This window comes from Hirundo rustica, chromosome 5 (genome assembly GCF_015227805.2).
Source record: "Hirundo rustica isolate bHirRus1 chromosome 5, bHirRus1.pri.v3, whole genome shotgun sequence".
In the NCBI taxonomy this organism is placed as follows: domain Eukaryota; kingdom Metazoa; phylum Chordata; class Aves; order Passeriformes; family Hirundinidae; genus Hirundo; species Hirundo rustica.
The window spans coordinates 36,254,534-36,398,197 of NC_053454.1; the positions used below are offsets into that span (position 1 = coordinate 36,254,534).

At 40.7% G+C, this 143,664-nt stretch overlaps 3 protein-coding genes across 10 annotated transcripts; 2 read left to right on the forward strand and 1 right to left on the reverse strand.

The window, feature by feature from the left end:
- Positions 1-3,790: 3,790 nt before the first annotated feature.
- ARHGEF38 (Rho guanine nucleotide exchange factor 38) lies at positions 3,791-43,885 on the forward strand. The gene is made up of 14 exons (XM_040063665.2): positions 3,791-4,035; positions 14,718-14,908; positions 17,385-17,508; positions 21,803-21,950; positions 24,927-24,944; positions 28,926-29,125; positions 29,625-29,758; positions 31,408-31,512; positions 32,694-32,816; positions 35,251-35,571; positions 37,341-37,481; positions 38,632-38,830; positions 39,008-39,264; positions 39,972-43,885. Exons 1-14 carry the CDS (start codon positions 3,849-3,851, stop codon positions 40,155-40,157), a joined length of 2,334 nt encoding a protein of 777 aa, XP_039919599.1. The 5' UTR covers positions 3,791-3,848; the 3' UTR covers positions 40,158-43,885.
- Positions 43,886-46,365: 2,480 nt separating this feature from the next.
- On the reverse strand, positions 46,366-63,685 carry INTS12 (integrator complex subunit 12). Of its 5 annotated transcripts, none has more exons than XM_040063669.1 (8): positions 63,567-63,685; positions 58,774-59,459; positions 57,625-57,788; positions 55,165-55,311; positions 54,466-54,653; positions 50,581-50,740; positions 49,095-49,247; positions 46,366-47,321 (listed from the first exon to the last, which is right to left on the reverse strand). In XM_040063669.1, exons 3-8 carry the CDS (start codon positions 57,778-57,780, stop codon positions 46,743-46,745), a joined length of 1,383 nt encoding a protein of 460 aa, XP_039919603.1. In that variant the 5' UTR covers positions 57,781-57,788; positions 58,774-59,459; positions 63,567-63,685; the 3' UTR covers positions 46,366-46,742. The 5 variants fall into 5 exon arrangements, with proteins under 5 accessions (XP_039919603.1, XP_058276476.1, XP_058276477.1 ...); XM_058420493.1 differs by lacking the exon at positions 63,567-63,685 and adding an exon at positions 62,562-62,651 and having other exon boundaries at positions 59,311-59,459; XM_058420494.1 differs by lacking the exon at positions 63,567-63,685 and adding an exon at positions 62,562-62,651 and having other exon boundaries at positions 58,778-59,459.
- Positions 63,686-63,706: 21 nt separating this feature from the next.
- On the forward strand, positions 63,707-109,942 carry GSTCD (glutathione S-transferase C-terminal domain containing). Of its 4 annotated transcripts, XR_005700739.2 has the most exons (13): positions 63,758-64,171; positions 67,508-67,939; positions 69,140-69,601; positions 72,863-73,117; positions 73,825-73,918; positions 97,497-97,612; positions 97,830-97,874; positions 98,259-98,387; positions 100,822-100,955; positions 103,072-103,102; positions 106,955-107,024; positions 108,034-108,219; positions 109,264-109,400. XR_005700739.2 is itself a non-coding variant. In XM_040063666.1 (12 exons), the coding sequence occupies exons 2-12, from the start codon at positions 67,529-67,531 to the stop codon at positions 109,398-109,400; spliced, it is 1,884 nt and encodes a 627-aa protein (XP_039919600.1). In that variant the 5' UTR covers positions 63,707-63,748; positions 67,508-67,528; the 3' UTR covers positions 109,401-109,942. The 4 variants fall into 4 exon arrangements, 3 of the variants coding, with proteins under 3 accessions (XP_039919600.1, XP_039919602.1, XP_039919601.1); XM_040063666.1 differs by lacking the exons at positions 63,758-64,171; positions 108,034-108,219 and adding an exon at positions 63,707-63,748 and having other exon boundaries at positions 109,264-109,942; XM_040063668.1 differs by lacking the exon at positions 108,034-108,219 and having other exon boundaries at positions 63,740-64,171; positions 109,264-109,942.
- The last annotated feature ends 33,722 nt before the right edge of the window (positions 109,943-143,664 follow it).

Consider the following 143,664-nt stretch of genomic DNA (forward strand, 5'->3'; position numbering starts at 1 on the left):
GGCTTCTCTGTATGGAGATGGGGAGCTACAGAGACATCTGCACTCTTTGCTGTCAAGCTCCACATGTGGGGAAGGTAGGACATCTTTCTGCAGCAGTACCATGATACCTCTCTGCTGCTCCACTCCCTGTCAAATGTGATCTCTTTAACACAGGTGAAACTGGCAAAGTCACTCTGCAGCTGCAGACTGGGACTTTCCTTGGTGTCTGTGCTGGTCATTGCAGTGAGCAAACTTGGAAATGCCAATCCTGTGCCATTGCCACAGGACTCCAGCAGTGATCTGTGTATCCACTCAAAGGGACCCAACACAGTAATCAACCCACACCGGTATTTTTTGTAGAACTCCTGGGATCCTAAGTTAAAAAGAAATCTTCTGTAACAGCTGTGAGGTATGACAAGAAAAAAAATAATTGTTTGCTTACTTAATGGCCATCAGTCTTTATGGCGCTTCTGGTTCATTTGTAGCTCAGGACTGAGATAAATGTTGTCATTGACCATACAACAATCAGCTCTTGTATGTGGCCAATACAGTTGCTGGGGAACACAATGCCAATATTTTCTATGTTTACACCAGCACCTGTTCTGTTTTTTAAGCAGGGTGGCTTCTGTGCAAATAACTCCTGTGAGTGTTCACATCAACTCGGTTCCAGTTTGCTCTGTAGAATTGAGCATAACAGACTAGTAAAAGAGATTTCCACATTCATTGTAAAAAGAGCCTTTTGTCCACGTAGATACCAAATATTCCTCTTGTCTTGTGGATTAGTGACTTTTGTACTGCCTTCCCATCAGTTGCTAATGTGGCCAGAGAAGAGCAGGAATAATTTGAAATTGAGAGAGGGCTCCTCCTACTATTGTGAGTGGGAGTGAGTAGTTCACACACAGCTCTGACACAGCATTTTATTATAGTAGGTAAAGATCAGCAAACAGTAATAAGAGTTTATAGGGGTCTTGATCAAATGCACATGTGATTGTTTTTTATGTAATCCCCTTCTGATTGCACAGACGTAGCCTACTGGTGTAAATCCATGATGGGGTTTAATGTGATGATGGGTAAACTCGGTTGTGTCTCAAATCTCCCTCCCCCCAAAGGGAATAGGGAAGCCACCAGGCCTGAACATGTCCCATTCATTTGGAGTATCACAGAAGATAGGGTATTTTCAGCTTTTCCTATGTTGGGTGGCACAGAGGAGATATGCTAAGGTTGCGGTAAGTTCTCATCTACATTCTAAACTGTGGCATGGGCCTGCTTTGGGCTCCTGGCTACCTCCAAAATAATGCTGCTGGCTAAAGCCAGGTAAACCATTCAAAGTACAACAGCAGCAGCAACTATAGCTGGGTTTCCCAATAACAATTTTGTTGCTGAATGAACACATACCTTTTCACCCCCTGTGACTGAGCTGAAGAGGAAGACAACTTTTGCATGTGGGTAGACTGCTGTCGTAATAAACACCTGAGCAAATTTTACTACATCCTATCTTGGCTGTAACTCTGCATATGTGTCAGAACTTACAATGCCAAGAATTCTATTAAGTTTGTTCTTCCACCTTCACCCAGCCAAAATACATTCCTGAGTTCTCCTCCGAACTATTTTAATTTAAATAAATATAATTAAAACTCATATGAAATGATGGCTCCTCTGTTTTGTGAGAAGCATGACACTAAAATCCTGGTGGGGAGATATACCTTCTCTGGGTAATTCTGACTTAAGCAACCATCAGCTGCTCATACATGCCCTGCGTCATCCCCTGCTTCATGCTGCCACAACTGTTTCCGTAGCTGGTTGAGGAACAAATCAGGAGCACAGATCCAGATGGAAAATAGCCCAGGGAAAAGGGGCGAGGGAAGGAGTTTTCTGCCAGATCAGTTCCTCCATCTCATCTCAAATGCGTATGTTTATACCCTGCAGCAATAATGGGAACAAATTCATCTGGGGAAAGGGGGCAGTCAGGGTGGTGACTGTTTAAACCAGTTTTACCACCCTGGATGAATACCAAGCTATTGCTTCAAAAAAAAAAAAAAAAAAAAAGCTCCTACCAGAGTCCCCAGTGTAAGGAAATTGTTTGACTGATTTCCCTCAACTCCCATTTTAATCTGTGTACTACTTGTTGCTGGAGCTTTGATGCTTGTCACAAGTGTGTCACCAGTCTGTCCCTGCCTATGCCTCTCCCTGCTGTCACCACTGCTCTGCCTTTCAAGGAACTTTTGTGGTCTGACTTGCAGAATAAAGAGTTTCTTGGGAAATATCAAAGAGGAGGCAGGACATAACGCATGAATTGCCTATGTAATATGTGACTTCTCTGTGTTAGCACAAAGTCTTCCCAGTAATCCCCTCACTTTATTCCTCTGCCAGATTGTGTTTGGACTGGACACTTTGTGCAGCCCTGGCATGGTGCTGCAATTTGACGTCGTTTATTGCTTAACAGTTTCATAACCTCTTCTTTTCACTGCTGGGTAGAAACGAAGGGCTTTGATGAAGAGATTGCATTACAGGACCAGTTTTGTGAAGAAAAACAAAACTTGGAAACGAAGTTACACTACTACATCTCATCTTAGCTTGTTTTTACTAGACAGTCCTTCAGGGACACAGCGTGGCAATGCTAAAGCCAAACGCTCTGCCAGCCTCTGTCAGAGGGACATTAGCTGTGTCCCCTGGCAGATGCTGTGGCAATGATTGTGCGTGAGACTGACACTGATTAGGCTGCACCATGGGGCTCCCACCAGGCATTTCCTACAGCAGCAAGGCCCAAAGGGCTGGGTATCACAGCAGTGGCAGTGATTGCTGCTGATGGCTGTTGGGGCTCTTCCCAGGCTAAGTCCGGTCCAAGCTTAGATGCCAGCAACTCCTGCTGTTTTGACATGAGCTTGATTAGACCAGCGCTACAGAGGATCACTAGACAGTACATGTGTGCCAGAGGCCATTGCTAGCAGACAGGATAATAAGATATCTTCCAGGGGGTAGTCCAGAGGTATTATGAGCAGGTGCTTTGGTGCCCGCTCCCCTGGCTATCACAGCATGGTGGTTGGCTGTGGTATCCTTCACAGGTCCTTGGCAGGCTTTCACCTTGGCTTTGGCCTCTCTGTGTGTAGTGCAAAGTGGGACAGAGCCTGGTTTGAGACAAGCATCAGCTCCATGCTGCTTCCTACCTCCCGAAGGGGCTTTCATGTCCTTCTCAGCCCTTTTCTGCATTGCTCTAAGAGACTGGTGGCCTTTCAAACCTGTGGATCCGGAGTTTCCAGCCCAAAAGCTACACCTCTCAGTCGGGTCAGGAGACTGGCAGATGAAACTTGATACGCAAGGAACTGGGGTCCTGACCAGGCTGCCAGAACGAGGGTCGAGTGTGTGGGTGGTTGGCCTCCCTTTCCCATTTCCTTGCCCTCTGCTTCCCACTGCCCGGCAGTGCAGATAAGGAAGGGCTCTGCTGGAAGCGTGGCGGTGCCGGGCCACACTTGGGCATCTCGCTGCCAGACAGCGGGGAGGAGGCAGCTCCCGCTCCCGTGTGCCAGCACCCCCGGCCCTGCGGCGGGGTGGGGAGCGTGCCCTGCGGGAGGGAGAGGGCCGGGAATGGCTGCGGTGTGGGGCTGGCTCTGAAAGCGGCCCCGCCAGGCGCGCTTACACACAGGGCAGGTGAATGCAAACGCTGCCCGGGGCGGCGGCTTCCCGGGGGTGGGGCTGCTCCGGCACAGGTGGCAGGGCTGAGCCCGGGGTTCTGCGGAGCCTGGCGAGCCCTGCTGCAAACCCAAGCCCAAAGCAAGCAGCCTTCACCTGGGCAGGGAGGTCACCTCCCTGAAAATCAAGCTATTGCCCCCCGCCGCCACCACCACCACCAAGCAAGGCTGTCCGTGGCGAGCATGGACTGTCCGGGGAAGGAAGGCAGCGGAGGAAGGAAGAGGAATTTGGCCCTGCTAAGGAACAAGCTGTACATGGGGCAGAGGAGGAGAACGGAGCCCGTGGTGGAGAGCACCACCACCGCCGGGGACCACGGCAACTTGAGGAGGAGTCAGTCCGACAGGACAGAGTACAGCCAGAAATTGCAAGGTACTGGGGAAGCTTGTTTGGTGCTCTGCTGCCAGGGATGCTTGGAGCTGGAGTGGCGTCTCCATGCCCTCCACGCTGCAGCCTCCAGATAAAGAAGGGAATGGCAGGCTCTCCCCTCCCCACAGCCACAGCTGAAATGAGCAATGGCCCCTCTCACCCTTGCCCCCCACCTCCAGACTGTGAGATGTTTCCCCAGATTTTTCTAAACAGCGTTCTGTAGATGGGACACAAAATATAATTGAAGGTTTTGGTGAGTTCCTGCAAAACTCGTATGCAATCAAAATCTTTCTCATTCACCAGAATGCATATGGAACACAAACAGTAATGTGAAAATAGGATGGCTCCATCCTATCTGTCTTTGGCTGTCGTATTAAGTGGGGTATGTGCCAAGTCATAAGAAGCATCAAGGACTTTTTTTTTTTTTTTCCTCAGTTAAAAATACTGTGGTCTATAAACTGTTGCGTAGATTGTACAAGCCTGAACTAAAGTATGGCCAAATACATGCTTGGATGGATATACTGATGCAAATTATACCATTCCATGATTATGGAGAGAGTTACTTTTCAAATAACCGAATTGCATATGGACCACAGATTGTAGTAAAGCATGTCAGTGCTGGGTTTGTCAATCAAAAATTAAATCTGCTGCCACAAATTGAGGAAAAGCATGAAGAATGTGAATGGCAATTTCTGGGAGTGCTCTGGAATACCAAATGATGAATTTCTGTGGGTTTCCAGGGTCTTGAACAACAGGGTTTGAGTATTATTATACTCTAAGTGTGTATTACTAATAGTGCTATAACTGCTTAGTGACAGTCATTCTTGCAACCATAATCCTTTATGAGGAAATAAAATAGAAAAATACTTTGGATTGCTGTATTGTGGTTTTGATGCACTTAATTAGGAAGTAGCATTGCTTCAGAGAGACAATCAAAGCAGAAAATAAAATATTAAGCCTGAAAATAATAGATTTTCTATGGGGACTGCATATGCTGAGAGCAGAGAGGTTCATCAATTGTGCTATTCCCTCCTCATGATAGCTAATCAATGAGAAGGTGAAAAATACTCAGTTAAGTCAGGCCCACGAATCAGGAATCTGGCAGGGGTGTTTCATGGCACAAGCATGGATCGCTGTGGCTCCTGGCACATGTCCCATCAAAACAGCAGATTTTAACTCATGAATGGGGTTGGCCAGGTTATCAGAGGTCAAGGTTGTCAGAGAAGTCTCCAGCAAAAAGGTGTGAAATCTTTCTGTCCTGTGTCAGCCATATTCAAACCATGAATGTTTCCTGTTTAAAATCTGAAGCAGAGGTGGTGGGGAAGCCCAGGAAGTCATGGCAGAGTGTGAGGTTATGTTTATGGCAGCAGTCCAAGAAGACAGTAAATCCAGCTTTACAGCTCCAGCCACCTGCTGAGACTGCCAGGGCCACGTATTGCAAAGCATAGTCTGGTATCAGCTCACTCTGTTTGCTTGCATTTGTTTGAGAAAAACAGTGATGAGTTAACAAGGTTGCCTGCAGGCTTTGCATTGGATTAGAAGTCGCCTGTCCTCAGAGTGAAAATACAAAGGCGGTAGAAATTCCTATAAAGTATATTTGCAGTCGCCATAGAGATGCAGTTGTGTGCCAGGGTCTGAGCCGGATCAAATTTTTCTGAGGTAGATGTGCCTGAATCTGATAACAATCACGGATACCGGACCTAATGTCGGCTACCTGCCAACGCTGACGATGTGCTGTGCTTGTACACCTTTATGTGCTGCATTTTTCTCGTAGTGCTTGGATGCAAAGCAGCTTTCTGCAAGGTGAGGGAAGTGGTTTTGCTCAAATGGAAGCTTTTGAGCTTTCCATTCTTGTTAGGAAAACCCAGCAGCTCTGTTGGTGACAGCTAGTTTGTTGTGTGTCACCTGGTCGGGACTTTCTGATGACCCTAGAATGGTAAATGCTTTGTAAAAAGATACAGATGGTAATTTGCACTTGCTTCCAATAGGAATTGTGGGAAAAGCTGTGTTTAGTTGCCTCTCTTCTATAGTCTCCTGTTAATATGTTCTCTAACACATAATTTGCAGACCTTGGGTAGGTATTAGCACAGACTAGGATGTGTAAGAGAGGTGCAACAGCAGCAAGTCCTGCAGAAGGAAATCTGTGAGTGGGGCAGGTTTCCACAGCTAAAAGTCAGGGGCTGCAGGACCCCGATCTGTGCTAGCAGCAGGCAGCCTGGCAGAGCACAGGGACCAAGGTGTCTTCGCACACCCGGCCGCCTGCATCAGCATTGCGGTACATTTGTGCAAGCTGAAGCATGGGCGAGGCACCTCTCAAGGGCCCTTCCAGGCCCCTGCAAACTCCAAAGGTTTCCCTGAGTAGGAACCGGGCTGTTGCCCTCCACCGCCATTTCTAGCAGCTCTGAAGTATATGCTCAAAATGCAGCTCAGTGGGGTGGAAATAGAGGCCCTCAAATAAAAGCCTGTGAAGAAAACAAAACAAAAAGCCCAAGAGAGCAAGCAGTCAGGCATAAAAACTCCTAAGAATTCAATTTCTGCGCTTAGATTTCTTTTAAGTTTTGTTTTATACAGTAAACCAATGTTTTCTATGAGGAGTGAGAAAGCTCTTTCTCATTCTAGATCTCCAGGGTAATCGAGGTGGTTTGTTCTGTCAGTCTACAAACAGCAGTGCACAATAGCATTGCCAAAGGTGAAAACTTCTGCAAGTGTTTTTCACTTTAAAATTAAAGATTCGTTAAGATACAAGGAAGCATGTTCATGGTTAATGACTACAGTAGATGCATCCATTCAGTAGCTTATCTGGTGTGAATGGCCATGCAACACTTCCTGACTTTACTCTTTTTAAAAAGGAAATAAGATGCAAAGTAACTATTATATTCTCAAGGAGCTTGGCAAACATTAGTGCCTGTACTTCAGCTCATCTTGTGAGATAACCGAATGCATGCCAGCCCCATCTTAGATAGGCAAAAATAAGGTGATTGCCATCAAATGCCAAGGTCATGATAAAACCACGCAGTCATTTAGAACTCAGATTGTACATGCATACTTAGAAGAGTCCAGGAATACTTTGATCAGGCTATATATATTTTTTCCATCAACCGGACATCACTTTTCTGAAGAGGGAGGAGTGGGGTAGAGGAAGATATATTCACTAGCATCTGTGGGGGAGATGCAGAAATAATATCAAGGATCATTATAAAAGGATTATAAGGAAGAGCTCCTGTGACATTTCTAAGCATTGCTCTGCTCTACATTCACTAGAAAATTGTGCAAGCATGCTCTTTCAAGAGGAATGAAGAAGTTGCAAAACAAAAAGCGATATTTAGCATCTCTATTTTCAAAGGTATTATCTATAGCTGTTTAGGTGGTAGGACTTATCTTTTCTATAGTGAAAATCCATCAGTAGCAGCTTTAGAAGTAACTATATTAATATTTATGTATTGTATGAAAGTTGGGATCAGTCTTTGAACTAACCCAAAGCTTCCAGTCTGTGAGTATCTGTGTATTTCGATAAAAGGGGTTTGCTTGATGCAGTTCTTGGCACATAAATGTTTGCTAGATCAGGGCAGATTAACATACAATATGTCATGGGGATAAATGCTATTAACTAAAAAGGGCACACCATGAAAAGGCATTTAAAGCATCGTTTGCTGTCATCTAGGTTTTGGGCAGATTGCTGTTTATTTATTAACTATTGTATGCCAAAGGTGTGCTTGCTGTGGAAAATGAGCTATAGAAAGTAGTGGGTTTCCTGAAGGAATCAGAGGTCACATTTGCAGTGCTCAGTGAGACAATTCATGCCTCAAAAAAGCACCTTGTCTTACAGATTATTCCGTATTAACTCCCTTACAACTTTGGCTGTGGATGGGTCAACTGCCCTGGTAAATAATTTGCACACACTTCAATTTAAAATGCATCAGGGACATACCTGTATTAGACAGTGATTCAAATCACACAGCTGCCACAATACACTGCCTCAGAGCTCATGTCTGAACTCTGAATGCCGTGTGTTTTCTCTGTCTAATGTAGCTATGAGAAATAAGCAACATCAGTAATGATGCAGAAACCAGCAAAACCATACAAATTCTTGGAAATGTACTATCCCTTGGTATGCAAAAGCCCAGTCAGAGGCCACTCATCCTCCTTTGCCCCATCTCCTTCCTGCATGGGCTGCCCGTGCTCTCAGCTTCTTGCATCACCCACCAGGTGTAAAGGTCTTCTGTGCTGCTCCCCAGTTCCTTATTTACTTTGTGCTGTACTAACTTTCTATGGACTACAATGCAGATAATATCTTATTTCACTGCAGAATGTATTGACCCGTGGAGCGGCTGGTTCACTAAAGTGCAGTAAGGAGTGAAATTTCAGATTATTTCCTGAAGTGCAGGAGATGGCTCAATGAAAATTCTCCCCCCTGTGCCCTGTGATGACAAGTCACGATCTAACAAATACTTCTATTTTCTCCCATGCAAATTTAGGCTCCGGGGATCTAATTCTGCTAACCTGTGCTGCAATAAAGCTGGAGTTATTCCTTGAACTTATTGCAGTGCCTGTCAGGCTGGGAAGCGAGCTCATCTTTTCAGAGCAGAATCCATTTTGTGCCGCAGTGTTTGCACGACACTTAGCACAACCAAGCCCTGCTGTGGGGCTGAGGACTTTTAGGAGCTACCACAGCAGAACTGGGAACTGCAGCCGAAGGGGAGACTGGGAAGAAGGGAAGACAAGGAGGGTTACTGATCCTCCTCTGAGCATATTAGCAAACATTTTATTAATTGGGATACTTTGCATTGTGGGCCACACGGCCCACAGTTCATACAGCTAATCCATGCCAAATCTTGAGGTGCCTGCGTCCCGGATGAAGAGGTTCAGGTACAGCCCTTCCTTAGTTCCTGCTTTGTTAACATATTAGCTCAGTGCCACAGGGGTGGTGCATTTATACCGGTATGTGACACCCTGGAAGGGTTTATTTGTAAGTATTGGTGCTAACAATAAGGGCATTCTTCTGTCACCTGATGATAAGCTTTCTTCCCTTCCACCGCGGTCACATGGGAGCTCTCTGTACTCCTGTCAGCACACACATAATTAGAGCGGTCTGCTGTCAAGGAGTTGAAGAAAGAACCTGCGTGTTGAATGTAAATATTCTCTGTACCTTATGGAACAGAAAAATGATCAAAGATCGAGTGACCTAATTGCACAGAAGTCTCTGATACAGATTTTATAAGCAAACCTGTTGCCCGGGAGTACGGGTGCAAGGTCATTCTGGTCCTGCAGTGTTTTCCTCCTGGGTTCAGAAAAGGGGCTTTTTGCATGTGTTGCTCACAGCCTGTGCACGGCAAACCCGCTCCTGAACAATGGTGCTGTTATGTGCCTCTAGGTAAAAGGAAAAAAAGAAAAAGTAAAAGGTATTCCTCAAGCCCCTCCCAATACTTTTCTATTTCAATGCCCAACTTGGTCTTCAGTGGTCTAATTCGCACCATGTTTGCACCATATTGTTGCACTGTAAGAACTCTGGTGGGAACTGTGAGGACACCCCGTGTGATCCCTCACAAGTGGAGTGGCACCTGGAGTAAAACCCTTTGTGTGTTATCTAATGTGATGCACTTTGTCTCCACAGAGTCACACTCCATCCTTCCCCACTTCTTGTCCTGTTTCAGGTTCCCTCACTTCCACGGACCCCAGTGTCTCAGTGCCTGGCAGCCTTCCCAGCTCCTACAGTGGATGCAGGGGTGTAGAGAACAGAGCCAGAGCGACAGCATGAGGAGGGAGAGGAAAGCTGCCATGGCAGCAGTGGCTTGGCTGCCGGCATTTCATTCCCAAATCCAACTGATAAAAGCCGGTGTACATTCCCATGTGTAATACCTAGGTTATCTGAGGGTACAGGCTATCTGAGGACTTGCTTTTACAGAGGAATAATTTATCCAGGGTGATACAAGACTCATGTTTCACATGTGAAAACACAGTAATTCTGTAATTTGTTATACATTGATAACTTATGCCTTCACCAGTCCCTTGAGCCAGGCAAAATCCTCGTATCTGCACAGTGCAAGTGCAGAACTTGCGTTCCTTTGGCATCTTTCAAAGGCTGCCTAGGTTACAAAAAGGTCTGTAACTCACTCCACGCACTAGCATCACTGTACTTGTTCCTATATTCTGTGCTAGTACCTTTGGTTCCACATGGGAAGCACTGGGTGGGGAGAAATCTGGGTCCCCACACCAAGAGCAAACGTAATATCCAGTCTGAGCATCTTACCTGGGTGAAAAGATGGCTATAACAGACCTCTTGGAGCTGCTCACTGTCTAGACATGAAAACCAGGGAGATTTACGCACAGAGATCTTGCAGGCCTGCTATGGCTGCTCCTCCAGTCGCTGGCTGTGGGTCCCTGTAGTGAATGAGTAAAATGTGAGGAACGTTTCTCCATTATCTTTAAAGATTAAGGTTTGAAAATTAAAGCATTAAGTTACCTTTAACAAAAACTTTGGAAACGGCTTTATTTTAGAAATTGAGGCATCCTGTTGAGAGTTACTGACAGAGCTTGTAGCTGATACATTAAGCGAGCAGCAGGCTTTTGATACACCAGAGGAGTGAGCAGCAAACTTTTGATACATTAAGCGAGTAAGCAGCAAACTTTTTGATACACCAGGGAGCCAGCCAATGAGCTTTATGAAGTGGATGTTACGATTGCCACTCTCAAAATCCTCCAAAAGCAAACGCCTAAGCTGTCACGGGGGGCTGCGCTGCAAAAATCTGCACAGTGCTGGAATCTTTGCTGTCTGTGCTGTCCTGGCTGGTCCAATGAGGCTGCCCATGCTCCCCGTCCCGCTCTGGTCCTGCTGCTGTGGCCCTGCTCCCTCGCTGGGTCACTGGACTGCTCTGGGAGAGCCTTCACCGGAGAAAGAGCCATTGCACCCGCACGGATCTCCCCCATCGCCCTCTATAAGCCAGCGCTGGACCCATGGTGGTGGTAACCCCTTTCCTGTGCTTCTTGTAATTATTCTGGCATTTTCCTACTTTTCTGGTTTTCTTTCTTTCTTTCTTTCCTCTTTTATGAAAAATAAAGTTTCATTATTGCTTTGGATCCCAACATTTAACCTCATCTGTGTTTTAATCTTGCTTTCAGGTATGTTAAAACCTGGTTCCTTTCTGCAGCTGTGGATTGAGGCAAACGTGCCTCTCCTCCCTTTAAGTGGATTGGAACAGTCCCCCAGTACCTCCCCTGAGCCTAGAAGAGAGCTGCTGCATTTGCACATTGCAAGCTCCGTTCCTCCATGCTCTCACTACATTGTGGGATGTCTCCATCTGGGGGACATCTTTAGACTTCACACTTGCAAAAAACTGTTTTTGTAAGACATATGGCTTCTTCCTTGTCATCACATAATGAAGCTCTTGTTTCATGCAACTAGAGCCACATACCTCAATACACAGTTGAAAAACCCAAGTCATCTCCAAAGGAATGTCCTCTAGAAAGGCATCTCCTGCAGACAGCTGACATCACAAGAGCACTAATTACAAACATTGCCTTCTACTTTTTATTCCAATGTCTAGTTAGTTTTTTGTAAACTGGGCTTAAGATGCAATGGTTTGAATAACTATTCAACAAACTATTTTTTAATTTTTCTATACCTGGTATCTCTGAGGACGAATGAGTCAAATTCTTGCTGTAGCAGTTAATCCTCAGCTATGTCATTTCCTGCTAATCCTCTCTTCAACTGTTCAGGGCTGGTACACATTACCAGGTAGAAATGAGTTTGATTATATTCCAGATACGCACTCACTGTTTGTGCATTCATTAAGCTTATACTTACTCGGCAAGGATTTTGGCAAACTACTAATGTTCTCAAACTGGTCAAAAGCAATCAGCTGAACATGCAGTCATACGTTTTGGCTGTAATCATCACTTCAAGATCTTGCTGTAGCATTCTATAGAGACAGATACGCCTGAAATGGAAAAGTGAACATATTGAGTGAAAATGGAAAATTATATTACATTTAACAAAAGGAAACATTTATTAAAAAAACATGTTTTCTATAAGGAAACAGCATCTAACTGGTATTTCTTGTGATTATTTCTTCCTGTTAGAGAAGAGTTTTTCTTTCCTGGCATTATTATTTATCATGCAATAATGATAATAGATGAGCCCTGACATAATTCAAGAATCAAATTTGATCAGGGCTTTCTAATGACACAAACTGAAAGAACAGCCTCTCAGGGGATTGTGACTTCCAGCCTGAAGTGAAATACATTGGCTTTATTTTGCTCATATAATGGCCTCCCCTGCCACCAGTATAAAAGATTAGAAAGTTCTTTTGTATAGCATCTTGTGTTTACCTTAGAATTCCATCTGAAATCATAACATCTGCCTCTGAGACAAAACAATACTTCTGAGATCTTCCCCTCTGTGCTTTCTCAGGAGTTGCCCTGAACTCTTTGTATACAGTTGGTTACATGCATGCAATCATCTTCACACCAAATCTCAAGAAAAATCCTGATTTTGGTGCAAAACTAGAATGGAAATGGATTGTTCATGTGGTTCCTTGTGAATTTTTAAATGTGGTTACATACTCTAAGTTTTTAGAAGAAAAAGTACCTGCTGGTTTAGCATGACAGCAGCAGGCAAGGTGGTCCCGTTCTGCAACCCTAGCAGGAAATTTCTCCAAGAAAGCTGTGAAATGATACTGGTACCAGTTTTGATCTCCTCCTCACTAAAGGGCAGAGTCTGTAATATCCAGCACACAGTACCTTCGGTGGATGAACTCTGCAGCAGTGCAAGCTCTTGTGCAGTTCATGCACTCACATCAGCACAAACTCACCAGGGCAAGGTTAAGTCGAAAATTCTTTTGATAGCCAAGGCCTTGCAGAGGGGAGACATCCTCTTCATGTTTCTGTTTTAATGTCTCTGTACAAACTTGAGGACAAAATGTTCATGCCTGTGTTATATACAAACTTCAAGGCTAAAAACTCAAAGCTGAAAAGCATATCTAAATACAAAAAAGTTTTGAGAAAACAGCTCCCCTACTCCTCTGCCTTCCATCCCCCCACCCAGATCTGTTTAGGTTCTTTGTCCTCACTGTTTAAAACTAGTGGTGTAGAGACAGAGGTACAGTTCCTAAAGCAGCTATTTAAAACTATCTGTGGTCACATCAGTCTCACTTGAAAATCTGGTGGGAGAATCATTAATGTCCTTTCTGAACATCAGTGGTCAGCATAGTTGTAGAAGGGGTGGGCAAAGATGATACATTGGATTTATTGTATTTTACACCTCTTGTCCGAAGATGGCTCAAAGCCCTCTCTTCTGAATGCTGCCTGGCTCCCACAAGTCCAGCTGTGGGTTATCCTCTACAGCCTTGGCTAGCACTGTGCGGACGACCTGCGCTGTTCGACACTCGCTGGAGTGCTCGTGACCTTACCCTTAACAGTCAATTCAAATGACGGCAATATAATCAGTGAGTGAAGCACCTGGTACTGCTTGTTATTACCTCCTTCAGTGCAGTCCCTACAAGAGGCTGACGCAAAGGTGTAGCAGTCTGATCGTCAGCAGAGATTCCTATCCTTTGCTGCTGAGCAGTAAAAGCCAGTGTTGTCAAAGCTCAGCCTGAGTGGTGCAGACTTGAGCATGCTAATGATATGTCCATCTTTCTTGGTACTCTGCACCATCTTGTGGCTAGCAGAAAAACACCAGAATAACCTCTGAAATCTTTGGCTTGTTTTCTTTTTTGGTTTTGCTTTTGGGTTTTGTGTGCGTGTTTCTTAATGAAAAATATGAATTGGCAGTGTACACAGATAAAATTCAGTGCCCATTTTACAGCTGACATGGATCTCTGCAGGCTGGCTTACAGACCAGGAAGTGGGAAGACCATTATTACAGATAAGTATGTTGTGTGCAGGTCCTGTAATGTACATAAATTACCCATCTGTAGAAGAGTCACTTCTATTTTCAGGTATTTGAAACAAATCAGATATCCTAGGTGTTAAGTACTGAAAAAAAGTGAAGAATGTCCTAATCCCAATGATCTCTGTTGTCCCAATAAACAGTTGTTACTGATCGTTAAATTTGGATCATTTTCCCATATTCTCCTTGAATTCCTTTGTCTCTTTCAAAAAATTATTTTTAAACAGAAATGGAGGATTCATCATCATTGTTAGTAACATTGTCTTCACTTGAAAGTTTGTCACCCAGTACATGCAGTCCTCAATTTCCCATGAATAGACTCAACGTTACATTGTACAGAACAAAGGTTATTATTGTGAAGGTTTTTTATGGTAAACAGCCTTTTTCTTTCAGAGGAGCACATTTTTTTTCATCCTCCAAATCATAATAGATGTCAGACCACGACTGTGTTCTCAAAGGAGTAGAAGGGCATCAGCTATCCTTGAATTTCAGTGTGACAAGAATCAGACTCTCCCATGCTCCATAAAAAATTTCTGCCCGATACATAACATCTAAGCAAGGGGAGCCAATGATGCGTTATCCCCTTAATGCCAAATGGATGAGTTGCTTTGGCATATCCATGTCCACTTTTAGAAGAGGGAGATGGGATGTCACTCAGCCTGGTTTGGGTTTGCCATTTCTTATGCTTCTTTTCCTGCTTGCCATGGCCATTTGTCCACCACCCACGGTCATGCAGGGCAAGCTGGGTGAGCATGTGGAATTATGACACCCCTCACAAATCTCTCCCTCTTTTAAACAGAAAAAATGGCTCCACAGGTGGTATCCTCAACCCCTGCCACCCCAACGCAGGAGGATGAAGAAGAAGTCAGCAGGCGCATGATGGCCAGGAGGGTGAAAATCATCGCAGAACTCATGCAGACAGAGAAAGACTATATCAGCGACCTGGATCTCTGCATCAAGGAAGTGATTCAGCCCCTAAGAAACAAGCAGGTGAGTGCTGGGGGCGGAGGAGGAGGTGGTGATGCCGAGGTCTCAACTCCACCACATTCTGCTTGCGAACCATCTCCATGCATGCACAAGTGTCAGCACAAGAGTGACGTGGTGCTGGGAGCGGGTCTGGAGCCAGCGTTCTGGAACTTGATGTGTCAGGGTTCTGGTGAGGAGAGTGGAAGGTCAGATATGCTCCTTACCACTTGTGCTGTACTTGGGTAAAGCCAAGGGACTTGTCCAGCGGTCAGCTTGGATATTACATCCCTGCCTATGGGCTGCTGTAGGAGCTTCCAGCTCTCCTTTCTGCTCTGCAGTTGTAACTGTTGTTACGTGCCATGGCAGATGTTTACTGGTACCTCCAAAACCAAGTTTTTTTCCACTATGGAGACTGGAATGGCATGAACCTCTGCATCAAGGTTAAATTCAACTGTTAAGATAACTTTATCTATCCTTTCAGACAGCTGTGGTGGATAAATGCCAAGCTTGACAGGCTAGTGAGGACTTGGAAAATTTTTATTCCACACAAAAGAGGTGCATTTAAGGAAGAAGGCTCATAAACTACCTTTCATGGGAAAGATCTTATTAGGCCAATGATACTTATTTTCTTTTTCAGCTGAGACTTCAAAGAGCACCTTTTCCTCAACAGTACTTTGATTTGTAGAAAAATAGTGCTGGGAATAGAGGAGATTGTCTAGAGAAAGATTTGTGTTTGTGAGGACTGAAACATAGCATTCACAGAGGCTGCACAAATGACATCGGCTGCAAATATAGAAGAAAAATAATTTTGAACAGAACTTAAGCCACATATTCTTTATGTAGGATTTTGTATTTAACTGGTGACAAAATACAGGTGCAGAGGCCAAAGTGTCTTTAGGTGACATTGGCAGTGCCCCTTAACCTGTGCTGTTAAAACTCCTGCAGGACATTTTTGCTTCCCTAAAACTCTATCAGAATTTGTTCCAATCCATTTTCAGAAGAGCTGGCATCTGCCTTAGAGTTCTTGATTTCTTCCTTCCTCACTCGTTCATCCATTTAGAAGTAGTCTCCACTTGACTTCCTCCCCAGCTTGGCCAGGAGCGAGCAAGAGTGAATTCCCTGGTTGAACTTGCTGGGATTTTTTGACCAATGTGTCATATTCTGTCACTCTTTTTCACCCAACTGAAAACATTCTTTTTGATTCTGTCCTTTATCACTGTGTTAATGGTGGAAGCATCCGTGCACAATGTAGTTTCAAATACTATGTAGACATGCCAGGGAGGAGTTCAGAAGTCCTGTGCTAGATGTATACAGGAAAAGTAATTTAGAGATTATAACTGTCTTAATTTAATAACCTCTGCATTTTTGAAAGGCTTTCAGGAATGTTATATGTTTCTAATGCTAGCTCTCCAATAAACTACCATATTGAAAGTTTGTAATGTGCTTAGAAAATTGGTCTAGCAATGAATCTGTTTCATATTTCCAAATGGATAAAACATGTTTTAGCCCCTATAATGCTTATAAAGAAATCAACTGCATCAGTACTGAAAGCGTATTTCTGATTTTGTTACAATAGCATGCAATTTGATCCTCCTGGCATCTGGTAAGCTGCTATGTAAGTCAGCAATTATCTTCCAAATCGAGAGCTAGGTTCGGAGAGTATTGATATGGGTAATGAAATTGGTCTTGTCTTTGTTCACAATATGAGCACACTACCACTTGTTATCTCCAATGGCCCGCAAATAGTAACTATTGCCCTGCTGTGCAATGAGAAGTATGTGTCCTGGAAATCTTTCACTTCCTTTGAAATGAATAGGGACACAGAAGAGAACCAAATTCACAGACAATAGAACCAAATTTTCTGTTGGTATAAATTGATACAATTCACTGAAGCCCATGTAGTGTGCCCAGGCTCTGTAAGAATTTATTTAGGTTGTATTAATATCTGGAATTGTAAATATGTTTGTTTTAGTGGAAGTTATATGATCTTGACTTTGGATTTATAGGACAACTAACTTAAAATGGCACCGACTATCTAGAAGTCTTTGTACCTGGTAGCTGGCACAACAGTGCCAAGCTCTCAGTTTATGTAGTGGCCTCTGATAGTGAGTGGTAATCAGGGAATCAAACCCACTGTCAACTATTGTTTTCCCCAATGGGAAAGTAAACAAACATTTCAAAGCCAGCTAAGGATCTTTTCTTTATTCAGATGATAATATTTATTTCCTTCCTAGGTAAACAGTTTCAGATTAGGGTTAGTTCAAAATAAGGTTAAAAACACTTGATAACGTGCGCTTTGTCAACTGCGTCAACCATATTGTACTAATGTGAAAATGGTGTATGTGTCCTTGAAGTCACAAGGAGGATGTTTATATGAGGTTTTGCAGAAGTGGTGCTTCCTGGAGTGTAGACACTCAGGGCATTGCAAGAGAAGCTGTGTAATACACAACGTCCTTTTTTATCCTTTGTCAGTAGCTGTTTAATATTTGTATTCCGTTAGATTGCTCGCTTTGACGTGGATGGCTTGTTTAGCAACATTGAATTGGTCCATCAACTATCAGCCAAACTGCTGTCATTGTTGGAAGAAGCCACAACAGATGTGGAACCACCCATGCAAATAATCGGTATGTTTACTGTCCTCTTGAGTTCTACAAAGCTACGTGAAAGAATAAACATAACACTCTCCTGTCCTCTACTCTCATCAGACTTGACTAGTACCCCTCTCAGAGGCTGGCATGCTAGGAGCTGTCCAGAATGACACGGGAAAAATGACATGTGAAACCTGTCCAGTTGCAGTACTGTACTTGTATTACTATGATGCTTTTTTTTCCCATCCATCCTGAGCGGGAGGAAGGAGGGAGAAAACGGGTTTAGAATGAGCAAAACCTGTTGCACTGAGTTATACAACTTACTGCTAAGATCTGTTTCATCTACTTTGGTGTCGCGTACCTAAATCCACTTATGCTGACTCTAACTCTTATTTTGCCTACTCAGAGTTGTGCCATTCAGGAAAAGCATTAAAGATGTTTGGAATAACAAGCACGTCAAACCCCAACCCACCCCAAACACTCTGAACGTGTATCTACTGGTGATACAGTTCGTGTAAGAGGTGGTTAAATGTGCTCGACAGGGACATGGACAGTGTCCCTGAGAAGTTGTAATGCATCTGCAGTTTGTGGGATTCTATGTGGGAATGTCTGTAGGGATCACAGGTATTTTCAGCAAACAGGTTGGCCCTGGATGTATCACAACAGTCACAAGTTCTGCAGGTCAGGAACATTAAGGCTGTGATTCATGTGACATTCTGGCACAGCCAGAGAGATTTAAGAAGTTACCAGCACACATCAGCTCTCCCATGACTGCATTGTCAGTGCGGAGGCACCTTAGAGTGAGCCACTTTAAGGCATCAGGTGAGAATTCTGAATTTGCTTCAGTGCAAAGTCAGACAGTTCAGTTTAAAAAATTAAACAGTTCAGTTTAAAAAACTTCCAGCTGTGATTCAGAGGTCAAGAGAGGTTCTTTCTTTCCTAACCTGACCACATAACACAGGTAACACCTTATAAAAAGTCCTCTTCTTATCTCAAATAATCGGGTAAAAAAATATCAGTTGCCACTTTACTAAGAAACAGGATATTAAAGCACAAGAGGCTTGTGAAAAGTATTAATCCTAGCACGTCTCAATCTAGTTTGCCAAGGCAACAGCTTAACGTAGTTTGATACGTCTGTGTTGTTTGGCGGTATTTCAGTAAAAGTGCATCATGATGAGTCATACTCTTAATAAGCAATGTTCTATTCTAGCAGGAAGTGCCTTTCTCACAGCCAAGAGAATCATTCTATTAGTTCCCTGCCACATTCAGAAGTAAAGACAAACAATTTCATCCATCTATTAGGGTATTTCTCCAGAATCAGACAAAGAACCATGAAAATGCATGGGATCACTGATCACCGAGTTGGCTAATTTATGACAGGAAAAAGGTTGTCAAGTAAGGTGTGAGACATTCTTCCAAAGGCTGAGACAAAAATAGGGGGAATAATTGCATCATTATAAGCAGCAAGTTAGTAGGTTTATTGCCCTCTAAAGTACATGAAAGTAAAAATTTTGTTTTCAGGATCTTCAGTGTAAAAGTCGTTGAAGCCAGTCTATAGAAAAAGCACACTACTCATATTCTGCCATGTTCAGTGTATTTAAAAATCTTGCATTGAAGTATCTTACTTTGAAAGGCAACCCCTTCATGGTGAGGTTCAAAAGTACTGATAATTCACTGCTTTTAAAGCAAAACAATGTGGTTGCTCATATTTGCCTTATTTTAGTCTATGTTCTCCACACTTTACGCTATGTCCACACTGACAAGTGGCAATGTCCAGTAGGAGCACACTTGCAGAGTGAGAGTTTCTGCTAAGGAGACGGTATCCACACTACACATTTTAAGAGGTCTTACTTCATCTTGGCTGTAAGCTGTGCCTGTGGATTGAGATGCCCCTTATGGTCGGACTGCATAAGATGTGCCCTTGGAGTGTGTCTTCTGGTAATTATCATCCTCAAAAAGGATCCAGTTTTGTGTCACTGTGACTGCTCCACCACACAGTCAAGGCATGGGAGATGAGGACTAGTAAGTGATTGGTTTCAAAACCCATCTCCTAATCTGAGCTAAAAAAAAGTTGAATACCTTTTGTAGTTCTTTCCTGATCTTCTTCCTCCTCTCTGTTCTGGATACACATTCTTCATATTCCTCTGTATATGGAGGAATATGAAGAATATTAGCTTTAGCTATTAGACTCCTTCCTCCCTCTCCTACTGCTGTCCGCACTGGAAGCACCACTGGGAGCAACAGGGGGAAACTGTTTTGTTACTCAAGCCTTCCTCTTAGGAATTTCTCTTTGAGACTGATGATCACCATACTCCAGAGGAGACATCAGGGAGATTTGCATCTCTCAGAGTATTTTTAAAGCTGTGCCAAATACAATGTGGTTTTGGTCCATAAAGCAAGCTCCCACAGTGATATGCATCTGGTTTGGTCCATACAGCTCAGAACCAAGGTGGGCTTTAGGTTTTAGAAATCCATCTGCTTAAAGGCCCTGTTCATGAAATCCCCGCATAATTTTCCTCATCACTGAGCATCAATGAAGCATCTGTCACTGTGGCACAATACTTCAGTGGACAGAACTTACCCAACTCTTTCTTCCCCAAGAAGCTAATTTTCAGCCCATAATATACACTGAAATCATCTGTAAGGCTACATTGCATTTTTCCTACTGAAAACAGGACCTCACTTGAGGTCATGCTATGCACTAGGAACTCTTGTTGGTTAGTTAGTAAAAATTATGAGAGTTCATGATCGTGAATGTTAGTGAAAATTATAAGAGCTCATGATCTCTAGAATTGGCAGCCAAGCATGCGGGATCAAGGTTAAGGCTTGTTAAGGCTTCCCCTTATGTTGTTGGCTAATAAAGACCTGTATAGAGTTCATGGGAAAGCCAGGATGTAATGTGCATTGTTAGCCATCAGCATTAGCAGTAAACACAAGGCAGAGAAGACAGCTAAAGAGCATTTAACTCTAGGATGCTGGTGCTTTTCCGACTGCGCCCTTACAGTAACGAAAATGTACTCTGGTGGTCTTAGCTCCTCATTGTTTTTTCCCTTATTCGCACCCTGAAACCAACATGCATTAGACAGCCCAGTTAACCTTCGCTGCTATGGGAGAAAACCCAGGGCTGTGTTACTGTGGTAACTGAATCATTTTTCACTTTAAGATGGAGCAGTTCAATGCAATGTATTATGGAACAGCACACTCTGGTCAGGATGAAACATGCAGGATGCCTGACAAGCTCAGCGCTTGCTCTGTGAATGGAGAGCTCCCAATTAATGCAGTGATCAGCTTTTAACTTTAATAATCATTGCTATAACTCAACAGGATTATTTATAAACATCTATTTGTACTGGTTGCCACATAGATAAAATTTTCAGTAAATGTCCGAAAGGAGTTTTCAGCATTGCTGTTGTTTATTATATGCATTTCCAAAGATGCTGATCAGAGGGCTGCTGCATAAAGGTGTAAGAACTGAACTAATATCTCAGCAGAAGAGATGAAGCATGCCTTCCCTGCTCAGATTTCTTACATACACAGAAACAGACACAAGAGTTTTAGGCTGAGAGAATTAGGCTCCAGAAGTAAATGGGAAATGACTATAGGACTTTAGTGCCTCTAAAATTCCCAGCTGCTCTTTATGGGAAAAAGGTGGTGTGGAGGACTGGAAACGGAAGTGTTCTCCCTCTTCAGTTGTATATAAACCTAGATATTTTATAAAAATGGCTGTAATCCGTGGTGGTTTTATTTAATTAGGGGAAGGGTGGAGGTTTTTCTTCTCTCGTGTGGAGAAAATTCTCTATTCTCAGTCATAACAATTGCCATTTCAGGGTTTTGCAACACAGATAAAATTGAAATGTCTAATGGAAGATGGAGTCATTATTCCTGTTATTACCCATTTACGTTCACATTCATGAAAAAAAGTCAAAAGGAAAACTAACAAGCTTACATTCATCCCTCCTGCCAGCCCATGACACAAAAATGGTCTCCCTTTATTAGTTAAGCTCTCCTGTGTTTTCCAGTGAAGGGGCATTAATCTGGGGCAGTGAATTAGGAGGTGGTGTTTGAAGGGGTGTGAGGTATAGAGATTTCATGCTTTTCCCCTGAGGGAATTTTTGTGCATTAACACTGATATAATGGTGCCTGGCTATGACAAAGATGAGCAGCTGAGAAATACATGTAATAAATAATGCACATAAACACGCAAGATCATTTCTAAGGGAAGTAAAGTGGAAGCCAGCCTTTTTAGCTCACGGCTAATGTGGTGGAATAATAAAACTCCTTCTGAGATGCTGTTGTCTGACTTGACACACTTTGTGTTTCTCCTTAACAGGGGAAGTGTTTTTGCAGATTAAAGGCCCACTAGAAGACACATATAAAATCTATTGCTATCACCATGATGATGCACACACCATGCTGGAATACTATGAAAAGGATGAAGAACTGAAGCAGCATTTAAGAGACTGTGTACAGTCCTTAAAGTAAGATCTTTTCAAATGATGATTTCCGTCCATAGTCAGTTGCCTGGCAGGGAACATTTTAAATGGATGTAGATGAAAGGTCCCCTGTAAATCTGGAGTTTTATACGGCTTGCTGGGAGCTCTGGCTTATGCTGCTTTCATGAAAAGATGACAAGCTAGGGGCCATGATTAGATTTCTTTCTCTCTAAGATGGCCAAAAATAGCACAAGAAAGGTTGGTCTTTCCTTAGTTTCAGTGCCCCATACTGGGGAAAAAAAAAAAAAAAAAAAAAAAAAAAAAAGCTGCATCATTTCATGGGCTATTGGGAACACCTTTTCCAGCTCCCAGGAAACTTGCTGCCCCTTGTCTTCAGCAAGTCTGCTCCTTGAATTGGAATAGCCTATTATGGAGCTACTCAAATGCACTGGCAGTTCTGGGCAGCTGCTACAAGGCCTCAGGATCTGGAGCTGCTGTGTAGTCCCCAACTCTTCATGATGTGGGTATTTGAGAGAAAACAGTGGTGGAGGAAGCTGCCAGTTCCCACCAGAGGGAAATGCTTTGTGCCATTGGTTCCAATGCCAGCACCTCTGGAAAACGTGTGGAGAACTGGGGATGTTGCCAAAGAACAGATCCATCTGTCTTCCAACACAGCTTCCTCCTGCAGCTAGCAGCAGGGATCAGCTCATCCGCTCCATGGAGAGTGAAGAGCGCTCCTCTTCCCACCCATAAATCCCCTTGTCCCTCACTTTCCCAAAAGCATCACACAGAATTGTCAGGAGGGAACATGCCACGGATTCAGACCAGAGGTCTGGCTCCAGCTCCACGAAAGGCCCATGCTGCACACTTGTAGGAGATCAGCAACAGATATTTCAACCACACCTTAATTTGTGATTGGTCTGCAGAGATCTGTTAATACTTAGGAGATGGGAAGAATGTCCAAGTGAAATCTGGAAAGAGTGGTGAAGGAAAATACTAACAACATTAAAAGAGAAATGTTTGCTTTGAAGACAGGTTATGTTGAAAATGGAGCTTATCTTGTGCAATGTGTCTAGCTGTTAAATATATAACAAAGTATATGTGCAGGGTTCTCAAGTTTTAGCTACCCTGGAAGTTGAAAGAAATAAATTTTCATATAAACTCAGGCCTTCAGGCTAATGGATGGCCAGGTATTTCCCCTAAGTGGGTGTTTTAGTGCTGATGCTTACAATAATCTTTCCTGACTAATCAAGAGAAGCCACTACTGTCGTTCATTTATCTGTGCTGCTGAGGCAAGGGGACATGGAAGGAAATAAAGATAAAAAATTACATCCATGTACATCTTAAGGGTTGATGTCGCCACTTGAATTCCAGAGCCAGCAAGAGGTGCTCCTGTTCCAAAATCACAGCTGGGCTTTGTGAAGAGAAAGGATATTTTGTGCTAAGCTACTGCAGGCTTTGCTAGCAGGAAGTGACAAGGACTTCCTTACAATGAAGCCTTGTTTTGTCTTATTCTTTCCTGATTAGCCTTTAAACAGGAACTAAGGATAAAAGCACTAGTGTGTGCATATTATGTTGTGATTTTTCCCAGTGCCTAAAGATTGCACTCAATTCAACTATTAAGACCTGAAACTGCATGCTGAGATTCAGAACTGTGGTCATCTAAAACTGTTACTACTCATTAGAGAATATTTGCCCTAGGAAGAAAACTATGCAGGATTGTTATCAAATAAACTATAGGATGTTTTCCATTGTGAGACCATAGCAAATGTGGAGGCTGGTGCTGACTACCTTTGAAAAATGTTTCCTTGTTAAATATTTTTCTTTTCCCTTGGAAAGAATATTGTTCCACTTAAAAAAAGTCTTAAATGAGCTGACATTAGTAGGGGGTTCTGTTCTTCCGCTGAGTAATATCTGACATGTGAAAAACTAGTTCTATATCAGGAGCAATTTGAGAGTGGCACTCTGCACATCTGTACAGACAAATCAGATTTAATTAGCTATGTTGAGATTCCCATTCCTTTTGACTGAAGAGGAAAAAATCCATACCAAAATGTAGGTGTCTGCATTGGAGATGTGCAAATCCAATTTCTGTAGAGTCCCGTGTTTCAGCAGCGATTATGCAAACTGGGGAGGTTGTTTGCTAGCCTAGCCAAAGAAATGCAGCTGGTAAAAATGAAAGGATGCTGGCAACTACCTGCTCAGCTTTCAGCCTGAAGTAGCTCGGTCAGCTATTACAGGGACAGAGGGATGTCCTAAGCACACAAAATGCTGACAGTGCAGAAGCAATGAAAGCAGCAGCTTCCAGATGCTCAACTAGGCACTGGTGGGCCAGGCAGGCAGTCAAAAAACTGTGGCTGAGGATATGATGTCAGGAAAGCCTGCATGCAGAGATGGAGACATTTGGTTCTCTTTGGTTCTCTTGCATTTGAGTGTATTCATACCATAAGAAAACATTCTATACATATTTGCAAGCTGCAATTTTAAGTCCCTGATGGTTTCAGTATATGTATCAACATCATCCTACTCTGGAGAGGTTTCAGTTGATGTGTAGTCTACAAAAAAACTTCATTGACTCTACACCCTAAAAGGCTGAAATGAATTCTTTTAAAAATACATTTCTGTTTTAAAAGAGTAGACAGAAATGTATGTAAAACATAAAAATGAAATTAAGTTTTACTTTTTGAATTAATGGCTTGATGTTACCTACAATTGTGAGCAGTGTGATCCAAACTTCCTTCTCTAACAGTGTGAGGACAAGGCTGGGTCTCACAGCCAAAGCCAGGTTTCTGACAATCCTTTCTCATTTGGAGCTGTCCATTGAAAAAGTTATAGGGTCAGATTCACCAGTACCCTCTGGCTGTTTTGTGCAGTTCCGCTGACACATAGCAGCCATAAACCTAAGTTAACTGGCCAGTCACGGCTACTCTGTGTCACTGAAGTGTATCTGAGAATCTCCTGATGGGTATAAATCCTTTTAGGAGGAATCTAATGCATGTTTTGTTTTTCTCTCTTTTGCAGAAAGAGATATGAAGAAGAGTAAGTACTACGCCTTTTTTACTTGTAAAAATAATCTTTAAAATATCATTAATTAATCTTTAGTATGTTTCAAGCTGTACAGGTGGAAGTTTTAAGAGCACAAGCCTTTTGTGTCAGTATAACCTGGAGAATTTTCCAGGACAGAATGTTCTGAGGTTTACAAGAGTGTTTGTCAACAGCATAATGTCAGTCTTTCCTGCTACAGTTCAGGCAGGTCTCCAGGTAAAGCTGTTTCTAAGCTGACAACCCCTTCAGTAGCCCTAGAATCCTAGGGATCCTCCCCAGACAGTGGCTGGAAGATCATCAGAAAAGAACAAGCTCATTGCAACTTAGCCAGAAAACTCCCCCAGCCACTGCTGAGTTGTGGTTAAGGGACTTCTGTGCCAATTGAGACATCTTTGAAAAGCTGTAAAGGAGAATTTATCACAGCTGCATTTTCTGGACATCCAGCAGGTTGGGTTCATTGCAATGCAGCACTGCCTGTAGTCACCGGCAGCGAGAGGTCAGAGGAGGGGTTGTCTGAACTGAAGAGAAAGATTACAACCCCGGACAAAAAGTTAGGAGAAAGGAGGAGCAAGTGTGGTCTATCCTGGCAGGACAGGAACAGACCTGTAAAGTCAGAGAATTTGTTAATCAGTCAGTCAATTGCATGTTATATCTATGATACACTTCACAAAACTTGCATGTTGAAACTCAATTTTTGGGGATTTCAAGCTTTTGTCTGTGATAGGAAATAGTTTTTCTGCATTTTGTTTTGATAAAGGAAAATTCCTGTGCACTACTATCTCACAAGGAGTGGGACTCCAAGAGATAAAAAATATCCAGAGGGTTAGAATATGATCATTTGAGACAGCAACACATTTAGGAATCACACATGATTGGCAGTTCTGCCTTGTGTAACCCTAATAGATATGAATGTCTGGTTTTCTCCTTCAAACAGTTTTCAGTGGAGTGTCAGAAACAACTCACTTTCTGAGTTTAAAAGGACTCTTACAAAGCCGTGCAGAGTGCAATGAGCAGGTTTAGCTGTGGCACCCTCCCTGAGCTCAGCTACCTCACTGGCAGGGCACTCAAGAATTCCCATCACCTGCAAATCAGAGGCTGCAGAATTGCAACAGCCCTTGGGCAGAACTGCACCCAAAAATCTGATTACTGTTGAACTGGAAAATACAGCATAACTCCCCCCAAGTGGTCTGTGATGTTGCTGCTCCCAGACTACTTTTCATTCAAGCATGATCAAGAAAACAATTACATAAATACCAGACAGTGGTGCCCTTTGCTAGCAGCTCAATAGGTTAAATTCTGCTTGGCTTAACAACTGTGCAGCCTCAGTGAATTCCCTGGCTTTGCTTGAGAGACTTATGGCACAGTGAATTATTTCCCCTGCATGTCTTGTACTAAAATAAAGCCATGCATAGTAGACCATGAAGCCCAAGATTCTGAGTCCTGCTGCAGCCTGATTCCTGCACAGCATTTCAGAACTGGCAGCTGCATAGCCCCCCAGCCTCAGCCCGGCTGTAACATACTGGCTGTCCTGTTTGTCACTGGACAAAGCTGCTTTGTTGTCAGAGCAAATGAAACTAAATCCTGCCTCACCTGCCTTTGTGTAGCTCACCACCATGGGCTTTTTAAACAAGTGGGAATGTGTCTGTATCAGAGACTTTGTTTTGTCAGGAGGCAGGAGGGAGGGAGGCTGTGCCGTGAAGTTCATTGCAGTTTGCCAGCTGCATTTACTGCAGCGCTACGGTAATAATTTGCTGTGAGATTAGTACAGTCACATGTGACTTAGAGTACTTGCTAAATTCAAAATAACATGAGGGGAAAGCTGAAGTAGCATCACAAATGAATTATCAGTTTAATTTTCTGCACAATTGATGTCACAAGGCGTTTCTCTCCTGCTGGAGTCGTGTGGCAAGGCTGTGTCCTGTCCTGCCCAGGGGCCGGTGGGTCCTAACAGGCTGCATTGCAAATGGGACTCATCCAGGGAGAGTGCCTATCTCAGCTAATCTCGCTGGGGAGAATTAGATGAGTCGAACTCTGTGGCATTTAGTGCCCCAGGGAGTCATTATCTTATAACAAACCTGCTATCTCTCACACCATATTGCAAGGCTGTGTCATGCAGATACCGAACAGAGGACTGTTTATCACTTGGGCAGCTGTCCAAAGTGCAACTATATAAAGAGAAGACACTTGAAGATTTTTTCCATTCATGAGGCAGCTTTTATAGATTTGCATTCATAGGGCTTTTCAGAGAAAACAATAACAATTTAAGTTGTTGTGGTTTTTTTTTTTTTTTTTTCATTATTGCTGCCAGAAGCTGAAAAAAGGAAAAACAGCTCTCTATTTAATGTAAGATACAGGGGAAATGAGGGGGATTGAAATGATGAGAAGGTTTCAGGACATGAAGAAGCCTTAAAAGGCATCTACTGTTAATTTTTTTCATGCAGAACTTTTTTATAGATAACGCCTGTTTGAAAGAGATGTTTTAAATATGCAGATGTCTCTTCTCAAAGGCATTCAAATTGTTAGTTAAGTAGTCAGCAAGTAAGGATTGGCTCTTGTACTTTTTACACATATAAAAGTAGGAATGAAGGCTTTTTTTTTTTTTTCTTTTACGCTTTCTGTTGCACAAAACAATAGATGTCAGCCTGCAAAACCATGTGGCTGTTCCCTATTTTTTGTACTTTCCTTCTACACTGTGTTATTTCATCTTTCCATATGCAGAAATCCTTCTTTGTCTACCCTTAACTCTTGCATAGTTAATGTCGGAAAAGCTTTTCTGCTCCAAAAGAGCCTTTTTGGGCACGCAAATGGAAAGCTTGCTCTGCTTTATTGCCTTCCACACAGTTACCAGCAGCTCATGTTTAGTTTCAATGGGGAGGTGCCAGGTAGCTGGTGCTGGAGCTGTGCCTGGTTTGCTGAGGAACGTGCTGTCATGAGGGGAGGCCGTGGACATGTCCGTCCTGCTGCTGGAACCTCAGCAGTGGCTGGCCCTGGTCTTGGCCACCTGGTGTTGCCCGTTCTGGGGAGACCCCATGTTTCTACCAGCCACATGGAAGGTAATGAAGGCACATGTGGTTCAGTCCTTTCCTGTTTCCTTGGAGGCTGTTGTGACACCCCACAAACTGCACAGCCCCTCCCCTTCCAGCCTGGAGAGTGTAAGCAAAGGCTTTTGCCTGGAGCAGGGCTGGAGCTGAGTTCAGCTGGCTGGGGCCCAAGAGCTCAGGGGGGACTTTATGGCCTGAGCCATTTGAATGCCTGCTGCCCCTGCCCAGCCAGCGGGACTGAGAGCCACAGAGCATTCTTGCGCCCATGCTGGAAGATGAGACTGTCCTACTCTCATCCTCCTGCCACTCTGGCCTGCTTTGTCCTTATGTAAAGGAGTCTTCCAGCAGGTTGGATCAAGCCTGTGTGAATAACCTGTGTGCTCAACATTTCCCCAGGCCAGATTTGGTACCCTTTGGAAGCTGAGGCATCATGAGAAATTACTGACTGGCAGCCAGCAGAGAAAAGCCACAGGTGAAAGGCAGTAAAGCTTAAGGGTCACTGTGCCAAGTCAGGCATGTTGTGAGAAGGGATGTACTGTGAACAGGCATCCCAGTTACTCACATCATGGAGATGTTGCAATTTTAAGCCTGAGGGCTCAGAGCAGGATGTAACAACCCCGCTCACATGCATTTCTCAAACTTCCTGTTATTTGTTCTTCCACCTACATCTCCCTTCCTGGGTGTTGTGATGTGTGAGTTATACCACATGCACCTTTAAACTGAGAGGGACAGTTTCAGAGCTAATGTCTAAGCAGCAGTCTGAAAACAGAAAATTCAGAGACCTGGGGTGTATTTCTCATTGATGGGGCTACAGGAGGGTTTCGTTTACAACATCCCTGTTCCCTCATAGGTATAGCTAATTTTTTGACTTGAGTGGTAGTTGCAATTCAAGAATTTTCTAATATTGTGACAATTATTTTGGTGTAAATTACAGAGGAAAGCCAAATCTAATGGACCTGGGCTCCCTGTTGATCAAACCAGTGCAACGGCTGATGAAATATCCCTTGCTACTCCATGAGCTCTTGAACTCAACTCCTGCTTCTCACCCTGACCACGAGGTGCTACAAGATGCCCTTTTTGCTATGAAAAACATTAATGTGAACATCAATGAACTTAAAAGGAGGAAAGATCTGGGTAAGAAAAGAGCACAGTAAGTTCTTTCTTTGTAGGTTTGGGCTGGCCATTACAAGGCATGTTTCAGTTTCAGATATTTCACTACATCAATTTTGGCTGGTGCTACCCAAGTTGCATAACACATTGAGTTCCAAGAGGGTAACAATGCCTTATTGTCCCTTGTCCTCAGCCAACTATCTTATCTAATAGATAACTCCAGTATGAAAACAGGGAAAGAATTCATGTTATAGTGTCTGTAATGCAGTTGCAAACACTGATAATAATTAAGATGCAGTAGTAACAATATTTTTTTTAGACTTACCAGGTCGAAGACCTAACTTCACTCTTCCCAAGGTTAGTGTTGCTAATGGGGTTCTCATCCTTTTGAGCATTTTCACACAAGATTACAGCAAATGACATCAAAGTGTCTGCTCTCAAATGGTTTCATATTTGTGCGCCCGTCCCTTTGAAAAGCCCTGCGAATACAGACTATTGATGTAATGCAATTCTATGTCTGCAGTGCTGAAGTATAGGAAGAATGATGATGATGAAACCCTTAAAGAAAAGTTTTCTCGACTGAATATTCACTCCATTAGCAAGAAATCCAAGAGGGTCACCAGTCATCTGAAAATACTGACGAGGGGAGAACCTCAGGTACTTATTAATCCAACTGCAGATCTGCATTGACAGCTTCAGTTCTGCTTTTGTGTGGGGTGCTTTTCAAAACATGTTGGAAGTGCAGTCTGTGGTGCTGCTTTTTTTCCTGCCTAATTTATTAAGTCATTTTCTGACTGTCACAGAAGACAGGAAAGATCTTTGTGATTGAAATAGAAAATAATGTAATGTGTTCTCCACCTTTTCCTTTTTTACACAAGAGTTTTCCAAACTCCTGGTCTTCAGCAGAGAGGAAGTGAGCAGTGGTTTTGTGAACCTCAGCCTGAGGTCAGCATTTTGCAGATACCCTGGCAATAATTATTGTTGGGGCTGAGAATGCATTCAGTCCATCTTGCTCATGTTTTAGCATTAAGGTTTGGAATCCACCAAGGAAGATGAGCAAAACCTCTAATTAGGAAGGGCCACAGGGTTTGCCCCTACATGTGCAAAGACCTGGAACCATCAAAAACAACAGAGACAAAGAGCTCTGTGATGAGTCTGATGGGTGTTGGGCTGCCAAAAGTAAAATGCTCCTTCATAATTTTAAAGGTGTAATTCAGAACCTAGCAGGATAAATATTTCAGGAAAGCCAAATCGAAATCTCAAAGAAAATCAATTAAAAATTACTTTGAAAGTGATATCCAGTGCACCTCACTGCATGAGATGGCAGATTATACAAGGTCACTCGCCTTTCTAGATGTGACTTTACAAGATACATGCCATTTTTTCCTGGTTTGTTTTTTATCAGTGTTTCCCCTATCTCTGATCCAAACCACCCACATATATTTTTTTCTGCTCGTTTATCGATACAGTGGAAATCTTTGTATTCAGAATGTGACAGACACCAGCAAGGATATAAAATCAGAGAAAAAGGGAATTAAATTTGATTAAGAGGATATGTGATTTCCCCCCCCCCCCCCCCCCCCTTTAGAAACTTCTGGTTTATGGTGGGTTTTTTGGGTTTGTTCCTAGTTAAGCTTAAAAATTTGAGGATCATTTTAGTATCAGAATGCATCTGTTAGAGATTCAGCCACCTCTCCTGCTTAATTAGACTGAGAAAGTTCCCAGCTCACGTCTCGAAACACGCCGAGACCCTCACGGCAAAACCACTAAGGCGCGACTCGAGATTTCTGAAGCCCCTGCAGGAAAAGACGGGCAGAAATTACCGCGCTGTCAGGGTGCTCCCAGCCGGCACAAAGAAGTTTCCCGAGGCCATTGCCGGCTGCCGGCGTTTCCGGAGGGAAGGCTGGCACGGCCCTGGGATAACAGCTCCATCTACAGCCGGCCTGCGGGAGAGCGCCCCGGGCTGGGCCCCGCGGCGCGGCTCCCGCGTACCCCGCCTTTTCCTCCCACCTTCCCTCACGCGGGGCGGCAGCGCGCAGGGGACTCAAGCGCTTTGTCGCCACACGCCCGTGGGCTTGTAGTAAAGCAGCTGCCTGCTTCCACAGGGATTAAAAAGGAAATTTTCGGCCGCGTTGCCCAGTGGTTTTTGGCTTTTCTTGAATTACAGCTGGAGCTTGGGAGAATTAAGGGGTGGTCTGTTTTCAAAGGGAGGAGTTCAGGGATTTTTCTAGCAGCGCTCCGGATGGTTCTTTCATTAGCCAGGCTCTTTTGAGCTGCTAAAATGACAGTACCAATGTCTATTTTAGGTGAAAGACCAAACTTTTAATAAGGAAGAAAAGCTGTTTCAAAGTCTAGAGAAGACTGTGAAATTGTGTGTGAAGAACATTTCGCTCTGTTCGCAGCATCTCCAGGTGGGTACAGGCCTTTTTGCAGTCTGTGGTCACAAACCCTGTCCATAACCAGTTTGACACACATTTCTGCCACCGGTTGGGCAACGCCAAATTATTTATAAGCAGGGCTGTCTACATCAGAATATTAAATAAATAAATAAATAAGGCCACTGCCTTACTGAGCCCATGGCAAAGAAGTTTTGAAGCCCACGCTTTTGCGTTTTTCCCGCGACAGAAGCAGGTTCTGTGGAGACCCACAGGTGCAGAGGAGAAGGTGCTGTCTGGTGGCAGTGTCAGGACTTCCAATCTCTGTGTGAAGCTGTCATCCCCACCTGCCGCAGTGGAGGACCAACTGCTTCTCATTAAAGTTTGAAGACCTCAGCTGCAGCCACATGAATTAAAATGTCCTAAAATACATATTCTGAATGGAAGGACTCCTTCCTTATTCCCATGTTTAGGTTGTGTTGAGGGCTAGCATTAGATGTACAGAGTGCTCGAGTTCTCTAAAATGTCTTTGCTTCATTCCTCCTCTCCAGAGATGAAGGTTGGCTTGTGATTTATCATCCTGCCCCTGCCATGGACTACTTGCCAGCTTTGTAGATGGCATGAGGCCTGGAAAAGTGTAAGTGTGCCCTAACCAGGCAGGGACATTGTTTGAGAGACAGGCAAGATCAGTAACCAGCTGGCCGGGGCTTATCACAAATGCACATTGTTTGGTTCTGCAAACAGGGAAAGGCCAGGGAGCTCAGCCAATGAGGGCTGTTTTCTGGAATGGTGCTGACAGCTCCTCATCCAAACAGATTCACTCTTGTTAAGATTTAAATTCTGAGTAACCGAAATACACCACTGTACTCCTATTTAGTTCCCCAAAAGAGACTTTGGAGGATGTATGGTAAGCTGTCTTCTTGCTGAGGAGTAGCTGACTTCCAGTGGGATATTCATTAGTTTAGGGCACAGTTCTTTCAGCTGAACATTAACAACTTGATTCTTAAGTAGTTTACTTCGAAAATAGACAAAGCACAGGAAAATATTATCATAGTAGACAACCTTACAATGACTGGAAACTGCACAGCAGCTGCACAGATGTCAGAGATGGAAAACATTTCTGATTCCATCAGTATTATTGCAGTATCTGCATGAGTGAATGCAGCATATTAAAACAGACTGTAATAGTTTCATCTTCCTACTGTCTTTTCATTTAGGATTCTATACATCTGGCTGCCCAGAATATAATTGGGCTTCAGGAAATCCTGCAAGATAAAGATGATGAAGTCAATGACTCTTCAGAAGAACGGACCAACACTGCAAATCTATGTGAAGACTTTGTAAGTTAATGCAATGTCCAGTGTTACACAGCTATCTGTATGTCCGAGACAACAGCTGTATGTGAGGAAGACTAGGACAGAAAAGAGAAAAAAAACCCAAACCTGTTTAGGAATCTCTTGGGTAAGATAAGTGGGGGTTTTGGTTGAATTTCTGTCAGAACGAAGATAAAATACAATATAAATGCATTATGTTTTCTTTAGAAGAACTAAAGAAAACTTGTCAAACTAAATTCCTGGGTTTATACTAATATCTTTGTGTTAAATTTGTATCACCTGAACAAGTCCTGTATTCAGAACTTGAGAAAAGAGCAGCAGATTGTTGCCTTGCTGCTTTTGTTACCAGCACTTGCAGTTTGAGTGACTTTTGTGACTGATATTGTGCTTACGTACTGTTAGCTCCTAGAATCACATATCTGTAAAAATACCAGATTTATTAACTGGAAAAAGGCCTCTCGGGTCATCAAGTCCAGATATTAACATAGTGCTGTCAAATTCTTCAAATAGGGAAACCATGAAAAATCCAAATATAGCCCATAGTAATTAATAAAGCAATGTTAAAAATAGTAATGGTTTTTCAACTAGTATTCTGCTTTCAGAATTAAAATGAAATCTAATGCCTGGCTCTAATAAGATACTTAAATGTCTCTTCAAAATGGGACAGGCTGCTTCTTCAAACAGCTTCTTAAGCTGGAAAAATTCAGAGGTGGAGGTTTTCTTACACTTTCCTAGTTTAGTGCTGACTCAAATGTAGCCATTCAATCCCTTCCAAAACACTGGAAGCAGAGTCTGCCAAGAAACATAAGGCTCTTTGACAGACTACAACCTCCAGGATAATGACAGGGAAGTAAGATGTATTTCCTTTCCTTTGAAATTCACACATGTGAAAAGTATCTCAAAAATTAATCTCAGTAATCAGAACTATATTTTCAATGTCTTTACAATGAATGATCGCATAAAGTGCAAAATAACACCTCTCTATCATTGCAGTGGTGAGTGTGTCCAATATGAAAGCTGCCCTCATATTCAGAAACATAAAACAAAAGTAGAAGTAATTCCACAATAGATGAAACAGAAAACATTTTAGGGAAAAAAAAAATTAACAGCTATTGTTTCATGACCTACCTAGTCTGGAGGTCTATGTAATTAAAAAAAACCAAACAACCCAAAAACAAACAAACAAAAACCCACAAAAAAGACCTCAATCTTCTTCATTTTAATTGTAGACATTTTTATTAACAATCTTTAAAACACCCTTGGCTTGATATTGAACCTGAGTAGATGTTCTCACCGAACAACCCATAGTGTTCGTCACGTGTTTTCTTGAAAGGTTATTATCAAGGGAAATCTCAGCAATGGGCTCAGGTTAATAGTTTGGTGTTTTTTTCCCTTTGTGCATTTGTCAATAATGTACACCCTCCTCTCTGACTAGATTTTTTGGAAAATTTTCAGGGCAGAAATTCCCAGTAGCCTCTTTTTCAGAAATCAAGTCCAGCAGCTTGGAAGAATTGTTTTCTTAATGCATCAAAAATCGGTTCGCTAAACACAGCCCAGTTTTTCAGGTGGAAATAAAATAGGAGCAATTTAGCCAGCGTACATCATCTTGGCCTTAGAGAGCAACTCTGGGGCTGAAATGGATCTCTCCTCAACTCTCGTATGTTTTTGAGGACGCAGAGGCAGCTGCTTTTTTTTTCTCACATCCAACCCAACAACTTAATTCACACAGAAGGTCCAAGAGCTTTAATATGATGATGAATTTCACTCACTAGAAGCCTGTGCTGTATTTGAACAAATGACTTACAAAAATAAATTTTACTTCATGCAATATTAATCCCTTGAGACAATTAGAGACTAATGGAAAAGCCTGAGGAAGACTGCTTTTTTACCAGGTGTCTAATTTTGTTGATTACTAGATATAAAACCAACAAGCATAACCTAATTTAATCAAATCAAGTGATTGTTTGTGTTTGCTTAAACAGGAATTGACTTACAGCTGTTTCCAGGAGAGGGGGGGGGGGGGGAAAAAAAAAAAAAAGGCAGCTTTGAGAAAATTCAAGACTGCCACTTAATAAGACCTCACTGGCTTTAGATTGTATATTGGTGTGGGCCTCCCAGCTAAGGAAACCCCAGTTTTATTTGACCACCTGACCGATCCTTGCTGTTTTCCCCCAGTGGCAGCTCCCTAGGGGCAGAGGCTGCATGCTCCAAGGGTCCACTGCCATTAGCAGATGCCGTAGGCTGAAAAACTGATACCTCTCCCGTTGTGAAGGAGACTCCAAGTCGTGCTGGACCCTGCTTGAAACTGCCTCTGGCAGCAATGCTTTGTGAAGAGTGATTATCAGATTGCTTGATAGGCTTCGCCATCAGGCTCAACCCTTATGACACCTGAAGGACTGTATGAAAAAGGTAACGAGTAGGTCTGGTTTATGCTTTCCAGATGGCTCAGCTGGACAAGCTTGTCTTGACTCCCCTCTCAGCCCTGCAAGCCCTGTTTCCAGGCCCTCAGAAGCTCATCCAAAAGCGCTATGACAAGATGTTGGACTACAACAGCTACCTTCAGAGGTCAGCTGGAGAAGAGCTGGACCTGGCAAAGAAAGACTATGAGGCTCTAAATGCACAGCTAGTGGAAGAACTTCAGGTATTCAACACAGCGGCCAAAAAGATTGTGTTGAACTGTCTACATTGCTTCATCACTCTCCTCAGGAATATTATGTTTGCAGCACTTCAATCAAACTCTGCTGTCGTAGTGCCTATTCCAGTAAGTACATTAGAAAAAGGTGTAGCAGTGCCTTGTCTTTTTTTTTCATTCTGTATGCTTTGGCTAAAATTATGTAGGACACATATCTACAAAGCTACACTGATTTACTGATTTTGTGATTTTGTCTGTTCTGCTGAGTACAGTCAGATTTGGGTTTTTTTCCCTTTGCAAGCTCAGTAAAGATTAAGTTCATAGAATCAAAATGGTTTGGTTGGAAGGGACCTTAAAGACCATCTAATTCCAATTCCCCTGCCATTAGCAGAGATACCTTCCATTAGACCAGGTTGCTTAAAGCCCCATCCAACCCAACCTTTAAAGCTTCCAGGGATAAGGAACCTGCAGCTTCTGTGCAGCAGCTGTTACAGCGCCTCACCAGGGTCACAGTAAGCTACTGTATACCTGCCCTCTTTCAGTTTACAGCCATTCCCCCTTGTTCTGTCACTACATGCCTTGTAAAATGTCCCTCTCCAGCTTTCCTGTAGCCCCCCTTTCCATACTGAAGGCCACAGTAAGGTCACTCAGGAGTGGGTTTTGAGAAACTTACTTTCTGAGCTTTTGTCAGACCTGGGCTTTTCATTGAGAATGATCCTAATGGAACTGATCCTGCTGTTGCAGTGATAGTAATGGCAAGAATATTACAGGAAGACAAAAAGGAGGCAGCTGCTAGCATTTCTTAGCATGTAACCTGACTAGCCCAGGAAACACAGGAAATTATAAGAAAGTACATGAACACCTCCTTTGCTGATAGACCTGCAGATTCACAGACGACTGCAAAAGAGAAACAAATTAGGAGAGCCGATGAAATAATTTTAATGAAAATCAAGTTGCTTTAAAACCAAAATATGCAGAAACTCCTGCAGATATCTCTTGGCAGCAATGAATAGCCTTACTTGGAGGACTTGAACGCCCTGAGAAACACGGCTGCAACGATGCCTTCCACACATACAAATCCACTCGCCTGAACAGAAGCAAGGCTGCTTGGGAAACACACTCTAGTAAGGCTATTCTGGAGTATTCCTTTCCATCAAGGCTGGAATAGAGCACATTATAGTAAGGGGCAGCTGAAAAATTAAGCAAACAAGATCAGGATCAAAACATAGAGCTATAGTGTTTAATGGGAAAATGAAGGCTTTTTCCACACGAAGAAATTTTATCCCTGTAATTTGATATTTTCAGGTCTTGAAAGCTGTTGTATTGGGCATCGTTTTTTGTGAGGGTCTGGCTACAAAATCACCTTACGTTTCTTTTTTTCCTGTTTACATCAGCTAATGCATTTGGTATTGGGCATAGACGAAAAGCATTTACCCAGTGCCACAGAGAGAGACTCAGTTACCCAACAATTTTTAACCTGTTGGCAGCTCTCAGTTGCACAAACACACAGCTGTGGGGTAAACTACTTCAAGTCTTGCAGCACATTGGCCACTCTGATAGCTGCTGAGATGCCCATTTGCATCTGAAAGCAGGTGGCTCAGTAGCATAAATGCAAGGCTCTTCATTTTTATCATCATTTAGAATATTTTTTATGATTTATCTTCAATTACTATGTCTTTTAAATGTAATAGCATCGATTAGAAACTTTCTTTAAGCAAAGACCTTTCTTCTCTTTAGATCTCATACGTAGAGAGTGCACTGCTTATGGGCTCTGCACAAAATAGGCACAACTTGTCAGATTTCCTGACTCTGAGCACTCAGGCAATTAAATTAAATCTGCTCTCTCCAATCTCCCTACCATTTTGTATATGAGAACTAACCCACATTTGTGTTTGCAGCTGTCCTCCTCAAGCATCTGTGAAGTGCAAAATCAATTGATAGAGGAGGTTCACAAGCTGAATTTTGTAAAAGAAAACAGCAGTGTAACCTTTATTGAGAGAAAATTGAGCTTGGAAAAAAAGAAACCTGTTCCTTCTCCGGTGAGTACCATTCATCCAAATTGTGTATGAAGCATCCTCTTTCAACCACTTTTGAAACAAATCCCTCTTTATGCTGCCTAAAGGTTTGGGCTTTGTCTCATCACTATGACTCTGGATCTGGTTGTTGGAGTGAAGTTTTCATTGACTAGTAACTTCTGAAGATTTTTCACTTCTTTTTATGTTAATATTTTGAAAATCCACTTGAAATTACCTGATTGCCCTTAGGCCTTTAAGCACATGGTAAGGCTAAGGTATATGTAAACTTTGGTAACTTCTTTTGTTAAATACTCTTATAGTGCCTCTTAGTCTTCTAATTCAGAAGATTTTTTTCCTTGTGCTCAGCTGTGGTTATGTGTACTTGTATTTACACATATATGCACAAATGTACACACCCATGGCAGAAGATTCAGAAAATTCACCAGGAAATCTGTGTTCCAAATCTCATCAGATGTTTCTGGAGGTTTCAGGAGTTTAGTTTACAGTAAAATAAGGACTTGGGTGCAGGTTCACAGGAGAAGCAGTTGTAGAATTCCTTTCAGCATCAATGAAGACACAGGTGCTCCTGCTTCTGTGGTCTGTTAAGATCCCATTGATGTGCAGCACCCCCCTCCCTGCCCTCTAACCAAACCCTGAAATAAATATGCTTCCAGCAGTTAATGGCATCTTACCCTCATTTAGAGAGGTAATTTCACACAAAAACCACCCAGTTTGGGGTACCATTGATTTTTTTGCCTAATACCTTGTCATGCAAGTTGTTATGTGGTCTTAGCACACCTCAGCCAATTTTTGGATTATGCTTTTTTTGTGATATTACATAGGAATACAAAGGTCATGGCTACGGGAAAGCAATTAAGCAGGAGACAGTTCACATACAGAACACCACCTCTTTGAGAGCAGAGGACAGACTAAGAGGTCTTTAATTAGTGAAATTCCTACATTTCTTTAAAATTTGCCCTTTATTGCTCACCTGTTAATATAGCAGTGGGACAGGTTCTTCCTACATATGCAGAGGAGATTTGGTCCCCGTGTAAGTAACTCCTTGGTCTGTGTGTGGAAACGCTGGGTCAGATGCCACATGCAGCCTACACAGATTTTTATCTGGAAATGGCCCCAGCATTACTGAGGACAAGTGTTATTTGTTTCTTTTCAGCTGGAGTCCCCACGCCAAACAGAGGAACACAGGTCCAAGCTGTTGTCCACGTACAGCACCGAGTCACTGTACCAGGCTAAGCGCAAGTGCAACGCCGCGCAGGAATTCGATATTGACTTGCATGAAGGAGAGCTGGTGGCTGTTGTGGAGCAAAAGGACCCCTTTGGAAGCACAAGCAGATGGCTTGTTGACACAGGAAGTATGTTCTCTGCACAAATATCCCAATAACAGCTTCCCGTTGGGATACTGATTTCTTTTCATTCTGGCCCCATCTGTTTGCCTCTGTCATACTGACAGCTGCATGAAACGGTTGGTTTTGAAATTATTTTAGCAGTGTTTTGCTGTTTATTTATTTTCTGTTTATTCTGGTTTCTAGTCCTCACAGGGTACGTGTATTCCTCCTTCCTGAGGCCTTACAATCCAGCCAAAGCGCAGAGGGATGCAGCAGAAAATGGCTTTGGTGATGATGATTTTGATGACATCAGCCTCTTTGTCTCTTCACGGCCCCCTACTGACAGCAGCACAAGTCCAGGGTACAAGAAGAGTGACAGCAGCTCACATTTTCACTTCTGTGAAAATCCTGCAATTAATGGCTCAGGAACTGATGCTCTTCAGGGTATGGACGATCAGCATGTAAGTATGATACACACTGTGCCTGTCTTCTTGTTCATATTTAAAATCTAAAATGATACTGTTGGTAATTTAAATGGTTCCCTTTCACATCAGAAAAGAGTTGCAGGTATCTGTCAGTGTCACACAGGAATTTGTTACTCTCTGCTCTTAAATAGCTGTGAGGTGGGAAAAGAGAATCAGTTAAACTGTGAATTGCACTCCTGTGTCACAGAAAACACACTTGCATTGTCCCACCCCATGTATGCCTCAAGGTACTCGTATGGAGCAGGAACTTGTAAAATAGCCCAGTTTGGGGGATTTTTCAACTAACTTAACAAGAAAACTGTGACAAGAATGCTGATCAGCAAGGCACAGAAGTGACCCATGCGCCACATTTGAGTACAGGACCTTTAGGAAAGGTGTTTCTCCAAGAGGAAACTTTGCTGAAGAACTCTTCATCCAATCCATGGCCACTTGGTGGGAGCTGAAAACCTGACCAGTCGTAAGGTGATGGGGTCTTGGAGCTTGGCTTGTTCGTCATGCAGAGCTCCCCAGATGCTTCAATTTTACTTTTTATTTGTCCCTGTCTATAAATTGCAGGCCATGTTGGTTTGTTATTGTTATAAATGTTTTCTGTATACAGAACTCCTGCTGGTACACAGTGACACAGTAACATGTAGCTACACTTTTCAGTTCTGATTTTTGTTTATGTGGCTTTCCTTTTTCAGATATTCTATGCTGTTTATGCATTTCAAGCGAGAAGTGATCAAGAACTCAGCCTCCAGGAGTACCAGAGGGTGAGGATACTTCGCTTTTCCGACCTGAGTGGCAATAAGGAATGGTGGCTAGCTGAAGCAAAAGGTCAGAAGGGATATGTACCATCTAATTATCTAGGGAAGATGACATATGCTTAGGAGGGGAAGGGCCTCTTGAGCCAGACTCTTTGAAGCAGAATAATCATCCGTTAGGTTTGCTGCAAGCAAAGCAAGTTCACAAGTGATTGACAAAAGCCATGGTATCCAGCACACAGATGATACTGAGAAACTCCATTCTCCAAAAGCCATCACCTTGTCAAGACCTGAGGGAGGAAACATTTAACAGGAAGACTGATTCTGATTAACATGCTGAAAGAGCTTGCTTTTCTATTACCCCATAATTTTCTCTTTTGTCAAAGCATCGTACATCAAGACTCAACCTACAAGTACAAATCACAGATGAAATTACATTTTTCTTCCATGATATTTAGCAAATAATATTCAAGATGAAGAGAACTAGCCTTGAAAAAGGACAAATTCAGTCATCAGGGATACTGTAGGCTGAGTTGTTCCTGAACTGTAATCTCAGCGAACACAGACAGATCTTAAAACTTGAGCTTTTTTGATTGTCTGTTTTTATCCTCAGCTGCTTTTGTGAAGAACCTTTTCTCTCAATGGAGATTACTGGATTTGGGAAAAGAAAAAGGGCTTAAATTTTAAGGAAACATTTCACCAGGTGTGGTGGCGCCAGTAACTAGTCCCAGGGAAGAAGGTATGTTTAGATAAATATGGAAATGCAGGAAGGAAGAGAAGGGACACTAGAAACAGGTACTGTGACATAAAGAAGTTAAAATTTTCAATTAATTACACAACTGCTTCGTATGGTAGAAACAGTTTGTAGCAATATGGAAGTGCCCCAGGTTTGAAATCCACATGTGTTTCCACACTAACTGCTTTAGTGCGAGATCTGTGTAGTGAAATGAAATCTGTGTTATTACTCTTGGGAAATTTACTGGTTTAAAAAAAAGAAAAAAAAAAAAAAAGGAAAAAGAGAAGAGAAGTCAAGTGGTACCTTTCAATGAATATTTAGTGCCTCTCTGATTCCTTAAGTCAGATGCAAAGATCATAACATCTAGTGAGTAAGTGTCTTTAGGTCCACCGACTGCAGTGATTCCTAGGTCAGGCTGGTGCCCTGCACTTAAGATAGACTGAATGGTGACAGCAAACAGAAAACACCTCCTTGTGATTCTCATTGATACCCAAGTGCTCGCAACAAGGTATTTCACCACATCAATGCCAAGGTCCTCTAGTGATTACCTAAGACCTGGTGCAAAATACTGCAAAAAGGAAACAAAAAAGCGACTATGCTGCTGCAAATAGTGTAAGTGAAAGTAAACTCCTGTCAGGTATTTTCTGTATTGCGTAACTGCTTGTACTGATGACTAAAATGACAACACTGTTAAAATCAAGGGCGGGGGACAGGTAGTGTTGCTGATCGAGGGTATACAGAAATTGTTCTAAAGCTTTTGTCAGAGTTTCTACTTCCCATAGATTGAAGAGTCAGCAAAGAAAGGATGAGAAAAGTTAGGGCAGTTGCTACACACAGTAGTTTCTGCTATGCTAATGAACCTGGTTTCATTTTTTTTAATGTCCTCAATTTTCAGATTATTTTCATTAAAGGGTAGAAAAAGTTGTCAGTCTTGCTCAGAGACTGAATGCAGGGGATCAGAGAGATCAAACCTGAAATTTGTGCTGGATTAAATCATATGATAGAGAAACTTTTAGAGTTCTCAGAGACAGATATCCAGAATCTGGTGTGGGAATCTCTGTGAACCACTGCTATCCAGTGAGCATTATTTTGCCTTGTTGTACATCACCTCAGGCACTTAAATCTTGCCATCCCCACAGCAAGCAAAAAGGGTTCTCAACCATTTTATGAGTGGATTTAGCTGTTTTTATGGAAAGCTTCACCTTTAGTTAAATGAAGAAAATAAAGTGCAGAGGGAGTATCCGCTTGGAAGAATGGACTGAAAGACTCACCCCTACCCTTTTACTGCTTTGGTTTTTATATTTTGAGATTATGGGGAAGAAAGACACAGGAAGGTTTTCAGCTCTGTCTTACAATTTAGAATATTTTCTTTGGTGATGATCGATACTTTGCAATAGTTGAAACAGTTTTAGAAATGACTGAATTGTACTTAATAGGCTAAATGCAGTCTTGTAAGCACAATGATGAAGTTTTGTATTTCAGACAGCAAAATTAATCAAGGGAAAGAGTCATGAAAACAAGGATTTCTGAAGTCTTAGCACTGAGAACTCAGCTTGAGTCACAGGGAGAGCTCTGATTTTGAGTGTTAGGTACATTCCCCATAAAAATCAGACTCTGTGAAGGTGTCTCAAAGCGTATACAAATGCTGCTCTCCATAATATTCACTAGGTATCCTGATCCTGAAGTAACAAGGAATGAAGGATGAATTTACTGCAGTTGACCACCTAAATTTCATTAAATTTCTGGGGGACCTGGGAACTCCTATTAATGAAATCCCAGTGTAGGCTTAGGACCCATAATAATTTTTGTATTGTCGGATAATTATATGACTTTATTATAACCCTCATAACTTGGGATCCAGTAAAAGTACATAATTAGGAACCCAGCTAGATTGGCTTACTCCATTTTAGAAATTCAGATTGTTAGCCACTATTAATTTGATATTATGAATATATTGCAGACTTTTATTTTTGTTTAAAACAGATGAATGCAAACAGCAATTGCAGAAAATTAAGAGACTCTCCTTGAATCTAAAGCCTTCCAAATTAAGGAGATTTACAACAATACATATTAGACTTGCTCAGTCACATTTTTGTTAAGACAGTGCTTTACATACTAGAAACTGAGCTTTGTTAGGGCTCCAGAAATTCATAAGAACATGCAATGGTTTTGCCACTGGATTTTTTTAATGTGGGGAAAGTTACAGTATTCTAAGAGCTTTCTTATTCTCATTAATGACAAAACTAATTTATTTTGATTGAAGCAGGGAGAGGCTTCAGTTTTGGATTGATCTTGCATTTGTTCAAATGTGTGTTTTACTTGAGCTGTTGTGACAATAAATATGTACAAGTACTTCCAAGATTGGGTCCACTCAAACTGAAGCGCTTTTCCATTCAGGGAATATTTTTATGTGTTGCCATCGATAACCTGGAACCCAGAAAATGTCCAAGCCAGTACACAGCAGAGTCGTAGGCTCTGATCTCTGGCACCTCTTGTTCTTCACCATCTTCCCTTTGGCTGGATAGTGCTTGTGATCTTTGAGCAGGGGTTCAGCTTTTTAACGCAAACACAGATTGAAGAATTATTCCTTCTGACTTTTCATCTTTGGAAGCTTCACTGAGTAATTACCTCCTTCAAACACTAAAGGATACTTTTGCTGTCATTGTAAGATAGCTTTTAAAAATGAAGATAGATGAAGTGGACCTACCACCTGCACTAGGAAGCACAGCCACGATAATCCTTGATCCCATAGATCAGTTACCGATAATTCCTATTACAATATTGTTTGTTGAGAAATACTTAAAAAAAAAAATCTTCTTTTAAATTATTGTAATAATAAAAATCTATTTTTGTAAAGATCTTTCTGCTCATTTATTCTTTTAAACATGATGTTTTCCAGAAGTGAAGAGCTTTAAATGCGATCCAAGATCTGCCTGCAAAGTTAGCAGAGGAAATAGTTGCCTCAGATAAAATGCTGCATTTCTAGGATGCAGCCTAGCTTATTGATCAATACATTAGAACTCTGCAAGCACTATCGAAAATACTAAGCAAGTTTAAAAATACACTTCCAGGTTCCAGATGTCAGCATAGCTCTGTTCTGCTCCTGAGACTGTGACCACTATGAGCTGTAGTAGATAAAAGTTTGTAAATCACAGAGCCTTGTGTTAGACCTTTCTTTTTAGACGCGGGTATCACCAGCATCCCCTGGTCCAGCCAGAGGGAGCATGCATGGAACCAGAGTAACCTATCATTTCACATTACTGAGGGTATCAGAAGCTGGGCATCTCTGAAAAAAAACTTCATATTTATGTGGAAGTAAAATACTACCACACCAATTTCTAAAACATTTAAGAAAAGTCACGTAGCTGTTTTTATAGTAAATCACAGAGCAATTTGGATTGGGGATAGAAAAATCACAGGACGATTTTCATTGTTTTTATTAAATAGGAGGCATGTTTCTCAAATTTCAGACAGGCATTCCTTCTTCCTCCCCCACACTACATTCCTCAACCTGACACACGACTTCAGTCAAACAAACCTGTAGAACAGACTCCTTTCCTGAAAATACAGTTGTTAATTCCATCCTAACTCTTACATCAAAGCAGAAAGCAACTGTTCCCTTCAATCTTCTCCATTTTTCAGCAGTGCCTATCTAATGTATTCAAGCTAAACACTTGATTTAAAAGACCTGGTCTGTGCTATAAATCCTTTCTGATATAATACTTCAAAGAATCACAATCCTAACTGACATTTTTATACCAACAGAAGACTTTGTATTTCATTTAGGAGCCTGGGAAAGTTAGAGTGGAAGAAAGTCTTTTGCTGATGCAAACTGTACCTGTATTGCAGATTTTGTTAATGCAGTGCTATCGATGGGTGCAGCCAGACTTGGCCTCATTGGAGGGAACAGAGAGGCACTCACAAAAAGCACAGCATCACTTATTCCATTCTGAGTGGAGGGACCCTACAGTCAATCCACGCCAGCGTTATAGATGCAAAGACATCAGGGCACACTTGAATCAGGACTCAGGAGTATTCTAAATGGCACTAACTACCACAATCTGAAAACAAGGATCATTCTTTTTCTGCCTGTGTTCACCCCGTTGGTGGTACCTAAAGAAATCGGTGCAGTTGAGATGTAAGCTCCTGCAGTCTCACGAGCAAAGCTTTATGTATGTTCAGAGGCAAGACAGAGGCAGATAGCACCTTGAACACCCCTCTGGGAGCAGGTTTTACTACTGGAATGAACACTTCACCGAGGAGCACTCGGCCATTTAAAGAATATGTCTTCACACTACTTCTTAGTGTAGGCAACAGTCTTCTGATTAACACTTAGGAAAAAAAGATGCCTTCTGCTTGCTAATGGAAACTATGCCAGTGTCTTTTCTCACTATGCTACAATTAAAAACCCCCTGTGCTGGAAAGGAAGAAGGATGGGCTGATCAAAAAGCAGTAAAAGTTCTGGATTCCTCCTCCTCATGCTGTTATTTTTACACAGCCCTGGAAGCTGCAGGCACTACAAAGATAAAACCTTTCTTTTTTTCCCCTCCACAGAAAATAATAGCTGAAAAAATATATGCAAATTTTCCAGGCAGCCGAGGCAATCTTGAGTAAATGGAACTATTCCTTTGGCTGTTTAAGGAACTTAAGCCTAAATTTTAATTGTGGAGAAAGGAAATGAAGTATGGGAAATAGCTGCCACGTATCAAGCTTTACATTTACATTTAAAATACAGGATAGCATTCACATTTACATTTAAAATACAGGATAGCAAAGAAAAAGTAGCTGTCACCTACCTATGCCAGTCTGTGTGGTGGGTTGACCATGGACAGATGTCAGGTGCCCCCACCCCAGCTGCTCTGTCACTCACTCCCCTCCTCAGCTGGGTGAGTGGGATAGAAAATAAGCTGGAAGGGTCATAGGTCAAGATAAGGGGAGTGAGAGATCATTCACCAGTTACCATCATGGACAAGACTCGGCTTTGGGAAGATTCTTGTGACTTATTATCCATCAAATCAGAGTATGATAAAGAGAAAATAAAACTGGCCATGCAAACCCAATACAGTCCAAGATGTTTTCATGTTTAGAGATGCTCCCCTCATCACAGAAGGAATGGAGGAAAATTGCCACGTGCTGGTCACAGAGAGCAAGATTCAAGGTCATTTAGCAGTGGCCACCTTGAGCCAATTCTCAGCTGAACCCATCCTGGAGCAGCTGGGATGAAGAGAGGAGCACAAACTGTGAAGAACAGCTCAGGGGTAAGAGTGGAGAGCTGGAGTACCTGATACTTCTCAAATACAGGATGGTTCTTTACATTTTAAGAAGTCTTGAAGACAGTTTTGATTCTCTTTTGTTCTTTTTAGTTCAAGTTTCTCACTGTATAAAACCAAAATAGGCCAATTTAGCAAACTGCCAAACCAAAGACCACAATTTAAATACACTGTTATTGAACAGTTAAATTTTGAAAATAAAAGAAAGTATTTTTCCCCTAACAAGTTTTGTGATTCGAGGTAATAAACACTGCACAATATAGACAGCTTTGAACATCTGAAGCATTTTAAGTATTGGAATGTGGGGTGAAAGAAAAGTGGTAATGACTTCCCAGATTAATAATCCTTTTATTATTAACATTTAAGAATGATGGTTTCAGAAAGTTCAATTCATTAAGTATCTACACAAATGTGGGGGTTTTAATATTAAAAAATACCCAACTTTTACAATTTCAAGTTTCAGTGCTTTGAGCTACAAAACCAGGAGCTTGTCATAATGAATTCCTCTAACATACCCAATTCACAGATTTGCAAAGGCAGAAGGAATACCAGAATTATTCAAGTTTTACCTTCTGTACAACACAGGGTTTGGGCTTCCCTGATTTAACCTCTTTCAGTCCAGTACCTGGGAGACTTTCTTTAAGAAAAGCACCTATGCCGCTGTCTCACGGAATGCTCCCGGACAACACCAGTGAGCAGCCCAGATTACTTCTTGAGCTTCTTTTGAGCAGCCTTCTTCTTGACCATTTGTAGCCTTTTCATGGCGTTGAGCTGGGATTCCTGCGAGGTCGGACCCTTCAGGGATGCCGGCTGGTTGCCGGTGTCGGCCGCGGCTTTGCCGGCGCTTCCCGCGCTGCTCCCCGCGGAGCCGCTGCCGCCATTGCCGCCGGCCGGGCTGCTGGCGCCGGGGGCAGCGCTGCCCGGGCTGGGCAGCCCGGCCTTGCTCACGTTGTCGCTGCTCACCGAGCGGCTCAGCGTGGTCTTCCCCAGCGTCAGCGGCGGGGGAGGCTTCAGCTGAGCAGGGTTTGCGCTGTTGTTGGCGGAAGCTATTTTGGCCCCCAGTCCCGTTTTTGAAGTCGCCAGGCCTGACAAACCCACGGGTTTCTGGTTATTTGAAGAAGCCGCAGGTTTCCCGCTGGCACTCTGTGCTGTGGATCCCAGTTTGGCAGTTGACGGGTTGGCAGAGGAGGTTTTGGCTGCAAAAGCAGCCCATCCTGTAAGGCCACTCGTTGCTGAAGAGGAAACGCTCGTACTGGCAGAGTTCCCCGAAACTGCTGCTGAGGTCTAAAATAAATAAGATTCTTATTATAGCAGCATCTATTTGTGTAACACGTCACAGCGGGAACACTCTGAGCCTCTGTTTCAGTTCTTTTCCTAGGAACACCCCGTGGACAATATTTCATCACTGGTGACCACAGCTGAAAGCTACTAACAAGAACAGGAAAGGATGCCAGGTGCAGCCAACTTTTAATCTCCCAGGCACACAGAACGAGTAATACCTTTTCTCCTCTTCCTTCTGTACACTTGGAAGACTACCACACAGCACTGTGATCCCTCCATAAACAATAAAAGCCCAAATTTGTGAACTATATAAAAGGTAGTGGCTTGCCTTCTTTTTTATTTGTTTACCATTGTTCCCAGGTGTCACTTTTTAACAAGCTGACAGATGCTCAGACTAAAATCAGACACTGAGCAATTAAGTATTGCATTTATTACAGTCTTATTGTCAAAGTAGCAGTATCTAAAATGTTTCCTTTCTTCTTGGTTCTTAGCAGCTTGTACGACAGTTAGAATTATAAAAAAAGCAACAAATATTGTCTCTTTCCATTCAAGTACTGCAAAAGACAAACTCTGCAAACATGGGTTCCCTTTGGCTGTGAAACACTATGCTATCCACACTGAGTTCCCACACCTTAAACCCTATAATTCCCAGGCTACAGGTGAGGATATGTTGATTTAAGTAAGAGTTACACCAAATGGCAGAGTCAAAACAAAAACTAAACTTCTCTATTCAGGTAATACTCCCTTTATAGTATACCCAGACAGCTTCTCAACAGTAAAGCTGATGAAAGAAATCAGGCCCTGGGTCTTACAAGCTGTTTAGGCACATAAGTAACTCTGCTGAGGTGAAAAAAGTCATTCACAAGTATAAGTGCAAGAGCAATACCCATCCTAGTATTCATGATGGTTTGCATGCAGGCAGAGCAATGGCAAACATAACTGAGCACATGAATAATTGCTTTGATTTTGAGTTAAAGCTGTGTTTTTCTAAGAAAGGGTCATGCTCTATTAGACTACTCTGTTATTTATTACACTGCTTCTGGTTTACCACCTTTACCAATATGACCTTTTCACAATATTTTAACTCGGAAAAACAGAAACATGAGGCAACACAGAATCACTGAAGAGAATCACAGAATGGTTTGGGCAGGAAGGGACCTTAAAGATCATCTTGTTCCAACCCTCCTAGTAGGGGCAAGAATGCCACCTCCTAGATCAGATTATATTTAAGAAGCTCCTAAATTAAATCTCACAGAGTCAGCAACACTTCCCCTACAATGAAATCACAGAACCATCTAGGCTTGAAAAGACCTTCAAAATTATTAAATCCAAGGCCACTGTTGCCATGAGAAAAAGCCTTCCAAGTGTCAAAATACATGTAAGTAACTTTACCAGAGAGAGAAAATAATGCGTTTTATACAATTCATAGAATCATAGAATGGTTCAGGTTGTGGAAAGGACTTTAAAGATCACCTAGTTCCAAACCCCTGCCACAGGCAGGGATACCTTCCACTAGACCAGGTTGCTCAGAGCGCCACCCAGCCTGATCTTGAACACTTCCAATGATGAGGCATCCACATGTGAAGTGAGGGTTTTTCCCCCATTCTTTCAAGTGTTCACGCAAACCCACTATGCTGTGGTACTACTCAGTCCACATGGTGTAGAAGACTATTTTCAATTATGGTTCTTATGTGAAAAGATTGGTCTAATTGAAAAAACTCCTACTATCTGTGCAGTGAAACAAACTCTTCCTCTGGTAAATTTAAACTACATTACCTTGACTTCTGTTCTCTTGAATGCCAGAAAAGCTGGTGGGGTCTCAGGTTTTAACTTGATTTCTGGTTTCTTGACCAATGGATCCTTCAAAGCTGGTGCAACTGAAACCACTGCAGGAGCTGGTTTTTGAGGAGGTTTTTGTGTCTTCTGAGCCTGTGTAAGTGATAGGAAAATACCCTGAATTAGCTACAGGCCACATAACATGGACTGTTTTGACTGTTAACAAAAAGCATGAGCATTTTAAGATTGCAATCTAGCTTTTACAATTTCAGGTTTAATGGTCCTTGAGAAATGAGGCAACGGGATGTGGAGATGAGCTGGGTATGGTACTGGGGGCAGGGTCCAGCCAAAAAGCATTCTGAATAGAACTTGCTATTTCAGCGTGGAAAGAGTGGCAGTGTTGACTCTTGGAAAGCAGGAAAGCACTGGGCCTTTACAGGAAAAAGGCAAAGACAGGTAAACTTGCAGAAGACAAGGACATAGTCCAGCAGGACTGGGATATAGGCTGCAAGAGCCTGCTAAGGACTGGCAGGCAAAATGGCAGAATTCATGTCAAACAAAAAAAAAGAAAAGGTCACATTGAAGGCAATGGCTAAATTGGCTACCCTGTGCAGGAACCAACCTCGAGCAAACACTCCTCTGAGTTCAAAGGCCTGATGATCATCAGAATAATCATGTACTTCAGTCTATGTTGGTACATTCTAGGCCAGGATCTTACTTTGCCTTCTTTCCTTTTTCCTTAGTGGAGCCATTTCAACAGATAACATTTGCTAAGTTATGGCAGAACAGTTTTGAAACTGTTTTTTTGAAACTGAAATTTTCTACTGTATTTTTCTGTATTCTGGGTGTGATCCTAAAACATCAGAACTAAAGTCACTAATGTTGTATGTACCCAAAGGTGCTGTCTTACGCTTCTTTCTCATAATGAGATGAGTGGGATTCGGCAGGATACTGTTCAATCATGCAGATAAATCAAAATAAAGGCTTTTGTTAAAAATTTTTTTTTTTCTTTTTTTCTTTTTTGTTTTTTCAAACCAGAATCTGCTACCCTCAGCTTATTTCTGACCCTGAGAACATTCAACATGTCAGAAAGAAATTTGCAGTCTTGTCCTACAGGAAAAGAACCATTCATATCCAACGCTGAGAAGAAAACTTAAACTGCAGGGCTATTACTAAAAGCTAAGTATCATCTGAAATAAAAAAAAAAAGGTTTTAACTTCAGCTTGCCAAGCAGGGAACAATCCTATTTCACTCTTCTTCACTCACCTTCTGATTTTTAAAAAGCTTTGTTTAAGAAGTGCATTACAGAATACTCTTTGAGATGCTACATTAAAAACCACAGCTGCAGCAAGAGAAGCACTGCTGAGAAAAATGGCTCTCCAATGTGCTTCCAAAGACTTGTCTAACCCAGAAAATATTCTCACACAGTAGAAATAGCCTGCTGTATTCAAACAGTGCTCACACGAGACAAAAAACTGACTCCTACCATTCTCTTCATCTGCCTGGTACAGCGGGCACAATACCAGACAAGTCGAGGATCATTCACTTCCTTGTCTGTCACCTGAGGTTTATGGCAATCCTGGTGGTAGAGATTATGGCACTCCTGACACTCCACTAGCTGATTCACAAAAGTAACTGTCATCTGCCTGCAGAGCAAATAGTTAAGAACAGATTATGGGAGAAAGCACTTAGAGGATTACCCAATTGTTGAAAATTTTGCAAGGCTTAAGATATAAAATAAAAATATTTTTTCCTTTCACATATATTTTCTACCTGTGGCAAATCGAATATATTCCTTTTTTTCCTGCATCAGTTCTTCCTAACTAATATTTTAGAAATTTGGTATTTTTTAAAGGTAATTTCTTTCAAGAAATTTGAAGACTTCCATTCTATTATACATGTGTATATGACAGTCTTGATTTCCCTGTTTGATTTTTAGATTAATAATGTAAGTCTTGCCCGCTCTGCTTCACCTGGGCGTTTTATGGATACATCACAGTACGCCAATTACGACTTCCTCATTATAATAGCATATGAGGGCCTGGTCTCCATTTGGGTAATTTTGCTGTCAGCTGCAGAGCAATACAGTTCAAGAACAAATAATTTCTCAATGACAAGCATGTAGGAGTGCTTTCTGCTGCAGGATTTAAAAGCATCATCACCCAAGCTCTACGCTGCTTTGAAGATATTTTATTAGCCATCCCTTTGGTCCCTACCACATAAACAGACACGTGGAATTCGAGATAATACCAGAATCACCGAGAGATGGAATAGAAAGGATTAATTGTGCAGTCCTGCCTTGAAGCAAACATGCAAGCTGGTGATGAGGGCTTCATTTTGCGTGGGCCTTCCTGAAAGTAATCACGCTGTATAAATGACACATTAGTGATATATACATGGCTGGGAGTCTGCCTGTGAATTACCCAAATACCATTTTCCTAACGATTCCTTCTTTCAGATGACAAATCAAGCTATTTAATTGCTAAGCTGCTTTTGCTCATATCCCCGAGGAGCAGGTACCCAGGTAACCATGGAAACTCTATTTGTAGATACATGGGGAAAGGTAATCCCTTATTTCTTTATATAACAGAAAAACAAAGTCTGAAGGTATTGTCCATATAAGTACTGGAACATTTTCTAAGAAAGATTTCTCTTTTAAACAGGCTACTTAAAAACAGAAGGGTAAGCCTTTCTGAAATGCTAGGGTCCATTATTTTACATTCCGCATATTTAAAAGATGTTTTGTTTGTTTTTTATTCCTAAATAAACTGGATCAGAACATATAGTCTCAAGGAGGGAGACTCACCCTATTTTAAAGTTACAAAAACCAATCCCCAACCGATTAGAAACCCATGAACTCTTCATGCTCAGAAACAAGTTAAACCACTCACTTTTAAATTATAAGATAACTAAGAAACAAACCTAATGATTTTTTAACCTTCAAAACCCAACCAAATGAACAAGTATTTATAGAAACTTAGGTTGTTATTTCCAAACCAGTCTTTTAAAAATATTTTTTGGGAGGAAAATTTCGCTATCATCAACAAGCTGCATGTAGTATTTCCTTTTTGTACAAGTGAAGAGCCTGTGAGGAGGCTCCGTAACTGCTGAGTTGTCCTGTTTTTCCAAGGCATACAGGTACTGGAGAGGATTAAATTATTTAAATATTCCCTCCCTCCTTATGCCTGACTTAGTAAAAAAGAACAACTAAGTTGATATAAAAGAACAAGAAGAAAAACACCACAGGCATCAACATTAATTACCCCAAATCACTATGAAAATAGATTTGACACTTGGCAAATCTTGAAGAAACATTTCCCGCCTCTGTTTCTTAGTTTCGACATCTATAAAAATGAATAGTTAAGATTCAAAAGCACTTTTTTGAATTTGTGAACTCACAGCTGGGTTCTTGCTAGCTTGTCTTCTTAAGCAATATTAATATAAACTCTTTTGCTATGAACTCCATCTACTATGCAATTTGACATTTTCATTCACAACTGTTTGAATTACTGAGTTATTAGAAGATGTAATTTTAAAAACATACAGGGATGTTATTATTTTGGCTCAAGATATTACCCCAAAAAGGGTGCACATTTTGAAAGCAAGCAATAACTAGAGGAATACTTTCTGACCAATGTGCTGGATTCACAACTTTAAAGCACAAGTCCTCTGAAAAACATCCAGTCCAGTGTGAGCTGGAGACAGACAACCACGTGACATGAGTTTCAGCAGGTTCCATGTAAAATGAAAACAATCCAGAGTGTTGGGGTGACAGTTGCCACACTCTCTCTAATGAGTCGTTCCTTCCCTGGCAGTGCTTCTCCCTCTGTCTGGCATCAGAGATATTTTAGCTAGCCAGGGGAGATACATCTTTTGCAAAAACACTGGAGCTGGTGGCCATGAACCGGTAGAAGTAAAGCCTCCAGCAGCCAGGTTAAACATGGATTGTGGAACAGCTAATGGATCTGCTTTTCAAAGTCTTGGCTACACTGGGCACAGGAGTTGCGTTTTTTTCCTCAGTTTCTTTACTTTGCGGGCATTTGTCATTATGCCTGTAAGTGTTTTTCTTTGCCAGGGAAGACACAGAATTAATCATCCACAGCAGGTCAAGACTGTCTAAACAGAACTTCATTATCCCCTCCTAAGCTAATACCTTACTATTTTTAGTAGCCTTTTAACATACCACTGAATGGGGCTTTGCCTCTTTTAGGGAACAGTAAAAATGGAATTTGCAGGAACAAAAGTAAAGTTCAGATATTTATATACTTCTTCCTTTTTCAATGTCTACAATAGGAAACTAAATATTTGAGCTAACACATGGGAATAACATGAAATCCCACCAGTCCCCAACTGGTCACCAGTATAATCAGCTGTAACTACAGAAATTTATCATCTGTGCACTGACAACACTTCCCCATCTCCACAACAGGAATGACCATGGAAAAGATGAAAGAATAGAATATATAAGCCACTGTTTCCCAAGTGACTCAAGCTGAGCTAAAACACATACTGCTGCCAAAAGACCTGTCCCTCTTCTCTGTCCTGGCTCTGCACTTCAGCATCCACACACATGCCAGCATAAGCGTTTACTCTTACTGAGCTGACTGAAACCCAAACCTACAGAAAAATCCATGTGGAGAGCTGATCCAGGGGCTGATCACAAATTATACAGGCAATACACCCCCCTAAACAGTCCAGAGAAGGAGGCACAATTGGGAGAGCCAAACTATTCCTTCTGGCAGCAGTGAGGGCCTAACGAGGATATAAATTATCTGTGAAACAAAATCCTGATGTGATTTGATCCTAGGGAGGTTATTCAAAGGTATTTCATACATCTGTTAACACTAAATGTACTGCTAGTACCATGTTAATAAAGTCCAGTTTTAGAGCCCTTACTGGAAAGTAAAAACAACCTGTCTTCACTGCAAGATGTATTTGCTGATAAAACACAGCTATGTGTAAACTAATGTCAAATGATTAGGAAAAGGAGACCAATACATACAGATCTCTTATTAATACCACCTAAAAATGCTTTCAGATGAGAACTGATTTTGAAAAAAATGCTTATCAGTAGCCATTAATATTTTGTTTTCCAATAACTGAAAACTGTATTTGTCATGATAGGTTTTGCATCATATCTAGTTTTATTTTTCACTTGCCCTTTCCTGCTGAAGAAAAGCTGGTTCACTCTCTAAAGGCTCCATTTCCAAGAAGCTGTTCTTATTCATGAAGGAGCCTTAAATGTATTATCAATTCTGGATATTAAGTGATTAAGTGATTTCTGGAATAAAAACTGTGAGAAACTTTAACACAATTTAAAAAACAAAAAAAGGTAACTACACCTAGCTGGAATGAAGCAACATTGACTTACCTGCAAACAACACAGGCTAATCCCATTTCCATGGCAAAATCATCAGCACTGGTTTCCTCGAAGCTAGATAAATCAGGCATGGATAAATCCTTGCTCGTCTGAACTGTAATAGGAGAGGAACGAGCCTCTTGCTTCTCTACTCTGGGCTTCTTTGGTGCATCAGCTCCTTCAGCAGGATCCCCTTTCGTCTATTAAACACACACACACAGAGAATGTAAAAATGCAACACGCTAACAGATTATTAAAATGAGTTAAAATTGAACAGTTAGATTAGCAGTATAAGAAGGTGTACTTTACTCAGCATATACACAACATATTTTTTTTAACTGCATATTTTCCTCAAAATATTTATGAACTAGAAGCTCAACTCCCCTTTTTGTACTTCACCTCAAAATCCTTGAAAGAGCTTTGGGAATATCACATTTCAACTTGCTACATTTTAGTAATCCCTTATGAGATAATCTCTTATCATTTAAAACACAAAGTGCTTTGGAAGATGCCCCTCAAGTCCAACCTCCCTGCAACAAGCATGGAAAACAATCACAGAATATTTACAAGAAGACATTTATGAGATTGACTGAATGGCAACGTTAATGCACCTCACAGGCTAGGCACCATAAGATGAGCTGAAAAGGGGAGCTTTTGTCTAAAACATCTTTAAGTTAACTAAGTTTTTCACTAGAGAACAAAACAACTTACTTTATCTGCAGATCTCTTTTCTGTTTCTTTTTTCACCTTTTCTGATGCAGTGGGCTTGCCATTGTTGTTGCCAGAAGGCAAACTGGATGAAGCCTTAGGCTCTTGCTTAATGGGTTTGGTGACAGATACTTTTGGTTGCTCTACTTCCTGGAAACAGAGAGAAAAATTGAAGGTAAATTCTGCAACTGTGTTCCTTTCTAATCTGCAATTAGTGAGATAACAGGACAGGCAAACAATATGCCATACAACACTGATCATCTACATATATACTTTTCCAAAATACATTTCTTAAAATATTTTAATATCACATCAACAAATTAGTGTTTAAATTACAGAGAATTAATAAAATCTTCCCTTACAACTCACCTTTCTGAGGAAAAGTTGCTCCTTTTCCAAAGACAGATACTCTTTGGAACATTAATTAAAAAGAAGACATTTCTGCTTTTAAAATTCAAAGACGTAATGAACACAAATTTTTAGATAGTTCTGAGGACAAAATTCAATATAAACTAAAAACATAAGCGGACAACTGATGTAACCAGGCATCAATACTTCACTCCTTCATGGAGAGAAATACTGACATCCTCTTAATCTCAATCCATATTCATCTATCAGATTAATACATTTAGATCTCAACAGAAATCAATGGTTCTCATTAACGGCACATTAGTGTCAGCAAATGGATAATAACCAGCAGAATCTGTAAATGAGTGACCAGTCACACTGATGGGCACCAGCAAGGTACCCCCTCCCAGATAGTAAGATGGGAGCAGTTCCCTGCTGTATACTGGGACAGGTCATAAGGCCTGAGCTTCAGCCCTCCAAGTCTGTTGATTTTGCTGCGGTAATCCTGTGCTCTTACTCTCTTCTGGGATTTCGTGGTCAACCACAAATTAACCCGGCAGCCTGCGAATGCAAGGAAAGGAATTCTTGTGCTTTTTTTCATTTTTGACCTTTGCAGTCCTGCTGACATTGGAGACATACTGAAAAGAAGAGAACGAAAGACTTCTTCCTCTGGCCTGAGCCTCAGTTTCACCTGAGGGCAGGTGACTGCCAGCCAAGCCGTTATTAGAGGTAGCTTCCCAAACCTCTTTGCACTGTTATTCTGCTCCCTGTTTCCTCTTTAAACCACACATTACTTCTTTGAGCTCTGGCATAAAGGGCACCTGAGAGTTTTGAGACCTGCGTTAGGTTTCAGGGAGTTAACAAGATGTACAGAAAGGAGTTAGACCACACAGTAAAGCGTGATGTATGCTGAGCAGTACGAGCACCTTTTAGCTATTTGGAACCACGTAGAAATGAAATATTGCAAATGTATCAGCATACAGACCATCATTAGAACACAGCAGGCTGACTTGCAGGCATCCTAGGGGAGATGAAGACCTCATTATCCATATGGCAATATACAGCAGCACAAGGATGGCCTCACTTGGCTATTTCCATATGCTCATCTCAGAGTCAAATATTCTCTCTAGCAGGTGTTCAGTGATTTTCAGTAGATGAAAGGTAATGTTTGTCCCTTGGACAGCAATGGTTTCAGCCTGCAAATCATTTTTGCTTTGAATCATTTGGTGTTTTTCTCATATGACTTCAGCAACAGAATTTCAAGGAAAGAGATACAGCTTTATTGGTAAATAGCTTATTTTGTTTCTTATTTATCTGTGGCAAAGCTAATCTATGAGGGGCTTGGAGCACAAGCCATATGAAGAACGACTTGGGGAACTGGGGTTGTTTAGCCTGGAGAAAAGGAGACTCAGAGGTGACCTTATCACTCCCTACAACTTCCTGAAGGGTGGCTGTGGTCAGCTGGGGGTTGGTCTCTTTCTTCAGGCAATAACAGACAGAACAAGAGGACACAGTCTCAAGCTGTGACAAGGGAGATATAGGCTGGATATTAGGAAAAAGTTTTTCACTGAAAGAGTGATAAAGTACTGGAATGGCTTGCCTGGGGAGGTGGTGGAGTCACCATCCCTAGAAGTGTTTAAAAAAAGACTGGATGTGGCACTTGGTGTCATGGTCTAGTTGAGGTGTTAGAGCATGGGCTGGACTCGATGATCTTGAAGGTCTCTTCCAACCTAAAAATTCTGTGATTCTGTGATTCTATATTTTAAAGGCTTTTCAGCTCTGAAATGTAACTGCAGAAATACATAAGTTTAGGTGCACCTTATACAGCATGTCTGATATAATGCTGAATATCTCTTTAAAGCCTTGGTGCATCAACAAGGTGAAGAGATTTTTTTTCCCATTAACTTCCATTAATTGAATGGATTAGGCTGTATGGAAGGGGGAATGATGAATACGAACACTCCATAATTACTTTTTCTTTTCCCTCAACTTCTGATTCTCTTTTAACTTTTCAGCTGTAAAAGAGGAACCAGGAATAGCAGGAGCTTTATTAAGGCACACAAAAAAGGAGCCACGCTTTTTTAAGGCACACAAAAAGGAACCTAACACCAGTACCTTCTGAGAGGGACGATAGCTCGAGTCAGTTCCTCTGGCCAACGACTCGTCAAGAAGCGCTTTCAGTTTTTCAGCAGAGTCCTTACTCTTTGAGTGCAAAAAGCCCAGGGCTTTCAGAAAAATGGGATCCAGCTCCAAGTTCACTGTAGCAGCCATAGCTGTGTCTGCAACGGGAGTTAAAAGAAAAACAATGACAACTTTATTCACATGGAGCATAATTCAAACGGTATGTGGCAAACAGAAGATTTCTTTTCTTTCTAAAATGAAATTGTATTAAATCACAGCAAGGATTACATGCGAATTAATTATCATTAGAAGATGACTGTGAACTTCAGTGCCGCATAACTTAGAATATGTCTGGACATCTGAAATGTCAAATTCATTTTCTGGCATATATGATATTCAGAAATGAAACTCATTATACTTACGTAAATGAAAAAAAATTAATATTCTTGATATTTCATACAAAAAAAATTTCGAAAAGTATGCAAAATAAATATTAACTTCAAGAAGAGCAATTACCACCCTTCTCCTTAGCACTTTTTGCACATACAGTGATTCCTAACTCATTGACAATTTAAGAGCAGCTAGGAAGAATCTTACTTGTAGAAAAATTAACTTTTGAAACTTCTGAAAATAACAGCTAATTGTAACATAAGATATAAACAGCTCGTGTATTATTTATATATAAAATAGCTGAAAAATACATTTTTAAATTTAGCTGAAGCAGTGAAAAAATTTATAACTCAGACTGTGACTTATCCACATACTCATGTGACAGTCGAAGTGTAATGTCAGATAGTGACTATCCAGAGCTGTGAGACGCCACAGTGTCCATGGAAAAGGAATAAACTGAGGAAAAGGTTACAACAAGTTTAAAAAACTGATTGCCTCATAGCAATACAGCCCTGCACTCTGGAGCACTCGGTGTCAATTTCCTTAAAAAACTCTAAGGAACAGCATTTACACCAGAAATTGTTCCTACAATGATAGACACCTAACTTAAATTAGTAAATGACAATTAATAATTCAAGAAATAACATGGGAAGTTTCCTGATCTTTTCTAAAAATGTATGAGAAGTGTTATTGTTAATAATCCCTTTAAATCGCATTTAACACATCAGAATGTTTGTGGGTTTGAGTTTTTACCTACAATAATCTAGAAGACATTCTTGAAAAGCCTTTCATCGGTTCTTTCACCAAAGCACTGTCACTTCACCAAAGCTGAAGCTTCCAAGGTTTTGTCTGATGAATTCCTTTTGATATTCGTGGCAGTGAGCTTTTACGTTTCTGGCCAAAACACCAGCATTGGCAGGCTGCTCCCTCACACTTGCCTACAAGTCCCCAGGAACCTTTATCTCATGCTGAGCTTTCACGAGACACCAGAGAATCGCTTGACTGAGATCATCAAGGAGTTCAACGCACAGAACTTCATAGGGATTTTATCAATGGACCCAGCAGAGAGTTAAGAAACCTCTTCAAGAGCCTCTTCTCCCTTCCTTAATGTTCGCTACTTGACAAATCATTTTCTGGTGGCCACAGAACTTCTGCCAGGAAGTGCTACACGCCAGTTACTCGGCCGTACCACTGATCAAGTGCAGACTGCAGCTCAAGCCCCGTCCTGGCAATTCGGTCTCTCTCTGATGATTACAGAAAGTGAATCCATGGAGCACAGAGAACACATACCCTCTTTTCTTTATGCATCTACCTCTGATAAATGTTCAGGCTGCTCTTGAGATCTGTGGGCAAATTATGTCCCGCTTTCCTTTGTTCTGTGAACATGCCTTCCAAGTGTCAGTACCACATACTCTTCAACCAGGACTCTGCTAAACCCCCTGTTCAATGAAAACGGCAGAATCGAAACACTAATTTCAGAAATTTAGTAGAACTCCCTATTAACAAAATGCTTTAAGTTCTTCTCTCAGGGAGAGGAATTCTGCTAGGAATATATACTTGTGTACATGAAAAACAATGCAGCAGGCTCAACAATCATTCACAGCCATTCTCTTATAGTTAGAGAATAAATGTAATCATAATTCAATTTTCATCTCTCTGAAAGTAACACTTCCCAGACTTGTTTCTAGCTCTAGCTTTATGAAGACATATACCGAAAGGAATTGTTAAATCACAAATTTCAAAAGGGTTCTCCATATTTATTCTTTTATTTGCTATGTAGTTGCAGCAATTCTTTCTCTGTTCTTGAGGACAATTATAATGTCCCAGGCTACTACAGTCATGACTAACATGTCACAAGAAATTTCTCATGAGAATATAGGAAACTGTGCTTAGTAAACACTTCAAGGTCACCCAGTTTAGGCTTGTGTTTTCAAATTGTAAAAAATCTATTAGTGAGTTAGGGAAGGGAAGTATATTCAATGCAAAGATGAACACATCAGTAATTGTCTTAAAAATAGCATCATCTGAAAAAAGCAAATGGATAATTATGCTCTCCTTATGGGACCATAATAACACTGCTGTCAAACAGGCTACTAACCATGTCTGTCCTGGCCCAAAAGGCAAATTATTGCTTTTGGCAGTGGCCCTTTCCATATATTTGCAGATCAAACAGTTTGTAAGTACCAAACAGTGGTTTGACACTTATAAACCTAAGATCCAATTTCATTTCTTCATGTTTTCAGGCAGAAACTGCTCCTCTGGCAGTCAAGGCAGCATACAGCAATGTGATAGCCTTGAGACAAGGACGGCAGAGTGGTTCAATGATGATGCCATAGGCTATTCTGCAAGACACACCTCCTTGACTTTCTTCTTGAAGGGAAATCTTTGCACAGGAAATAATTCAATGGCTGTTCAGAAAAGAGTGAGTATGACATTGTCTTTTCTGGATTGGATTGATAATGCAGCTGTGAGATCAGAGGGCTGTGTTAAAACCCTTGACCCCTGAGCAGAACAGGTTTTGCACCAAGCAAGCATGCCCTCTTGCAACCCAGCATTGACCCATCAGCCTAACCCTAAAAGCACCTTTTTCAACTCAGGTCTCTGTTACCTTCCAAGGTGGACTACTCTAAGTGGTTTAAATCCATGGGGAAACATGGATGCTAATCAGTGAGTAGTTATTCTTAAAAACATCCAAGAAGTTTTGGATTCTTTCATTTCTTGAGCATACTACTGTCTTCTGTCAAATACAATCAACCTTAACTGTGCACTCTACAAAATACATGGTTTTTCTGATTTAAGACTTTTTAGATTTATAGGGTGTAGGAGCCCTCTTCTTTCTTTCATTCATTTGCCATGTACTATTTTGCATGCCTGCCCATGTATTATCTTATTCATCATAACTTGCAGCTAAATGGATCTACTTCCATTACATTTTCAGATATGGTTATATTTTCAACAATCTGTTTCTGAGCTCCTATTCCTATTATTTTCTGAGGCAGGTGTACTACTAAAGATGTTTTTCCAAGAAAGTACGATCTTCTATTTATATTGCAATGTTATTATAGACTTCTTCTATTATGCTATCCTTTTATAGACTGATTTTTTATTTTTTTCTGCCACTGATGATTAAAAGGCCTTTCACTCACATACTCTTTTCAGCTACCTTCAAGATCTGTAGCAGTTACCTTAAAACACAGTGACATGAATCAACATGTAATTCCTTCCAACACACTCACTGCACTGTTTTTCACTTACCACCATAAAATCAATTCACTTTTCCCTGTCCCTTTGGATCCTTTTGTTCCTCAGAATTTATCCTCTTCCTGACTACATTTATTAACAGTGACAGTGGCAGATTTTGCTTATTTACCAATAATGCCTCTTCCAGGTCACTTTCAGATCTGATCAAAGTCTTAAAAAAGTAGATCAAGGAAAATCTTAAAAGCAGGAAAAAATGAACTTCTATTTTCAGGTTTTGCTACAGTATCTTAATCAGCACTTGATTTATGACAGCATAATTTCTCAGTTACTTTCCACAAGGGACATTTCAAAACTCACACACTTCAGTAGTCTGGATAACTGTATCAATGAGAACAATTGTATTAATCAGTTCTAATTTCCTTGTCATCTTCTTCAAAGAATCTTTTAAGACACGTATAAGATCTCCTGCTATGGAGTCACTACTACTGGCATCCTTAATTTTACATTCTATTCTACAACGTATTTTATAATGTACTTTTAAATTAGTATTCCAATCAATATCACTGTAACCAGTTTATCCAACATTTTAAAAATTACACTAATGCCCTATATTTGCTGTTTTCTCCATAGAAACAGTGAATTATTAAGAATCACAGAATCATTCCCTGTGGAAGGGACCCCACATGGTCACCCTGTGCAACCTCCTGGTTCAATGCAAAGTCAACACTGAATTCAGACCAGCTTACTCAGGACTTTTCCAGTTGGATCCTGAAAATCTCCAAAGACAGGAATGCAAAAATCCTTCTGGGCAACCTGTCCCAATGCCTCACTGTCCTCATTTCCTTGCTTTGAATTGGAGGTTTTAACTTGTTCTTTCATTCTCCCACTGCGCATCTGAGTATGAAGACTGGCTCCAGACTGGCTCTATCTTTCCAGTAATATCCTCAGGTAAATGAAAGTTTCCACTATATCCCCCTAAGCCCACAGCAGACGGTATCCAGCACTCCCTCCATCATCAGATCTAGCTATTCAGTCACAGAGGACAAGCCAATTGATCAGACATGATTTATCCTTGGTAGATCTGGCTCTTCCCAGTTTCTCCCTGTTCTTATGCCACAAATGGCTTCCCCCACAATCCTTCCACAGGAGGAAGGAATGAGGTTGACCAGTCTGTAGTTGCGTGTCCTTCTTGGCCTTTATGAAGATGAGCATAAGATTTGCCTTTCTCCAGTGTTTGGGATCTCCCCCAGTGTCATGGTCTTTAAAAGCTGACAGAAAGCAGCTTTGTGAAGACCCTGTCAGCTGTTGGCATCCTTGAATGCAAGGGCCCGTGGACTTACCAGGGAAACAATCCTGCTTAAATTCTCTTCCCCAACTTGTAGTTCCTCCTCTCCTTAAGCTCTGCCTTGTGGCAAAAGGCCTTGGGAGACCTTACAAGTGAAGTCTGTGGCAAAGACATCAACTATTTCACCCTTATCTGCGTCTGCTGTCACTAACACGCCTGTTCCATGCAGCAGTGGTGACACACTTTCCTTGTGAATCTTTTTCCAGATAAATGGCAGGATCCATGTGAGTGCCTTTCAGCTCACGATTTTTTGTGATAAATGAGATTTGCTAAGCCCTGCTACCACTGAGCTTCAACCTTCTGCAGAAAATGGACCTGAAGATGTTGCAACACGTCACCGGCTCGCTGGCTTAAGCCACTGGTAAATTTGAGTACACCTCCACTGTTTCCACCTTTGCCTTATTCAATGCCCACGCTGAAACTTATCAACTGTACAAATTTCTGGGTAATTTCCTTCCTCCTCCTAATTTCTCAGAGAGAGAAGCAAACTTTAATTAAAAACGAATTTCTGAAACAGTTACGCCAAAGCGACGACGTGACCCTATGCAACCTACTTGCCGCAATTTTATCCCCGGGATTTCTTTTTACGAACGAAGGGAAAGGTCTCTCACCTGAAAGCGACACTTCAGAACGCTCAAAAGAATAAAACACCACCCTCCTACCTACAACCATTACTGCCCCGCACTGAGGACTCGCTCCGGCCGCGGCCCCGGGCGTGCCCGTGTGCCCAGGAGGGGCCGTCCCTCGGCTCCACCGTGTCCCGCAGGGACAGCGCGGCCGCCGCTCCCCCCGGGCCCTCCCGGCACCGCGGGGCACCCAAAGCTCGCCCGGGTGCGAGGGTAAGGGCGGCCAAGGGTGCCCGAGGGCTCCCCTCTTCCTCCCTCCTGCCAAACACCCTATTTCTCCCACACAAAATCACTCTTACTGTCCTCCCGACCCTCTTTTCCTCCTCCCAAGCCCCCTCTTCCAGGCCCCGCAGAACCGCCCGCTGGTGTCTCACCGGAGACAAGAAGGAGGAGGAGGAGGAGAAGGAGGAGAAGGAGGAGGAAGGCGCCCAGGCGGGTCCGCCGGCAGCGCAGTCCCCCCGCGCAGCGCGGGCCGCGGGCCGCAGTTCCGGGCGGTGTGCGCGGGCCGCGGCGGCGCAGGAAGGGGCGGAACCGGGGCGGAAGCGGCCGGGCCGGGGTAAGGAAAAGGAGCGAGAGGAAGGGCGGGATGAAGGGAAGGTGGCGGTGGCGAAGTCCCGGGGCTGGTTTGGCGGCGCTGCCTGGGTTGGCAGGGCGCCGAGAGCAGCTGGGAGACGAGGCTTAGGGAGCGGGTCTGCGAGGGAGTTCTGGTGCGGCGGTGTCGCCGCTCTGTGCGGCAGCCGAGCTCAGGCGTGTGCTGCCGTCCTGAGCCCCGCGGATGGGGGGCTGTCCCCCATGGCCCGCCCGCGTCTGGCTCTCCAGAACCTTCCAAAACAACTTTCACTTCGTTCGTAGTCCCGCCCGAAGTTCGGGTGCGAAGCTCTTCTGTGCTTCCCTCGGGGCTCCCGGAGAGTGCGGGGGTGGCCCTGAACGCACCCAATAAATGGATTGTCTTGGATAGAAATACAACTCCAGCTTCCAGGTTGTGTGCCTTAAAGCACAAATAGCACTTTGCACTAAGTTAAATGTTTGCCGCGTTTTTAAATGGCATTATATTAAATATTTCTCAAATGTTAACGTGCCTGCTTAACAAAAGTTCCGGTTTACCGTGTAGTAATTAACAAATTAATGGAATATTTTTCAGGGACTAAAAGGAAGAAGATGCTTGTGTACTTATTTGTCTTTAATTTTTATGGGAAACACTTGTTTTTAAAGCAGTGATTTTCTATATTATGTTGTTAACAGGGCAGCTGAGTGAAACTAATTTAACTGTTTGAGTCATATTGAAAGGGAAGAGAAAATGGTAAAAAACAGCACAGCTAGTGAAAGTTATACTTACGTAATTTTTATAATTTTTAAGTAGGTGTCTTTTTTACCCAAGGTAGGCAACATTATTCATCTTTGTCTTTTAAGTTACAGTGCAAATCATGTATTGATCATTGCTTTTCATTTTCTCTCTTTCAAACAGTGGCTACTGTAGATATGACCAACAGAAAAAAAATCCATCTCTTCCCACAGAATTTACGGTCTAATTAGAGAAAAAAGTGCTGGGAAAAGATACTGTGAGCAAATAGTGCAATGTCTTATTAGGTTTGGTTAGTTCTGTATTGCACATTTCATTTTATTGTGCATGTCTGCATCTGCTTTTGTCTCAGTAAGCTGCCAAGGGATTAATAAACACGTTTAATGGATGGGTAGTAGTTACGTGAAAATACTTAAGTGAGAATGGGTGGCCAGGTAGGCAGTTAAGTCTTTGAATTGAAAATCTGTGCATAAATCCACAAGGAAGACTCTGCCGAGCTAAAACAGTGCAGAAAAGCACCTGTGTTGGAAACAAAAAATACAGGAAGCGAGCTTATAATGCCAGTGCTCAGAGACAAAATCTTAGGAGAAATTCTTGGAGGTGAAATATGGGAGAGGGTGGGGTGTGGCAGTGTAAGGGTGTAGAGCTCAGTTGAAGTGATGATTCGAGAAGACCTTTCTTCTCACAGGAATCAGTGAGGACACTGAGGTAAAGTCACTTAGAGATGGAACTCCTGGACAGATTATTTTAGTTTCTCTTCTCTGAGAGATTTGAGAATGAAATTAATGTGACTGTAGTTTTCATTGTCACAGACTGACCTTAAAAAACCCCAAAAAACCAATTGAACAGCAAAGTCCTTAATGAAAAATGTCCAAATTTTTGGCTTGCCCTAGGACAGACTTCCAGTGTGACACTGAACTAAAAATTCTCTTTGTGCTTTTGCTTTTTCACATGTGTAACAGGAACACAGGAAACTTCCACCTTGCAAGGCTCTTTGAGAGGGAAGACTGTGAGATACTCAGTCACTGGTGTGGTGGAGGGACATAGAAATTTTTGTAATAACAAACAATTCAAATAAATCCAGGTGGTGCTTTGATATTCTAATGACCTGTGTAACAAGTTGCAGTCATTATGGAAGCCAATTTTGTTAAAATTGGTTGGACAAAGTTTTTAAAAAATAAATTTTAAGAATGGGTGATTGATAGATGAAAGCTATAGAATAATATACTTTGGAAATAGAAATGTTGTCAGAGTTTACCAAAATATTTAGCGGTCCTGCGTAGCACAGAAGTGACAAAAATAGCTGATTGAGTCCAGGAGCATCAACTAGAAGGAAAAATTGTGTGATGAGGTGAATGTGTATGTCTGAGTGGTTTTTGCATGCGCAACAAAAGATGGACTTGTGAGCTCTTTGAGTTCCCATGGAAAACAAAAATAATAACCCAAATGCATATAAGAGTACCTCTTAATATTCAAGGAGGTACTGTAGTCGATGTGACTATGGTAGCAGTAACTCTTCTTGATTTACCTCTCTGGCAGTGCCTTCACTGCCTGATTTCTACCAGAGAGTTTACTTAGGATATAGAGTCTGTCTCCACTTCCATGCTGTCAAGATTTACCCAAATAAAATACCTTGTGGTAAAGTAGGTATCTCATTGTGTACTGTCCTGTTCTTTGAGTGGCAGTGTATTAATTAAAGCATCGGTACTCATAGCAGAACCGCTGTTCTTGTCATTTGATGGTTTAAAAATGTTTCACTGTAACAGACATTAATATGTTCTTAATGTCAGGTGGACTGGATTTTATTCTTCCACTCCCTCTTTTTGGGCAATTGATTTGGCCCTGTGGTAGGTAATATAGAGTGGTAAGTGTGATGTACGTGTCTCCATGGAAAAAAATATATTGAGTAATCAAGATATATCAAATGAAAACTTTTTTTTTTTTAAATACTTGCATCACATTCGTGTAATTGTGCAAAGACCATGTTAATCTAGACAGTTATGTGAAAGACTGATGCTGTTCCAGTGTCACTCGTGCTTTATATATATGTGTTTATAAAAGCCTATTCTGGCCTTTCTTGGCAACATTTGAGTTTCTTTTCCTCGCTGCTCTCGAGCTGTGGTGTGACACTCGTTGTAAGAGGGCCATCTAGTGTGTGCGGCTTTTCAATGCCGCCTGCCATCTGTAAGGTAATGGGCAATTCTGCTGAGTGATGGGGCAGAAAAATTACTGCATCAGTGCCTTATGTTCAACTCCGATGGAATATTGTAGTAGGAAAAATGTAGCTTTCGACCCACTGTAAGGAAAATTAATTTGAGTTTTTAATGTACTGAGAAGATATTAATTTCAGCTCTGCTGCTGTTGAATTTGACTGCTTTAAAGTAGTTTTGTGTTTGAGGTGTTCATGTAGTATCATGAGATGAATGTTTATTTGCTTATGAGTCCTTCAGTTATTATCTCACCCAACTCTAGATTAATTTTTAATGCAGAAACCAATATTATTTCCTATTGCCTAAATACCTGCTATAAATGCCTTTTAGCAGTTACAAAAAGACAAATGTTTGTATTAGGGAACTGACTGTTCCCTATTATGTGCTCAGGAACTTTTTTTTTTTTTAATAATGCATGGTTAATATTGTGGGAGATTTTAATGTTAAAAAAAAAAAAAAAGCCTTGCTCTAAATGTTTATGCACTTAAAAATTTAAAATGTAACATTTTCTTTGGGTTTTGTTTGATGTCAGAAATATGCTAAAATGTAAAAGAAAAAATTAGAGATCATTTTCCTATCCATGATCTTGTATGTGAAGAGGCAGTGTAGATATGAAACCATTCTTTTCTCTCAAAAAAGGGCCTGCCAATTATTCAGGCAGGACGTCTTTAGTAGTGTCTTATGTTAAAATCAGTTGTGAGCAGATAGTGGAAGAACCAGTGTTGTGGGTTTTTTTGGTGGTTTTTGGTTTTTTTTTTTAATTCTGTATTCTTTTATGAATGTCATACTCTGATTTCTATTTCAGGAACTTCATCTCAGGAAGAAGATGAAAGATAATGTTGCTGAAGAACATTTATATTTGGCTTTTTCTCATCAGTACAGAGATAGTATCTTTCCTCTTCATACATCTATCTCACTGTTTTTGCTATCCTACTGTGACTGCAAATTATTTAAAGTTTTTTTAGTGCCGACTGGCGAAGATGCGGGTGATCAGTGCATGACAAAAAACCTCGCTGGCGATCTTGAGGTCCATTTAATCTCCAGGTGTCAGCTTCCTGTGGTTGTGCAGAGCTGCAGTTTACCTGCTGTTGTCGTGAAAGATGACAGATTCTGCCGAGCTGGGCTCTCTGTGGTCTTAAGACATATAATACAGAAAACATTTGAGGCAGACCCATCTAAAAAGGACATTTTGGGGCTCTTGGGCTTTAAGAAGACCTGCTTAAAAGCCTGTGCTGAAGTGAGTGTGTCTCTCTCTCTCTTAGATACATTGATTGTTTTTTTAATAAGCATTAAATGCTCTGAAGTAGACTCTTAATATTGATGTCGAACAAGTTCTTTTAGTAAAAAAATGTAATTTGCTTAAAAATGCAGTTTCTTCTATGGAGAAATACCTGTGTTTTGGCACAAAGATGAAAAAAAAATATTTTTGAAGATACTACATTTTAGCAGCACAAAAAGAACTTTAATGTTAAAAAGTAGGTCAGATCTTTGTTTTATGTCTAGCAATAAATGAGTTATAAAGTTTGAAGTAAACTAAGAAATACCTAATTTCTTGCTAATTTTGATTTCAAGAGCTCTATATATTATTAGACTTCACTGCCAAGGGGGCTTTTGTTTAACTTATCCTCACCAGGTTGTCCAGTGTCTTTTCAGCAGAGTGGTTACTGGGCCAGTTGGTCAGTCCCTAGCCTGTACCATTCCAGGGGATAAGTCCTTCCTAGGTGTGAAATAGTCTGAGTTTCACATCAGTTCTCTCAGCTCATTCTCTAGTCTCTGCAGGCTCATTGAATAGCAGCTCTACCTTGGAATTTGTTGAATATTTGTTGTCTGCTCATTTCAATTCCCTGTCATCCTTGATGGGAGTGTATTCCATCTCCCCCCTCCAGATAAAGATGATGAAATGGGATAGGCCTCAGCATAGACCCTTACAGATTTCCACTCCTAACTGGCCTTCAGGTGGAGTGTGAGCTATTAACCAACGCTACCCTTTGAGTTGAGGTGTCAGCCCATTTATCACGTAGCAGTTTACTCACCTGGCAGCTCATCCATCTAGACTTGCCTTCCTCCTGCCTTTCAGGAGGCTGAATGCCACCCTGGCATGATTGCTATTTCCATGGTTGCCGTTGATTACTGTGCCTTCAACTCAGTTCACGGCTTTGTTTCTTACGAGTTACACAGCCAGCCTAATTTTATGTCAATAATAAGGAAATAAAAACATGCTGTACTGGATAACTGTTCTGTTATATATAAGGTTTAGCTTCCTAACTCTGCTGTAAAAGCAATACAGAAATATCTGAGTCTCTAAGATTAACAAAGAATGTATTTAAAGCTGGAATTCCTTTGCTTGAAGTGATTGAGTGACCAAAGTAACCAAAAATTACCCTGGGTTTCATTTCTCTCTCTGTAGAGACATTCATTATGTAAATTTGTTTGACAGGTTAGCCAGTGGACCAGGCTGTGTGAGATCAGCATACCTCTGGCTGTTGAAAGATTTCTGACGGCCTCTCCTGAGCACTGCCAGGCTATTCCTCCTGACATTTTACTGTTCGAAAGGAAGCTTGGAGAACCTGTCCGAGTACATAATGATGACAAAATTCGAAGGCAGAAACTTCAACAGCAGAAGGCAGGTGCCAAGGCTGCAGTGCCTGTGCTTGGTGAAAAAGCTACAGAGGAATTAAAACCAGGGGAAGCCCATGAACATCCACCCTCAAGTTTGGAACTGAGTGTAGCTTTCTCTAAACTGCTTGCCCAGGAAGCACCAGATGCAGTCAACAGGGAGGCCCCTCACATCAGGAGAACAAAAACCTCTGACCTTCCGCTCTTGGACCACGTTTTTGCAGAAGGGCTTTATTTTACTGTGGCAGATCTAGTGCTTTTGCCATGCATCCATCAGTTCTTGGTAAGCTGACAAGTTCTGCAAATATTAATTAGTGTACGTGTGTGTTTTTCAAGAGCCTAAAAGTTATAAAATATATTAATTTGAGACATATTGTGGTGTTTACAACGTGACTTTAAAAGGGAAATCAAATATTTGTCTTGTTTTTGTACAAACAGCAAAACCAGGGATTGGTGAGGTCAAATAAAGTTATTTCTAGATACAGAGCATATGAATGGTTAGTAAACGCTGTTAACTGTTAAAATATTATACTGAAACGTTTTGGCACAAATTTGCCCAGAAAATAATAAATTAAAAATACTAGTGCAGGTGACTTGAGCTCAACTTGAAACTAGTTCCACAGTGTGAAAATTATCTGTGGCAAGACTGTGCAGGAGTCTTGCTCAGCACAATTTGTGTATTTAGTTTTATGAGGATAGATGCACAGGAGAGATTTAAGGAAATGACAACTATGTCTTTATTTCCCATCGCAGTAAAATGGTACGAGTTTGCCTCCTTCCAGTATTCCTGCAGTTATTTTATGACATGTTATGGCTAAGCTGGTGTCTGTTCCAGGAACATTTGCATTTTGATTTTGCTGATTGGTTTGCCAAATTTCCCTTATGGTGTTTGAAAACAAATGGAATTCCTGGAGAAGATGCTGTTAGTCAGATTGAGGATAACGATCTTGAAAATCAAGATAATGGCTATCAAATATTAATAGTGTGACAAATGTCCACTTTATAACTTCTTTAACCAGCATCATCATCCTCAGTGGGTTTCTGTATGATGAAAGCAATATGCTGCCTTTGAATTGAGATGATGAGTTATTTTACAGAAATGCTTCTTAATTCACCTCTGCTTGGTTTATTTTGGAAACAAAGAACAGCAACTTCTGTATGGATGATCCTAAACAAAAGTGTTAGGACAAAATGCGTTCTTACTATTTAAAAAACTTTAATGTATTTCAGCCTTTGTCTTTCCAAGACCTTTTTAAGTAAGAGCATAACTATTTAGAGTAATATTTGATTTACTGGTGCTAGGCTTGGGAAGATTTTTGCATCAGATGCTTAATTGTTTTCAGCAATGTAGTTGGAATCATTCTGTGGATGTACTGTGAGCAGCTGAAAATTTTGTATTTATAGACATTTTATATGTTACCTTTCAGCCCTGGTGTTCTGCAGCTCGTGAGCTAGGTATTTTACAGTACACTTGTGTTAGCTCACACTAAGGATTGCCCTGAAAACCTGGCCTTCATTTTCATTATTACCTAATTTACAAGAGCTCTGGGATAATGTTTGTTTATTTCTGTTCTGTGGTGAATGATCATTTTCTAAGCAATTATACCTTGATGCCTACAGTTGTTGTCAAAATTGAAAAACTTGCATCTGGAAGCTTCTTGCAGGCAGTGAGTTGAAACTGCTCTTGTTGATGGAAGTCCCATAGTTTAATTCTGTATTAAAGTGTCATTTGTCACTTGCATAACTGGACTTCCTGGATTGTGTTTTAAAAAAAAAAAAAAAAAACCACTGTAGTTGCAGTTCCACTTTGAATTAAGGGTGTGAATAATAATGAAGTCTTAAGTGAGTGTGTGTCTGGAAAATACCATCCTGTAAATGTGAGGAGACCTGACTAGCTGATTGGAATTGTAATTACCAAAAGTAAGATAATGAAGCTGAAGGGTTGTTTTTCATTTCATTGCTGTTATCATTCTGAGGTTACTTTTGTTATGCTTTCTATTAATTGTAACTGTTGAAAATTAATAGAAGTATAACAGCAGCTCAGTTCCTCATCCGGGAAAAACCGCTATTCACTTTTTAAAATACAATTTAGAACACTTGATAACAAGTGTAAAAATGCCTCTTAGAATTGCTTTCCAAAAGACTTCTTCCTTAACTGAATTAATGTGGTTTTGCCCGTGTTACTATGAGGATATTAAATTAGATACTAAAGTTTCACAGTTCATCCTTCTTTTGCTCCTTTAGCTATTGCTAATTACTTGTGATTACACTAAACATATTATAAACACAGCGTGCAGGAAAGCTGTTGGAAATTACGTGTCATTTCAAGTGTTCTTTACCAATTTCTATTTCCACGCTGCAGGCAGATCGGGGGAAGAATGTTGGTTCTCTGTGGCCTTTTCTGCCTGTTCCTGTAAATGTGATTTTTAATTTTCTGTTTAAAGCAGGCACAGCATCACAGAATAGTTGAAGTTGGAATAATTGAGGTTGGAAGTCACATCTGGAGCTCATCTTGTCTAACCACCTTGCTCAGAGCAGGGTCAGCTAGAGCCAGCTGCCCAGGATCGTGTCCAGTCATATTTTGAGGAGACTCAAAATCTCATAAGGAGACTTCACACCCTCTCCTGTAAGAGGATGATCTCCATTGTTCTAGAACATTTGGGAATCTAAACAAAAGTTAGTTAATTTCATCAAATGCATCCTTTTTGAAAGTGGCTGGATTTCATCTTAAAAAGTGATATGGATATTTATATATATATATTTTTTTAAATATGTGCAACATAGTCTTACTTAAGAAATGTTTTTATTTCATTTTTTACATTTAAAATACTAGTTTCTATTGGAGGCCACATTAACTCATGATCACATACACTTCATTCAGAAAAGAAATACACTAGTTACTGATATTGTATAAAAATAGGAACTTAGGATTCTAAAAAGTAAAGTAATACATGATTTAAAAATATTCAGTACTATTTTTTAAAAAAAAAGCCACAGATTTAGTGCAAAGACTTGAGTAAAGGTGTGGGGTAATGTATGTGTGTTACCCACAGTCACAGATATTTCAGACTTGTAGTTCCCAGCAAAACTGCTGTAGGTGGATGAGCTTTTAAGGGGTACTTATGGGAAAGACCATTCAGGTACCATAATGTCACGCTTAGAGTTCAGTATTCACTGCAAATTACTGCACTGGGGTTTTTTGTCTAATGACCAACCAAACCAATTCATTCCTATGTTAGGAAATAGCACATATTTAAGAGTATTATTTATATGGAGTTTTCCTGTTACTGACTGAAATTGTGATATAAAATTGGTCATGTAAACCTTTTCATCTTATTATGCAAATGGGAATTGCAGATTAAATCTAAATGGCCAACTAGCAATTCCACCTGGAGCTCTGACCCAGGTGATTTTTGTATGGCCATCATGCTGTGAGTGCATGTGCTCAGCATGGAGCTGAGCTCTCTCCTGTAGTTTGTGCCCTTTGGTGGCTTGTAGCAAGAAATTTACAGTAGCTGCTAACCTTCTCATTTTATTATTCTAGGTTTCCAGCAAGAAACAAGGCAAAAATCTGGTAGACTTGCCACTGATAGCCAGTTGGTATCGAAGAGTTCAAGAAGTACCTGGAGTAAAGAAAGCTGCTGGCAAGTGCAACATGGAGCTGCTCCAGCTTCCAGAGTTCGTGTCTGCTCCCAAGGAACAGCTGCAGGACTCCACTTCAGTTCCTGATGAGTTAGAGGAGGATAATGAAGACAGTCAATTTATAGGTGGTCCAAGGCCCACCATGACGAAGTTAATGGTAATTTAAGCTTTGTAATGAGTTATTTTTATAGCCATATTTGCTTGATTTGGAGTAGGTAGAATTTATTAGAATTGTACAAGCTAATTTTGATAGCCTTGAACAGTTTAATACCCTTTGTTTGTCTTAAATCTGATACGCATTGGCTTAGAAGTGATTCTGCTTTTTTGTTCTCTTCTGATATTTGATTGATTCAGGAATTGGGCAAAGATAGGCCTGCTGGAGCCCTGTCAATAATTCTCAATAATCAAAGTAACTTTTTGTTTGAACTGCAATATTGTATTTCTCTTTTAAAGATACTTATATAAAGAATGACAAAAAACTGTTGCTTTTGTTTGGCTTCGTTATCCAACCTTTAATTGTTTTTTTGGGTTTTGGGGTTTTTTTTCTGTTTGATTAAAGCTTTGAACATCTGGGAGCCCTAATGAGTTTTGTTAAAGAAAATTGTCCATTGTGTTCCATAATTCAATATTTTTTGCATGGTAGCTGACAGCATTTCCTAAAAAAAAAATTAGCAGGGCTTTTTTGTGATCCTGAGAGAAATATATAATTTGAATACTGTATAATGTAGAGTCATCTGCCTGTTCAGTTTCACTTAGACTGACAGTGTGGCAGTTTGACCTGATGCCACTAAATTTAGTGAGAATTTTGATACCATCTTAAGTGGGTAAGGGGTCTTAATTTATTTTTTTCCTCCTTTCATGCAGGAAAATGGAATTGAAGCAAAGTTTTCTCCTCATCCATGCCCCAGCTGGACCCTAGATTGGACCAGTCTTCCATCTGCAGTCAGTCCTGGGGAAGGTGAGGGTTTGTATGTCTGTGTGTATATTTAAAAAGTTCTTCTGGTGAAGCTACTTAACTGTTTCATGAGAAAAAATGCCAGTTTTCAATATGTTGCAGAACTAAGACAGGTGAGCAATTTCAAATGTGTATTAAAATTCAGTCTGTTTGTGACACATGGGGACATAACTTCTTTCGGGTCATCAACAGCTGATGGGCAAACTGGGAACAAAAGATTGGCCTTCATTTGTGTTGACACAACCCAAAAATCCTGACCAAGCTCAGTGCTTGGTTGTGTTCTTTCCATAGAAGCAAAGTTACTGTGGTTGTCAGTATGTACAGACAATAAAAAAAAGGGTGGCAAGTCAGAATATAAAAGTGGAGGTGGTCACAGTATGAGACAGAAGGAAAATGAGGTACATCATGTGATTATTTCCCTGTACTGATATATGTCATCATAGGAAATGTTTTCATTTTTTCTCTAGCAAGGCAGAGGCTGAAAATTTTGGGAAGAGGGGCTTGTTGAACTAAGACTGTTGAATGGAAATACGGTGCTACTGCTTATTTTATGTGAGGTTTGGGAAAGGGGAGATTATATTTAATTTGTGACCAACAAAGAAATGCAACGTCTTCTCAGGGTTTTATTAGGCAGCGTTAGAAAGGGGGTTTTATTCCTTTTTGGAACTTCAGTCGGTTTTGGAGTCTTTGCTTGTGTTCCTGGTCCTGTGTGGGTGAATGGATTCATGGTCTTCAGGTTCCTTTCCTACTCGCTGCAAAGGCTTTGTGGTTATTAAGATCAGTTTGGCTGGATATGATTAGAGATGCTTCCTTTAGGCTCATTCAAAGCACGTTAAAGGGAGGGGGGAAATGTGTGAATGTGGGGTGGGACAGTGATAACCCTTGTGGCTGCTTTGTTACTCTGAGGATATATGGAGATAGAAGCCTTTGGTACTGTCTCATTTTTTCATCTGCTGTGAAACAAACAGAAAAAGATTTTTTTTTTTTTGTAATACAGGATTTTTTTTCCTTTAAAACAGCTTTTTATTTATTGACTTTTTTATCCAACTGTGAAATTCAGGAATGTGAGGTAACTGACCTACAGTCTAACAAACCCTTACTACTTTTCTCATGAGTTGAGATACTTGTTAAGCAGGAAGTAAAAGAACTTAAAAGAGGAGCTTTATTTCTGATATTTCATCTGAAATGAACCATCATTTCAGTAACAGTATGCACGAGATGGTACTTGCTTACAGAGTAAAATAATGTTTACATTTGTAATTTAGAAATGTCTTTGAAACTTAAGTACCTTTTAATAACACAGGGTATAACAATAACACAGAGCACAGTGTTCCCGTTCTGTGGAATTATCTGGTGTTTTGATTCAATAGTCTTGGTGGCTACCAAACGACAATCTTGTAGGATTCAGCTTCCAGAACTGTTATTAAGTAAAGGATACTTTAATGTAGTGTGGACTCTCAGAAGAGAAAGAAGAAAATGTTGGAAATTTTCTAACCCTCATCATAAATATAATTAGTTTTAATGACAGGAACAGCACTTAATGATGTAATTATCTTTTAGCTGGTATAAAAGTTTGTGACTTTGTGTCCATGTTGAAGTTGTTTGTCTTGCTCATAGAACTGAATAATATTATTATTGTGGAATAAATGGTCTGTTATATGCGGAGTTATTTAATTTGAGATTGTCCAAATTGATTCAATGTATCCAGGTTGTTTCTGGGATTTTTTTTCTGTGGCTAGGTCACTCTTCTTTTGTTGTGCTTTTTATATTGGTATGACCTTTTGAATATTTTGACTTGAAAGATGCTTTCCAAGTTGAGAATACATTATGCTGAAAAATCAAAGATACTTTAGGGAATCTGGCATTTTATGAAAACTTCTGCTAATCAAGAGATGCAAATTGTGTATTTTACTTTAAAAGTTAAAAAGAAACTGTGTTTTTAAAATTAAATCCAGACAGTCACTTATTCTGTAAAACAAAAAGAGTTAAAAGAAACACTTTAAAGTTCTCTATTTCCCTTTCAAGCCTGTCAGAACGTTTTGAAAGACTTTGAAGATTTTTTTTAATAGTGTTTTAGCCTATTTCAGTGTCTCAGGCATCCTGAAGCAGGAACTCATCCTTCTTCTTCAGCTGATTTTTCCATATCAGAGAGCTCTTTGCCTGCAAGCCACATGGGTGTAACAATCCAAGGGAAACTCAACTGAAGCTGCTTCTCATTAACTTCTCCTTAAAGTTACAGTTTTGCTGCACTCATTTAAATAAGTTTAAACCACATTTATGAGTGCATTATATTTTGCAGTTCAAGATCTGGAAAACCTGTGATGGCACTACAGCCAGGTTGCCTCATATTCTTGATAAATACTTGAGAAGTAAATAATTTTCAGTAACGAAGAGAAAGCAAAAGTACTCATTTTTGTAACATAGGCAATACTGGTATATCTTCTTTTACTGGCTTGCCTTAAAAAGGCAAAATTTCATATGTGACTTCTTAGGATCTTTTGACTGTTCAGGGATAAAATGTTGCATAGTTCACCTGAGGACAATTTCCATGGAAGTTTGAATGCAATTACTAATTTTGAGACAAAAAATTCTTCAGGTTTAGCTGGAAATAATAATTTAGGCATGTCACCAAACCATTGTCTCATGGATGACAATGTACACTGTTCCTGCTGTTACTGTGCTCTTCCTCCCTTTTTCTTTTGTGATTGTCTTGTGTTACCAAGCAAAACAAGGGAAGGGAATTAATTATTTTATATTTTTATAATGCCTGTTTGGAGACAGGAGGCAAAGTTATTATTTGTTAAAGTTCAATTAGTATGTAGTAATGATTTTTAGGCACAATGATTTACAAAAATGAATACTCTTTGAAAACATAGCTGGTTTCCATGCCTCATGAAATCAATGCATATGCATTATAAGGAATACAAGTTCAGGGTCTTTGTGTTTGCTTGAAGTCTGTTGCATTTTCTTAAGTGATGTTTTGATATAAATGACATGCCTACAGCCTCTGAAATATTCAAAATCTGCAAAGAAAAAACAACAGTTGCTAGCATATCTTATTAAAAATCATATTAGAAAGGCTGATACCAAGTTGTAACACATTCTCCTTGGTGTTTGGCGTGCTCTGTAAAATCCTGTTGTGTGATGAGTGTGATTGATGGACTTTCATATGGCTGATAGTCATACTGAAAAGTGGCACCTTTGTTTGAAAAGTGCCTTGCTTTGTGGAGTGTTAGCCCTCAGAGAGTTTCTGAAGCCTTAATGCTTCATATTGAATATCCCCTACGACAAAACTTCAGGTTTTGTCTAATGGGGTGTGATTGTTACAATTCACAAGTCCTTGTTAATTGGGAGTTTACTAGGCTTTGGAGAGATTTGTTTGGTAGAGTACTGTACATAAAGTTCAGTGTATGCTTTTTTTAGTCCTGTTGTGGTTTGTGTTTGTTTACTGAACATACTGAAGAATTAAAATTAAATACTGCAGTTTGCCAGTTGAAATGTTTTACAGATTTATGGCTGAGCACTGAAGACAATTTATAATGATTTGTTTTTGTAAATTCACAGTTGTCTTGTTTCTGATGGTTGAAGCATGTTCTTGATTAATCTGCAATGAACTTTGACAAAATGTCTGCACTTGGCAGTCAGTGGCCTAAACTGACTTTACCTGCACAGAATTTGAATGTGATCTGCCCTAGATAGGAGAAGTAGTTCTATTTGTTAGACTGTGAGGTTTTTTTTCTCTTTTGTCTCTGAAGTTCTTAGACATGTGGAAGGGCATAAACCCCAAAAACATTAACTCATGGCTGCCTAGCCAGATGTTTTTTAACTAGGTTGTTAAATTAATTTTTCATATCTTAATCAGAAATCTTTAATAAATATTAAGTAGCCCACTAAGTAACTCTGCCCTTTGTATCATTTAAACTATTTAGTCTTTCTTTTACTCCTGGTATAATTTTAGTAGAGTTTACTAGTTTCCTTCTCCCTTTTATATTTCTATGATAATTCATGGCATAGCAGAGCCTCAAAGTTACATTATTCATCTCTTAAAGCAGAGGATTAGAAGTTACATGTATCCTAAGTACTCCATAGCACGGAGGTGCAGGTCAGTTTTTGTGGAAGATTACTATTGAGGAATGAAGGAATGCTGACCCATTCTAGCAGTTACCGTTTGGAACAATGTCCAGCAAAAGACATTTTCTTTTGAACATGTCCCAAAATCACCATCAGAGATATTTTTGGGGAATAGAAATATAGAAATTAATATCCTTTAATGATCAATAAGGTGTACTTAGGAGTGATGCTATGCTACAGAGTAGAGAACGCAGTGATGACATATTTATCATATTTGTATTAATTAGAAAGATTTAGGAGGAGGAGTAGTTAAGACTTGTCTTTCTCCAAATAGTCTAGATATGGTATTGGATAAAATATTAAATTGTTGTTGACATTGCTCTTCAAAATCTTTTTCTGTAACATACTAATATCTTAGTATTTCCAGTAATGGTAAAATTTAAATTAATTTTCTGTAGCACCAATCTTGATTTTAAAAAGGATATTTGATCTGCTTAAGTATTCTGTTATTTCTTATTGTAAAATGTCTTCACTGCTTATTTGAAGATTGTTGTGTAGATTTTGTCATTAGACCCAGATACACCAATGACAGGGTGTACAGCTTGTGTCCTTCAGCTCTTTTGGGTCACCTATTTGCCATATGCCCAGAGTGTGGGGATTCATAATTCACTTACCTATCTAGCGTAATCAACACAAGAATTTAAAATGACGGGTTTTTTCCCTGTCTTTGCAGTATTTTTGTAGGTCACTTACATTGCTCTTTTCTACACATTTTAACTGAGGGACAGCTGAGTTTTAACATAGCTGTTCTGTGTTTTCTCTAGAAGGCCTGAGGGGTGCTTTCCGGCAGAGGCATCAAGAGACCTTTGGTACCCCTGCAACAGCACTTTGGCTTTTTTACTTTTCTTCAAAGTGTAATGTTTAGTTATGCAATCTGTCTTTCAAGAGCAGAATCAGAGTTTTTCTTGGCTCTGTGTGTGTGACTTCTGGAGCTTAAAATCTTCGTGGACCACAGGAGGGCAGCACAAGCTCTTTGGATATGGAGCTGTGCCTGGATGGATGGAGCTGTGCCCTGGACTAAAGAGTAGTCCTGGAGTAAGATGCTTTTTATGTGGCAGTTTCCAGCTCAGTAATTTATAGTCCCAAAATTTGGGACCACCTGTTGTAAAAAGTGATTTAAAACATTTCCCCCCTGGCCTTTGAATTAGAATTGATAATTTAACAGTTGACACATTCATTTTGTTGGAGTACAGCTGAAAGCAAAAATTGCTGAGGCTCTATAACACAGCAGAGTAACTCCTTCTACTTTGAATGTTTTCAAGTCTAAGAAAAGAGCTAACAGCTGAGCAGGGAGTGAAGGAAAGGGAAATTTGATCAGCTCAACTTCTGCTGGGGTTTCATATTCTTTGGGGAAAGGGAGTAATTTTGGGAAGATATTTGTAAGAAAATGAGTTTAATGGAAATTTATGGAAATTTTTTTATGGCTTACAAGTAACTACATGCGGAGATTTATGCAAACGATTTATTTTTTTTTATTTGGTCAATAAATACTGCAACAGTTCTAGGGCCAATTAGATTATTTGTAGATTGTTTGTGAATAGATAATTCAAGCTGTGTTCTTAATTTGCAGTTTTGATTTTACCTGGTTATTGAAACTCTATTAATCTCTCCTACTTAGTATTTAATATCCTTAAGTAGTTATTTCTAAGGCTACTGGTAGTTTCCAAAGTCTATGGTTGCTGGATTTTATGAGCATTCATAAATTGTCATAGTAAATAAAATGGAGGTTTATTTTGTCGTTATTAAACTAAACAGTTTCCTTCAGAAATGTAGGCAAACATGTTTTTCGACAACTTATTTTCCAACATCAGGATTTCGTACATTGCGAGTATAGAACTGCCTCATTGTAACATCAGAATCATTACCGGGGTGTTGTCAAGGTTTGTGCAGCATTAGTGAATTTCTGGGAGCTCTTCATTGACATTTTATAAGGAGGGGATGAATCACACGATAGGCTGATGCACATAAGACGTACCTGGAACAAAATGTTTGTGCTCAAAGGTGAGCACTGTGCAGGGGGCTGCATATATCTTCTTCTTCCTTCCCCTAGTCTTGCTGTGTTGCAGAGTTGAGGAATGGGATTTGTTTCCAAACCATAAATCAGCTGTGACAAAGTGTGAGTTAAGGGGGAATTTTTCTATCTCTTGGAGTTGCTTATGGCTTCCATCTGCACTTTCATTGGTTTTGGATATTTGTTTTAAGAACCATGGATGCATTACTTGATTTGGATACAGTTTTACATTGGATAAGGTCACGAATTTGATTTTGGCTTTTCCTGAAGGCAAGTTTGTTGTACAGTTGTTCTAATCAGCATTTTCAAGAAAGTTAGTACTGCTATGTTTAAGAAAAAAAATCCCCAAAGCTAGTAGTGTTTAAAAAAAAAGGTAAAATTAATTTGAATGATTCATAATCTGTTCTGTAGTTTAGATCTGTTCATGATCTGTAGTTTGATGCTTTCAAAACTTTTAATTACACAAAGGAAAGGCCAGGCTACTGTATGTTTAGTGTTTTATTGAAGGTGGTATTAATTATTTTGCACTCTAAATGCCTCTTCTCCAGATGGTTTGGAAATGCTTCTGAAAAGTTAATTTTTGGCTCATGTCACATGTCAAATTTCTGGCATCTTACCATAGCAATATCAAAAGGAGTTCACATCCTTTAGAAGCTTTTAAAGTATTGAAGAGCAAAGGCAAGTAGGAAGTTCATCTGTTTGTAGAATCATTTTGTAAGCACAGGAGAATTGGAGAATAATCTCAATATTAAAATGAGTGAAACTAATCTGAAGCAATAAAATTTGTCCCCTCCTAGTGCAGAATATTGATTTAAGCATCCAGAGATAATGGAGAGAGATATGGTGCTTGTATTTCAGCTTGTGCTTTAAAAGTTTTCCAGGTCTGTCGTGGCCTTGTTGGTCTTTGTGTTGGTGTTTAAATGGCTTGTGTTAGTAGTGTGAGTAGGCCAGCTGAGACACCATTCATGTAGTCGTTCCATCAGCACACTTTTCCTGTAATTTTCTGATGTGTGTGGTTGGTGAAGGGCTCTTAAATCTGCTTTAATGCTCTTGAATGTCCCACTTGCAGATCTTCCATGTGTTCTTGTGTTTTTAGTGACAAGAAATAAGAAAAGAACATCCATCCACCTCAAAGTCTAAGATACTTCTTAGCAGTAGAAACTGTTCCGGGTGCTTCCGTGAAGCTCAACTGGGCAAAGTTTTTACCTTGGCTCTTGGTCGCATTCCATGTGTTCTGCAGAATTTTGTTAGGAGCCAGAGTATGCTGGACAAAAGTAAAAATGGACTCTTAAACTCTGCTGTTTTATACAAACACTCCTTGCTGTCCTAAACTTTGTACTCGATACCTTTAAGGCTGCACTGAACATCAGCTCGGGTTGTAAATGGCTCTGGGCTGGATAGGTAATGTTCAAGGCTGCATATGGGAACTGGTTTTCCTTCCCTGTCCTTCATAGCTCGAGACAGGGAGAAATGTTGATGCATGTCATGGACTGCCATGAGCTAGCATTTCATGCTGCATCCTGGATGGGGTCATGAGTTTTGGTACAAGTTTGGGGGGTTTAATTAACCAGTGTCTTTAGGAAACAGCACAGTGCTTTTACTTGCACAATATTTGCTAGTTTTGTGCAAGAAATAAGTCAATGTATGGATATAATATCTCGAATCATGCCTCATATTTCTATTGTGTCTTATGGTAATCGTATATTTTGCTTGAAATTTTGTGTATCTATCTATATGAGTCTTACGTTACTGTATTGTCCACAATAAGAAGCTACATGTATATGTCACCTGATCTCAAAATGCATGTTTCAATAATGTAACAAGGGGTTTGGTGCTTGCAGCTTATCTTCCCTCTCATACAGGGAAAAGAATGTAGTCTAATCTTTGTTTAGAAATAGTGACTTGAAAAAATGAGCTAGGTTATCAGACTCTCTGTACCAGGTGAATTTTGTGGACTTTAATGACCAATTCAACATTAATATAGATAAATTTCTAGTGTTTGTAATATTTTAATTTGATTATTTGGGCTTGTTTTACTTATATTCTTTACACCTTTTCAACAGTAAAGGCAGAATTACTGGTTTTACTTTTAACAAGTATCATATGACTGCTACAAATCTAAGTTTGAGCTTTCTTATCCTAGTCATCATCTCTTGGTCTGCAGAGTTTGAAGGCCAGGGACTTTCCTGTTGTTTGTATTCCTGTAGCACCTCAGCTTCACAGCAGAAGCAATGGTCTCCTTGTCAGATCACTTTGCAGTAGAAGTCTGATCTGAATTAGACATTGGGCATGCTGCTGTAACTGTGACAAATTAGTACAGAGTTTGGAACTTGTCTGGATACTGCTGTGCTAGTCCTGAAAGGACACCTGAAACCTGGCTTAACAACAGTGCAATAGAGACCATAGTGGCTAAATAAAAGCTGTTTCAGAACAAGTTAAATGTTTCTTGAAAAAAGCTGGGGTGAGAGAGGTGAAATTAGAAGTTTTATTTGAGTTCCCAGAGCAGTGTTGAATGAATGCATTGCCATAGGAAAGAACCTTCATTTTTTGCTTCAGTAGTAGTAGCCCACAAGTATATTATAAAATTGTATTGTAGGATATTTTTGACATCCTTTAAAATAATTAGGTTTATGGATGTACTTAATTTTTCTTGTATTGGAGATACAAAACTGTAAGCAAGTACTGTGAAAAGTCTTGTAACCAGACGTGTAACCAGTTTTATGGGGTTTTTTTGTATGTAACTTTTAGAATCGAGGATTAAGAAAGGACGTTTACTCTTGAACAACTTCTGAATTTATTCTTGTAGCTAATTTGGTTCTTTGCTTTACTCATGAAGTACTGCTTTTCTATGTGTGCTAATGCTGAATATTGAGGAATGTGATTATGAAAGCCAACATAAATGGATATACAGCCATTTTTCAAAATTGTTAGTGTCCCTGTGTTCTATATTGTATTTTTTTGAGCACAGTCTATTACTGTACAGCTTTTGTGGAGCATTGCCATTGTTTCTTCAGTATGCTCTCATAATTTTTAAAAGACTGGAAATTCATTAAAATAATCTGCTTCTCTAAAAACAAAACAACCCCCCCAAAAAACCCAACCTGAACTGAGACAGAATGCTTCTTAATCCTCTATTTTATGTTACTCAAAAACATCTGCCAAATGGATTACTTTCCATCTTATCTTCAGCACGTATTTGACATTCCTCTGCTTGTGCTTGTTACTGGATGCTTTGGCCCACTTGTGATCTCTTGATGTATATTGGCATTATAAGCTCTCTGTAACTTATTTGGATGATGTTAGGTAAGACATAATGCAGAAAATAAATCATACCTTCAGTCAAGCTTTCTTGACATTTTGGGTCTTAATTGTTTTGTAAACAAAGGTTAGTTTGTTCTTTCTGTGTTTGTCTCCTGCAGTTTTTTGTGCTTAATACATGCGTTTTGCACTTCTGTATGTTTTTTAACTGTGGCATGAAGATCATAGTCACAGCTGATTCTCACTTGTAGGAAGCAAGTAGAACACATGGTGGAGATTATCAATGTTGAACTCTTATTTGAGCCACAAGGTCAGAAATTTTATATAAATATGGTAGGTTGGTAGGTTGTTGCAATGACAAGCAGTGGGGCTGCAAATCACAGGAGTAACTTCTTCAAAATGTGGTAGTTGCTTGTAGATTGCACTTTGCCTGGGTTTGTGTCACATTCAAAACGTGGGTTTAGTTGGATGCATTTGATCATGATTGTGCTGTAAGATGAGCAGGTTTTATGGTATATTTTTTCCAGAAAGTCCTGCAGGATAAATTAATCTTGAATAATTAGGTAGCATCTGATACCTAGTTCAAGATGATTTATGAATGTAGAGCTTTTTTTGAATAAATTGATAATTTTAATAAATATGGAAATAGTTGCTTAAAACCCATCTGTTTCTTGAGCTAGCTGAACAGATATAAGGAAACTTCCTTTTGATGATGTTTTTATTTAGTGAATTTTATTTTTGCAGGGTCTTGTAGAGCTTACGCTTCCTCACTGCAACCATGTGTGTACTTTGTTTCAGAGTAGAAATAATCCTGCTGAGGTCGTGTAAAAACTGAGCAACAAGAGCTTCAGCAGAATCACAACTTTTAAATTTTATCTTGTTCATTAAGGTGACTCAGATTTGCTACTGTGCACTATACAGAATGCCGTAGAAATTAGCATTAGGACTAGTTGTTTCGTTCAGTTTTGTATCACAAATATGGTGCATAAGTGAGTGCTCCCACCTGCAAGAATTTATATTTCATTTATTCTCTTGTATGTCAGAGGGACAAAGCGCAGTGCTCAACTAAGTTTTCTGAAGTATTTTCAGTAGTAATTAATTAAGTAAAAGAAAAACCCTAGCACTGTGATATTTTAGTTATTAACTGAAAACAGCTATATGGAGAAATCAAATCTGATAGAATGTGGTCTGTTGTCCATTTGTAAGACATCCAGTGGCTGCTGCATGAGTAAAATTGGAAGCATACTTTGTTACTATATTTTTGTATAAAGCTGCAGCACAAGAGAAGAAATGGGCTTTACAGACTTTGATTTATCAAAGGATGTTGAATTCCTTTGTACTTAAGGGGGCAGTTGAATGGAAAACCGTTGATTCTCTTCCATCCTCAAATTTCAGTGCCTGTAGCCTATCTTGCATTTTTCTGCCAATATTTGCATTATGCAGGTACACAATGGAGGTTGTGATTACTATTTTGCAGCTCAGGTTTTTATGGCTTTTTGAATTAAAAATACGCTTAAAGTAACTGAAAACTCAGTTAAGGATACTTCTGTAGTCCCCTATAGTCTTGTTTCTCCCATTGTAATGAACACTTTTCCATATAATTGCAATATAATTTTTAGTATAGATATGCTTGGTCTGGCTTTGGGTCTTCTCAGTTTGGTTTACTCCAGAAGTGGTTTAATCCAAGTGAAATAATCCCATCAAATTGCCTCAAAATAATCCTGCTTTTAAAGCAGAAGCACCCATTTTAAGGATTTTATTTGTATAACACTATTGATTTGACTGATGACCCTTCTCACTGTGGGTTAGGCTTTGTGCTGTGCTGTATTAGTTACTGTCAGAACAGTTTTGTGCCTTTGGCTTGAGGAGCATTTGCATACAACATCCATACCCCATTAGCTCACTCTTCTCCAAGTGCTTCCTTTGCTCTCTGGGTAAATAAGGCCTCAAGCCATCTGCAGAACATCTGTCTCAGAGCTCCCAACAGGGGTGTGGATGTGTCCTGCTCTCAAAGGTGGGGTCCATGCAAAGGTGAAGGATCCCTGTGTTTCTCAGTTCCTTTCACCTACTCTGGGGAGCTTTGATTTCCCTGAGACCAGTGTTACTGGGATCTCTCCTTCTCCACTCCTCACACAGTTCTAAGTCCAGAGAAGAAATGCTGGCTGTAATGTGTACATTGTACGGCGAATGGGATGCAGTAGGAATCTTGCAGGTTCTTCCGTGTGGAGTTTGTGAATAGGAAGATTTGGGACAGTAGGGTAACAGAACATGCAAAGTTATTACCCCCACTCTGAAGAAGGTGATTCTATTGCTGTCTGAGCTTCATATGCATTTGCTTAAGCCAAATTTTTGTGTGTGTACACATGACAGGCCGAATTTGTTCAAATATACCAAACAATCCCTGCAGTACAGAGGTTTTATTTTCCTTCTTATGTAGTGATTTTAGAATGTCCTTATTTATAAATGATGCGAAGCATTCCTATAGTCATTTATCAGAAACGCTTACATATATTAGCACAGATTTTGTGTTTAAGAACTGCTAGCTGAGGCACTGCCTAGCAGATGCACCACTGAGGCATGTCTTTGACAGGTACTGCTGTAAAGTCTACCAACTATTCATTTGTTTCAATGCTAGACATCCACTCTTAATTTATAAGGTGATGGCTGGGTCTGTAGCTGCAGATACTTGGTGACCTGTTAGATCCATTTCTGCATCAGCATTAAAAGATGATGACAAGGTAAATGTGTCTTTATGACCTCCGGTGCCACAACTCTTTATCCACATTTGGTGATGGTGAAGGAAAAAGAGTTCTGAGATGGTTTTTGCACTACAAGGGCAGTAGAGCCTCCCGAGGTCTTATCCAAAAAACGATTGCTGTGATGGCTTATTGTGCTGGGCGGTTTTTTTGTCTGTTTTCCAGCTTTGGGCTCCTTTGACATTATACTGGCACATAAATTTTGTGGCAAAGCCCATTTGCTACACAACACACTACAAATCATTGTCGGTTGTTTGAATATCTTAGGTTTATAAGTCTGTGTTTAGTAGTGTATTTTTTCATTAAGGCAGATGTTTCATGAACATGCCTTCTGGCAGTTAGTGGGAGATATATTTTCTTTTAAAGTTTCTGAAGGCAGATATTTCTTTAGTCTGAGTCTTTGTTTAGTTGACGGAGCTGATTAATTTCTGTTGGAAAAGAGTCATAATTTTTCATTTCTGTTGGCTTCAATTCGCAGAAATTCAGCAAGCTGTTTGAATTGACTTTGGTTCATGCTGCACAGCTTTTCTGTCTCTTTCTATCCCCTCAAAACCGTCTAATTTTGTTCACATATTATAAAGTAACAAAATGAGGACATGAAGAGGACACTCTTGTATATTTTCTCCTCTAAACTAATTAGTACAGCATTTTTGTATGGGAGATAAGTTCATGGATGACCTTTCTGTTTAGTTAGGTGGCCTTTAAGTATGCTGGTAGTTTGTAGAATAAACAGAAGTGATGTGTAAAGCAGAAGGTGCTGCTCTTTGTCCACAGCCAGCTGCTCCAAGTTGCTCGCTGTGGAAGGGCCAAATGAAGTCATGACTTTGTGTCCTAATGCTCCTACTTGTAGAGCCTGGGGAGCTGGAGTGCAGTACTGGGCTGGTGCCCACAGTTTCATTAACTTTTTTTCTCATTTAAATCCAGGTCTCTGTTTCAAAGGTGGTCGAAGGGTTTTATGGATTTTCTTGATTATTTGCTTTCATAAACTATGTAATAATAATACAAAAGGCCACCTGGCACAAAGCTGCTTAAGACTCAAGAAAAAGGAGCCTTTTATTATTAGATCAAGAAGTGCCAGTTTTATGTATTTGTTGTCTTGGAAACTCACTTTTGCCTTTGCTTTGGATTTCAGGAAAATGAGTTAACCTGTGACAATATTTTCAAGCTTGGGTACTTTTATTCTTTATAATAACAGAACACCCTCTTCTGTTCTTTTGTCAAGCATGTATGCAGGTAGTGGAGAACTGTGTGCACAACTCACTTTTCATCAGTGTTTCTGAGGTTATCTTACATTGGATTAGCAAGAATTAAAAAAAAAAACAACAATTCCATCATTAGGCAGCTTTTGAATTGATATAATCAACTTGTCTCTTAACTGGTATTTTATACATGCTCGAACACCTTCTAGGAATGTATTTGTGACATGTGTAGCATAATCTGACAGTTCTGTGGTATTTGAGAGGCATTTCCCCTTTTTTTAGTGTAGTCCTTCAGAAATGCATTGAAATATTGAAATTTTATTTAATTTTCATTTTCTAAACTTGTTGTAAAATGTTATATGTTGCATGTTTTTGACTTGTCATGAAGAATTTCTGTTGATGGCAGGATTGTTTAACTTAACCATTTTTCTGGCATAAAGTGTGCAATAAAAGTAGCATTAGTTGGTAATGGGTGATTATTGCTATGTAATATGATACAGATGTTTACACCATTATTTTTATATATTAAAAGGAAAGGAGTGGGTATTTATTCTGTTTATTTCATTGTTTTGTCTTCCACTGCATCATAATTTGTTTGTGCTGATTATAGTCAGTTTGTGCTTACCTAACTTGGCAGGATTTGAATAGCTGGTTTGGATTACCAACAACAATGAAAAGGAACACTTTGAACAGAAGCCTTCTGCAAAATGCTCTGATTCTGTTGGTTCTTTCTACGTAGTTACAGAACCTCTCCAAGCTGAGATGTGTGTTGGTTTCAACCCAAACTGGTTGCTACGAGCACCACAGACATACTAAAGGACAATATAGTAACTGTACTTGGCTGTGGCATGCTACCTAGCAGGCATTCTGTAACAAGCACTTAATGATGGGACTTTCTCTGATGACGAAGGCACCATGAGTAAGCCACAAGTTGCTGAGATGGCAATCCCTCATGTGGCTTACTCATGGTGCCTTCATAGTCTGAGAAAGCACTGGAGGGAGAAGACTGTGGAAAGAGAAGTGCTGATTAAAATGTTTTGTTAGTGGTGGTTTTGTTTGTTTGCTTCTTTAGAATCTGTCATACAAACTACTGATGTCAAAAGTTTTATTTATTCCAGAGTGCAACTCTGGAGGTTAAACAACCTTTAATGTTAATAACCAGCGTTTACAGTGGTAAACCAGTAACCTGGCACAAGCAGATAAGTGTTCAACATCAGAAAGAACACTTACCCAAAGCTGGTGACTCACTTAAATTGTATAGAAAATATCCGACTTAGCTATGTATTCAAAGGAAATAGTTGTTTGCTATCTAAACTGCAGTTCATTTAGATTCCCCTCTGCCCCAACTTTGCCTCAAAAATTAATTAGAAAAAAAAAAAAGAAGAAAAGTTGAGTGGTCAAGCATTTACTATTACTGAATTAAAACCTTATGATGGAGTTCTGTAATTCCTATATTTCCTCTGAACTCTTGAATGTTTTTTCAGCCCTTTTAGCTAACGTAAACCACATGAATACCAAAGACACTCATTTCATATGGCAAATTTGATTGAATTTCCTAAAATTTTCATAAACTCCAGATTTATACAGGATCAGGCTATAAGTGCTGTGATAATTGCAGTGTGTAGATCAGAGAAAATTCAGAGAATGGAGAAACGTGTAACCTTGGCCTTTCTATGTGCCACTTGGATGCCTTTGTTTGGAAGTTACATACAGCCATGGTGAAATGATGTTATGTGCATATTGAAATGTCAGTCGTCAAACCTTGGCAGTGTGGGATTTAATTCTTGTAATGACTGAAATTCAGGATGAAATTTCAAGGATGAAATTCCTTTTCATCAGGATGTTCTAGATGAATTGCTCCAGCCATTCATCTTTGTAAACAGGCATAATGTGTAAAGTTAAGCTGAGAGTCCTGTTTGTCCCTTCAGCCAGTTGTCCAATTGCTTGACACGTAAGGGCCAAATGAAGCATGTCTGTCTTCCAAGCAGCTTTTTTTTGTTTCTGGTTTATTATTTCAGGTGCTCTCACTCTTACTGCTAAGCAAATCAAAGCCAGGAATCATCCAAATTACTAATATAGCTAATATGTAATTTTTTTTTTCTTAATTAGTGGTGGTGGTGGGAATTAATGAGTTGGTGTACATATAATATATCAGAAGGGGTCTTTCGGTCTTTCCCTTAATTCTTTGCAATTCACAGCCTCCTCTACAGAGGCAATTCAGTCCTTATCTTTTCCTTAACAGTCGGTTATAAACAATTCAGCATAAGGAGCTCAGAAAGGGAAATCTCTGTTCGTGCTGCCTCTTAACTTCTGAGAGCTGGTCCCCTGCAGGCAAGCTGCTGCTGGCCAGCTGTGAGTGTGTATGGCAGGAGCTTCTGGCCCTTGCTCTGACCTCAGCAGCAGCCTCTCGTTCCTGCTGGGGAAGGAGCTCTCCTGTTTTAATAAGGACATGCCCTCTTAGTCCCTGGTGAGAACTGACTTCAGTTCCCCTTTCTCAGCAAGACAGTAGCTGTTAATCAGTATATTAAGCTTATGAGAGGTAAACAAAACGTTTGATTCTGGTTTCCTTGTCAGGCAGTGACATCTTTGAAGATATTTTGCAGAAAGTGAACAACTCCTCCCTCCCAAGGCTGGATGTTGCTGACATTTGGTATAATATTGTGTGTAGATAGAACAGCACTCCTTTTGGGGTTAGAGACCTTTTCCCCACATTTAGTACAGCAGAGGCTGCTTTTTCCTTTCCTTTATTCTTCCCCAAGTGTTTTATCATCTTTCACTTTTTAAGTTTTGTATTGCTGTGCTTTCTTTCTCACATCCTAAACACTTCACCATAAATGATTGGTGGTTTAGAGCACTTAAGTAGCATAAGATGCAGACAAAATAGCTGACGATGGAATGTTGACCCTAAAGGATTGAAGGGAAGGCAGAAAGGTGAAGAAAGAAGAGTGGAAGAAATGCAGTATATGAATACGTGTGCAAACAAGTGAAAGAAGGGTGATTGCAGAGTCTTTTTTTTTCTGCCCGTAATTCTGTCATGACATTTTGAAACAAAATAATTCCCTAATCTTTGGGATTATGGAAAAATAGTTTAAAAGTATGAATCTCAAAGGCTTCAGAACAGGAAGGGTGAACAGACATTGTCAGTTAGCTTAGATGTGTAGGAGCTGAGAAATTTGGAACTAATCTAATGTTTTGGGAAGGGTGCTGACGCATGATTTTTGTGAACATTGCTGTTGGCCATATTATAATTTGAAAAACTTGGAAGAGGATGGTTAGCAAATACATACTTGTGTGGATAGCACTTACTGATTTAAGTACATATAGAGGCTTCATAATCTAGTACAAAATAGTTTAAAATAGTATAAATTAGTAGATTAATGTGTTAACATTATTTTAGGTGTTTGTTTTCTAGTTTGCTTTTTGCTGAATATTTAGAAGAAAAGTTTTGAAGATAAGCAATTGGAAAAAACCAAACAACAAATCTTTTTAAAGTAGAACATAGTTACATTCAGGGGGACCTCAGCTTAATTTTGATTTATTTTTACTATTTGTATGTCTTTATGGCTTTTAAAGGTGCCTTACTCTTTTCTTCCTTTAAATACTTCAATGCAAAAAAAAAAAGGAAAGCAGACCAAGTTCCTGCTTAGGCTGTCAAGGGTCAGTTTTCATAGCTGCCTGACCTTTTTAGACTACACCAAGGTAGTGTATGTGAGATGCAGGGGGTTTTTATGCCTGAAGTATTAAAACTATTTTTGTACAACTTGCCTTAATAAAGAGCAGATTTATTAGTAACATCAGGAGGGACTCCTCTCTAAAGAAACACAATAAAATGTTCTCGTGGAGTGCAGTTGTCTTTCCTGTCCTTTTGATTATTGCCCAGTATATTTTAAATCATGCATTTTAGCATTCTCTTCTACTCCCTTGACTGTAGCTAAAGCATCATCACATTTCATCATAAAAAAACTTTATGTAATAAAATCTAATGTGGCCTCTGGGATTTTCTTTTCTGGCCTTACCTGTTGACTTAAAGTTCATGCTGTACATTTTCCAGAGGGGTAGTTTATAGGCTTCATTTGTAATGTTTGTTTGTTTTCCCCCAGCCGAGTGAATGCTAAGGCCATTTTTACAATACGTGCACATGAGTAACTTTCGGAATGCTGCTCCTTCTCTAAGGCTTCTCAGGAACATTCAAGTGTTCAAAGTCTGGTCTTTGCAGAATGGACACAGATGCCTTCTGAACTGCCAAGTGCGGAGCAGCCATGTGTTCTCAGCTGTAAGGAGGCTTCAGGCAGAAAGGGTTGGCCTTTATCAAGCCATTTGTTAGTCCCAAGCTTCTCAGAGGTTAGTTAAAAAAAAACAAAACACAACTTTTCTGAAAATCTAATCATTGTTGGGGTGAGCTAAATTAATGCAGTGCTCTGATAGGAAATGGTGAATAGCCATCCCTACGATGCCAGGACAACTTAATAGCAGTTTTGTTCATTTGATAGAGATTGCTGCCTTTAGAAATATGTGAAGCTGCAGAGTTGGCATATGTACCTGTTGCCTCTTAATAAGGTAGGCATTGACATGTCCTTTTACCAACTAGTAGTGGCATGTGGGTTGTTTCCAAACCTCGTGGTTCCAGAATATTGTTTTGATAAACATCCAGTCAGGGTGGAAAAAAGCTTACAAGACAACAACAAAAAAGCCCAACCACCTACATCTCAACTGTGTGGATAAATGTGACCGATGATTGCTTTTATTCCTAGAAATACACTCTGGCCTTCAGGATATGTTTGTTTCTGCTTCAAACAGGTATGTTATGAAACAAACTATTCCGTTAAAAGTTAGTGTTAAAAAGAAAGGAAAATTAGGTTTTCTGCATTGCAACCTCATCTATAAAAGAGTGTTTTCACTGACTCTCTATCTCCTATTTTAATTCTCCAAGAGTGAATAGAGAGAGAGAAATTAAAAATGGGAAGAGGTGAGGTCTGGAGGACAGTAATAAAAGCACAGCCCTTTGGTTAGTGTTGCTGGGTTTTTTTGCAATGTCTGTGATAAAGTGGTGTATTTCGTGATAGGACTAACACATTAAAACTGATGTAAAAGTAAGGAAATACTGATACAATCAGAACTAGCTATTTTTTTTTTTTAAATTTGCCCCAGCTCCATTACTTTTGAACTTAAATCAGAAAAATGTTTTTAAGAGGAAATAGATATTTTCATGTCCACTGTTTGAGAAGAGAGATCAGAATAGCAATTTTCAAATGTAAAGAAAGAGCAAATGTATCAACAATAACCCTAAACTGTCTGATTGAACAAGTGTTTTAGCCTTTGTCAACAAACATATAAATTTATTTATAATATAATAGACTTCTGTTTCACTGAGAACTAAAATATAATGATAGATTGTTGTGAGTCATCCGTATTAGCAGAGTTAGAAAGCAGGCAATTGCCATAGGTGCTATTCTGCTTTACACTATGTTTTCTCTTGAGAATAGTTCAGTGAGCCAGCTTCCTTGTGTACCTTGCAATTCTTTTAATATTACATCCAAATTTGGGGAAAAATAAAAGGTTGGTAAATGTTGTATCTTGGTGACACAAATAATAAAATATATCTTTTAGCCTTTGCATAGGAATTTATACCTGGTTAAAGAGAAGGAGTGAGTTGCACTGAGGGCTTCACTCATGACTGTGTGCATTAAAAAACCTACAAGAATTATTACAATCTCTCTTTGTAAGTACAAAACAATTCTGTTAGGTGCTAAAAGCTGTTTGGCTTTCTTGGCCAGCATCACAGTGCCTGGGGATGGCCAGTGAGGAAGCTGAATTGTACATAATGCTGTGTACATGTAGGGTGCAGCGCTGGGACATGGCTCAGCAAGCAGTGAGAGACCCACACCACATGGAGCATCCCTAGAAGTAGTAGTACAGACAAGGGAATGGTAGAGAAAGGAAGTTTTTGTTTACCTCTGCAGTAACAGGGCTCAAACTGCTCAGAAAGCGAGCACAGTTGCCACATTATCTTGTGTTAACTGCATCTTTCTGCTGCAGCTTGTAGATGTGCCTTTTGAAAAGCTGTGAGCATTTAGTTCTCCGGGTGGTATTCAGAGGTCTCTGGTCCTCTGTCTTCATAGCACATTGTAACTCAGTGAGATTCTCTGCAGAGCCAGAAAGCATATACTTTCCCACCTACAAATTCCTGTTGGGTATACCTTGGCACTAAAGTCTTGGTAAAGCAACAAGATCAAGAGAATGAAAAAGAAAAAAATTAAGGTTTACTGTAGTTTTCACTAAATAAATAAATTAAAAAAAGTCCAGCTTAGAGCTTTGGCTGCTAGGACATTTGGTGTTGTGGGGTTTTTTGTTTGTTTGTTTGTTGGGTTTTTTTGTTTTTGTTTTGTTTTGTTTTGTTTGTTGGTTTGTTTTTTTTCTGATGATGGTTCTTTTCCCTGGCCTTCCAAAATGTGAATTGGACTTTTACATTGCTGAAGGTAGGATAACATAGAAATATCTCAACATAATGAAAATGCTGATTAAATACCTACTTTAAAATTTCACGAAGCTGTTCAGAGTTAAATGTTTCCATTCATTTTTCAATGAGAATGATTTTTGAAAATTCACCTATTGTTTAAGTTAGTTGCATTAGGTGTCATCATTCTGATGGAATGGAAAATATAAAAGCGGTGAAACTTTTTTTTTATAATTTGATGATGTTTTCTTTGTGAATTCCAGCAGATTTGATATCCCACATTATAAGAAATACTTAAATGATCAAATTCAACAGTTTTTTTTAAACTTCTCTGTTAGAGGCCAGCCTTTGAATTCTGCATTCAGGTCAAGTCTGACCCTTAGGCTTAACACACATGGTAAAATATATTCTTTGTAGCTAAGAGGCAGACTTCCAGTGACAGATACTTTTTAGTCTAGTATCACTCAAACAGCCAGACTGAGTTATTTCACAAGTATAAGGGAGTTGAACATATAGAACACAATTTATACTAAGCCTGACAAGTGGAGAGCCAAGGTCAGTGTCATCCTGCAATCTAGATTTCATTGAGGAATTAGTTAGAGACATTTTGTGGTGATAATAGTTTTATAGCTACTCTGGAGTGAAAGTCTGCTTTATTCCCTATGCTGAAACCATAAGAATGTAACTTTTTGCTTTTAAATGGACAGATTTATGTCAATGGGGAGATATTCAAGTTCCAATACAGGATGTGGTCTGACTTTCTCTCAACAGCCATGCTTGCTGGGTCCCCTACTTTGAGTTATGCCCAAGTGAACAAGACACAGACACACTATTTGCTGTATTGAATTTAAGTAGTGCTCAAAAAATATAATTATCCTTTTTGCCCAGTCAAAGTTGCCTCCCTCCACTATTATAAAAGATAGAGGAGAATTGACACACTTTTGCCTCCTGCATGCTTCTTTTGCCTTTTGATGTAGTGTGTATTTCAGACTGTGATTCCACTGGGTCTAAGCCAGGGCATACTTGGAGATGATGCTGAGACAGTCTGGCCCATCTCCTGATACATCTCCTCCCTCCTCTGGTGTGGTCATGAAACAAGTAGGAAACAGATGTTGCTGAAAGCTAACAGGTTGCTGCTTGGGAGGGAGGGGAAGGGAGAAAGGGCAGTGCAGTGAAAGGGGATGACTGGAAGGTGGTCCCAAGCTGGAGAAGGGGAGGACAGATCTTCAACTTTCAGTACTGGCCCACACAGATTTAATAAAAGCAGCTGAAGTTGAAGAAGAGCATTGTTCAAGTAACCAAGGTGATCAATAGATCTGAGAAAAGTTATTGGCTTTGCTAATTGTATTTATTGCAAGATTTGGCAGAGTTCGTCGGAAGAAGGTGGTATTATTTTTGACTGTTGAGAGTATTTCTTCGTAAATAAATGTCAGCTGAGGTGGATTCCTTACATCTTTTTGAATTCTGCTTTTTCTAGTAGTTGCATGGGAACCACTGTACTGCTGTATTAATGTGACTAATAGCTATGTAAACACAAAACACCAGGCCATAACATAAAAGTACAACAACCCCCACAACAAAGAAACAAATAACACCCCCTACCTACCAACAGGTATCAAAAGGAGTTTAGCAGAAGATATTGTGGGTGTTAAGAAACAATTGCAATATCCTGAATTATCATAAGGAACTACCATTAAAAAAAGCATTGGTTTCAGAAAAACTTGTTCAGCTCAGTACAAAACAGTAAAAGTGTATCTGTTGTTTTATAGTCACTGAGCCTTTTTTGCTGTACTTAAACAGTACAGCACTTGCCCTGAATTTCCATGAAAAGTAGACTCATCATTTGAATTTGTTAACCAAGGCTTATGTAAAGTAAAAAAGATCCTTGTGATAAAACAATAGAAGTATGCAATCCTACTGTAAGTAATAGGAGAATGCACATACTGTGTTATAGGTACGTGTTGGTAGCTGCATGTCCACGTGTACTGTGATAGTGCTTGAAAGTTGAATCGGGTTAAATTCTTAGAGGTGATATATGGGGTTTGGGTTTTTTAAGGGTACTTTAGTGACTTTTCAAGTTTAACTTGGGAAATATGAAAGGATTATATGAGGACTAAAGGATTATATGAACTTGAATGCTGACCAGGGTAATACAAAAATAAAGGGGGCTTTGCTTTCTGAAAAGTTAATATTTATTTCTGCCAAAGTGCAAGACCTCTGAATGCCACAGAAACTTTAAAGTTCTGCTTGACATGGGCTAAATTAACACTAATGTTGGATTTGTGAAGCCAAATAAAATATTTTTTGTTGTGATCGTTTATTTAAAATTAATTTTTCTGGGACTGTATGGCAGTCTGTTAGTTGGGTTCTCAAGAAGGGAGCAAATCATTTTATGGAGGCCTTTCAGTGTTAAGTTCTTCAAGGTTTTACCTTGTAGGGCTGAATTTCAAACTTTTTTTCTTATTGTTTCTGAAGACAATTAACTGTTCTTAGATGCAGAAGTTTTAGTTGAATTTGTTGCCTGTTTGCTGTAATGAAGGACTAGTTAGCCATGCTAACTAACATTCTCTGCAGGCCAAATCACAGCTTGCTGTGTTTCTGAAATTCTGGTTACTAAGTTCAAAATACAGAAGTAGAGCAGGCAAAAGACCTATTGATTTCAGCTTGATTTTATTAGTTTTTCAAGGGAGTATTTACTACTAATTGCCCTCACAGTAAAGGGGGATGAACCTTGTTGGTTGGTGACCATGAGCAGTTAAGTGCTAGAGTTTTTGAAGACTGTAGGCTAATTCTTAAAAAAACCCTTTTTCTTATTAATTTTATCCTCACAAAGTTGACTAACTGAGTACTAAGTAGTGAATCTGTTTTTGCTGATGAAGCCTGTTTGATTTTTAGGGATCCTAGAATCTATTTGCTAATTTTGCACAGTATGAAATTTTGATGGTGTTTTCAGCAGTTGTACTTAGTACTAAAGAGTTGTTCCAGTACTTTTTTCTTATTGTGAAGATGAGCTGTCAATATTTATGTCAAACTCTGCTTTCTGAACAAGCAAAAGGAGTCTTTAATAGGTCTGTCAGCACTCAGCCCCACTGAGACAAAACACAGCCTTACAAATACAAAAGTCCTGACTCAACAAATTCATTGTATCTGAAGCAACTCTGTGTTGGACTTAACCAAGCACATTTGAAAGAAATTAATAGTTTTTCCAGTTCTGGTTGTTACAGATGTGATGGGAAGCCAGTCTTTGCTATGTAGAAATAGTCACTTTGAGAAGCGCCTCCTTGCACATGCAGTCATTTAAATAAATAGAGCCAGTTAGTATGAAAAGTAAAAATTGACAGTAGAAAGAGTACAAGTTTTAAAACCAAAATGCCTAAGGATAGTGTATATAGATACAGTAAATGAGGATTTATTTTGGCAACCTTACTGCGAATGTGTTTGAACTCTGTCTCTGGGCATGAATCACAGGATTGGAGGAGAATTAGGCCAGAGCTTACACAGGTTTGATTGCTTTACATGAAGTTTATATGAGTTTGTTCGTAAGGATACATTAACAACAACAGCTAGAAAGTTGATTTTGGAGAAGGTTCTACCAAATATTTAACATGTTAAATATGAATTTAGCTTGAAGTGGATTAAGATGCCCAAGCGTTCCAGTCATTTTTAATCTCAGCTATAAATTGCATTTGCAGTGCTTTGTAGTTACCCATCTAAAATTGTCAGTGTTGAGAGCTGCTAACCACTACTTAGGCATTTTCTCTGTCATCCCCAGGAAAGATGTCTAGAGACCGGGCTCTCAGGAAGCAGCAGCAGCTGAATAATTTGGTAGCAGCAGTGACAAAGCTCGCCAAACCTGGAGATTTGATTGTGGATTTTTGCAGTGGAGGGGTAATGTATACTTTTGTTTATGTGGTGCAATTTCTTTCAGCTTTCATCTTTGCAGTTCTAGGTGTTTGCTGCCACAAAGCAAAGCAGAAGCGCAAATGCCAAAATTTTAGCTGCTTTCAAAGGTTGTATCATGGGGATGGGGATGCTCATCACATAATGAGTGAACAACAGGGAGCACTGAAAAGTGACTCAGTTTTTGTTGTTTTTGTTTTCATAGGGCCACGTTGGAATTGTTCTTGCTTATATGATGCCATCATGTCAGGTAAATTTTCAATTAAAAGGTTTCTGGTAATCATCTTAAAAAGGTGTGTATGTGGAGAGGACACATTGGAGTCACGGTTGTCTCAGCAGATGGCTTAGCTTTGAAGCATGTAAATGCTTTAGCATAATCCCCAAATGTGTGTGGTTTTTCTAGATAAAACAAAAGTTGTAGGAAAGTATAAAATATTTTCAAGCTGATTGACATTGGCAAGTATTAAATGCCTTCGATTGTTCCTGGGTTTCCAGGAACGTTTTGTAGATCTCAGACTCTGCCACAAGTGATTCAGAGGTTTTGTCAACAAACTACAAAGTTTCTGCTTGGTAATGTTGGACTTCAATTTTTCAGTATTATTTTGCCTTACTTTCTCCTGTGTGTGAAATCTAGGTTGTACTCATAGAAAATAAGGAGTTGTCTCTGATCCGTGCTAAAGACAGAAGTGATGAACTGGGTTTAAACAACATTTGGTTCATTCAAGCAAATTTGGACTATTTTAAAGGGAATTTTAACATTGGGGTAAGTGATTATAACTTTTCCCCTTCAAAACTTCAGTGTCTAATTAATTATTCTTAAAACAACTAATATACATGAGAGAATAAAATTCTGTCTGTCCTTACAGACCAAGAAAGTAAATTAGATTAATGTCCTGTCTAGAATTTTTCAGCCCTAGTGAAGAGTAAGGCATAAATAGTATTTTGCAGCTCTGTAAATATTCCTGTCAACTAGTTTTTTTGTGCTGTTAATAGAAGATTAACCTCTCTGGCAAGGTGCAAGCTTTCCATGCAAGACTGACTCTTCTTTAAATCATCCATCTAAAAGCCTGTTATGATTGTAGCTGAGGATGGGTAATGTTGAAGCTTTATAGTGCATGAACAGTACTGTTTAACTGTTTGTTTGGTTTATTTAAGAAAGGAAAAGAAATTTAGTGCAGGAGAAAGAGGAGAGAATAAATGGTTTTAGCCCAGTCCTTCCAAATGTAAATTTCCAATTCTCTAGCTTTATTTTCTGTGCTACATTGTCATATAAATCTCAGTGGGTGAACTAGAGAGCTATTTTAAAATATCAGTATCTCATGAATAATACACTGAACTGTGTGTGTGACGTGTTTAATAGTTGTTTTATTAAATGAGTCTCCAATTTTGTGGTCATTGGAATTCCTGTCTTAATTTCTCAGGGCCTATTTTAAAGGTTAATACAGTGTGGAGTTTTTATTTAATAAAAAGTATTATATTCTCTCTTTCAAGTTTTGTTACAAGGGAGATAGCGAAGCATATGTCGGAAGAATTCACTTGGAAGTTCTTCTTTTCCAAGCCTTAATTTCCCAATATCTACATTAGTCTTCACATTTTATTTTGTTTCAGATAGAGAGTTCAATATATAGGGTATCCTGAGAAAGCTTTGTCTTTAATTTTATTTGGGATTTTATCCTAACTAAATGGGTTCTCAGAAAGCCAAAGAAGAAGTCAGTTGGTGTAACAGGTCATACAGGTTCAGCAAAGCTACTGGTTTATCTGATGCTCTTTTGAGGTCTCTTTTTCTGCAAGCAAAGCAGAGAGCTTTGTTTTCTACTTGGATAGATGAGGAAGTAACTATAATTACATTCCACGATAATCTGATAGCTGTGATATTAAGACTCTATTTCTGAAGTTAAACCAGTTTTATTTTTGTTGTTAAATTCATATGAACAGAAAAATTCATTGTGAAATTATTTTCTTGTTAATTTTTTAATGTTCTGCCTGAGACAAAAATATTTGTTTCCATCTGTATGCAATTACAGTTCAGTTGATGATTAATGGTCTCCTCAGCTGAGCTTACGGCAAGCAGACTGGAAACAAAAAAGACTTTGTTTCAATCTGTATCTCAGAGCAAAGTTTTATCTTCCAGTTGCTCCACCTTGAGAAACAGCTTTGAACTCTGAAATCTGAGCTGTGTGGTCTTAAACCTCTTCTCTAAATGTACAGTGAACAAAAAGCAAACAAACAATGTAATTTTATAAATCCACACTGCTGCATAGAATCAAAAATGTGCCTCAAAAACGTCCTTAGTTTAAGTATGCACCAAGCCAACTCTTTGAGGTACTGAGCACATGGGAGGAGGCAGAGAAGGTAATGCCCCATTTCAGTGGTGCATTTGGCATCCCAGGTATAGAGAGGAGAGAGCTGCCTCCTCCCTTGCAATATGTTGAGTACTGCAGTAACTTGCTTTTCTATAGGAGAGCAGGAAGAATTTGGGTGCAACCTATGTGTTGCCCAAACACATCAATGCTCGCAGGTAGTTGTGATCAAATGTTACTTTAGTTTTAGTTGAAGAGCTCCCCACTAAGAAAAAGAAAGGAAAGAATAAGGAGAGGGGAAAAAAAATTAAAGGAGGGCAAGTTGTATTTGATACCTCCTCCAGTTCCTGTGTTTGTTTCCTACAGGTTTTACTCGGTACTTGAAAATAAAATTATCTAAATTTATGCATAATTTTTTTCCTTAAAATGTGACCTTCAGGTGTATCTGTTTCTCTCTTACTGCTTAGTTGAAATCCAGTTTTGACATAGTTCTTTGTATTCTACGTCCTTTTTGCTTGACAAAAACTTTTGACAAATCACCACATAGTTTTTCTGTTGCTATGTGTTCCACAACTTCTGTTTTTCTGAAGATTTGTTTTTAGTTTGATATCACAATGAAGTTCACATGCCTTCTGAGTGCTTTTGGTGAGTGACCCTTCTTCAGTGTTGATTTCTTGTTAATGAAATAAACCCTAAATTTTCTTCAACATAGATATGAAGGAGAGGGATGAAAAACTGGAGAATTAAGGACCAGGTCTTCGGTGTAACAGCTTTAGTTGCGGAAACTTCCTCACGCGTTTAATTTACTCAGTCAACCAAAAAAATGCTGGGGATTGTATTTAGAATGTACCAAGGATGAATTTTCTTATTTCCTTGGTTGTTGATTTCCTGCTGCAGGTGGCCCTGCATGCCTGCGGGGTGGCCACAGACATGGTGATTGAACACTGCCTCAGGGCGCGGGCAGCCTTTGTCATCTCCCCCTGCTGCTACGGCTTCATTCAAAATACAGTCAAGTTCAAATATCCACGGAGGTAAAGTAAAGCTTGCAAGATGAGCCCTAAAATAGCAACTCAAGTGAGGGAATAAAATCCTAAAAGAGTATGGAATTAATCATTTGAGGATCATTGTGAGTGACTAGGCTAAGCTGATTCACACTTACAATGAAACTTTCCTCCTGTTTGTCAACTGTTACCCTGGTTTTTCTGAGCCTTTTGATTTTCTTAAATGGAGTCAGATCTTTTTAGTTGTTGCACAATATTAAGAGCAGTTTTCTACCTTTCCCACAGGTGTAACATAAACAAATCCTTTGTTTTTCATTCTCTGTCCTTTGTTTGCATATTTCTAACCTGAAAACAATTGTAACTGACAAGTGGTCTGGCCACTGAGGCTGAGGGGTGGAAACCCCAAAAAGCCAATCTTCTGCTAGACCCACAAATGTATAAAAAGTAAAAAATAAGCAAAGGGGCTCTCTTCTCTCCGCTCTCTTAGCTGGGAGCTGGTTCGGAAGGACCTCTGCCTTGCGAAATCTCTTGTCTGCGTGTGACTGCTTTGTGTGTCTTGGTGACACATCCTCACAGGCAGATTGGTAATTCCTGGATTATGTTTTTCTGGATTTATCTATTCATGGTTCAGAAGACTTTATCCAATCAGCATAGTAGATACAGAATCTAATATGTAGACCTCCTATGTTAAAATCACAAAGGTAATAGAAAACTCATGAAAATTGCTCTGAGAAGGGGAATTGACATTTTAATGTTGGAGGAAGATGTAAGCAGTCAGTCTGAAGAAGTGGGTCTGCTTTATACCACAGTTTACTTCTTGTGGAACTCCTTTGATTTATTCCCAAGTAGATAAGCTCTCCTGTGTTTCAGTTCATATTTTTAATACTTTTTCAATGGATTGTGTACATATTTTGTCTTCAAATCTGCCTTGTGGGAGATACTAATATATCTTACGCTTAAGAATTTTAATGCCTTTCATATAAATAAAATGTAAAAGATAAGCATAAAGTGGCAGAAGATAAGAAGTTAAACAGCCTTCTGAGTCAGAACTAGGCAGAGAAAAAGGGTTATGTTTTGGCTTTTTTTTTTTTTTCATAAAAATGAGCTTTGCATTTTGGATGTCCAAGATGAATTAGATTTAATTGTACTAGGAACTACATCAATGACTTAAGTCTGTATTTGCTAAAATAAGAAACTGAAACATGCAGTCTTAAAAGGAATCAACAAATCTGAAAAGATATTAAGCATTCATATGAAATATTTTTCATACTTTTCTATAATATCAAAAGAGTTCTGGCACTCTTTTGTGTGTAGAAAGTAATTATTTAAACTTGTCCGTTTGATAGCCTTTGCATTTAACTGTTCTTTCTTAGTCAATTTGATGCTCCCATCTCTTTGTGTGTGTCCATTTTGTTTTTTCTTGTGACACAATAAAGCAAGTAAGTCTTCTAATGGGGAGCCAATAAAATTCCAAGCCTTTTAAAATTAGCAGGCATATAGTTTTCTCAGTAGATTTGTTTTAAAATTGGCTGGTTAATGCTCAACTTTTGACCAGCTATGCTTTTAGACCACAAAGTCTGGAAATGATCACTTAGAAAACTTTGGTTGCTGTAGATGCTGCAAGAATGTTTGTGTTTGCTAAAGTTTTGACTCTAAACTCATAAGTCAATGAAAAAACTATCAACCTGATCTTGAGCTACATTTTAGGGTTTGCTTTTTTTTTCCTCCTTATGTTATATGATCATAAAACATGGTAGCCCGGCCCCATTTGAACTATCCCCATAGTGGCTGTGATCTGTACTCAATTCCATTGTAAAGACCCTTTAGCTTTGTGATGCAAACAAAATTATTATTAAATATATGTAAAGTGTTTGCGTGACAATGAGAAAATTACAGTATGTTTGTTAGCATTTATAATGACTTAAAGAGAGAATTTTTATTAATTCTAGGAAAAAACCCACCACTAAATACACTTTTCTAGTGTAATGGAACTGTAATGGGGTTTGGTATTTTTAATGCCTTTCTGTATAATCCAAATATTGCTGTTCTCTTTAAAATGTGTTCAAGTACGTAATGATTGCTTCTATTTTCCATCTTTACTGTCTTCAGATGTTAATTGAATTTATTGATCTATTTTTTTTTTCAGTCATCAGTTCAAAGAAATTTTGTCCTACAAGGTATGTAAAAGGACAGAGGGAAGATGTTTATGTGCAGTTTCTTGCATTTCACTGGGTCTTCTTATCAAATGAAATATGATGGTTATCTTCTAATTGCAAGGACGGGCATCTGTTAAGTGAAATGTTCATTATTAGTGCAAGTGCCATTGTGTTTTCTCGCCATCATCCATTTTAAAGGCTTTTTCCTTCAATAAAATTAAATAGTTTCTCCACAAAAAAACACCCAGTTTTTGTCGTAACGTATAAGTGAGCCATTCCTAAGGTACTTCAAAGTGTATCAATTAAAAATTACTGGATACCAGTTTGTTTAGCTGTTAAATGCAACTGTTGTAATAAACATTAGATTCCTCCCTCTAACTTTCGTCTAAAACATTGGACATAGTAAGGAGGAAGAGCTTGAACAGATCAGCAAGAATTTAATACAGTATTTATATTTTATACAGTTTTTAAAATGTTGTTCAAAACTGTTTTGAAAATTTTAAGGTGTGTTTTGACTGAGCAGCTGGGGAGGGGCTGTGGAGATAATATGAGAGAAATCTGGGAGAAATTATCACTGAAGCATACAGATCTGACAGAGTGAAGGGTAACAGGAGAGTGGAAAAGGACAAGCAGAAAACTGGTACTGGTCTGCTAAGTTTTGTCTTGTGAGTTTAAACTAGTCAGTGATGAACAACCCAAAATTTGAAGGTTTGAGGCACTTAATATGGCATGGAAAGAATATGTTTCCTTTTGAGAGAAGCAAGGTAATATAGAAACTTTACTAAATTTACAGCTCATATCTTAGACAGAACTCATGGCTTTTACCATGTGATTTTTGGAGGTGCAGAATAATTCTTTGTAACAGAAATATGGAAATAAAGGAGGATATTTCTAATATCCAAATGTTTTTGGGGGCAGTAGGCAGTGGGAAGATAATGTATGTGGCAGGAAAATAAGAGATTATCCTTTTTAATACCTAAATTAGAGGAGGTTTAAAAATTCAGAAAATCTCCAGCCATCTTATGAGGGAAGTTCAGTTGTCAGGTAATAAATGCCCACTGACTGAGATGCCAAGAGCCACGTGATGGATTTGGAGCTGCTGTTATTTTTTTCCCCATGATAAATGCTCCTTTCAACATCTTTAGGACATAATCACAAAGAATTCAAGTTTAAGTTCAGAAAAAAAATTATTTGCTATCACTATTAAACCTGGTGACAGTACAGAGAGAGATGGTGTCAGTTATAAAGTCAGGGATGCCTAGATTAGGATAGTGTGTATAATCTCATTGCAACTCAGTGAATTTTTTCTTAATCTGTTAATCCATGGAGATTTAAATCATAGGGTTTGTCAATATTGTAGAAGCACTGGAATTTTATTATTTATGTTGCAGAAGGGCACGGGAGTCAAAGATAAGGCTAAAAAATATTGCTACTCTTAGTAACATAAGAGTCTATACAATTGGTCTAGGATGGTTGGTGCCTCAAATAATCCTAGTTATAAATAACTTCTGTTATGCAATTAGCTGTATGTGTTTTTATATTTCATATTAATAAATTCTTACAGGTTATTGGCTAGCAGCCAAAGTTGCCATATGTTAGCCAGACGTTGTCTGTGTCACCCACTTCAGTTCCCATTTTAAATTAATTTCTCTTACCTTGCATTTTAGTGAGATCTAAAAAGACATCCAGAAGTCTGGCATTTCCAAAACTTTTTTTGATGAGAACATGATGCTGTAATTCATTAGTTTATAGTTCCAAGGAATAAAGTTATGATAGCTGTGGATTTCTAGTATGATACATTTTGGGACTCAGTCAAGACACAAGGAGAATTGGAAAGTGGAACTGTATAAATTTGCAAATACAGCTTTGGAAATTTAATAGGAATTGAACATATGGATGTTCTAGTGTTTATGCACACTTTGGGAAGTTTCTAATCGTTATTTTAAACATGGTTTTCTTACTTCAGCCAACAGGGAATATGACAATTTAATCACTGCATTGGGGGAAACAGTATAGTCATAACAGGCACTAGTTTATCTTTTTGGATTACTCTGTAAGAAGCCAAGAATTGGAGTTAGTCCAGATTTTCAGGTTAAGTGACAAGACTTAACTTTGCACTGGTCTGGTCCAAAGAGCTGAGAACTTGGTGGGGCAAAGAGCCAAGTTGTATTGGGTGCCTGAAGGCTGGTGGCGAGTTGTGTGCTAACTTGGATCTTCTCCCTTTCCTGTAAATCCCTCTTTCTCCCCAAGCTGCCTGTCACTGCTGCTTCTCTTCTAACAGTGGCCACATTGTCCATGGCACCCCTTCTTCTCTATTCTTCAGTAGTCATCTCTGGGTTTAACATTTTCAACTCTTTTGAACTACAAGAATAGCCACCTTTGAACTGAACTGACCGGGTATAACATGTTTAAGGCCTAAATGTGTTATGACATGTTCTTATTTTGCTTCCTTTGCTTTTCCTTTGCTTCATTTTCTTATTTTTTATGAAGCTGTGAGCTGGAAACCTTCGTGTCAATGAACTGTACTAGGGAGCAAATATCCTTGCATCAAGATATTATAAATATATTTAAGTGAGTAATATTTGTGTATCAGGAAGTGATAATATTTTATTGATAATATATGGGAAATTTTTTTTGCAGTTAGGTGTCCACTTATGAATTGGATAGAGTGGACTGGGGAAATTACCATCTTGATTTAATATGAAGTTTTTTTGTGGAGTGAAGACTTGGATGTTTATGACCCTCTAAAAAAAGCTGGAGTTAGTATCCTAATTTCAGAAAGAACCTGAAGTATCCCTCAGTGAAGTTGCTCTCTTCACCTGTTACAAGAACCAAATCTTTAAAATCATAATTTTATATCAGGCAAGGAAAAAAATCTTGCAAGGCACATGTCCTTGTTTCAGAGCTATAGCTCCAGAAGCTTTACTTAGGAGTACACTGGGTGTTGTTGCCCATTTCTGTTTTCTCCCCATGACATTGTGGGAGACTAGGCAATGTTGTGTGATTCTAAGATGGTTCTGATTTACTCTGCCCTCTACTGAGTATTGCAGCTGTCCCACACAGCTGTCATCAGAGCAGTAATTCCACTGCCACACCAGCAAGGCTCTTGCTCTCACCACCTGGCTAACGTGCCTTCCTTGGCATGGCAGGTCTTTGAGGAGCCACTGTGCTGGCACGGGCCGTGGGCGTTGAAGGCAAGTGAGGATGAGGCTCTGCTGCTGCTCTAAGCTGGGAGCCAAGTGCACCCTCCCCTGCACCATCCCCCTGGCTGACTGGGCAGGGAGAAATTCTTCCACAGAAAATTTTAAAGGAATAGGGTTAGTTTGAGAGTAAATTGTGCTCCTTTTGATGGAGAAAAATCTCCTATTAACAGCCAGGATTTTTTTTTGCTTTCAGGACCTGAATGGATTTGGCGAGGCATAGGGAGTTTAACCACCAGCCTATCCTGGGATTCAAAATCACTGCTTGGGAGAAATGTTCAAATCAACTGTTAAAGAATTTTGTCTCTGCTGCTTATTGATGCATGGAGGCTGCCCTGTTTTGACTATGCCAAAAAATTGCTGTGTTGCTCATCAGTTATTGAAGACAAAATTAGTCTGCAGGATGTCTTTGAGGAATGGTGTCTTGTATACATTGCATCCCATTCAATGGCTGCAAAGAATTAGAAAGCTTAGCAAGAAACAAATACTCATGAGGAGAAATGAGGCAGTGATTATAAACACTTGATGTACACACATATTTGCAGTATAAAAATTGGGATTTCCATACAAGTGGATTTTTTTAGAAATAATGTGGTAGCATTTCTGATACTTGTAAGCATTTAATCAGATTTTTCTTGATTAATCTTTTTTTTTTTTTTTTTCTTTTTTATAGGAGCACATGATCCTCTGCAGATTTGCAGATCAGACAGCTGTTCAGCTTCCACCTGAACGCAGGCTAATTGGTATGAATTTCTGCAGCTGTTGTGTAAACCAATGGTTTTGCCTCGATACATAAAGAAGTAGGACATTTATGAATGGGGCATTAAGTAGATATCTTCAGATAACAGTTGAAAAAATTATGTTTTGTCATATTTCACCTCTTGCTGTTCTCTTCTTGCTAGAGAAATACTTTTCTTCTTCCAAAATCATCAATATTAAAGAGTTTGCATTTTACTGTCTGGTATTATTGTTCTGATGGAAGGTGTAAACTAACTTCCTGGTCAGAAAAAACAGAAAGGGCTAGGAACTCTATGGACATAAGCCTACTTTTTTGGCTTAGAAGAAGCATTTACAAAGTATATTAAATAGGCACTGGCTAATAAGCATAATGTTTTTAAAAAGCTTAATTTGAAGAATTGAAAGTATTTCTTATTCACGCTGCACAAAAATAGAGATCCTGTATAAAAGCTGACAATAAATTGGTCAGTTTCTTCCATCATCATCACAATATTAAAAAAAAGAATTTAAAATTCACTTACTAGTGTCAGACCCCCACACTGTGGACTGAAAATTGAAATAGGAACCAAAAAATATTTTTTTTTGAGCCATTGTAACTTTTATCTGTTCTCAGTGTCTGAAACTGCAGGGTGTTTTTCCACAAATGTAATTTCTAAGTGTTTTGCCCTGACAGTGTGTACACTTGTAATAATATTGGAGTCAGTGGCCATTTTGTTCAACCAGCCACAGATTATTTTCTGTGAAACCACAAGTGTGGGAGGATAGGGCTACAAAAAGTAATTTTCAGAGTTCTGTCCTGGTTGGTTATATAAACTGGTAATTTCTCCCGGCAACATACAAATCCATACAGGACCGAGTTGGAAAGATATTTTTCAGGCCGTCCCTTATTATTTTATCTTTAAATTGTCTCCCACCCAATTACTACCCCTCTCAAATCTCAAGCCACCAACAGAACTGAGTCCAAATGTCATAATGTTGGTGAATTCAAAGTGATGAAATTCCTTTGTAACTAAGGGATCCAGCAGAGAAGGAGAAGATGGTCCTGGCCGTGGGCTCACTGTGGACAGAGGGAGTAGTTTGGACTGAGCCCTGCATTAAATTGTGATGTGCACCAGCTGCTCTGAAATACGAGAATACTGCAGGGTGTGTTGGAGCCACCTGCCCAAAACTTCTACAGGCACCTGACCAGGGTGCATGCTGGTAATGACACAGGCACAAAAGCTCTTTATATATTCAGGGAATACAGGAAAGCTGTTCCAGAAGGTAGTTTGGAATGCCAGACTCCTATTCCAAAGGTAAACAGGATATGATCCCATCTCTTAATCTCAGACCCAAATATATTTAGCTATACAATTCTGTCAGGAACATGAGAAGAAGTAGGATCATTGTGTTTGAGACTGAAGCATGATTGTGCCTTGTTGACTTGAGACTGTAACTATTAGTGATAAAACATTTCAAAGTAGCTTTAAATCTTTCTTGCAATAGAGTTTCAAGCTGCTGAAAATACAATCTGACAAGTAAATTCAGTATTTCAGAACCTAATAATCACTTATAGTGAGTAAATAAGTAAAGACATCTTGTCATGTCTGTATCATAATAAACTTCTAAGCAGAAAAAAGCCTCTATACTTCCTGGTTTTTTCTGCAGGTAAATCTGAAATAAGTTTATATTGCATTACCAATTTAGTATGTTTGTTTATAAGTAGTTACAGTTACATGACTCAAACCAATTACACTGGATCACTTTTTGGTATTTTAGTCTATTGCTCATTTTCAGTAACCAGAGATTTTCAGATTTTAGGTGAAAGTACAGGAGGAAAACAATTATGGTTGTAAAGGGAGTAGAAGTGTGGCAATTCAAGGGAGCTAAGGGGTAAACCAGACATTTTTCTTCTTCCCATTTACATTAAAGCATGTTTTTTTGGTGGTTTTTTTTTTGTTGTTGTTGTTTTTTGTTGGTTTTTTTTTTTTTTTTTTTTTTTGTAAGTTTGGAGAATACTTTTAAATTTTGCCTTTCTCCTTATATAAAGAGTTAATAATCTCCTCAAGGTCTTTGCTAAATGAAGGTTTCAAGTCACAGATGTGATTTGAAATGAAAACCAGATTAAGATGCTTTCTAAAGTAGATTTGGAACTTATTTTTTAGATGGCTTACTGATGTGTTTTTCTAACATTGAATATTTACATGCACTTTTCAGATGTTCCCACATTTTGAGTTTCTGTGCTCTCCCTTGCTCTCATTTTAGGAAAGCAGTGTATGGGACTTGTGGATCTGGATCGGGCATGGGCTGCAGAAGAACATAACTACTCTGTCCAAGTTATATCTATGGAGCCAGAGAGTTGTTCTCCAAAGAACAATATGTTTGTGGGCATCCCTACTTAGAGTGTGAAACTTGCATTCGATTTGAAGCTGAACATAAATCTTCAGTGCATAATGACATCCAGCAGATAGTGGCAGCACTGGGAACCAGACATCCTGCATCTTGAACGCATTGCCTTTGGAAAAGGGAAGCAGCCCCCAAAGTCCTGAAAAGCAAACTGCATGCAGAGCATCACAAATCAACTTGTAATGTGTCATTATGCAACTTTTGGTTCTCATACTGAGAAGTTTCTGGACCTAATGACTGTGCATGGAATTAAATCCATCTGTAAAAGTTTATAAAAACTGGCTTTTTTGAAGGAAAGGTAATTTGCTTTTCAGTAAAGCTCTGTCTTGGCTGCTTGGAAATTGCATTCATGGTCAAAACAGCATTTGTGTTCGTAAGCGCAGTAGTTATCAGCCAGCAGTGCTGATCACCAGAGGAACAGAGAAGATGAAATTTATTGTGTTACTGAAGATGCTGTGCAACAGGTGGTGGCCTGACTTTGCTGAAGAATTCCATACTACTGTAGAAAGATTATTTTTAATAAAAGTTTATCAGAATACTTTGGGCCTCAATCTGCTTATTAAAAATGTATTCTAACCTGCCAATCATTTTTTATAAAGACTTCATAATTACCTTTAAATATTATTCCAGGATTCTGTAACCAGGCATTTGACATTGGGTTTAAAGAAATCAAATTCCTCATTATCCATTGACCAGAAAGTGGAAGCTGGACATGATGATAGTGAATGGATACTTCACTGTTGCATTGGTAATAGAAGTGTGCTGATTCCCATTCCTAAGAAACTTGCTGTTAGAAGAAATATCTAAGAACAGTTCATGTGTCAACATACATCATCTTCATTGATTGTTATATTCAGCTTAAAATTTGACCAAAGTTGCAGCATGGAACCATTTGAAAAGATAATTGTGATCATGCTGCTCTAAAATGAAAATAAGCCTTCTCCTGTGCTCCATTTTCCCCCTAGTTTTAAATCACCTGTTGACACAAACACAATGGAAGATAGCTCCTAATGAGATTTTTACTGCAAGTTTAGGGGTTTTACACATCTGTGAATTCTGCCATGTTTTGATTTAAATAATCTGAAGTTTGAAAACTGTGAACATGGCTTCAGGACATGGCAAACTGAATTACAAACAATAGCTATTGGAGCAAAAAAAGGAGCCAAAATATTTTATTATTCATGAAACTTAGATATCATAAAGATCTAAATACTTGGGGTTTTTTTAATGTGAACATGTGAAACGCTACCCACTTGTTTAAAAAGCACAAAAGTGAGCAATAAGAAGGAAATCCTACCTTTAGCCTGAGTTCTTTCATAGCTAATGATAGAATACTTTTTCTGCAACTGTTTGTGGTTACAGGAGTAACTGGAGTTTTGAAGAATGTATGGTGAATACAAAATACATGGCAATACCAGTTGTCTGGATCCAGAGTTTTCTGCAGTACTTGCCCTATGGGAATTCAATTTCTAAATTAGTGGCATGTCAATCTGAACATTAGACATGTTAAATTATTTTTCTGGAGTGAGCAAACATCTCTTTTTGACCTTTTTGTGCTGAAGGAAGAGCTTTTCAAGGTGAGGCACATGTTGGAAACTGTCATGCTGTTTACAGTAAGGGTTTTCACATTGCTCTGCTCCAAGCAGTAGATAGAAATATGAATGTTTTCATTATGGTGGTGTTGAACTTTTAGCATGGTCTGATACTATGCAATAATACAGAACTTTAAGTAGAGCAAAATTCTGTGCTCTGACATGTTTCACACTTTCTACAATATCTGTATCAATAGTCTATAATAGTTTTTTTCATCTACCTGAGAAAAAAGTAATAGATTTGGGATGTGCAACAGGGAACATGTGTGCTACAGAATAAGATACAAATGTTTTTTTTAGCAGGCAAAACCAGGATTTCTTAAAAGGAGAGGTGGAAAAGGAACCTTATTAGGGCAAACGTCCAAGAGTTTATTAGGTTCTTCAGATGGTTAAGAAAAACAGGTAAAGTCACACAAAAATCCAAATACCAATCTGTTTCATCTGTTGGATTTTTTTTTCCATTTCATTAAAGTACCCATTCTCATGTTAATGACAGTTTCCCACAGGTGTTGCTTGCTTAGAACTTAAGTAAATTATTTTGTATCTGCAACCCCACAAAGAAATAGGCTTCACAGGAAGAAAAGATTTATAGAAGCAGATAAAACCTGCAAAATGTGTTTATATGCATGATGACATCCCATTTTTTTCTTGGATGAGCCAAACTATAGAAAGTGAGTTTATGACAAATTTTTTTCCTTCCCAAAATGGAGAATATTTTAATGGCATCTTGAAATATCCAACATCTTCATGGCTTACAGGATTAGTGAGACTGCATTCCAATTGTGATACTGGTGTGAGCTTGTTGCTATTGGCATCAATTGGTCTCTGGTTTCTTCTCAGGACAGCAGAATCTTTCTTATGTCCAAGGTGGAGTTATGTTACTATGAATAGTAAAGCCTGAACTATACTTCAGATGAACTGATTATTGAAAATTGAAGAGAAGCAGATGAAAAAAATCATAAAAATCAAGATTTGCGGCAAGGGATAATACCTAATTCACCACAGATTAAATTGCTAAACTGTGGCATGTACTTTTCTCTAGAAATATGAAGTCAATTATATTAAATTTTAGGTATGTTACTTTGCCCACTGTTTCTGTGTGCATAAATGGTATGGAATTAATAGAGCCTAAAATTACCCAAAGAAGATGACTAGACACTGTGGTCCTGGTGAGTGAACAACTGTTGTTCTAGCAGCCAGCTATGCAAGGAGCTGTTTTGATGTCCAAAATACGTATCTAAATACTATTTGTGTTGTTCATTTGTCAGTCCCATTGGGACCAGCTATAGGGTGAACAAAATGCTGTCTTAGCATAGTCATGATTTTCCATTATCTTGAAAGTCCATTATGAACATACTTATGTTTTCTTTGTAGCCTGTAGTACTGGAAAAAGTAGCCTTATAATAGGAAACTGAAGGTCCTCTGTGTGTTAAAAGTTGGCCATCTCTGTGGACAGGTATTTCTGATTTTGTGGTGGTTTTTTTTTTTTTTTTTTTCTTTATTGTGTTGATTATCTGGTTCTTCAGCCATGTTTCAAGTGGTCTTAATATTGCTGTATTTAGGCAGGGGTAGTAATAAACAAGGGACATTTCTAGTAGGTCCATTGGGCCCCTTAATTTTGATGTGGCTTGATAGTAACAAAAAAAGGTAAAAAGTTACTGTTTTTCTGATAAAGCCCTCTTTTGATTTTTGCTGTTAATGAAAACTACATGAGTGGACAAAATTACTCGAAGATAATCCTTCAACAGACACATATAAAATGATTTGCTAAAGGGTGGCCATAAATTTTTGACTAATGTTTTCTGTTTCTCTTTATTGCTAGACTTTTAGCTACTTGGTGGATGCAATGAGAGTAAGCAGAAATGTCTTTTTAAACAGCTGTATTCCTAGGTGACATGCAATGCCAGGTATTCTGAATAATGAAAAGAGCACGTAAAGAAACCATTTATGGTCAAGTAAGTTTGATCTTCAGTAACTTGCAATGAAAAGGCACTGAGCTGGATTTCTAATAGGTTTAATCTGATGTTAGTTTGGCTCAAAACCATCACCTGTGGCATTTTTCTTTTAAAATTTTGGTCTAGGGTTATCAATTAACACTATCAGTGTGTGTATATATATCTATTTTTTTAGAAAGTATTGATCTATGAAAGCATTGATTAGCAAAAGGTAACTGAAGAGTTAAGTTTTGGTTTTGGTCTTCTGCAGAGTTGTCAGCAGAAGGAAAAGCACTTTTTCTTTTAAGCATAATCAAGTACTACTTTCAGTGCTTTTACCTTGGACCGTTTGCCGGTCATAACAAACTCCTCATGTACAATCTCAGTCTAAGTTCCTGTGGTTTTATTACCATGTTTTTAACAAAATTGAAACCTAGGTATCATGCATTTACCTATCTATATGTCTGGTATTACTTGAAGAAAACCTCTGAACCGTCCATGCTCAGACCTGCATTAAACTACCTGGCTATCAAGGTTTCCGTTCAGTAGCATGTGCTTAGCAAGTTTCAGCTTACTACAGCTATCATTAAAACAAATTCAGCTTTCTAAGTCAATAATATATTAAGATTCTATACAAAGAGTAAAACTGGAAGCAACTTAATTTTCTTTGCTTATAGCCTTTATTTAATCAGAAATTATATGAGTTAAGAAGTACCCTTCTCTGCAGTCTTCTCAAAGTGAATTTAAGAAAATACTTGAATTTTCAAAATAGATAATGATCCTCAGCGTAGCTTTATAATAAATCACTTAGGTCAATTAAAATAATAGAAGGAGAAGAATTAACATTGTCTCAGTATTAGCCTCTAAAAAGATGATCAGCCATTACAATTTTCCCTGTTTCCTGTCTTACTTGCAGGACTTCAGGCCTGAAAGGTGTTTTCCTGGGCATGAGACCTGCAGAGCGAAACAGGAGTGAGCTTTGGATGTCTGCTATCCCCAGCACAGGCATGTGCTATGCCTTGGCAACATGAAGCTCTCACTCTTGTTTTTCTCCCTTGGTAATGTGGGAAAAATGTCACTCCTTTTCTCTTATAAAACACAGACTCTAAGTATTTACATCCTCTGTTGGAAAGGGACCTCTGAAAGCTATGAGATTATTTGATCCATAATAGTTTTCTATATTTCTATATTAATCATAATAGGGTTTCTTCCCAACCTTGAATACTTGAAATTCTTGCTGTAGTAATTTTATCCCTTAACTTTTCCTTATTTAGCTCTGTCTATACTGTGTACTAATTCCTGCTGCTTCCAACACACAGGGGCAAAATAACTAATTTTTTATGTCTGACACAGCTATGGAAAATAGAAATATGTGCTTAATAAAAGCTAAAGTCAGGGCATTGTCTTTGCACTGCAGCTGAATCCTGACAAGTGTTCCAAAACTGGCACAGTAAACCAGTGTGTTAGGTGTCCTCATTTAATGGGTGGGGAAAGAGACTAGAATATTTTTAATCAAACATTTCTGGATCTAAATGTCACCTTATTTCTACAATCCACAGCAAGGCTTGGAAAGCTGCAGTTTTTCAGACAAGTTTGTTTCCAAGTGCAAAACACAGGCCTTCTCTCCTGACCCACACCTCTGCCAGCTGCAATATTATCAGATCAGCTGGTGCAGTTCAGGAAAATATAGATAGGCCATACGCTTTAATTTTATTCTCGCAGAGGATGCACAGGTACATAAATACACACCTGCTTGCCCCAGGAATGCAAGAGCCACACTGATGTTTTCAGTGTCAGAATTCCTCCTTATACTTCGGATTTATTTTAAGACCTGTGTGGAAGTAGAAAACTAGTGTGCACAAAGCACCACCAGATCTGAGCCAGCCCAGCTGTGTTGAAAAGGGCAGTTTTTAACAAAGCCACATCGAGAAAGCCAGGGTTGTGTTTTCCAGACTACAGATAGCAAAGGAATGACTCCTATTCAACTTCCTCCAAGGAGTATATGGTGCACACCCCACCAAGGGGACAATTCCCAAACAGCTCATTCCACGACTGATCTATAGGCATAGGACAGTTGGGTTCTTTTGGGCTTAAGAAGCCCGGACCTGAGAGACAGCATATTTGCATTGTTCATTTCTCATAATGTGTGCTTTGGGACTCATACAAGGTGCTTAATTACTCTTATGTTAAATGTATATTTGCAATTGCTTTAGCATCTTAGCATTTTTATACAAAGGGTTACATCTCCTTTGGGATTTTTCAAAAACTGGAAAAGTAATCCCCACGTATTCTTCACCACTTGCTAGGTTGTCAATGACCCCAAAGGATGAATTGTAATAACAGAGAAATTTCTGTAAGAAATGAGCCTCCTCCTGTAGAGCATGAGCTGAACAAAAGCTTGTTCTCTCCACAGCACTGGATCAATTTCCACCATTCTGCCCACCCCAGAGAGCACCCAATGGGACCAGGGGCTGAGGAGCATCCCTGCGTCGGGCAGGGCTGAGACGGGTTCCCTGCCACTCTCAGGAGTCCCAGCCCATCCCTCTGAACACAGGTCCCATGGCAGAGCGGCTGGAAGGACAATGGCATATTAATTGTGCTTTTTGTGCTGTGTCACCTTTCATAGCAGAGCAGGGCCTCAGGAGGAAGGATGGGGCTCTGTCCCTGGGAGCAGAGCAAACCTCCTCAACCCTGTTGGGAAATCCTGGTAGAGGAGTAGTTGAACACCTGAAAATGTCAAGACTTCAGAGACTTGAAATAAGGATCTGACTTGTTAGACTTTCAACACTTTGGGAAAAAACCAACAAACTTCTCATTTTGTTTTATTTGCTCTCTACTCGGGTTAAACACTCCCATAAGCATAAAAACAGCAAGAGAGTAATAAACCTGGAGGAGCAGGGTTAAGGAAGGGTTTAAATTTCTTTTAGATTTGGGCAGGTGTGGTCTGGTGGGGTTCTTTAGGCCCAGGAAGGCTCCAGTGATGCTGAGGTTCCTCAGGCTGAAGGCGGCGGGAGGTGCAGCTCTGCCCCTGCTCTGCCCCGTGAGGCTCCATGAGCAGAGCTGTGTCCGGCTGTGCCCAGCACGAGCAGGATGTGCCTGTGGAGCAGGGCCGGAGGAGGCCGTGGGCATGTGTGGAGGCCTGGAGCACCTGTCCTGGGCAGCCAGGCTGGCAGAGGCAGGGCTGTGCAGCCTGGAGGGGAGCAGGGTCTGGGGAGGCCTCACTGCGGCCTTCCAGTGCCCAAAGGGGGCAGAGAGCCCTGGGCAAAGGGGAAGGGCTTCAGACTAGAACGGGGGAGATTGGGATCAGAGGTTTGGAAGAACTGTGAGGGAAGTGACACCTTGGAACAGGTTGCCCAGAGAAGCTGTGGATGCCCTGTCCCTGGGACGTTCCAGGCCAGGCTGGACAGGGCCGTGAGCACCCTGATCTAGCGGGTGGCAGCAGAACCAGGTGACGGCTGAGGTGCCTCCACGGCGTTCTGGACCTCCATGGGTGAGCAAACGGGACATCCGTTACCTGGGCATGGAATGTTGGCCCCGGTTGCCAGGGGCACTGCTGCTCCCCAGGTTCTGTTGGCACGGACTCTGTTGAGCCAGTTGACGGATTCTCTGCTGCGCAGCAGACGCGGAGCATCCGTCTTCTCCATCCCGGGTGGGAATAGAGAGCGATTTGCTGACACTTGCGAGCCAAACTCTGAACTGACTGTACAGGTGAGTGCAGACGATTCTTGAAAAGGCTTCTGATGCTGAGGGGCTGGGCTGGGCTGCAGGATGGGCTGCAGGTGGGCTTGAGTGCCAGAGGCATGGACTTCCCGTTTAGCTTCAGACAGGGACTGGAGACTCGGGAATGGGAATCTTAGGGCATGGGGGTGTTCAAGAAAACTGGCATTCCAAATAGGTAATCTCCCCTCTGCTTTTCTGATAGGTTTGGAACAGCAGTTTTCTGTACATCCGAAAAATCTGCAGTGGGCTACCTAAAGGAACCAAAGGGATTGATCGCATCCCAGACGTTCCTTTTTTGGTGTTTGTCCCACTTACTTGGCCGGTGGTTTTTGGTCACAAAACACCATGAGCTCAGTAAGTACTTTGCTACTCAATGCAAATCTGATTCTTGAAACATTTGCCAGGGTACTTGTAGAAAGGATTTCAAGAGTTTGTAGCAAATGCACAGGAACAGAAACCTTTGAAAACTTGATGTTCTGGAATAGTGAAGGTTTTGAATCTCTGTGGGTGTTTGCAGTAGTCCAGAAATGCCCACGGTGTGAGCAGCAACCTGATGGACTTGGGAACTGGTCTCCCCATTTTCGAGCCATTGGGACAGGCTCTTTCTTGGGGCGGCGGCTTGTCGGAGATCAGGGGTGATGTCTTTTCCCTGTGGTGATGTGCTCAGGTGGGAACGGCCCATACCCCCATTTGATGCTTATTCCAGCCTTTGCAGGAGCATATCCTGTATCCTTGTGTGCTGTCATTGATGTTGCAAAAATTGAGGGCCGTGTTAATATTACTGCCACAGGAAACACTGAGGCTTTGTTCTCTCTCAGCGTAAGCGAAAGCGACCTGGAGGAGCAGTTGAGTCCAAACCAGCTCGGAAACGGAGCAGGCTGCTGCCCTCCAGCGCAGGCGAAATTTCGCAGACAGAGCCAAGAGACCTTGAGCAAAGTGGTCCACCTGCTTCTGAGCCTGGTAAGAACAGAAACTGCTTCTGAAGGCTGAAGACCTGCTGGCCAAGTGCTTTTGCCAGTTTCTAGGCCCTTTAGTGGGGAGGAAGGGAAACCTTGGGGTTGAGGAAGCACCTGGCATGGCACCGCTAAACAACAAGTCTTCTGACACCTGTTTTGGTTTGTTACTGAGCTCGATACATTAGCCGCTAGTGGGAGAGGAGCTGTCTAGCAAAGGTCCTCACGTGCTGCTCAAACACCTGAGTGTGTGCTCGGATGAGCTGGCAGTCCCTGCAGCTGCCACAGTGGAAGTGGCGAGCTGAGTTTGGGATCTTCCAAGCGGGACAAAGATAAGGAGAATTTGTCATCAGCTGTGGCCCATCCTTCAGGGGAACAATCTACAGCATGGTGCTATAAAATTACTAGTTGTTGTGGTCTGGGTTTTTTTCTGTTGTGTGCTAAACATTCCCCTATGTGTGATGATTTATCAGTTGATGTGAACCTCCCGCAAGATGTTGTCATCCAACAGAATTTGTGACGTGCACAGCTGCTCTTCCTCTTGTGCTGCCCCTTCAGAGGACAGGGCTGGCAATGCTCCCTTTGGACTGCTGAGGGCAAAGCTTGAGTGAACTGCTGGACACGTTCCTGAAACTGTGGGCACAGTGAATCCAATCACAGCCTGTTCCACAGTGGCAGCCCATTTCATTCCTCTGCAATCTCTGACCTTGGTTCTAATATTCTGTTTTCCATCTGGTGCAGAAATCATCGATCTCACAGGTGAATCTTCTGAGTCTGAAGTCATTGTTGTCAGTGATGATGAGTCTGCTGTGGTAAGTAGTGATGGACACACTCCTCTCCATCTTGCATTCAAAGTAGTTTTCTTGCCTGTCCTCCGAAATCTTACTAAGTACCCTGGCCTCAAAGGCTGAAAGATGGCTCTGATTTACGCTTTAGACACAGTTCCCAGTCTACCCCAAACATGCTTGTGAACACATCAGCAGGCCTGAGAATTGCTTGCAGAGAGTGGGTGAACAACCTAAAAGAGGTTGTTGCTTCAATGCTTCAAAGGAGAGCACAGGAAGTCTTTGGCTTCCCAAGCAAGCCGTGTTTTAGCTGCAACATCAGTTTAAGGTAGCCCTGCCATTGAGACGTAAAATGCAACTGCATCTGATAAGAATAGACACTAATTCTGATCCTTATTGCAAGAAGTCTTTAGAAGCGTCACATCTGGGATGTTTTCATTTTCCCTTACTGTTTTGAAAGAATATGCTTTGATGCAGCCCATGGTGCAGTGTATCTGCTCAACTTCGGGATGCCACTGCTGCTGTGCAAAGCAGAAACATGCAGCAAACGTTGCATGGCAGTTACAACCTGACAGGATTGTTTCTGAACCTTTGCAAAGAAAAAGCCTCAAATTTTGCAATAGAATTTGCATGACCCTGCCCGACTTGCAGCAAACACAAGAGCAGGTTTGGGTATAGGGTTTTTTTCTCTTCAGCCGCTGTTCATATTGTGAGTATAATTATACTTTTATAATGAGTAGTGTTCAGGCTGTTACAGGTGAATTTGCCAGTTTGAGGGAGAAAGAGGGAAAGAAACGGCTCAAGCCCAAATCCAGCTGGGGAACTGAGACAGGAGAGCAGGAAGTACAGTGTTCAGGTGGTTCCTAAGGGCCTCCATTTCTACCCCACTTCAGGACAGGGAGCAGAGCCAGCAGCAGCCACATCTTTTCAGAGCATCAGAGAATTCAGCCGAGCCAGTGGCAAGGAATGATGAAGAGGAACCAAGAGAAGATGATGGGTATGTGAGAGAGAAAGTGTCTATCAAAACTCTAATTTGAGATATGTGGTAGAAAGAGGCTTTTGCCGAGCTTTTGGGTTCTGCTTAACTCTGTGCAAATACTTCAGACCTGGAATATAGTGGCCTGCCTGGAAGAGAATTAAAATAAGCCCAACCAAATCCAGAAGAAGTCTTTCTTCTCTTTTTGCGAAGCCTTAGCTTCTTACAAGTTGTCCATCTCACAGTGATATGTAAGACTATGGCTTGACACAATGAAATGCTTGCAGTGCACAAAAATTCTTTCAATGATTGTGTTTCCAGGCTGGGATGTTGCTTAATCACAATTTGGGATGTTTTAAGTACCAGCATTTTCTTTCTTGGTGGCTCTTGGTGCTCAGCTAAACTTTTGACTCCATGCTGTTCTTCTATTCTCTCTAGCGATTGGCTACTACTTGATTTTGATCCTCCATATTGGTCAGATGAGGACTCAGAGGTGAGGATGCACATGTGCTTGTCCTTTCTGCTTTGTGGGAAGGGAGGGGACAGAGGAGCAGCTGCACAACTCAGTTGTCTCAGGTGGGATGGTACGAGCAGCTGAGTGGAAGCACAGTCCTTGTGAGGAAGCTCCAACTTGCACATTCCCCAAGTCCCTCCTTGGTGGTGTCCATAGAGGGTGAAGCCCTTGCCAGGATGGCTCTGGCAATTCTGTGTGTTCCTTGTAGTTCTAGCATTGACTGACAGAGTGCACATACTCCAAGTTCTGTTTGCCTGGTGCCAGTAGAGCAGCAAAGTGGAATTCCTTACTCTCAATGCCTATTGTGGTTTCCACCCTTCAGCTGTTCATCCAACATGAACTGTTTAGGGCTATGACTGCAGAAGTTGCCCCTTTTGGGGCTAACTAGGGAAAGAAAAGGATCTACCAAATCCAGTCAGGGAACCTAAACAGGGAAGCAGGACAGAGTTGTTTCGAGCGTTCCTAATCTGTCTCCATCTTTTCCCCCCTGCAGGACAGGGCGCAGAACCAGCCGCAATCACATCTTTCCAGATCAGCAGACAATTCACTGACACCTCGTGATGAAGAGGAACCAAGAGATAATGATGGGTATGTGAGAGTAAAACATCTCTCTCAATTCTAATTTCTGATGGATGGTAGGAACAGGGTTTTGACAGAATGTTGGATTCTGCTTGATTCTGTGTGAAGTAATCTGATTTGAACTAAAGTGGCCTGTGTGGACAGGAACTAATGGGGAAAAAAACCCTAAAACCCAGCAAAAATCCAGGAGAAACCTTCCTTCTCCATTCAGGAAGTCAATATTGAATGTTTCTTACATTATGGATTGCGATACCCTGAAATGCTTGCAGTACATAAACGCTCTTGCACTGATTGTGTTTCTGGGCTGGGATGTTTCTATATTAGAATAAGGGGTTGTTTCAATTTCTGCAATTATATGATTTGGTAGCCCTCTATGCACTGTGAAATTAATCTGCATGTTCTTTTAGTTCTATTAACTCCAGTGAATGGGCAGACCGTTTTGAGAGTCCTCCGACGTGGAGGGATGACATTACAGATGTGAGGATCATGTTCTTATCATGTTTTTGTTCTTTCTGCTTTGTGGGAGGGGAGAAGACAGAAAGGGAGCTGCACAAGTCAGTTGTCTCAGGTGGGATGGTACGGGCAGCTGAGTGGAAGCCCTTGCTGGGAAGCTCCAACTTGGAAATCCCTCCAAGTCCCTCCTTGGTGGTGTCCATAGAGGGAGAAGCCTTTGCCAGGATCTGTGTGTTCCTTATGGTTCTAGCATTGAGTTACAGACTGCACATACTCCAAGTTATGTTTGCTTGGTGCCAATAGAGCAGCCAACTTCTTTGGCCCATAATCCTGTGGTTGGGGTTTCTGTTTCTCAGCAGCTGTTCATCCAACATGAAGCGTTTAGGGCTAATGAGGGGAAGAAAAGGTTCTAGCCCAAATCTAGTCAGGGAACTGAAACAGGGAAGCAGGACAGAGTTGTTTCAAGCTGTTCCTAATCTGTCTCCCTTTTTACCCCATTGCAGGACTGGGAAGAGGGCCAGCAGTATCCACTTTGTTCCAGATCAGCAGAGAATTCACTTGAACTGCTGGCGAGCAACCTTCAACAGGAACCCAGAGACGCTGAATTGTATGTGACAGATAAAGGGTCTCTCCAAAGTGTATTTTCTCATGTATGGTAGATACAGGGTTTTGCCAGTCTTTTGGTTTCTACTTGATTCTGTTTGGGCAATTCTGACTTGAAACATAGTGACCTGTCAGGAAGAGAAGTAATGGAACAAAACCTCTAAAAATTAGTAAAATCCAGGAGTAACATTTCCTCTCTGTCAGGAAGTCATTATTGAATATTCCTTGCATTATGGATTGTGATACACTGAAATGCTTGCAGTACATAAAAGCTCTTGCACTTGATTGTGTTTTTGGGCTGGGATGTTGCTAAATCAAAACGGGGTGGTTTCAATTTCTGCAATTATATTTTTTGGTAACCCTCTGTGCACTGTGAAATTGATGGCTGCATGTTCTGTTTCTGTTCCCTCCAGTGAAGTGCCAGGACATCTTATTCCTCCAAACTGGGAGGATGACAATGCACAGGTGAGGATCCACATGCTGTTGTCATTTCTAGTTTGTGGGAGGGGAAGGGAATAAAGGGAAGCTGCACAACTCAGTTGTCTCAGGTGGGATGGTATGGGCAGCTGAGTGGAAGCACAGCCCTTGCTGGGAAGCTCCAACTTGCACATTGCTCCAAGTCCCGCCTGGGTGGTGTCTGTAGAGGGAGAAGCCCTTGACAGGAGGGCTCTGGCAGATCTGTGTGTTCCTTGTAGTTCTAGCATTGACTGATAGAATTCTTTGCTCCCAAGTCTCTGTTGTGGTTTCCATTCTTCAGCAGCTGTTCTTCTAACGTGAAGTGTTTATGGTTATCACAGCAGAACCTGCCAGTTAGGGGGAGAATGAGGGAAAGAAACAGCTCCAGGTTAAGTCCAAATAGGGAACAGCGTCAGGGAACAAGGGAGGAGGGTGTTCAGGTGGTTCCTAAGCTGCCTCTGTTTCTACCCTGTTGCAGCAGTGAGAGCAGAATCGGTAGCACCCACATTTCTGCTTTCTGGGCAGCAGCTCCTTGTGCTGCTGCTTTGAATGCTCTTAAACAAACTTAGAGGGTGATGCCCTACCCTTCCTCACCTCCCCTGCTGTGACTGCTTTCTGAGCTGAGGTTTGCATGCAGCACAGGGGGGATCACCAAATCTAACTGTATCTTCTTTTCTCTCTCTTCCCATGTGCATTGATGGAAGCTTCCTGAAGGTGAGCTGATGTTTTACGGGTGGTAACAGATTTTTATCTAAAATGTAGTAGTTATTTTTGTTGTTCTTTTCCAAGAAACTCGAGCAGCAGGGATTGAAACTGCCTTTAGCAAAAGGCAAAGGACAGGGCTAAAGCCTCTGGCCAGCATCTTAGAGAGTGGCTCCAATGTGTGCGTGACGGCCTCTATCAGTCACAGTGGAAAATCAATGAAATCAAAGTTGTAACTGAGTACTTATGCAGAAAGAACTTTAATTTGGTTACTCTTTCTGCAGTCTTAATGGGTTAGTGATTGATTATTGTCACATGGACACTGGAGTTGCAGAGGTCCTCGTTGCCTGTAGATTCTGAGAGTTCAAAAGCAAACAGCATTTCTTGACCCTTTGGCTGTTACAGACCAGGCCATTAAGAATTGATCTCCCTGTAACTTGGTCAATGTGTTCACCACAACAATTAGATTTGTTACTGGGGTACAACAGGTCAATAATTATACACTTGAAAGAGACATTGATTGCTTCTTTCAGTGTTGCATAAGTCTGGGCGCTCAGTGGTATTTGAGAAATCAGACACACCCACTATCAAGACTTTTCTTTATAAATTTTAACAAACAAAGAAATTAGCATCAATTGGTTACAAGTGACATGTTTCTCTTACTCGAGAGTATTCTGTCTTCTTTTGGTTAATGATTATCTCACTTCTCCCCGTAATTAGTCCACTCAGCCCATTGCTCAGTCTCTCTCTTGTTTTGGGCTGGGGAGTTTCTTGAGTTGCTGCCCCGTGAGTTGGTGGCTGCAATCTCCCCCTGCAGGAATTTCTTTTTTCCGGTCAGAGCTGATTTCAGGAGAGTTGGGCTTCTTAATTTCTTCCTTATCTTGGGAGTTGTGCCAGATGTCCTTTTGGCCCCTCAATTCTGCATTCTTTGTGTCCACTGGCATTCTTCTCCCCAAGCCTGGTTAACCTTCCCCTAGGTTGGAGCTCCTTGAGGCGTTTCAAGCCCTGAAGTCTACCAAGGCAATTCTGCCAACAAGGAATTTGTTTTTCTTCCCCATGGGCATCACTTAGAGATTGTTTGTTAGTTGTTGTCTATTTAATGGATTAAATCTCCCTTCCAGTTGATTTGGCTTGAAAGTATACAAAGATCAAATACAGCAATACAAAGAGCATTCTTTCTTAAGAAATCCTCTACATATTCTACATTTTGCATCGTGTCTAACTCCATTTTCAAATTACCTTTACTCAGGAGGCTGAGGATTACAATTTCTAAGGAGTCACTGCTTGAATTAATTTTATAAGTTTCCAGGGGTCATCCTTGAGAATCTCTCAGGTTGCCTTTCAAGCTGTGCGTAGGTTGAACAGAGTAAATATTTTGTGTTGATCCGTAGCAGAGTAGTCACAATATCTGGAAGGGTTCCGCCTTATCTTTGGAAAAGTAGTTTGTTTAAGATTGTTTTTAACCCAGTTGAATGGAGTCCATTTAAAATAGGAACCATTGCTGACTATTTATATAACTCATTTCAAATGTATCTCTATGGAGAGAGAGAAGAAAGATCTAACTTCTGAAAATTAAATTGCAGTGTCTGGACAAGAAAGGAGAAATGTTACACTGAACAACCAGGAACAGGTGGATGTTCCTGATAATGGAACAGGAGCTAATGATGCAGCTGTGGCTGACTCAGCCCCTTCAGAACCGGGATCAGAGGGGGAGGACACTCAGAGTTCAGAGTACGTATGGCTCATGCCCTATCAAACGCAGAGTTTTGTGCCTTTTTTTCTTTTGTGTGTAGGACTAAGTTATGCAGCTATGCCCGGTTTATCTTTGAAGCCTTCCCTACTCTACTTGTTTTCCTCCTTTTCCCATGTTGCATGATAACAAATGATACCATTTCTATTGGGAGAAAAAGTCAGCCTAAGGCAGATGCACAGAACACATTGGCACAGAACATTGGAGAGGAGTGTGGGGCTGTAGCAAGGAAGGGGGATTGGTCACAGGCCATAGCTCAGTATTGCATTTGCTTTTTCTGATAAGCACTGGTATTGATATTAGATGCAGAAATACTTCTACTGTTATCAGTGGGGCTGGGGACCATGGGGCCAGCAGGCTGCAGCCAGGCATATTCCAGCAGAAATTCCCTGCTGGAACGGTGCCAGCTGGCTGCTGTTCTCCTGGAGCTGGAGCCCTTCTTCCCAAGGCAGACTTGCACACAGGCAGTTGTGGAGATCATGCTTTCACAGCCAGTGCTGGATGGCATGAGCCCTGATTTGTTTGCTTTTGTGATGGAGATGTTGCAGTTCAAGTTGGGTGCCTGTAGAGTAAAACCCCCATTCTTCAGAGAAACAGGAAAGTCCTGCTGCAGGAGCACTCCATCAGGATGAGAAAGATGCAACGCCTTAGACTGCTTAAATTAAACCAGGTGTCTGTGTCACTAGGGAAGACAAAGAACATGAGAATTATGGTATAAGATTTTCTATAGTGTTTTTTTGGGATAGAGGGGAAAAACACAGGTTTTAATTAAGCTGGTGTGCTTTGAGCCTTTTGGAAAGGCAATGAAGGAGAGAACTTGAGTATGGAACTTTGAGGTGTCAGGTCTTAAATATGCCACCTAAAGGGCTTCTACTATTCTAAACCATAGTGCATTTTGCCAATGAATTTGTAGATGTTTAAGTTTTGGTTGTTAAGTCTGTAGGTGAACAAACCCCACCACTAGGTTAATATAGAAAAGGAACCCTTTCTTCGTTCAGTCTGAAGCTTCTGAGTTACTGAATCTAACTGCTCTGTTTGGGTGAGGCTGAAAGAGCTCAGTGCTGCAGCATTTAGCATTGACCAAAGGCTCCTTCCCGGGGCTTGAGCCATCTTGCCAGAGCCATGTTACTCTGTAGTTTAGAACTGGGTCCTGGACTGAATATTCTGGGGCGAATAGTTCCCAGAGGACAGCTGAATGCTGTAGTTACAAAGCTGTTACTCATGACCTCCTGGGAGTCAAAGTTGCCACACACAAACTGGACAGTGCTAGAGCCTGCTGTTACTTCAAATCCCAGAGCGGGGTGACTGACTGCACCTTCCTCCTGGTGAAAACCAGGACACTCTTCCCCTCAGGGCAGGGAGACCCCAAATCCTCATTACATGCAGCAAACAGAGACTTAAGGACACCAGGGTTTTTCAAAGGAAATGTGTCATGGCTAGTCAGTTGCATGATTAGGTGAGATTTTATGTAGCAGTCAGCCTTGAAGTGTGGTGATATTAACAGCTGCATGTTCCTTCTTGTTCTGTTCCCTCTAGTGCAGAGCCAGGAGTTATTATTAGGTGTCCAGTGTGCATGGATTTTTACTCCCAGGTATGGATCCACCGGTTGTCATCCTTTCTGCTTTGTGGGAGGAGGAAGCGGCCGGAAGGGGAGCTGCACAAGTCAATTGGCTGATGTGGGATGGTGTGGGCAGCTGGCTGGAAGCACAGCCCGGGCTGTGAAGCTCCACAAGTCACTTCTTGGTGGTGAAGGTAGAGGGAGAAGCCCTTGCCAAGATGGCACTGGCAGCTCTGTGGGTCCCTCGTTATTCTGATTCCAGATGCTCCAAAGTCTCATTTGCCTGGTGCCAATGGAGCAGCAAACTCAAATTCATTCCTCTCAATACATGTTGTGGTTTTCTTTCTCCCAGATTGTGCAAAGTGGACGACAGCTAGTGACAACCATGTGTGGCCATGTCTTCTGCAGTGAGTGCCTCCCTGTTGCCCTTGAGACTTCTCCCATGTGTCCAACCTGCAGGATGGAACATGATCCGGAGCTATATTTTCCCATTTATTTATGAGTGCTTCTCAGGACAGACTCCTATGGATCTTGGACAATAGGCAGTGTAGAGACTTGTTTCTTTATGTATATAGTTCTTCCTGTATGTAGTTTCATTGTTGCTGAATTCAATTAGAAATAAAGTTTTGATTCATTTAAATACAGTCTGTTTGCTCCTCTGTGCCAGACTCTGCTGATAGGCAGAGTTGATGTTTAACAGGTGGAAATAAGGGTCTTGGTTTGCGCAGTCAAAAGCCTGTTCTTTTCCTCACACTGTAGTCATTGATTTGGGGGAAATGTGCTAAAGCCATAAGCTTTGTGGTTCTTGTGGCCAGTGTGTGTTGTACAGGGAAAAAGAAACAAGCCCTGCTTGGTGTGTGAGGGATTTGATTTCTCAGGCCAGACTCTGGTGGACGCTTTGGTGAAAATGTCATGATTCCATTGCTCAGAAGATGGAAAGAGTAGCGTGCTGTGCACACATCCAAAGAAAGCAATTTTCTTTGAGAATAACTTGTGCATAAACAAACCGCTGCATTTAATGCTGTAAGGTTTCATAGAATTAGAATCTAATGAAGCAGTATAATCCTAAGGCACACTGAAGAGAAATGTAATTGTCCAGAGATCTAATAATTGGACATAAGAGAGGAAAGAAAAGTACTTCTGTTATATAAAAGTAATAAAGAGGCAACGGCAGACCTCAGGTAAACAATAAATTCCTTGTGCCATGAGACAGGAAATTCAGATGACCAAACTGAACTGAGGTCCTCTGTGTGTTAAAATTTGGCCATCTGTGTGGATATGTATCCTTAATTTTGGTTTTTCATTTTAATCTTTTTTGTGTTGTTTATCTGCTTCCTCAGTCATATTTCAAGCTGTCTTAGTATTGCCATATTTAGGCAGATTAATACACAAGGTTTTCATTGTGCCCCCTAATTTTGATGTGGCTTGATCTTAATTTAAAAAATGAAAACATTAGTATGAGCCTGATAAAGTGATCTTTTGATTTTCATTTTTAATGAAAACTACTTGAGTTGTCAAAATTACTCAAAGAGTAATTCAACAGGCACACAAAATGATTTACTAAAGGACGGCCATAAATTTTAGACCGATGTGTTCCGTTTCTTAATGTTGCTAGACTTTTGGCTGCTTGGTGGATGCAATAAGAGTAAGCAGAAATGACTTTTTAAATAGCTGTGACATGCAATGCCAGGTATTCTGAATAATGAAAAGAGCACTTAAAGAAACCATTTATAGTGAAGTAAGTTTGATCTTCAGTAACTTGCAATGAAATGGCACTGAGCTGAATTTCTAATAGATTTAATCCGATGTTAGTTTGGCTCAAAACCATCACCTGTGGCAATTTTCTTTTAAGATTTTGGTCTAGGGTTATCAATTAACACTATCAGTGTGTGTATATAGATAGATAGATCTAATTTTTAACAAGTACTGATCTGTGAAAGCAATGATTAGCAAAAGGTAACTGAAAAGTTGAAGCATTGGTTTTGGTCTCAGTGCATAGCTGTCAGCAGAAGGAAAAGCACATTTTCACCTCATTCCACCTGCAGGCATAGGACAGTTGGGTTCTTTTGGGCTTAAGAAGCCCAGACCTGAGAGACAGCATATTTGCATTGTTCATTTCTCATAATGTGTGCTTTGGGACTCATACAAGGTGCTTAATTACTCTTACGTTAAATGTATATTTGCAATTGCTTTAGCATCTTAGCATTTTTATACAAAGGGTTACATCTCCTTTGGGATTTTTCAAAAACTGGAAAAGTAATCCCCACGTATTCTTCACCACTTGCTAGGTTGTCAATGACCCCAAAGGATGAATTGTAATAACAGAGAAATTTCTGTAAGAAATGAGCCTCCTCCTGTAGAGCATGAGCTGAACAAAAGCTTGTTCTCTCCACAGCACTGGATCAATTTCCACCATTCTGCCCACCCCAGAGAGCACCCAATGGGACCAGGGGCTGAGGAGCATCCCTGCATCGGGCAGGGCTGAGACGGGTTCCCTGCCACTCTCAGGAGCCCCAGCCCATCCCTCTGAACACAGGTCCCATGGCAGAGCGGCTGGAAGGACAATGGCATGTTAATTGTGCTTTTTGTGCTGTGTCATAGCAGAGCAGGGCCTCAGGAGGAAGGATGGGGCTCTGTCCCTGGGAGCAGAGCAAACCTCTTCAACCCTGTTGGGAAATCCTGGTAGAGGAGTAGTTGAACACCTAAAAATGTCAAGACTTCAGAGACTTGAAATAAGAATCTGACTTGTTAGACTTTCAACACTTTGGGAAAAAACCAAGAAACTTCTCATTTTGTTTTATTTGCTCTTTACTCGGGTTAAACACTCCCATAAGCGCAAAAACAGCAAGAGAGTAATAAACCTGGAGGAGCAGGGTTAAGGAAGGGTTTAAATTTCTTTTAGATTTGGGCAGGTGTGGTCTGGTGGGGTTCTTTAGGCCCAGGAAGGCTCCAGTGATGCTGAGGCTCCTCAGGCTGAAGGCGGCGGGAGGTGCAGCTCTGCCCCCGCTCTGCCCCGTGAGGCTCCATGAGCAGAGCTGTGTCCGGCTGTGCCCAGCACGAGCAGGATGTGCCTGTGGAGCAGGGCCGGAGCGGCCGTGGGCATGTGTGGAGGCCTGGAGCACCTGTCCTGGGCAGCCAGGCTGGCAGAGGCGGGGCTGTGCAGCCTGGAGGGGAGCAGGGTCTGGGGAGGCCTCACTGCGGCCTTCCAGTGCCCAAAGGGGGCAGAGAGCCCTGGGCAAAGGGGAAGGGCTTCAGACTAGAACGGGGGAGATTGGGATCAGAGGTTTGGAAGAACTGTGAGGGAAGTGACACCTTGGAACAGGTTGCCCAGAGAAGCTGTGGATGCCCTGTCCCTGGGACGTTCCAGGCCAGGCTGGACAGGGCCGTGAGCACCCTGATCTAGCGGGTGGCAGCAGAACCAGGTGACGGCTGAGGTGCCTCCACGGCGTTCTGGACCTCCATGGGTGAGCAAACGGGACATCCGTTACCTGGGCATGGAATGTTGGCCCCGGTTGCCAGGGGCACTGCTGCTCCCCAGGTTCTGTTGGCACGGACTCTGTTGAGCCAGTTGACGGATTCTCTGCTGCGCAGCAGACGCGGAGCATCCGTCTTCTCCATCCCGGGTGGGAATAGAGAGCGATTTGCTGACACTTGCGAGCCAAACTCTGAACTGACTGTACAGGTGAGTGCAGACGATTCTTGAAAAGGCTTCTGATGCTGAGGGGCTGGGCTGGGCTGCAGGATGGGCTGCAGGTGGGCTCGAGTGCCAGAGGCATGGACTTCCCGTTTAGCTTCAGACAGGGACTGGAGACTCGGGAATGGGAATCTTAGGGCATGGGGGTGTTCAAGAAAACTGGCATTCCAAATAGGTAATCTCCCCTCTGCTTTTCTGATAGGTTTGGAACAGCAGTTTTCTGTACATCCGAAAAATCTGCAGTGGGCTACCTAAAGGAACCAAAGGGATCGATCGCATCCCGGACATTCCTTTTTTGGTGTTTGTCCCACTTACTTGGCCAGTGGTTTTTGGTCACAAAACACCATGAGCTCAGTAAGTACTTTGCTACTCAATGCAAATCTGATTCTTGAAACATTTGCCAGGGTACTTGTAGAAAGGATTTCAAGAGTTTGTAGCAAATGCACAGGAACAGAAACCTTTGAAAACTTGATGTTCTGGAATAGTGAAGGTTTTGAATCTCTGTGGGTGTTTGCAGTAGTCCAGAAATGCCCACGGTGTGAGCAGCAACCTGATGGACTTGGGAACTGGTCTCCTCATTTTCGAGCCATTGGGACAGGCTCTTTCTTGGGGCGGCGGCTTGTCGGAGATCAGGGGTGATGTCTTTTCCCTGTGGTGATGTGCTCAGGTGGGAATGGCCCATAGCCCCATTTGATGCTTATTCCAGCCTTTGCAGGAGCATATCCTGTATCCTTGTGTGCTGTCATTGGTGTTGCAAAAATTGAGGGCCGTGTTAATATTACTGCCACAGGAAACACTGAGGCTTTGTTCTCTCTCAGCGTAAGCGAAAGCGCCCTGGAGGAGCAGTTGAGTCCAAACCAGCTCGGAAACGGAGCAGGCTGCTGCCCTCCAGCGCAGGCGAAATTTCGCAGACAGAGCCAAGAGACCTTGAGCAAAGTGGCCCACCTGCTTCTGAGCCTGGTAAGAACAGAAACTGCTTCTGAAGGCTGAAGACCTGCTGGCCAAGTGCTTTTGCCAGTTTCTAGGCCCTTTAGTGGGGAGGAAGGGAAACCTTGGGGTTGAGGAAGCACCTGGCATGGCACCGCTAAACAACAAGTCTTCTGACACCTGTTTTGGTTTGTTACTGAGCTCGATACATTAGCCGCTAGTGGGAGAGGAGCTGTCTAGCAAAGGTCCTCATGTGCTGCTCAAACACCTGAGTGTGTGCTCGGATGAGCTGGCAGTCCCTGCAGCTGCCACAGTGGAAGTGGCGAGCTGAGTTTGGGATCTCCCAAGCTGGACAAGGATAAGGAGAATTTGTCATCAGCTGTGGCCCATCCTTCAGGGGAACAATCTACAGCATGGTGCTATAAAATTACTAGTTGTTGTGGTCTGGGTTTTTTTCTACTGTGTGCTAAACATTCCCCTATGTGTGATGATTTATCAGTTGATGTGAACCTCCCGCAAGCTGTTGTCATCCAACAGAATTTGTGACGTGCACAGCTGCTCTTCCTCTTGTGCTGCCCCTTCAGAGGACAGGGCTGGCAATGCTCCCTTTGGACTGCTGAGGGCAAAGCTTGAGTGAACTGCTGGACACGTTCCTGAAACTGTGGGCACAGTGAATCCAATCACAGCCTGTTCCACAGTGGCAGCCCATTTCATTCCTCTGCAATCTCTGACCTTGGTTCTAATATTCTGTTTTCCATCTGGTGCAGAAATCATCGATCTCACAGGTGAATCTTCTGAGCCTGAAGTCATCGTTGTCAGTGATGATGAGTCTGCTGTGGTAAGTAGTGACGGGCACACTCCTCTCCATCTTGCATTCAAAGTAGTTTTCTTGCCTGTCCTCCGAAATCTTACTAAGTACCCTGGCCTCAAAGGCTGAAAGATGGCTCTGATTTACGCTTTAGACACAGTTCCCAGTCTACCCCAAACACGCTTGTGAACACATCAGCAGGCCTGAGAATTGCTTGCAGAGAGTGGGTGAACAACCTAAAAGAGGTTGTTCCTTCAATGCTTCAAAGGAGAGCACAGGAAGTCTTTGGCTTCCCAAGCAAGCCGTGTTTTAGCTGCAACATCCGTTTAAGGTAGCCCTGCCATTGAGACGTAAAATGCAACTGCATCTGATAAGAATAGACACTAATTCTGATCCTTATTGCAAGAAGTCTTTAGACGCGTCACATCTGGGATGTTTTCATTTTCCCTTACTGTTTTGAAAGAATATGCTTTGATGCAGCCCATGGTGCAGTGTATCTGCTCAACTTTGGGATGCCACTACTGCTGTGCAAAGCAGAAACATGCAGCAAATGTTGCATGGCAGTTACAACCTGACAGGATTGTTTCTGAACCTTTGCAAAGAAAAAGCCTCAAATTTTGCAATAGAATTTGCATGACCCTGCCCGACTTGCAGCAAACACAAGAGCAGGTTTGGGTATAGGGTTTTTTTCTCTTCAGCAGCTGTTCATATTGTGAGTATAAATATACTTTTATAATGAGTAGTGTTCAGGCTGTTACAGGTGAATTTGCCAGTTTGAGGGAGAAAGAGGGAAAGAAACGGCTCAAGCCCAAATCCAGCTGGGGAACTGAGACAGGAGAGCAGGAAGTACAGTGTTCAGGTGGTTCCTAAGGGCCTCCATTTCTACCCCACTTCAGGACAGGGAGCAGAGCCAGCAGCAGCCACATCTTTTCAGAGCATCAGAGAATTCAGCCGAGCCAGTGGCAAGGAATGATGAAGAGGAACCAAGAGAAGATGATGGGTATGTGAGAGAGAAAGTGTCTATCAAAACTCTAATTTGAGATATGTGGTAGAAAGAGGCTTTTGCCGAGCTTTTGGGTTCTGCTTAACTCTGTGCAAATACTTCAGACCTGGAATATAGTGGCCTGCCTGGAAGAGAATTAAAATAAGCCCAACCAAATCCAGCAGAAGTCTTTCTTCTCTTTTTGCGAAGCCTTAGCTCCTTACAAGTTGTCCATCTCACAGTGATATGTAAGACTATGGCTTGACACGATGAAATGCTTGCAGTGCACAAAAATTCTTTCAATGATTGTGTTTCCGGGCTGGGATGTTGCTTAATCACAATTTGGGATGTTTTAAGTACCAGCATTTTCTTTCTTGGTGGCTCTTGGTGCTCAGCTAAACTTTTGACTCCATGCTGTTCTTCTATTCTCTCTAGCGATTGGCTACTACTTGATTTTGATCCTCCATATTGGTCAGATGAGGACTCAGAGGTGAGGATGCACATGTGCTTGTCCTTTCTGCTTTGTGGGAGGGGACAGAGGAGCAGCTGCACAACTCAGTTGTCTCAGGTGGGATGGTACGGGCAGCTGAGTGGAAGCACAGTCCTTGTGAGGAAGCTCCAACTTGCACATTCCCCAAGTCCCTCCTTGGTGGTGTCCATAGAGGGTGAAGCCCTTGCCAGGATGGCTCTGGCAATTCTGTGTGTTCCTTGTAGTTCTGGCATTGACTGACAGAGTGCACATACTCCAAGTTCTGTTTGCCTGGTGCCAGTAGAGCAGCAAAGTGGAATTCCTTACTCTCAATGCCTATTGTGGTTTCCACCCTTCAGCTGTTCATCCAACATGAACTGTTTAGGGCTATGACTGCAGAAGTTGCCCCTTTTGGGGCTAACTAGGGAAAGAAAAGGATCTACCAAATCCAGTCAGGGAACCTAAACAGGGAAGCAGGACAGAGTTGTTTCGAGCATTCCTAATCTGTCTCCATCTTTTCCCCCCTGCAGGACAGGGCGCAGAACCAGCCGCAATCACATCTTTCCAGATCAGCAGACAATTCACTGACACCTCGTGATGAAGAGGAACCAAGAGATAATGATGGGTATGTGAGAGTAAATCATCTCTCTCAATTCTAATTTCTGATGGATGGTAGGAACAGGGTTTTGCCAAGCTTCTGGGTTCTGCTGAAGTCTGTGCAGAAACTTCAGACCTGGAAAATCATGGCCTGTCTGGCAGAGGAGTGCGCACAAGAATCCAAAAAACTACATAGCAAAATCCAGCTGAACCTTTTTTCTTTTTTCCTTTTTTTTTCTTTTTCATTTTTCCTTTTTTCCTTTTTCCCTTTTTTCTTTTTTTCCTTTTTTTCTTTTTTCTTTTTTTCTTTTTTCTTTTCTTCTCTCTGTTTTCATGCAGCCATAGTTGGATATTTATTACAGTGTGGCTTGATACATGCTGAAATGCTTGCTCTACATAGCACTTCAAGGAACAGTTGTGGTGCTGTACTGAGAAGTTTCTTAATCAGAATCAATGTTATGTGTTGGTAACTCTCTGTCTCCCATGAAATTTTTGGCTCTATGTTCAAATGGCTGCATGTTCTTTCTGGTTCTGTTCCCTCTAGTGCATGGACAGCAGGTCCTGCTAGTACTCCAGCTAGGGAGTATGAGGACTCAGAGGTGCAGGACACGGAGCAGAGCCAGCAGTACCCACATGGTTCCAGATCAGCAGTGAATTCAGCTGAGCTATGGGCGACTGACAGTGAAGAGGAACCAAGAGACAGCGATGAGTATGTGACAGATGAAGCATCTCTCCAAAGTGTAATAATTTCTGATATGCGGTAGACACAGGTTTTTACTAGACTGTTGGATTCTGCCTAATTCTGTGTGATGGAATCTGATTTGAAGCATAGCAGCCTGTCTAGATGGTAACTAATGGGGAAAAAACACCCTAAACCCCAGAAAAAGTCCAGGATAAACCATTCTTCTCCGTTCAGGAAGTCAATATTGAATGTTTCTTACATTATGGATTGCGATACCCTGAAATGCTTGCAGTACATAAACGCTCTTGCACTGATTGTGTTTCTGGGCTGGGATGTTTCTATATTAGAATAAGGGGTTGTTTCAATTTCTGCAATTATATGATTTGGTAGCCCTCTGTGCAGTGTGAAATTGATACCTGTGTGTTCTTCTGGTTCTGCTCCCTCTAGTGCTTGGAGAGATATTCTCATTAGTCCTCCAAATCGTGAAGATGACAGTGCAGAGGTGAGGATCCACAGCCCTTGCTGGAAAGCTCCAATTTGCACATCCCTCTTGGTGTTGTCCAGAGAGGGAGAAGCCCTTGCCAGGATGGCACTTGAAGATCTGTGTTCTTATAGTTCTACCATTGATTGACAGACTGCAGATACTCCAAGTCCTGTTTGCCTGGTGCCAATAGAGCAGGCAATTGCTCTGTGCTCCAAATTCCTGTGGTTGTGGTTTCTGTTGTTCACAGCTGTCTATCTAACAGAAAGTGCTTAGAGTTATCATTAGGCCTTTTGGGGGAGAAAATGGGAGAGAAAATACTCCAGGCCAAATCCACTTAGGGGACTGATAGAGAAGAGCAGGTTGTTCAGGAACATTCAGACAACTCCTAATCTGTCTCTATTTTTACCTTACTGCTGGGAGCAGAGCCAGCAATACTCACCTGGTTCCAGAGCAGCAGAGAATGCAGCAGAGGTACTTGCAAATGAGAATGAAGAGGAGCCACAAGATATTGAATTGTATGTGACAGATAAAGTTTCTCTGCAAAGTCTAATTTCTGATATATGATAGCAACAGGTTTCTGCCAAGCTTTATGACCTTCTCTGTTCCTTAAATATGAATTGAATATATATTTCAGTAACACTTGAGGGACAATGAAGAGCTTGGGGTACATAAAAGTAATTGAAATTATTTTGCTGTTGTGCTGGGATGTTGCTAAATCAGAATAAGGGATGTTTTATTTTCTGGCATTTTGGTATTGGCAACCTGTCATGCATGGAGAAATTAATGGCTGCGTGTTCTGTTTCTGCATCTGTTCTCTATAACACAAGGCCCTCTGCTAGTCTCCTCTGCGTGATTTGCATGAGCTGCTACTCACAGGTGAGGATCCACATGTTGTCATTTCTGCTTTGTGGGAGGAGAGGGGGCAGAGGGGTAGCGGCACAACTCAGTTGCCTTAGGTGGGTGCTATGGGCAGCTGAGTGGAAGCACAGCCCTTGCTGGGAAGCTCCAACTTGCACATTGCTCCAAGTCCCGCCTGGGTGGTGTCTGTAGAGGGAGAAGCCCTTGACAGGAGGGCTCTGGCAGATCTGTGTGTTCCTTGTAGTTCTAGCATTGGCTGATAGAATTCTTTGCTCCCAAATCTCTGTTGTGGTTTCCATTCTTCAGCAGCTGTTCCTCTAACGTGAAGTGTTTATGGTTATCACAGCAGAACCTGCCAGTTAGGGGGAGAATGAGGGAAAGAAACAGCTCCAGGTCAAGTCCAAATAGGGAACAGTGTCAGGGAACAAGGGAGGAGGGTGTTCAGGTGGTTCCTAAGCTGCCTCTGTTTCTACCCTGTTGCAGCAGTGAGAGCAGAATCGGTAGCACCCACATTTCTGCTTTCTGGGCAGCAGCTCCTTGTGCTGCTGCTTTGAATGCTCTTAAACAAACTTAGAGGGTGATGCCCTACCCTTCCTCACCTCCCCTGCTGTGACTGCTTTCTGAGCTGAGGTTTGCATGCAGCACAGGGGGGATCACCAAATCTAACTGTATCTTCTTTTCTCTCTCTTCCCATGTGCATTGATGGAAGCTTCTTCAAGGTGAGCTGATGTTTTACAGGTGGTAACAGATTTTTATCTAAAATGTAGTAGTTATTTTTGTTGTTCTTTTCCAAGAAACTCGAGCAGCAGGGATTGAAACTGCCTTTAGCAAAAGGCAAAGGACAGGGCTAAAGCCTCTGGCCAGCATCTTAGAGAGTGGCTCCAATGTGTGCGTGACGGCCTCTATCAGTCACAGTGGAAAATCAATGAAATCAAAGTTGTAACTGAGTACTTATGCAGAAAGAACTTTAATTTGGTTACTCTTTCTGCAGTCTTAATGGGTTAGTGATTGATTATTGTCACATGGACACTGGAGTTGCAGAGGTCCTCGTTGCCTGTAGATTCTGAGAGTTCAAAAGCAAACAGCATTTCTTGACCCTTTGGCTGTTACAGACCAGGCCATTAAGAATTGATCTCCCTGTAACTTGGTCAATGTGTTCACCACAACAATTGGATTTGTTACTGGGGTACAACAGGTCAATAATTATACACTTGAAAGAGACATTGATTGCTTCTTTCAGTGTTGCATAAGTCTGGGCGCTCAGTGGTATTTGAGAAATCAGACACACCCACTATCAAGACTTTTCTTTATAAATTTTAACAAACAAAGAAATTAGCATCAATTGGTTACAAGTGACATGTTTCTCTTACTCGAGAGTATTCTGTCTTCTTTTGGTTAATGATTATCTCACTTCTCCCCGTAATTAGTCCACTCAGCCCATTGCTCAGTCTCTCTTGTTTTGGGCTGGGGAGTTTCTTGAGTTGCTGCCCCGTGAGTTGGTGGCTGCAATCTCCCCCTGCAGGAATTTCTTTTTTCCGGTCAGAGCTGATTTCAGGAGAGTTGGGCTTCTTAATTTCTTCCTTATCTTGGGAGTTGTGCCAGATGTCCTTTTGGCCCCTCAATTCTGCATTCTTTGTGTCCACTGGCATCCTTCTCCCCAAGCCTGGTTAACCTTCCCCTAGGTTGGAGCTCCTTGAGGCGTTTCAAGCCCTGAAGTCTACCAAGGCAGTTCTGCCAACAAGGAATTTGTTTTTCTTCCCCATGGGCATCACTTAGAGATTGTTTTTTAGTTGTTGTCTATTTAATGGATTAAATCTCCCTTCCAGTTGATTTGGCTTGAAAGTATACAAAGATCAAATACAGCAATACAAAGAGCAGTCTTTCTTAAGAAATCTTCTACATATTCTACATTTTGCATCACATATAACTTATGAAAATTAAATTACAGTTTATGAGAGGAGAGATGCCACCCTGAACAGACGCCATCAAGTGGATGGCTCTGGGAATAGAACAGGAGCTAATGGTGCAGCTGACTCAGCCCCTGCAGACCAGGGAGCAGCAGAGGAAGGAACTTCACGTTCAGAGTACGTATGGCTCATGCCTTATCAAACACGGAGTTTTGTGCCTTTTTTTCTTTTCTCTGTAGGACTATATACAGTTATTCCTGGTTTCTCTTTGAAGCCTTCATTACTTATTTCCTTCCTTCTCCCACATTGCATGATGGCCAAATGATACCATTTGTATTTGGGAGAAAAAGGCAGCCCAAGGCAGATGTACAGAACACAGTGATAGAGAACTTTGGAGAGGAGTGTGGGGGCGTGACAAAGAGTGGGGACTACCTGCTTCAGATCCCAGAGCCGGGTGACTGACTGCACCTTTCTCCTTGTGAAAACCAGGACACTCTTCCCCTCAGGGCAGGGAGACCCCAAATCCTCATTACATGCAGCAAACAGAGACTTAAGGACACCAGGGTTTTTCAAAGGAAATGTGTCATGGCTAGTCAGTTGCATGATTAGGTGAGATTTTATGTAGCAGTCAGCCTTGAAGTGTGGTGATATTAACAGCTGCATGTTCCTTCTTGTTCTGTTCCCTCTAGTGCAGAGCCAGGAGTTATTATTAGGTGTCCAGTGTGCATGGATTTTTACTCCCAGGTATGGATCCACCGGTTGTCATCCTTTCTGCTTTGTGGGAGGAGGAAGCGGCCGGAAGGGGAGCTGCACAAGTCAATTGGCTGATGTGGGATGGTGTGGGCAGCTGGCTGGAAGCACAGCCCGGGCTGTGAAGCTCCACAAGTCACTTCTTGGTGGTGAAGGTAGAGGGAGAAGCCCTTGCCAAGATGGCACTGGCAGCTCTGTGGGTCCCTCGTTATTCTGATTCCAGATGCTCCAAAGTCTCATTTGCCTGGTGCCAATGGAGCAGCAAACTCAAATTCATTCCTCTCAATACATGTTGTGGTTTTCTTTCCCCCAGATTGTGCAAAGTGGACGACTGGTTGTGGCAACCATGTGTGGCCATATCTTCTGCAGCGAGTGCCTCCCTGTTGCCTTGGAGACTACTGGCATGTGCCCAACCTGCAGGATGGAACTTACTTCAGACCTATATTTTCCCATTTATTTATGAGTGCTTCTCAGGACAGACTCCTATGGATCTTGGACAATAGGCAGTGTAGAGACTTGTTTCTTTATGTATATAGTTCTTCCTGTATGTAGTTTCATTGTTGCTGAATTCAATTAGAAATAAAGTTTTGATTCATTTAAATACAGTCTGTTTGCTCCTCTGTGCCAGACTCTGCTGATAGGCAGAGTTGATGTTTAACAGGTGGAAATAAGGGTCTTGGTTTGCGCAGTCAAAAGCCTGTTCTTTTCCTCACACTGTAGTCATTGATTTGGGGGAAATGTGCTAAAGCCATAAGCTTTGTGGTTCTTGTGGCCAGTGTGTGTTGTACAGGGAAAAAGAAACAAGCCCTGCTTGGTGTGTGAGGGATTTGATTTCTCAGGCCAGACTCTGGTGGACGCCTTGGTGAAAATGTCATGATTCCATTGCTCAGAAGATGGAAAGAGTAGTGTGCTGTGCACACATCCAAAGAAAGCAATTTTCTTTGAGAATAACTTGTGCATAAACAAACTGCTGCATTTAGTGTCGTAAGGTTTCATTAGAATTAGGATCTGGAGGCTTTTGAAGTAATATGTTTTTTAATGTATGATGTTGGTTATTGACTTTGAGCTGTTAGCTGTACAACTGTGTTGTAACTCCAGTTCCTCCAATTACAACAGTGTAATCATAAGTCACACTGAAGAGAAACACAATCGTCCAGAGATAGGATAATTAGACATAAGACCTGAAATTACTTCTGTTATATAAATGTAATAAAGAGGCAAATGCACATCCCAAATAAAAACGCAGCAGTAAATTAATTGTGCCATGAAGCAGGAAACTGAAAACTAAATTTTCCTCCAGCATTGTCTTGAAGCCCAATCTTTGTCTTTCTCAATTTTTTTCCTTTGGATTTCTGTAATTTTGTTCACTTTTAAACCACTGCGTATCAAAGGGCTCAGCAGGACTCCCATCACAGATCTGTCATTTTGTAAGGATTAGGGAAATACAGATCAAGTGTTCTTAAAATTATGTTGCAGATAATAAGGAGGATAGAAAAACTTTGTGGTTTTAGAATATATGGGGGGAGGTGATACCCATTTCTCAAGGATGCTGCAGAGTTAGATGGAAATCATGGATGTATTGGGTTAGAGGGCCTCCAAGAGCCCTTGCTCTCATTTTCCTAAGGATGGAAATGAGAATGACCTCCATGTAGGTGTGGGCCTGACATTCCTAAGTCTGAAGGGATTTTAGCCTGCTAGCAGTGCTAACTGTTTCCCATGGGAAAAGTTCTTGAGAAAGCCTCTTCTCAAAACGGTCTTGGCAAAACCACTATCCTTCCCAAAACAATCTTTCTCCAGATGGGGTTTTGCTGTTCTCTAGTTTCACCAATGGAATTAGAGAGGTGTCGTTCCATGTCACCAATCATGTTAAGTCTGTATCGGAACACCTTATAAAAGATTGTAAGAATTAGACAATAAAGCCTTCTATACTCTTTGCCTTCTGAAAAATGCTTGGAGTCTTTAGTCTTTCTTTTGTGTCCAACAGCGACATGTAGGTCCTTGAGTTGTCTTTCTGCCTGAAAGTTTTACCTTTTTGAAATTATTGGGAAACTTCCCCAGGCTTCACAACCTTTCAAAGACAATAAGCAGCAGCCTCATGATGACACCAGCCAGCTCTGGCAGGATGCTCAGATTGGTTCTGTCTACTCCTTATATGACTTAGGCAACTGCGCCCAAGTAGGGGAAAAGAAACTGTGGCTGTGGTAAGATGGAAAATGGCAAACATGGAGGAAATGGGTAAGTTTTCTGAACACTGAAATAAACATGAATAAGTCTAAATGTAATTTTTAATTCACTTGGGTAAAAAAAAAAAAAGATAAAACCCCCATCTAGTAGTTACCCTACTGATCAGATGTTTTAGCCTGATATTCCCCAGATAGCTGGGGCACTGGCAGGCATGTGGAGAGGAGCAGTGGGTGCAGAGGGAAGGCTGAACTGAATGGAACATGGTTATTTGACATACTCCAGCTGTGGAACTCTCTCCCTCTAGCAGTTTTTCCCTCCCCTGCCACATGTTTGTGGAAAGGTTTTTAATCTGGTATGTCCTGGACTGTGGACCATTTCTCGGTTATCTGTGGCTGTTTGAATTGATAGAGGTAAGTGCTACTTATGTGGTGTTTAGGTTTTTTTTTTTTTGTGACAGGTTGATCTCCAATTTGGATGCATTAAGTCTGTATAAAAAATACATATTAAAACACAAGCATAAGCTGAAGAAAATACTGTAGGTGATTTTAATAGCTTGTATGTAAAGATTCTGACTATTTTGTAAAGAAAATACAAAAATGGTGCATTGGGATGTCATAACCAAGTTCTTGTAGAGCTCTTGGGGTGCCAATAAGCTTGCAAACTCGAAGTCAAGTGATTGCATTTGATAATGTGCGTATTTCTTAGTGGTATTTCTATTTAGCCAGTGGAATTTCCCACAACAACTAGCACTGAACTGGGTTTTAAATTAAGGTTTTAACTAGAAGGGATTTTAAATAAGGAGGATGAAATTATGCATAGTTAAAATAGATGATAGGTATTGACCATGGGGGATGGAAGCCTCATGGTTTAGAACTTAGGCCAAGAATTTTGAGCCAACTGCTATTCATTACAAACTTTGTTGCTCTTTTCTCAGAAGCATGCAGTCCAGATCATTGTTGGCAACCAGAAGAAACAAAGTTTTGATTCATTATTGCAAATCCCAGGCACACTCCTTCAACTGAGGTCTGCAATGGGTGACTTCCTAAAATTACCTTTTATTCAATTTTATTCTGCAACTATGAAAAGGCTGTAGAATTGCTGAGCTCCTGGTTATTATGGGGTTTGTCCACCTAGCATTACTTTTCAGCTTAAACTGTAGATTCTCTCATGAGTAGATACCCATTTTTATACCCATTTTGCACTGTTGCAGTTCCTGAGCTATAAGGCATATATTTTGTTATGGTTCAATATGAGCTTGGACGATGACATGTTGGGCTGATAATAACTCCTTACTGGCATTGCTCTCTTAAACAAAGTCACATCAGATATACACTACTGAGTTGCCTGAGAGGTCAGCAGTTATTGTTGGTGGGGGTAATTTTGCACACATTTAGCTAATTTTGTAGAAAGAGCTAATGTTTGGCACCCATGAAGGTTGTTTTTACTCATCTGGCATGCTTCCATTCAAATACCCATTTAATGTGGTCACCAGCTACAGAAATAGTTAAACAGTACTGTAAATGGACATGTTTTCTATGTTGGGGTGATCGCTGACACACTAAATTCTTTTCATTAAGTAATTTGACCACAAGCATCTCTTTACTTTGGAAAAAGGAGGAAAAAAGCTCTAGCAAATACACTTCCTTTCAGTTTTCATATTTGCAGCGTTTATATAGGGGGATATAATTAGAATTTCAGGATAAATTGCACAAGGTATTGGAAGAAAATCAAGACACAAAATAAACATTCAATTCCTCCTTTTATTTTTTTTATTTGACCATTGCACACAAACATTTGGTTATAAATAGATACCTCATCCATATTGGAGTAACATTTCACATTCAAAGCAGGATTCTGGAAAAGAAAATCCTTTTCAAAATGATCTGAAACAAACATGCAATTTGAAACCTTTGGTTAGTTTATGAATCTTTACTACAATTGGATTATATTTATATGCTCTGTAGTAAATACCAAAAAGCCCTCTGAAGTAAAACATGTTCCAGCCGAATAATCCTTACTGAGAGAACTTGCAACTGCAGTTGATTTTAGCTCTTGATAGGTTTGCATTAGCAAGGTATCGTGTACTGTTGGCATACACTATAGTTACTGCTACAAGAATAAACACCATTGGCATGTACACTGACAACCTGGCAGACATAAATCAGCTAATGAATTTGAAGGTTAGCACTTACCTTACCTGTAAGAAGTGGGAGCACTCAAGTTCTGAGGAGAACATATTACCATTCTGTGTCTACCATCCTTATACAGAATTTGCTACTCTATGTTGAGATCTCTGGAAAATACAGTTTTATGTTTTTCCTTGTAAATCTAATAATGAGGAATGTTAGTGCCTCTCTGAAGATATTTTAACCATGAAAATATAGGCACACACATGCACAAAATTGTTAGGAATTAATACTTATCTTCATCTACAGAGAAGAGGCAGTGCAGTGCAGAAAACAATAGGATAAAGTTTTCAGCTGGTGTTCTCAAGCTGTACTTTTTTTGAAGAGTTTTGCTTTCTGCCTGGATGATCAAGTTCACCAGATTAATTTCTTATAATGAAGCACAGCACGTTTCTGTAAGTGGTGTCTCACTCTCCTAGTTGTATGTATGCACCTTCCATTTATTGAGAAAGAGTAGAAAATACCTTTATCTGGTAATTTATTCATTTGAACCAAGAAAATCACAGCTAAATTTGACACCCATGAAACCGAATAGAAGAAATTACTCAAAGCATTAAATGCCAGAAGACACTAGTTTAATTCCAACCAATACTCCAGACCTTGCTGCGCTGTCATTGTGAGGAGTGAGAAACTTGGTCTGTTTTTGAGGTGCAGAAGGAATCTGTAGAAATTTCTGTAAGAGGTGTCCCTAGGGCATACTGATACAGCATTCCTTGTGGTTGCACATGCTGTATAGAGTTGCCCTAGAAGTGAGCACACCTAACTTTTCATTCATCAATACTATTGATGTTGGGGAAATGATTCATAAACTAAATGAATTAAAAGTTCAGGACAACTAGGTTTGGCTTCAATGTTTGTTTGCTTGAATCCAAAATTCATAATCTTCTGGGAGCCAAGAACCAGAGATTAGCATTTTCAGTGTAATTTACAGCACAAGCAAACCTGACCCTTTAAGTGGACTTCTTTCGGTTTCTTCCTGATTTAACATACATTGAATAAATTAATTTTCTTTAGGTGATCACTGCCTTTCCTTTCAGTGAAAGTAGAAACTGAGTACTATGCAAGCCTGACAGTCTGATTTTCTGATGGGCAGCTGACATCCTTTAACTACACTTAAAGGAAAAACGACACCTCATTTAACTGGATAGTTTCCCTCT

What these genes read in the sequence shown, in the direction of transcription:
- ARHGEF38 (XM_040063665.2), top strand. Translation starts at nt 3,849, where the DNA reads ATGGACTGTCCGGGGAAGGAAGGCAGCGGAGGAAGGAAGAGGAATTTG. An exon ending in ATGGCTTGTTGACACAGGAA is followed by an intron (nt 38,831 to 39,007) that starts GTATGTTCTCTG and finishes TCTGGTTTCTAG; the next exon opens with TCCTCACAGGGTACGTGTAT. An exon ending in AGGGTATGGACGATCAGCAT is followed by an intron (nt 39,265 to 39,971) that starts GTAAGTATGATA and finishes TTCCTTTTTCAG; the next exon opens with ATATTCTATGCTGTTTATGC.
- INTS12 (XM_040063669.1), bottom strand. Translation starts at nt 57,780, where the DNA reads ATGGCTGCTACAGTGAACTTGGAGCTGGATCCCATTTTTCTGAAAGCC. An exon ending in CCAGGCAGATGAAGAGAATG is followed by an intron (nt 49,248 to 50,580) that starts GTAGGAGTCAGT and finishes TCACTTACACAG; the next exon opens with GCTCAGAAGACACAAAAACC. An exon ending in TCAAGAGAACAGAAGTCAAG is followed by an intron (nt 47,322 to 49,094) that starts GTAATGTAGTTT and finishes TATTTATTTTAG; the next exon opens with ACCTCAGCAGCAGTTTCGGG.
- GSTCD (XM_040063666.1), top strand. Translation starts at nt 67,529, where the DNA reads ATGAAAGATAATGTTGCTGAAGAACATTTATATTTGGCTTTTTCTCAT. An exon ending in ATATGATGCCATCATGTCAG is followed by an intron (nt 97,875 to 98,258) that starts GTAAATTTTCAA and finishes TGTGAAATCTAG; the next exon opens with GTTGTACTCATAGAAAATAA. An exon ending in ACCTGAACGCAGGCTAATTG is followed by an intron (nt 107,025 to 109,263) that starts GTATGAATTTCT and finishes CTCTCATTTTAG; the next exon opens with GAAAGCAGTGTATGGGACTT.